The following is a 121896-nucleotide window of genomic DNA, read 5'->3' on the forward strand; positions in this document are numbered from 1 at the left end:
CAATGGCGAACACATCTCTCACTTGCGATTTGCTGACGATATCGTCATCATGGCGGAAACGCTGCAGGACCTACAACAGATGCTGAACGACCTGGCTGAATCTTCTCTACGCATCGGCCTACGGATGAACTTGGACAAAACCAAGGTCATGTTCAATGAACATGTTCTACCGGAACCGATTGCGATACACGGCGCCGTTCTCGAAGTTGTTCGGAAATATGTATACCTCGGGCAGACATTGCAGTTAGGTAGAAACAACTTTGAGGACGAGGCGAATAGGAGAATTCAGTTGGGTTGGGCTGCATTTGGGAAGCTACGTCGAGTCCTAACATCGTCGATCCCACAGTGCCTAAAGACAAAAGTCTTTAATCAGTGCGTCCTACCTGTCATGACTTACGGAGCCGAAACGTGGACACTGACGGTACGGCTGGTCCACAAGTTTAAAGTCGCTCAGCGGGCTATGGAAAGGGCTATGCTCGGCGTTTCTCTGAGGGATCGCATCAGAAATGAGGTAATCCGTCAGAGAACCAAGGTCATCGACATAGCCTATCGAATCAGCAAGCTGAAGTGGCAGTGGGCTGGCCATATTAGCCGAAGAACCGATAACCGTTGGGGTAAACGAGTTCTAGAGTGGAGACCGCGCCTCGGCAAACGTAGTGTAGGACGTCCTCAGGCACGGTGGAGTGATGACTTGCGCAAGACGGCTGGCAGGAGCTGGATGCGAGAAGCCGAAAATCGATCTCAGTGGCGTGCACTTGGAGAGGCCTATGTCCAGCAGTGGACTGCGATAGGCTGATGATGATGATGATGATGATGAGGTTAATCTGGGAATTGTCAGACTGAGTAACGTGTTTGTAAAGTCTGTTCTGGGAACAGACAGCTAGGGTTTTGACTAAGCAGGTTCAAGAATCTGTTTTGACATACATTCCCACATTATTATAATCTTTAAGTGTTTATTGTCTACAGATGTATGAAACACGGAACTTAGAATAGGTACCGCCCGGGGCCTAATCTTTTATTTTCTGTTCTTACAAGAAAGCAGCCGCCAGCCTTAGTTTCAGTTTTAATACGTTTTCTAAAACTCTTTGGCCTTCTTTCCCCAAAATTCACTCCCAAAAGAAACTGTATCTCTTCTCCAAACCGAATAAAAAACTATTCCATAAACGATAAAATCTAACAAGATGCCAATATCCGATGGGCGGTAAAAGTTTTCAACAGGCCGTAATAGAAATAAGTGCATCGGTAAATCAAATACTGCGCTGCAGTTCTACCGACGCAGTTAAACCTTCTTAGAGACGTGATTTGTGGCTCCGACAACTGCATTTAAAGGTTTTTCGACGATAGCAATGAAAAAACTTTTCAGTCAACGTTTCACAATTAATAAATGAAGTCGTTTATATAATTTATCGTTTGGGATGTGTATATTTGACACCGATATAAGTTTCAATTTTAGTTACACAGTTTTAAAACATTTGAGTTAGATAAGGTTATTTATTACGGACCAAAGCTATTTATGATGTGACTATCACTTCCCAAATAAGAAACCTTTTGATTTCTTACTTTGTCGGTTAAATAACGCAAATAGTATGATACGTTAAGGAGAGATGTTAATTTAAAACTTTTGATACACTTTACCTTAAAAACATCTGAAACTCAGTCACTACCCACATCCACCGTATTTCCTCTTCAGACTCCATAGTTTTTCGGAAATTGATATTACAAGTGAACACACCAGTGCTCTCAGACATGAGCATAAAATGTAATATCCGTTGCAGACGTCCTGAGCGAATGTTCTACCCATTGTTCGAGAAATTCAGTTTTCGTTCAAACGATTATTACTCTTATTGTATTAAAGGAGTTGTAGAAAAAATAATAAGGATGTGTATAAAATAGTGTTATAAAAAGCTATGCCAAAGTCCCAGTTTGTGGTTTATGTTGAAGTTTATTTCCTAAAAACGATTTGTACTGCACCTTTTTTGTATCATTTTAATGTCACTAGAGCATCGTATTGACTGAAGTGTTTTTCCTGGAAAACTTCGATCAACCATAGCGATGCTTTGCAACCACAGGAGTCTTGTCAAAGTACCAAATAGAAAAAATGCTAAAAAATTCCCTGAGCCCCCATAGTCACGCCAATCTCAGCCAATTCAACGTCACGTTGTCACGCTCCGCCATTTTATTTGGCAGGCACGAGCGTGACCAGTGGCGCCCATCAAAAATATATATTGCTTGCACGTTAGCCGAACATTTTTTACGCTTTTGAGCAAAAATACAACCGCTATGTTAGACTGTTGCATGTTTTTGGACTTTTTTTAATGTCCCTATTTTGGTAGCATGTTTATTTAACGTATTCGTTCCATATATTGGGTTCCTTGGATACGCTACTGTTGATGATAAGCTTCATTGGTCACTAAGAAGTAGCCTACGCAGGGGTCAAGCCTCTTTTACATGGTCCTAAACTTAAATAAATTATTGAACCCTCAAAAACTTAATATGTTCCCTCAGTAAATAGGTACGTGTAAACTTTAGAAACACACCTTTAGAAAACAACATTAGTGTAATATCCCCAAATATGGACCTTTTATGTGAAAATTACACAGTCACAAGTAAAGTCAGGGTCTGTTGCTAGCAATTTATTTTTGGCGTGAAACGGCTACCTGCATGTTTTCCCATGAATATTTAAATATTACTTAACTGAAATGCTAGGGGAAATTCCGTTATTCTCGTTTTTGTGACTTTGATGGGCACATTTGTCATTGCCATGTAGCGACAATGTTTTACGATTTTACTTGGTTTATGAAAAATTATGTAAAACAATTTATTGTACGCACTATTTTGATGAAGAATGCATTTTTAACTCTCTTTCTTTCTTTTTGATCAAAACATTGAGTTCTTTTAATGATTTTGAAGAACCAAAGCTGACTATACAGATCATAACTGAATACATAATAATATACCATGTTCCTGTACCATTGCTGATAATGAGTAATAATCGACGTTAAAAACTGAGGTCCTAAATTCGAATATGACTATTCTCTTCTTTTTTTTCAATAAATCACCTTATCAGGGGATCTTATTAGGCTCATCAGTCCATCTTGCCCAGCCATCTCACACTATTAATAGGCCATTGTGCAAATGGTTCATAAACCAGTATCAGGCATTACCATACAAATGTATTTGAGCGCATAACGTTATTACGGGGACTGCACGTAAATCTAGCCGGCGCCATGAATCCAGGTAATTTATTGGAGCCCATGGTATCTCTACATGTATTACTGGGCCAGTGGGGTGACCATGAAAACCTCATCTCAAGGAAATGTATTTTTTTCAAAACAACAATCTTTTAAAAAAATGCATGATCTTTTCATTCTGTTAAAATAAGTTCCGTGTGTCTCTAACATTCACAGCAATACGTATTATAAAAAGTGAAATTGTTCCTGAATCGATAGGCACCCAAAAACCGACATATTTAAATACAGGTTACATTCTACCGATACCAATTCAGTAATCACAAAATTGTATTTAAGCACCTAACTAAATAAATACACTACACCAATTTGTAACTCAAACAACAAAGCGGTATTTCATAGTTAATGAGAAAATAATAGCTTTGTGGCGGTTAATTCTCTCGTTATTAACTAATTAAATTGCGATCGGTGATGTGTGCACATTTACTGAAAACGGCGCTTTGCTGCATCTATAATGACATAAACAGTAGTACAAAATAGTTTAATGTAATGAGATATTCTGTTTCTAATTTTACGTTTCATTGGATTTGTAAATCTGTTTGCGATGTTATTAATTAATTTTACTTTGAGGTTGTTGACTTTGTGGTATAGTAAATACGGTAAGCAATTAATGCATCTTTAATACACAATTCCTTTCTGAAAAAATACCAACCCCACAAATATAAACATTTATTTTTCATTAAAAATTTCCAAACATAATAATTTCTGTTGCAAAAACAGATGAAGCAACAATAAATCGCATGGGAAAAAGTTTTCAAGAAGAAGACGGTAACATCTACCATCCCCTGCACCGCCTGGTCACCCTACACATAAAGTAATGTCTTGGTGTACGCGGGACGCATACGTTCGCTGCACGCTGCCCGCCTACATTATGCGACTTGATACGCATACCTAACGCACGCCCATTTGCAGACCAGAAAAGACGGTAGCCTTGTAAAGAAGATAGTTATAAAAGTATTGTCTTATTTTGTGATATCTATTATTAGTACCTGGACGGGTATGAATTGGTACGGTATTTCCATTATTCTAGATTCCACCATTGGTTTTACTCGTGTTATGTGGGACCTACATCCTGCACCTGAATAAAAGGCAAGTGACTGCTTTCCCCAGGGTCTAGACTATCTGTGTAGACCTCACTTATTATATTAGTGAAGATCGTTTTTGAATACACATCATATTTAGCGCCTGTGGAAAATATGATAGCAATTTTGTAAAAGGTTGCTATGGTATATTGCCATGCAGATTGATTTTAGTTACACTCGTTTGAAGGCGTTTGTGTTTTGGTACAAATTACCACAATTCTTTTTAGCTGGATACTTATACCTATTTTGAGTTAAAAAGTAAATTTTCCTCGGTTCCTGCACCTTTTAAGAATTATCTCTACCAGACTTTAAAACGAGAATAAAATTAATACCCACCAAGTGTCTTCACTTCACTAAGTTTTAAACACCTTAAGCCTCTACCAGTCTTCCTTAAACATAAGCGTAAAGATAATATAAATAGCTCGACATTACACGTGGCCATATCACACGGCGTGCGGTTCCTATTGAAAACTTCTCCAATATTCTCACAGAGAAACTCAACAGTTCATGACAATTAAAATCTTGGGGAATACTGATTCGAATTATTTGGGTTTTGAGAGAATAAGTGGAGAATTCATGTTAGGTATTGAATAAATGTTCTTCATGATAGCTATTGTCAGTAGCTCCACCCAGTCCAAGTCATCGTAGGATTTCCTTCATCCATTGTCTTGCAATCTTGATAAACACAGGCTGCCTGACTCCGCCCGCAAGTTATAGATGCATACTCGCAAGCGGCACGCAATTTATTGCTCACAAGATTTATGCGGAAAGCTATTGATTAAGGTTCAAGGGGAGATTTAGTCCGGTCAAGGAACGGGTTTGCTGGTAGACTGATAGACTGTTGTAGGCATATGCAACTTTGTTTAATACTGTGAATATTTTCATAGTTAAAATTTTACCCAACGTCGATCTTTGTGTTCGTGCTAATATTTCTAAATCGCGCCCTTCTTTAGTTATTTTTTATATTACAAGTTTCTCAGTAGATCACTTATGGCGGAATTGACAACAGTAGACAATTTTTAAACTGTGTACTAAAGTTTGTTATTTAATCAAAGTGTGCAGCTATCTTCATCACGTACCATAAATAAGGAACCTTTCACGCAAAACTGTCCATAAATATCGTTTTACATAACACAGGTATCGTCAATATTTCCATATAGCGAATCAAAGCGACTCCACGTGAAGTTCCCTGTAGAAACATCTGAAGATCGCTCGGCTGTGAGTGAGCTCCTAATGAAATATGAACAACTATTCCTAATGCCTTCATTAACTGCTCAAATCGCAGATGTTTGAAGAAGTTCTGATATTCGAATAATATGTGAACTTTGTGTGTTTTTCGTGCTAGTATGTTTCTTAATGGAAAGATACCTGTATTTATTTTTTATAGATAGTAAAATAGAACTTAGCTTAACATAAAATACATCAGACACGTTATTGGATACTTTATACATACCGAATTGTGTACGCAATCAAGGTAAACAGTCGTAAGATAGGGTGGAGCAGAATATAAAACGTACTTAGTTAGCACGCAGTAGGTACTTTATCGGAAGAAATATTAGCTCAACAAAGAAACAAATAAACACAGGCTATATTAATAGATAAACTTTCTTCCATATTGCCACTAAGTCCTATCTTGTGGCTTAGGAGAATTCGTATGGTTCGATAACTCAACATTAAGCAATGTTCACCGGTGGCCCTTCACGGATTAAGCGATCGTAGGTATCTACTCCATGCTGAAAACCATCCGTGTAAAAGTTCCTCTAACTTGCTTTTATTAGAAGGTATGTGACAGTTGTTCCATCCAGGTAATTGGAAATATTATGCACATGTTTAGAGTGAGAGCCGAACGCAATAACTTTCAGTCAATGAAAGTGGCAAATTGCAAATTGTTATCTGCATTATAAATTTTGTGTGTTGTCTTTATGACATCCTCACCAAAACAGAACAAATAGAAACCCAATTGAATACCTACAGGTATCATTCAAACAAATACTAGGTATCTAACAATTTAATGTGCGAACGAAAAATCTACACATAGCACTAACCACAGTTTTGATTTCCCCAGAGCGCTCGGTTCCCCTAACATTAGGTAGCACTTGAAATAATAATGATCGTACATTTTAGCCGAATTACTTTCCAAGTTGGAAACGCAACGTATTTTTGGTATAATATGGTAATTTATGATAACATCGTGTACCGGTTTCGAGAAGAAATCTCTGCGAAAATACCTACTTACCTGAATTTCGTTTAACTGTAACTTTTCAAAATCGATGCCTCGCGTCGGTAAGTGGGTGCTTGTATTTTACAAAATATCGTAGATATTTACCGCAGTTACAGTCGCGTGGAATCTACATGACGTGATAACCGACCAATTCATTGGTAAATAAAAAAAAAACAAGCGACCGTTATAAGGGGATGCACTTATACAGAGAAGGCACCGGCACTGGATTGCCTTGCTTGCACCGCGCGCCTCCAAATCAGCTCGCTTGGAAAGCCTAAAAAACACTTAGAAATTACTTTACCACCACAATATTCACAAAAATCTTCCAGGATTTTGGTACTTGGTACCAAAACAGTATAAAAGCTATGACATCATGCAACAGTGCACAAGGATCACTGCTCTCCTAAAAGCTACACAACTTGCATACAAAGCTGAGAGCATTAAAACTTCGGTTCACGCTCAGTTAAACCTCTGTTCGATATGCGAAAATAGTTGGGAACAATTCATAATGATGTGCCGAATGGTTTCATATAACTAGTTAACAAACTGGCTATGCAAAACTGGAGAATTTGAGTATGCAGTCAGAAAGCAAACAGCTTGACCGAAATGCTGTATTGATTGCTATGCTCTAAAGTGACATTTGAGGGTGATTATAAAAAGTTGCATCAAAGACAACATCTGACAAGAGATTATTTATTGTAAAAAATTAATGTATTTCAAGTTTTGTTTCATGTTAGTAGATCAATACCCCCGAATTTAAAATGAGTGTAAAAATATGTATATATGTGTTACCGGCCGAACCCGATTTTATGCATATGCACTCGCGATCGTCAGTTTTGGCGAACGACGATGACGAGCGCAAGCACCCGTCAGATATCTGATAGCCTGCATGGAATTATCAGAATAACAACATTTTCTATGTTACACAGAATTAAAGCATGTTATTAATCCTTTATTTTATCATTTAACATCACATTTCAACATCAATATTATGTTGCAAATGATTTCATGGAAATACAAAGGTAAATAACAGTAAATATATTTGCGCAAAGCTTTCATGCAGACGAGAACAAAATAAATAACATATTGGTTCTGTCATTTACGTCGCTTACCACTAACTTTAATTAATATCTACATCACAAGCTCAATTATATTAATTAAAAGCAAACTGTTAACAAAGAAACTGCTTGCTTTGCTGAAGGTAAAGACAAACGTAGTCTATTCATTAGTAAATAGGTCACGATCTCAATACGTCCAGTGTTGCCAGCTATTGCAGACAAACATGAAAAAGAAGGCACAGGTTCCAAATTGCCTGTTGATTTGTTGCAGGATTTTTTAAAGAAAGGACATTTATTCTGATTAAAACGGATTCGGACTTAGTCGGAGATAAAAATGTAGACGAAAAAATTAATAAAAATATAGGAAATAAAACAGCTATGTTTGACGTCTACGTAATATTCTCCATTATATTTCCCATAAATATTAAAGCAATTCAATGGAGTTACTCAAAATTCTCAACTCTGTTGATCATAACTCCGATATTTTCAATCTCACTGACAATCACGTCACCAGTTTGTAGGAACTCGGGAGGATTCCTATATACCCCCACACCTCCAGGAGTGCCCGTCAAAATGATATCACCAGGTAACAACGTGAATAAGTTTGATAATCTCGAAATAACGTCAGGAATCTTATGAATAAACTGATCTGTATTACTCTTCTGTTTTTCAACACCATTAACGATACATCTTATGCCTAATTTCTGAGGATCGCCAATCTCATCGGCAGTTGTTATACAAGGACCAATAGCACAGAAAGTGTCCATAGCTTTCCCAAGCAACAGTTGTCCCATAAGATTATTCTTGTCCCAATCTGTTGCTCCTATGTCCTGAGCAATAGTGTACCCCAAAACATATTTGTAAGCATCTTCTGCCTTAATTTTGGAAGCTGTTTTTCCAATGATAATGGTCAATTCAACTTCGCATACAACTTTTTCTGATATTTCAGGTTTTAGTTTGATGGAATCATTGGGTCCAATTACCGTGCTTGGGAACTTGTTGAAGATGAATGGGATTTCTGGCGGTGGGAATTTTTGTTCCTCGCAATGGTCTTTGTAGTTTAGTCCAACGCAGAGGACTTTATCTCCTCCATGTATCGGCGCTTTCAGTATTACTGTTGATATAGGCACAGTTTCTTGTTTAGTAGCTTGTAACTTTTTAACTTTTTCAATGTGTCCGTTCTTCAAGATGTCAATCAAAGTGCTAGGTATTGACGGATCAGCTTTATTTATATCAACTACATCATCGCCAACTAGATACCCTGCTCTTACTTCTTTAGGATTATTTTTATAAACAAACTGTACGAGCTTCATTATATTTTATTCACTGCACTTAAAACGTTCAAGTATTCTTTAAGTCCAAATAAAAATGTCACTGGGATTAAATAAAATGTTTTGAACACTGAGACAAATGGTAGCTTTCTCTTAGAGATCTGTTGTTTAGCAACAAGTGGCGATAGGACTGTCGTCTAGTTGAGATAAACGTAGTGTTTTATACACAATATCTCGAGTGTTATCTACAATCTTACTCTGAAGTGGAAATATCAGCTGATAGCGTCTAGTGTGATGGATATTCGTAAACAAAGCGACGTTGTTATGTAATATTATGATGTTTTCATGCAATCTAGTGTTACGTTTCATTTTCTATAGTTGGACATTAATTAAGGGACCTCCAAGTTTTATTATTATTATTATTTTTAGCCCATAATGTCCCACTGCTGGGCAAAGGCCTCCCCATCTTGGTGGGCTCGGTCGAAAGATCGAGAAGTGTGGAAGCAAATGTGGACCTGCAAGTACAAAAAATATATTTCTAGTAGGACTAACGATATTGAAGAGAGAAACAAGACTCGTATAATTTATTTTATCTATCAAATATAATGTTTACTTCATAAATATAGAATCAATATACATAATATAATACTTATATACTTCATAAATACTTCGTAAACTACGAAATTCGTTTCGCATTTCTGTACATAGCCTAATTCTGAAACATACAAACATTCGGCTTACAATTTATATTCCAAGAATATTATATTACCTTAGTATTAACAGAACTTACATAAATATAGTACATCAAAGGCCTCGGCTTTATTAAGTTTTCCAAGAAAAGAATTCTCATACTGCCCGTAGCAATATTACCTATTTTACTAAGGGCTGATTGTCCAATCACCAGATAACTTTTATCTGAAGAATAAGTTTGAAGTTTTGACAGCTTTTGTATAGAAAATATGTCAAACCGCCATATTTATTCCTCAGTTAGAGGTTATCTAATGATTGAACAATCAGCTCTAAATTAATAAAACATGTAGATACGTACCGACTTTTAATATAACAGTCAGGTATAATAGTGAACGAAATATTTCTCGGAACAGCACAATTCTTGAAAGGAAAGTATGAAACTTTTAATGTAATAATCCTATGAATAATTAATTTCTTATCCGCGTCTTAAGTAATCTAAGTCTGTTGTAAGGCTGTTAAAGTTAAATTGTTCTCGAATTTGATAAAGTTTTTGATATTATGCTTAGACTCGCAGATCATAGGAAACACTCCAGACTTTTTAATCTGCAAATAGTCTGATCGGGCGCTTGATAAGTATTAAGATGAATGGTAATGGATTACAAAGACCAGGTATTTGGCTGGTACCAGAGGGAAAGAAAATTTTGAGTGGAACAAGAATTTCTTTAAAAAAAAAATTGTCAACCATCGGGTCAACTGTTGGTTGTGGTGTAACTCTTAGTCTTACTATTAAACTACCTTTACTGATTAAAAACTAAATCCTATACCAGGTGAGGCAGAAACCACAAATGACTGGCAAAGCTAATTTAATTACATCCAGTTCACAGTTTCCATCAGTTATGCATCAATCCATCACGTTATTAATTATTATTGTGTCTGCGCCGCGCTTAATAGATTTTTTTTATGAATTATTATTTAAAAGAAACGCAAAATTACAACAAAAGCTTTAGAACAGATATATTACGCAATAATTACTTTGTAGGTGGTCACACCACTATAAAATCACATATAATACTTACTTTAGTTTATAAAAATAATGGACTCCAATATTAACTTCAAAATATTTAAATTTTACAAGTACTAATGTAGTTCATTGAACTTTAATTTTAGGTGTGGTTTTAAAATTGAATAATAAATAAGGTAATAAAAAGAAGGAAATAATTTCATTAAAATACATCGAATAATTCATATTAACACTTTATTTATTTAATATTTAACAAACATATACTTTTAACGTAATAAAATTTTAATCAATAATTATTATCATTTAATTTAATACAGAAAATAAATACAACAAAATAACAATCTCAAATGTACTTAACTTTCTTTATGGCAAACACGGAGCTCCGTACTGTTCGGCGGCCAACCAAGAAGTGATCGGCTCTGTTTTTTTTTTTTTTTTTTTTTTTTTTTTTTTTTTTTTTTTTTTTTTTTTTTTGAATGGCATCTCGCAGTTCAGCCTAGGAGGCTGTTTACTGCTTAACCGGACAAATCCCTGTGGATGCCTAGAGTTTAAGGCCTCCAGCCAGGGGCAAAAAAAACTTACAAACTAAGCGACTGCGCTAAGGGCACCCCCTGTGGGGTACGAGCCTCGGCTTAGGGCGTCGCTGACTACAGCAAAGGGACAGGCTGGAACATGTTTAAGGGGCGTTTTAACTTTAACGCTCAGCTACGCGGGCTGGCTAAGCAAGGGTCGGGGGGGGGAGTTTGACTTTCTACGCGTACGCGTACCTCGGCGGCGAGGTTTCGGAAGTTTCCGGATGTGTCTGTGTTTCCTGAGAGTGCTAGTGTCCCTACGGCTCTCTTGGAGCACTGTGATGGGGTCGTCAGGAAGGGTCAGGGTGTGTCTTGGCCGGCGGAGTTTACTCATCCGCGAAGGTTCGTATTGGACGGCCGATACGATCAGTGGGTTGCGGTGCTTGACTGCACCGTCGAAGTGACGCTTGGTGAGGCGTTTGAGAAATTGCGCCACGGTAGGCACTTTAAGATCGACGTGTAACATTTCGTTACGAACGTAGAAGGGCGCTCCGGTTATTCTACGGAAATACTTGTTCTGCAGGGTCTGCATTCTGTGGATGAAGCGGGGTTTTGCGTGGGCAAAGATGGCTCCCGCATACGTCATGATGGGACGGATCACACCTGTGTAAAGGCGCAGTTTAGCTTTAAGAGCTAACTTACTTGACGCATTGGTCAGGAAGTAAAGGCGGCTCATAGCGAAGGCGGCTCTGCCGCGGGCCGCTTTGATGTGTGGAGCGAACGTGAGATGTTTATCTAGGATTACTCCTAGATATTTGGCTTGCTCTTTCCAAGGAATGGGCTTGCCGTTCATGGTGACAGGGGGGGGAGTGCCAGGCTTGTGGCGTGGTCTACTGAACAGCACCGCCTGGCTTTTGTCCGGGTTCACTTCGATTCTCCACTTCCTGAACCAGTCAGCTAAGTTGTTGACTGCCTCCTGGAGGGTTCGGGTGATGGTTTTAATGTCACGGCCTGTATAGTATATGGCCGTGTCATCAGCGAAGAGTGCGAGTTTAACTTTTTGGGACTTGGGAATATCGCTCGTGTACAGCGAGAAGGCGAGTGGGGAGATGACAGAGCCCTGAGGGACTCCCGCTGTGATCGGGTGTGGGTCAGATAGTGACTTGCCGATGCGGTAACGAAAGGTGCGGTTCGACAGGAAGTCTCGCAGGATGAGTACGAGACGATCCGGCACTCCTAGTTGGTATAGCTTATATATTAAGCCATTGTGCCAGACCTTGTCGAAGGCTTTCGCTATGTCAAAGAAGAGCACCCCCGTTGGGAGTTTACGTTGGAACCCAACGCTTACGTCCTCAACGATACGGTGCACTTGGTGGACACACGAGTGTTGGTTTCTAAATCCAAACTGCTCGTTAGGAATTAGGCTCTTTCTCTCGACATAATCTTTGAGACGCTTATGAATAAGTCTCTCATAGATTTTGCCGAGAGAGGTGAGGAGGCTGATCGGTCTGTAGCTCGAAGGCTCCGATTTGGGTTTGCCTGGTTTGGGTATGCCGATGACTGTGGCTTCTTTCCAGGCTTGGGGAAAGATGTTATTGTTCAAGGCGCCATTGAAGATGGCTACCAATAGAACAATCATTTGGGCGGGGAGAAGTTTGATGACTTTGTTCGTGATTCCGTCCCTGCCGGGAGCTTTCCTCGGCTGAAGGTTTTTGATGATGTCCTCTACCTCGTCTACAGTGACGGGGGGTAGGGGGTCATCTGGGTCATCAATGGGTGGGAGGGCTGCTCTACGTTCGACCTCTGCGTTCACCTTTTCGAGGTGGCGCTGGTCGAAGGGTTGTGAGCTGGGAGAGCATTGGGACTCTAGGCTGTTGGCTAGGCATTCCGCTTTCTCGGCATCTTCGAAGGCGATGCTTTTGTCGGGTCTGGTGATGGGAGGAATGTTATAGTCCTCGACGGAACGTAACTTCCTTTGGAGTTGCCAAAAGGCGAGGTGATTAGGCTCAAGTTCGCTCAACGTCTTGTCCCAGCGGCTCGAACGTAACTCCGCCATGCGTGTCTTGACAGCACGCTGCAATCTACGCATGTGGGTTTTGTTCTCCTCGCAGGGAAAGGCGCTGTAGGCACGTGTGGCTGCATTCTTCTCGGTTAACAATTCACGTACGTCGACGGGCAGTTTCCATCGTTGATCACTCAACTCTGGGACTTCCCGTGAGCAATCCTCAATTATGGATTGCACGTGCTCTGTTAGCGAGTCGATTGCGACCGTCGTGTCCGCGACTGAGCTAATATTATCGGGGATTTTATCCAGGTGGGGTGACGTGGTAGATTCCAGCTTTTCGCTTACTTTCTTCCAGTCAGTTACCACCCTGGTAGGAGTTGGAGCGTCCGTACAGGTCCCATCCACTACCGATTTCCGCGATCTATCTCGCGAACTTCGTGGTAGGCAAATCGCCTTCCACACATACTCCCTGCCGGAGGATATCCCGGTAAGGGTGGTCATTAGACGCGTCCCTAGGGAGATCTCCACCGAGGAGATCCTCCGAGACCTCCAGGCCCAAGACATCCCGGCCTTAAAAATGCACCGCCTACACAAGGCGCGCGGGGGTGACCAGTACGACATGGTACTGGTCATTTGTGAGCAGACCACCGGCCCACACCCCATTTTCAAGATAAAATCGATCTGCTCGCTCACGGGCATTAAGGTTGAAAAGCCATACAAGTCCTCAATTGTAGGACAATGTCATAGATGCCAGCTGTATGGTCACAGCCAAGGCAATTGTTTCGCCCCGCACAGGTGCGTTAAGTGCCTAGGGGCCCATTCCACGGCGGACTGCCCCCGCCCCAAAGATGTCACGCAATGCACGGAGCCTCCAAGCTGCGTGCTTTGCGGCCAAGCGGGTCACCCCGCCAACTACAGGGGCTGTCCGAAAGCCCCCAAGTTAGCCCAAAGGAGGCTGACCAAACGCCACAGCGCGCGGCAACAGAGGGAGAGTCCTTCGGTGAAGGCCTCCCAACCCCCTCCCGCCAGACTCAGCCCACAGAGACCGTCTCCATGGAACGCTCTCAATCACCAGAGAGCCTTCCCCTCCCTGCGTCCCACTGCAACCCCATCCATCCCGGGGTTAATGGACACCGCTGTCCCTCCCCCGGTTGCAGTTACCACTCCAACCTTGGTCGAGCGGAGAACCACCCCCGCCCCGACACCCATTGCACAAGCCCCAGGCCCAGTGCGCAATTCCCCTGCCCCCCCCAACGGGGAACGGGCAATAGATGTTATTTTCAACGCCTACAGAGCGTTTTTCACCCCTGCCGCCGATCGCATGGCGGCGGAAGTCAAGGCCGCGGGCAACAATGCCCAAAAACTCCTCGAAATTCTGGGTCGATACCCAGACATAGAACGGGCCCTAGGGGCACTTAATTACGACTAGTATGGATAGGTTCCATACAAGGTCGTGTTTCAAACCGCGTTCCCTAAAATTGGCCTACTTCAATGCAAATAGCATGAATGACAAGAAGGAGGAGATCGCAAACTTCCTTTGCGATCACCAAATTGACGTCTTCCTTATCCAGGAAACCTTTCTAAAACCTCATAACCGCGACCCCAGAATTGCTAACTACAGTCTAGTGCGCAATGATCGGTCGCGCGGTCCAGGCGGAGGCACTCTTATCTACTATAAGAATTCTCTGCACTGCATTCGATTAGACCCACCAGTCCTAGAATCAACTCTAGAAGTATCTCTATGCCGGCTAGGCATGACGAACCACCCGCCAGTGACAATCGTCTCTGCGTACATGGCTCCAAAAAAGGGGGAAACGGAAAATCACTCCCTTCTCATAAAGGACCTCACCACTCTCTTCGGCCTGAGCAACTCTGTGATCGGCTCTGACCGTTACACGTCCTTTTATAGTAGTGAGTAAACAAGTCGGGTGAACACGTGTTATTAAAAGTTAATAAATGTTTATACAAAGCTACTAGTTTTTTCTAGTTTCGTTAATAAATCATAAGTAATATGTTTTCTTATGTTTAGACATGTAAATAATTCTGAAATTATCATTTTTAAAAGTTAACCTAAAAATCGAATAAGTACTTAAATAAAAGTCATAAAATTACATCCACCATTTTGACAGTTTTTTTTTTAAACACACACATATTTAAGCAATATTTTGGCTATATATTTTTGAATAATCTATCACGGCCAGACTGACCAGTGCTTCGCTCTCGAAGTACCCATTTGTAATAAATAAATCCTTCTTTTAGATAGCACCTGCTGCATTAGCAGTTTTTTTTTTTTTTTTTTTGATCTCTGGCCTTGGCATACAAGCACCTATCACCCGCTGCAGTGTGAATTTCAGTGAAGTATCAGGGCAAAGATCGACCAGCGGCATTTTTTTTTTTTTTTTTGTGACCTCTGACCATGACATATTAACCCTATCACCCGCCGCAGTATGATATTCAGGTTAATATCTGATCAGAAGCCGACCAGCGGTAAATCGATTAAATATGTGTACGTCTAAAGTAATTAATCTTTACAAAATGCTTCATTTTATCTAATCATAAACATTAAACTAAAACACTAGAACTAAAATATTTGTAAACATTATTATTTTGTTATTATACACCATGCAAAATTAACAATCATATTTAAAATAATAATCTATCACGGTTCAATTTACAAAGATTCTTCGAAAGGAATATTTTGCTCTAGCCATTCGCCCGGCCAGGCTCGTAGTTTCTCTTTAGCTACTGTAATCGCCCTAAAATTATTCTGACCCCGTAGCCTAAATCTGTCATTTTCTAGTATTTCTATTATTTCGTATGGACCTTTAAATTTGGGGGCAAGTTTGTCATGGCGTCTATGGTCTTGGCTAACGTAAACAATATCGCCAGTAGAATAGGTTTTATTATTTCGTCTTGTGTTGTCAAATCGGTCTTTAAATTTAGTAGCGCTTTCAGTAAGTCTTTGTCTCGCTAAGTCACGGTCACTAGTTACGTCAATATGGGGTTGGTTAGACTCGTCTATCACATCATCTAAACGAGCTTGTATGGGAGGTATATTTCCTTCTCTACCTATCAATAGCCTTAACGGGGAAAATCCTGTACTTTTTTGAATAGTGGTATTAAGCGATTGCTGAACATTCCAAAGAGCGTTTGGCCATTCTGCAGTATTGTTAACTGTCGTAGTTAGCATGTTTATAACCGTCGCTACATAACGTTCAACTTGGCCGTTACTGCGAGGTGTACCGGTGGATATCATGTGGTGTTGAATTTGCAATTCTCGAAATAATGATTGTACATTGTTTGAAGAAAAGTTCGTTCCTCTGTCTGTAATGATCAGGGAAGGAGTGCCGAATAATGTTATAGTCTCACGTAAAATAAATATTAATTCCTGTCCTCCTAAATTTTTTAGGGGTTTTAGGATACAAAACTTTGTGAATCCATCTACAATTAATAAAATATGCTTATACCCATCCTCAGTTTGACGAAAAGGTCCTGTACAATCGAGATGCAATGTATGAAAGGGAATACTTTTTACTAAGGGATGAAGCAGACCTTGTTTAGGTCCCGAATGACCCTTCCGAGAAGTGCAAATTAAACAATGTGAAATATATTTTTTTGTAAAAGCTGCCATGCTGGGAAACCAGAAATGTTCTTTAAGTTTATTGAGAGTTTTGTCATAGCCTACGTGACAATTCTCGTCATGATAGAGTCGTAGCATACTCAGCCTATATCCCTTGGGAACATATAATTTCGGTACATCGTCAGAGTCGTTTGTGTAATGTAATAGGTCGTTAATGATTACGTATTGATTAGCATCAACATCCCCGGTTCGAACTTTACTTAATAAGTCTTGAGTTTCATGATCATTTTGCTGGGCAATTTTTAACCATGATGGCGGATCATTTAAATTTTCAATAATATTAACTGAATGCTTTACAACTTCCGGGTTGCGACTTAAGTAATCAACATGTTGAACAAATGAGCCCTTTTTATATGAAATTTGAAACCGGAAGTCTTGCATGAAGGTCCACCACCTAGCAACACGAGGTGATAAATCCTTTTTTGACATAGTGGATTTGATAGAGTTGCAGTCTGTCACGATAGTAAAGTTTATTCCCAACAAATACACTCTAAAATGCTTAAGGGCATTATAAATAGCTAATGTTTCTAAATCGTATGAACAGTATTTGGATTCAGTAGGGGTAGTACGTTTGCTAAAGTATGCTACCACTCGGTTTTGATTATTAATTTTTTGAAGTAATATGGCTCCGTACCCTATGGAACTGGCGTCAGTGTGTAATTCAGTTGGTAGTTTGGGGTCAAATACAGTTAAAAGGGGTTTTGATACTAAATGTTTTATTACGTATTCTTTAGCTCTATCTTGTTCCTCACCCCATTCCCACTTTTGGTCCTTCTTTGTTAATTTTGTGATACTAGCGGTTTTTGAAGCAAATTCTGGTATAAACCTACGGAAATAACTGGCTAATCCCATAAATTGCCGTACCTCCTTGATAGATGTAGGAGTTGGGGAGTTAGTTAAGGCGGTGATTTTGGTTTGACTTGGTCTTATCCCTTCTTCAGAAACATTACGACCCAGATACTCTATTTCATTAACAAAAAATTTACACTTTTTTAAATTAATTGTAAATCCAGCTACACTAAGAGCGTTTAAAGTGAGTTCTAAATATTGTAAACCTTCCATTTCAGTCTTAAAGGGAATCAATAAATCATCAATGTATACTAATAAAAATTTTAAGTGCTGGACAGCTTTGGTTATAGCCTTTTGAAATACAGATGGTCCATTACATATGCCGAAAGGCATTTTTATAAATTCGTAATGGTTATCTGGGGTGACAAAAGCAGTATATTTGATAGAGTCTTCAGATACGGGAATTTGATGAAATCCGCTTTTCATATCTATTGAGATATAATATTTAGAGTTACCCAATCTATCAAGTTGGTCTTCAATTAAAGGGAGAGGATATCTTTCCTTTTCAATAATTTTATTAAGGGCTCTAAAATCTACACACATACGGTCAGTTCCATCTTTCTTTTTAACGAGCAAAACAGGGCTGGCATAGGGGGAATTACTCTCTCGAATTATATTTTTATTTAAGAGATCTTTGCAAATTTCATTGACTTTTTCTCTCTCAATGGGTGCTAGTCTATAAGGTCTATAATGAATAACGTCATCTCGTTTTAGACGTAGCTGCAATGAACCAGTTTTGACAGTCCCAATGTTGTGTTCAGAGGGTATGACAGAAGGAAAGGTGATGGTCCAAAAATGTATGGACCAAAAACCCAGAGTCGATTTAGACAAATCAGGTATCAATAGCTTTATTAAAATGCACAATTTACCCCACCGAAAAAATTATGCCCATATCCATGGGATATAAAAGTTATAGGCTAACAAAGTATATTAGAAAAGTCATGAATAACTGGTTATTTTTACCAGTTTTTGCAACAGCAATATATTAATAATGAATAACTTGTTATTTTTATCAGTTTTTTCAACAGCAATCTATACTAATATTATAAAGCTGAAGAGTTTGTTTGTTTGTTTGTTTGAACGCGCTAATCTCAGGAACTAATGGTCCGATTTAAACAATTCTTTCGGTGTTAGATAGCCCATTTATCGAGGAAGGCTATAGGCTACTTTTTATCCGGGTTCGTGCAGAGGTTCCCACGAGATGCGGGTGAAGCCGCTGGCAGAAGCTAGTATATTAATAATAAGTTAGCAATAGTTTAGCACAGAACCGAGGATAGTTGCATATGATCGCTAGTTATATTTATTATTGTCCTATGATTATTATTTTGTATGTCTCTAACTGACCACGGGACTATGGAGTCCCGGATTTTTGGAAGGCGAACGTGGGGCCGAAGCCAACACGCTGAAGCCCTTTTGAGACAACTTTCATGAAATGGTGACACAAAACCGACGATTATCCCTTTATACACTATAGAAATGTACCCAAGGACAATCCCCGGTTCTGTGCTAAACTATTGCTAATTGAGGATGAAAACTACTTGGGCTATTGTGATGGGATGCTAATGGACTAGGAATGGGGGAACTACGGGAACTATGGCACCTGCCGATAACAATGTTTGCACACGTAAAAATGGCAGGTGGAGACTCGCCACCTCACTAACTGGGCCTCCAAAAAAAAGTCGCTAAATCGCAACAAGAGGGCAACAGGGACATGAGCGGCTGAAGGGTGAGGATACCTCGGCGGACTTTAAACGCAGATTACGCGCTCCCTGTGGGTCCAGCATCACCGGCCCACTCGCCACTTACCACGAGGCACCTACCCTCCGAGCGGGCTGCTAACCCTACTCTAGCGACTCCACTCTGACCGGCCGATGAAGGCAAGCCAAGAGGCGGGAGACCTATCCCCCGTCATGCTTCACTCCGGCAAGCCGGAGGTGGGGGACAGTATACTCTCCCTGGAGCACTCGGATATATAGCCCCGCGGGGTCGCTACTCCCCGTCATCGGCCTCAGATGCCCTGCGGGGCTGATTATTATTATTAATATAATGCTGTTGAAAAAACTGGGAAAAATAATAAGTTATTCACGATTTTTCCATATATACTTTGTTCGTCTATAACTCATATACCCCATGGATATGGGCAATTTTTTTTTCGGTGGGGTAAATTGTGCATTTTAATAAAGCTATTGATACCTAATTTGTCTGAATCGACTTTGGGTTTTTTTTGGACCATCGCTTTTATCAAAAACTGATTTTATTTTAGTCTGCAGGTCACTATCTAAATGGTTAACCAAGATGTCCAGTAGTCTCAATTCATCAGTACTAGTCTTCGTACAGTTAACAGAGTCAGTCAGTAATGGAGTTACTCTACGAGTTACCCTACAACCCATGGAATCCATAACAACAGAAATATCGGGATATTGTATAATATCGCGGCCTATCAAGCAATCGTAATGGAATTCGCTGTCTCTTGCTACTTTAAATTCTATTTCAATACAGATTTCATTAATTTTTACGGGCACAGTGATTTTACCAAAAATGTGTAAGGTACCATTTCCAATACCACAAAGTGTGGTATAATGAGGATCTAGTTTACAGCCCAATCGTTTGGTTATAGAGTCTTTAATAATACTACACGTAGCACCGGTATCGATAAGAGCTTCTATAGTCATGTCATTAATGTAAATTTTTGTTAATTTGAGCTTCTCAACTTTAGCAAAACAGTTTACATCGTTCTTATTAGTTGTGGTTGTGTTATTTTTGGAGACATTAGCTCGCTGCTTAAAGAAACATACATTTTCAGCATGCCCTATCTTCTTACAGTATGTACACTGAACGGGTTGATGAGTAGATGTAGAACCTTTCGGTTGACTGGTTTCCCGATTTGGGTTGTGGAAACATTGAGCACGAGCGTGACCTATTTTATTGCAAAGGAAACAACGTTTTTCTTCGATTTTGGATCGTTTATAACTACTAGCAGTGTTTAAAGAGTCTGTTTTGTCAGTCTTGTGGTCTAGTGATCGCTTTTTGGGTGCTTTGGCGTATGTCGTAAATAATGAAATTAATTCGGCAGTAGTTGTAACACGACTATTGTGTGCGGCCATTTTAACTGTTGTATCATGTATTCCTCCACAAATAAGTTCTACCAACTGCACTTCAGTAAATGCTATTTTTGTTTGCTTGAATAATCTCAATTTCTCCCTAGCGTACTCGCAATAAGAGTCTGTGTTTTCGGATGTTAGTAATACTGCTCTAGATAGTTTTTCATTATGAAAGATTGCGTTTTTCCGGGTATAAGTCAGTCAAGGTAGTCTTAAAAACTTCCCATGTCCTACCCTCTTCAGGGTCCCAAGTCTCATACCATAGTAATGCAGAACCCTTTAGGGCCTTACCGGCTTTGGCGACTGTTGTGATGTCACTCCATCCCATGTCTACTGCAATAGAGTTAATGGAGCGGCACCAGCTTTCGGCACCATTTTCATTTTTCTCTGGATCGAATGGCGGTAGTACGACATCATCGCCCCGGCGTTTATCCGTCAATGCAGCTTGAATTGTCTTCAGCAGGCTTTCAATAACCGTAGGATCCATTATGAAACCACGTCCACAAATTCTGAAAACATATAACATTATTAGTATTTTGTTCGTATCCCACTTCTGATAATAGATTTTTTTATGAATTATTATTTAAAAGAAACGCAAAATTACAACAAAAGCTTTAGAACAGATATATTACGCAATAATTACTTTGTAGGTGGTCACACCACTATAAAATCTCATATAATACTTACTTTAGTTTATAAAAATAATGGACTCCAATATTAACTTCAAAATATTTAAATTTTACAAGTACTAATGTAGTTCATTGAACTTTAATTTTAGGTGTGGTTTTAAAATTGAATAATAAATAAGGTAATAAAAAGAAGGAAATAATTTCATTAAAATACATCGAATAATTCATATTAACACTTTATTTATTTAATATTTAACAAACATATACTTTTAACGTAATAAAATTTTAATCAATAATTATTATCATTTAATTTAATACAAAAAATAAATACAACAAAATAACAATCTCAAATGTACTTAACTTTCTTTATGGCAAACACGGAGCTCCGTACTGTTCGGCGGCCAACCAAGAAGTGATCGGCTCTGACCGTTACACGTCCTTTTATAGTAGTGAGTAAACAAGTCGGGTGAACACGTGTTATTAAAAGTTAATAAATGTTTATACAAAGCTACTAGTTTTTTCTAGTTTCGTTAATAAATCATAAGTAATATGTTTTCTTATGTTTAGACATGTAAATAATTCTGAAATTATCATTTTTAAAAGTTAACCTAAAAATCGAATAAGTACTTAAATAAAAGTCATAAAATTACATCCACCATTTTGACAGTTTTTTTTTTTAAACACACACATATTTAAGCAATATTTTGGCTATATATTTTTGAATAATCTATCACGCTCCTGATATATTATTTAACATGTTTATAATGCCACGCTGTGTTACTATTGTGGTGTTAATAGGATTTCTAGTGGTCGAAGATTTATATGAGCCGTAATAATGAATTGCAACGGTCTTTTCTAAGATTTGGTAGGCAGCGACGATTGACAGAAGGCATCGTAGAATCCGGACATGTAAGAAACTAGCAGTTTCCAACTTATCCCGAAGAAACTTGGAACACTCGGATAAAAGTAGGTGTACTCTATATTATGTAATATATCCTTCGTTCCTGCCGATGGAGGTAAATGCAGATCAATACTCACACATATGTAAGTATAATATTTTTTAGATTATTCAAAATCGCCAATCGAATAAGCGGTTTGATTTTGTTTTGGTGTGAAGTATACACAATATAAGATGGTAAGTATGTATTATATGCAATTATAGTATTCATATATTCAGATATTCCTACATTGAATCGATATTTGTAGGTACATATATTGTTATATACCATATCACCCTTGTAACCTGTAAACGTACACGGTTATCCTGCATGGGTACACAGGTACCCGGCATTGTCTGAGCAACATCCATTAGATTATTGCGTGATCGGCCACGGAAGGGTTACCAGGTGGATTACAATATATCTGGGCCATGCCTTGTCTGTGTTCAGTGGTTGCAAATTGATTGCACTAAGCGTTAGTTAAGGGGAGGTGAATTCGTGCCTATATTCTAGTGGGAATGTGATATTTTGAAGACCATTTTAATGGAACTAATTTAGCTGCTTTTATGTCACTAATTATAGAACAATAGAAAATCAATTGTGTCTCGTGGTTATTTGCTCTGCGACATAGGTACCACGGTAACCCGTACGTAATACAAATATCAGTCTTTACATCCTTCTTACCCCTCAATTCACTTATCTTCGCTACCCGATAACCCCTGAAGAGACTGGTTATCTTCTGGCTTCTGACTACCCGTAACGACTGTGAAAGATGTTAAAATGACAACCACGACCCATCTATTTAAAGTGCATACCTGTACACGGAGAAGTTTGTCATAAGATAGTCACTCGTTCAAGGATCGACTGCACCAAGCTGATGTCACTTAGCCACAAGCTCCTCGGATATATGCAGCTACTTACAGTATACAAATACATTTATAATACATCTGTTTCCATAGATCCACCTTTATCTGCAGCGAACCACCCCACGGCATAGATTCCTAACCCAATATCGCGGTGGCCTACATCTAAACAATAAGCGATCAGTGGTTACATCTCGATACGGACGCCATTGTTGCCGTTCCTATTAGATTATATTAGTCTGATTGCCAAGCGAATACTATTGTACATTTACATGTAAGGTAATATAGGATTAATTGGTAATGTATCTTGTGACCTGAATAAGTTTTAATTGCAATAGTAAACTTACGAAGTCACATGAAGACTCCATTTTGTTCACAAGCAGCTGTAGTTTATAATACAATAGACAATATTATCATGCCATAAGTAAAACTTACCGTGGTGGGGTTATCTTCGATTAGTGTGATGTTATAAACTGTTCACCAATCTTCAACATTTTTGTAAGACACAAGTTCACCATAAACATAAACTTCAGTTTTCTTAAAACCGCTGTTTGTCATGCGTTTACGTTACACGTATGGTCTGACCGTTTTTGGTGCAGTCGGCCTGCCAGTCAGTACAATAAAATGCAATTTTTCCATGCTAATTGACAGTTGTCAACTGCACAAAATAATTCGATAGGTACCACTATATTTTTTTTCTGAGAAAACCAGTTTCTTTTAAGAAAACAGGCGTAATGTGTCGGTGAAGTTAGATCTGAGTATTAGGTACACGTCATATTATCCAACTTTCATGTAGGTCTACAAATACTGAAACCAAATTAACATAACAGCTAAGAAATGCATGTAACATCGAAGTACCCATTAGCAGTACCATTAACAGGGTGTTGCTGTTACCGTTACATTATATTACGTGTTTCGCGTAAATTACTGTGTTACGATATGTTACAATCGGCAATGGCCACATTACCTGCTATCGATGGCTCAATGGCCTGCGTAATGACAGGAGCGAAGTAATTTAGGCTGTCTGCCCATGTTAGGCTTTTTGTAGGATATAAGTAATCGGGCCGATTTTTTTTAGGACGATCTGATCAGGAATTTCTAGCCAACCTTTTGTAGGATTTGTGTGTTACACAATAATATAGCCAGTAAATTAAAAACCATCGTTTATTGTAATAAAAATCATTCATAATAAATGTTACACCTTTTTAATATTTTTCTACTTACACGTTCTACTACAAAAAAAAAAGTAACATTAATAAATTAGTAATATTTACAAATAATCTATATTTTATGTCCAAACATTCATAGTTTTTGGTTACTAAATATTTTTCTACAATGGCACAGCTACTTTATACAATAAAATAAATAGTAAAAAAACTACAAAAAGAAATTACGTATCTATATGACAGACTTTTGTATAATTTATTAATTTTATACACCAAACATAAAATAGGAACTACCAATAATTTATACTACTAAACTAGAAAATAAATACATATAAATTGAGCAATTTACATATTTATCTTAAAACTTAAAAAAAAACCTACCAGATGGTCAGTTTTAACAAACCTACTAAGCCACCTATGTAAATAATGTCTGATGAATAAAACCAGTCACAAATCAATAATTATTCCATCTACATTGGTACTTACAGCCCTTTTCCTCAAACTTAAGTACGTATAATCATCGGCAAGGATATTGAGCCCTGACCTTCACCTGCGCAGAAGCGATTTATTGGTTTATTGCCATAAGTGTACAGTGCGCAAAGCGATCCCCACTCTTTCGCCGAGAGCTCATTATCCGTGCCGATAACTATACCTACGTAGATTACATTTTTTACTAGTTTCTATTATAAAAGGCTGCTAGCTTTTCTCTGATTATTTTCACAAAATAATTACCACAAAGCTGTAGTCGGTACTGAAATATCAATTAGTTTCAGCCGACTGTGACAAGTTTAACGTTAAATCCGAGACTAGTCCATAATAGAGTTTATATCGATTCATTTGTATTCAAACGCCAAAGTTTTAGTCGGGTTTACAAATCATTTGGTTATTATTAACTGGGGTATATCTTTGTTCGAACATGTACCTATAGAAAAAGTTTTCTTACACGTCAAGTGTATACAACTACTAGTACTCTACCAGTACAAAAATTTATTGAATAATTTTAAAACAAAGAGAAGAAAAGGTCAAAGAAAATATTTAAAAAATAATGTTTTTTGGATATTTCGAGTACTGATTAAATGTGCTTTGATCGCGCACACTTGATAACATAAAAACATATGAGTAACAATTTACAAAAACAAATGAAAAGTTATGTTCTAAGCGCAGTTCTTTGTTCAGAAATTGATAAATTGTAAACGTTTAACTTTCACGAACATATTCAGTGAACATTTGATATTCTCGTCATGTCGAGTGTAACCCGGGTTGTTCCCATTACGTCCTTAATTTCACTCCCGACGTACGTCATTTGATATGAAAACATTTTGATCGCTTGATCGTGGTGTAACTTCGTTACTGAAGACAATGTTGTTTTTGTTCTCGTTTACAATATACATTATTGTTACTGAATAAATAGACTTTTTAGCTGTCGAATTTTATAAATATCTACATACCTATAAAATGTTTCTTAAATCTAAAATAACAGATTATATTAGTCATGGAAATGAACTGAACATTACAGTGCACACAATTTCTAATTAACTGCACTGACCTACACTCAAGCCATCTAATCTAAATTGCTAGATTACGAGCAAATGTTCACAAGTAGACTTACTAACGTTGTAAATGACGAAAATCGTATTTTCAATGTCGCAGAAAAATGATGATGTCCTCCTAGCCGATTATCGGCTACGGCGGCTGTTCTCATGTAAGGAGATTAGCCAACTACGCAGGACATATTATAGTGCACAAGCATTTGCGCAGACACAGGTGCACTCCCTATTCTTTCACTCTCATAGCCCGATGGGACGGCAATCCGACACGACCGGAAAGAAATCAGGCGCAGGACCGACATTTACGTGCTCTCCGATGCACGGGTGCATCAATCACCAACTTCCAGGCTTCGGGCTGCTTTGTGAAAGTCTTCTAAAACCCACAAAGCGATTTCGGCCCGACTCGGGAATCGAACCCGAGACCTCGTGCTCAGCAGCCACACTTGCGACAACTAGACCAACGAGGCAGAAAAATATGCACACTTTGAAAAGATCCCTTGTTTAAATACAACTATTTTACTTGAATGAACATTGTATTACAATTCATAAGGTCCTTTTTTACATTAAGTACTTTAGGCACTGTGGTTTTATACAATAATCAAAATACCCGCTTACTGGATACACAAACTACTTAAGAATCACAAGGCAACTGCGAGTACCTCAAGCACATGCCTATATTTTCCTCCGGGTTCCTCTTGATGGTCGGGGGCCCGAAGTGCACAGAGACGGCGAAGGGTGCGACGGAAGTCTCAACGTGACAGTCGTGTGGGGAACGACCCGGGCAAAATGTGTTGCCGCAGTGGTGAGGATCGCATACTCCCGCACCGAAATATGTGCTCTGGGAAAGATAGTAAAAATTGAATAAAATATGTTATAGATTAAGGCTTCATGGGGATAGTTCATTAAACATATGGTTAATTAAGTCGCTTTTTTAATATGATCATCATTGTTTTCTTTCAGTCAGCTTTAAATTAAGTTAATAGAACTCAATACGTCTCTGGCAGTTATTATGCTAAACATTTTGTACGCCTTTTCATAAGAAATTCGGATTGGAACCTTTCGTTTCCGTTTAATTGTGTGCAAGAAGTCTAAACCTAGATTTACCCATGTTGTAAGACAGATTAAGACCTAATTACTATCATCCGTTTTGAAGTAAAACAAAATATTATGTAAATAGAAATAACCAATTTCACTTAAATTACAAAAATAAATCATTAAAGCCTACTAAAATTAATTATCTCGAGCTCTTCGTGAAATAACCCAATTTCGCTCGGTATAAGCATTTTAAAGCCGTGCTAATTAACACGTAAGATCAAGTTCGGCGGAACAAACATGATGGATGTTTGCTCCTACAATGAAAATCTCACGTCTACGTGTGTTACATTATAGGAACAATCTTCTAGCGCTTCGCAAAGTTTAAAGATGAATTAGAAATTAATTATTTTCTTGTCCAGGATGAACCTTCAATCTACCTTACAATATAGAAAAGCTAGAATAAGAATTATACTTACGTAACTTAACTATCCGAAGCATGTTCTTAACCATTTTTCAATACAGGTTCCTATCTATTGTAAAAGGGTACAGGCAGACAAAGTTACTTGCTTATCCATTTAAGAATCTGTTTCATTTTTTTCTTTCTTGCAATAGTTACATTAATATATAATAAAATACCCTCTAATTTTCATAAAGCACATTAAAATTTTCAGCATTATCTACGAAACATTTTTATTCAAGTCTCAAGTCTATCTCAGTACTCTTGAAGCGGGTCATTCTTAAGCGAACTTTAACAATATTACTTCCTTGCCTGATTATTAACTCCACAAGTACTCAGTGAAGTTTCTCTTTTATTCCAGCCTTTAATGGAAATCTAAGCGTTAATACTATTATAATTAGACTCTTCAAACACAAAGTTCTTAACTTTTTCAAGAAATTAAAGTTGATATTAAAATATTAAAAGCTTTATTTTACTAATGTTTTCTGGAGTTCAATATCTTATTTTTGGACCTACTAATTATTAAAAAAATACAGTGATACTTATATGTAACAAGTATAAACGTGGATAGATGAAGAGACGCAAAATAAAGAAAAGAAGGAATGGAAAGAAGACACAGGAAGGGAGTGAATGATAATATGACGAGTGACGGAGACGAATGGACGCGGAAAGCATATTGCACCGATCCCAAATAAAATCAGGTACAGAGCATTTAGAAAAATAAGGTCTTAACAAAGAGAAAAATCAACTCACCGAAATAAAATACTCGCTCTCACAAGGTATAGTAATCCTGTCAGCACACCTTTGCCTCCCGTGGCCCGTCAGTCCGATCCCGTAGTTGCCGTACCCGAAGTACCGGTACCTATCGCCGTCACTCCCGTAGTGTTGTTCGTACGGAGACCAGCGGTAGGAGCGAGCCTGGCCCCACATCCAAGACCAGATATACGTCCAGATCTATTTTATAGGTTTGCAGTTAGTGGGGTTAGGCTAGCTACGGGGCTGGGGGTGGTATTTTATGGGGGTGGTGGAGAAGCTCGATAAGACTGATGGAAGCAAAATTTATGTTACCCTTCATGTTCACAACTATCCTTGATAATTGAAATTTGATCATAAGGAACGCATATTTTTCCTATTCGGATCTTATTTAACGTGTGATATACGCATTTTAACATGTTAATCTCATCCGGAATTAGTTAGAACCAGCTGAGAAATCGCACAAAGCAGATAAATGTAATCACTTAGTAATGAAAACTACTTTGCGAGGATATTTAAAAAGTGTCAATAAGTACTTAGTAATGTACATTGTACAGCTTTGAAATAAATATTAAATATCAGCACAAATAACTACAAGTCCAAATACATAATCAGAAATTCGCTGAACAGGACATAAGACCGAACACGGTCACCGTTTCACTGAGCAACCCAATATGACATCACACTGGTTGAATACAGTATTTCATTTGAAACATATTAAATGCCAAACCAACGAGAAATAAACCTCGTGTGGTTTGCACGAACTAAAGGAATATCTTTTACTAAAGACTCCTTTGAAACATCTTGAAAGGGTAAAAGATTTTGCTTACTGAAAAGTAGTTTTAGAGATATTGAAGGAATTTCGAAATGTGTTAGAGCAATTTTATTTTTTTGTCGGCAATATCGAGCTTCTCCATTTTAATACATCAATAATATAAAATAATATATTTAAATGCTGTAAATAATAAAATAAATATCAATAAGGTATGTTTTGTATGCCTCCTATAATATAATGTTAGGGAATACCCTTATTCACTTTGATTATGAAGCAGTTTATGAATAACTTGTTTTCAGTAGATAAATATATAGGTTCAGGTGTTATATTTCTGAACAGGATCGGATATAAGGTTTTTATAAGTAAAATTGTGGTATTAATATTTTCAATGGATTACGTTGACTATTGGATACGAATTTGTTACAGGTAGGCATTATGAGATTAGTTGTACACATTATTGTGACATTTGTTGAAAGTACTGATACGTTTTTCGTACAACCTATCTCTATCTGAACCCGGGAGTTGAACCCAGGTACTCGGCAGTCGTGCAACGTTTAGATCACTTAGAATTAGGACAACCTTTAACGTTATGATCGCTAAGTTATAATAAATAAAAAAATCTAAAACCCAAAGTTGCAAAATTAATTTAAGATTTAAAAATCTAACTCCAAATAGTTCCTCCTTAGTCGCGAGTCAGCAAATCATAGAGTAAGTCTCTTGCATGTTGCAGAGTTGGCACACAATTTATGTCCCAGTTGAGACCTCACCGACCCCTGCAGCTTGCCTACACTTTCAAACTTGTATGAACCTCTCTGCGATTTCAAATCATGAATTTGATGAAAATTGCCAAAGAGAATTTCATTCGCTTTTAGATTTCGAAGTAATTACTCAGCTTTAATAGTTTTGCGTTCAGTTTCTATACGTTAACTTTAATTAACTTGCTCAAGATGTCTTCATTTCTTGGTTTATTTTATTGACTCTGGAGAAACCCCATTTTAGAATTGGTCATACGTATAGACCACATTCCATCAAAGGGTTTAATGAACCTTGCTATTAGCTATCCTATTGTTATAGACATAAGGTTGTATTTCGAAATAAAATGTCTGATCTATAAAATGTATGTTATCTTACCCTGGACATAAGAGTGGGTTGCTCCGGGTCTGGGTCCATTTGAGGCTCGTTTCCAGAACCTTCCATTTCATCTTCCTGTGGTTGAGTTTCAACTGGCATCATCTCTTCTTGTTGCATCATGTCTATGAAATTTCAAAACATAATTTTCTTTGATAGTTGCAAAATTTAGGGTGTAGTGTAGTGCTAATAAAGGTTCGAGGAATTTTAATCATCAATTTATTCTATTAATCTGTGTTTTCATTACAATTCCACTGAAATCAATAGAATAATTTGTCCACGACACCTCAATAAATCAACTAACAAAAAAAAATAGTTTTAAAAATTAAAAAAACACTAGACATGTATTGTCATCAGAACACGTGTGAAAAATTTCTTCCTAATCGAAGACCAGGAAGTGGGTCAAATTAAGATTCCAAGATTTTCTTACGTACATACATAGTTACAAGTGAAGCGTGTTAATAACTCATTTTTTTATGTAACCTTTTTTGAAGTCTGTTACACTATAAAAAATATACACCCAACGTAATAAACCTTAAAATGTAAAACGATCAAGTTTTTAACTCCACGCACTAAACTAAACGAGAGCTATGTTGTAATAGGCGATAACTCAGGCAGAGGTCACAAGTTCAGTCCCGGACGACGTAAACTCACTGACGAATGGCCTTTGTTGGAAACTTAAGTGGAATATGAATGGCAGTATAATAAACATGAATAATAATGTGGAACAGAATTCCTTCTGTTTTTACGATTTGCATGGCAAAGGGTTGGTAGAGGTCAGGTGATGGTCGGGAGGGTTTCACGGGTTGTGTTTTATTACTTGTTATATTTCAGGAATTTGTAGCAGGTTGTATTTGTGTGGGTTGTTCAATAATTTATCTGGTTTTAAAGCGACCGTCGTATATCAGGTATATTTCGATAGACGCTGATCAAATACTGTAAGTTGATTTCCACGCTTTTAAAAACCGATGCCTCAGGTTTGGTTGTCACGGGTTTTTCTTTGATATATATATATGTACAGATTCTTTTACATTGCTCTAAGTAGACACTATCCAAGTACTCGTGGTCGTTTGTAATAGAACTAGCTGTATTCTATGATTACACCTGTGGAAATCCCGCATTCGGGGATGGTGTAATTCTTCTCGATAATGAAATATTTCTTCGAATTTGTGTTAGGAGCATTTTAAGGTTTTTCTTTTCCTAGTAATAATACAGGTATGTACCTACCAGCAGGATCAATAACATCGGGAGTGGCACTCCCGGGCCCTATCCTGAAGGAGCGGGAGTCGCACGGCGCGTACCGCACGGCGCAGCGGCCCGCGTTACGTCGGACGCAGGCCTTGTACTCCTGGCTGGCGAGGTGACGCCCGTTGGACGCGTAGTTGAAGGTTCTTATTGTACCTGGAAATGATAATGTGGTCAGAGTGTTTTATGTAATTCCAGATGTGTGAAATCCCCTAACGTAAAGCCGCATAGGCCGGTTGTTAACGTTCCTTCTACTACTATAGCACTATTAATCTCAAGCTGTATTTATGTTAAATATAACAAAACCATTCTAAGTATATCTTAGATACCATTGGCTGTGTTTCGGATAGCACGTTAAACTGTAGGTCCCGGCTGTTATTGAACATCCTTGACAGTCGTTACGGGTAGTCAGAAGCCAGTAAGTCCGACACCAGTCTAACCAAGGGGTATCGGGTTGCCCGGGTAACTGGGTTGAGGAGGTCAGATAGGCAGTCGCTTCTTGTAAAGCACTGGCACTCAGCTGAATCTCGTTAGACTGGAAACCGACCCCAACATGATTGGAAAAAAGGCTCGGAGGATGAGGATGATAACAAAACCATCAGGGTGATAAACGTATTCTTGTATAATAAAGCTCTCTTCACACTGCGTATGAGTGTCAATGGTGAGACGAGCACTATGGAAGAGAAACACGTGCTGCGCCGATCACACATCAGGAATTGGGATTTTATGATACAAAAGTCCAAAATAAGGTTTTTTACAACCATTGATAACTTCTGTACTACTTAGTATAAAGTCTCACATTACCATTGTCACTTGTATAATACTGCAGACAGTGATGGGGCGCCGTATTAGCTAGCGGCATCTGCGCGAGGCGCATGAGCCAGATGCGCGGCATATCGGCGCCGCGTAGCCGCAGTGTTAGCTTGATGTTCTTCGTCCCTGGTAAATCATCGGCTTCTCGTCTCTCGCTGCCGGTTGATAGTGTGTGGTATACTGGAAACACATAAGTCACATATTGAAAAAAGCTCCATAATTATTAATTGGCATACGACTATTTCCATTTTAAGATTAAGTAAAAAATGTTGATCTCATATTATTTTTTTTTTTTGCCATGTTTATTAGTTTTTTTTTCTCATATTTAAGATTGATTCTGTTTTATTTTTGTATTTTTTAAGTTTGATTCTGTTTTATTTATAGTTTGTTTCACTCAATTTAAGTAGATTTATCTAGTTTAAGTTACCACATATGTTCGTGAATGTTGGTTCACCTGTAATTGGCGACTGTGTAAGCCCTTTACTACCTAAAACCTCTTATTTTGTTAATTTGTACACATAAGCTGTTGGTGTTCCTTTCTTAAATAAAAAAAAAAAAAAAAAAAAAAAAAAATCCCCAACTCTGGCCTTCTTGCGAAGAAATACATCCCAGTTTTAAACTTGGATTTATCTTCAGGTATTTGTAACCCAGATCACAATTGAGAGAAACAGTGAGCATAACGTCGGTATCTTTGTGTCTTCATATTTATTTTACCCTTTGGAAGACAGGAAAAAATGTTTAGACATCCAGAACATAACTAGATTTTACGTAGGAGCTTACCATGTTGTCCATGGTTCTGCCCACACAGCGTAAACTTGCTGTCTCCGTCCCCTAAGATCATGGCATCTTCATCGCACTCTCCTGTAGTCCTGTTTGGTTGACCCTGGAATTTGAAGGATGCACTTCATTAACATGTCAACTTAACCTTTTAAAGTGATCAGTTTCGCTCGCATTTTATGGACACGTTATGTGATCAAACAAGTGTCCTGAAATGCGGGTGAAACTGCTCTTGGTGGTGCTATCACTACTACTTATGTACACACACTTAAATAACATACATATTTTAACACGAGGATGGGTACTTTGAATAAGACACTCTGATTCCTTTTTGGCCTACCTAAATAGTGAATAATCAATCTTTATCAGTTGAAGCACTTACGATACTAAAGTGCAGGAAGTCAATCCTGAGCTGCATGATGCCAGCATGGGTCTTCTCAATGTTAATGGTGCAGTCCTCCTCACCGCTCCACAGCTCGGGGAAGCCGGGAGACATGAAGTACGTCAGGTTATTCTGCACCGAGCCACCGCACGATACCTCGACTGGAAGTGGGTGAAGACTTATATGAATTTCAAAGTTAAAGTTGAAAGCTAAATAAAGTATGTAAAATCGGCAAGCAGTGGAATAATAACTTTAATATCCACTTTTTTGCAAAGTATCAATAAGGACACAATTTTGATGTGGATGCTTTTGACCACCACAAAATGTGAATGTGTTCGATTGTATGCCATGAGTTTTTGATCAAAATTAGGTCCTGTTACTGGCAGTTATATCTCTCTACCAGTTTTAGTTATTATGTTTATTTTAAAAAGAATATTAGCTAGCGGCACTATCCTGATTTTTCGACAAGACTTCTCCGACGAACCTAAAAATATATCAAAATGGGAACATGGGCGAAACTTGTAGCAAAGGCTAATGAGAACGCTATCTGTTCCTTCAAGAAAAATATTTTCCTAAAACTGAATATAAAATATTATAGAAATTGCCTTTCTGTACCTATTATGAGAGATTTTCAAGAAGGTACCCTATTTTTGGCAGGTCATATGACAAACATTCCTCATTCACTCACAACCTGACCTGAAATTTCCATACTTTATTAAGTATAACGAAATAAAACCTACATAAACATGGAATATTCAGCTCAGCATACTCATTAGGCAGGACAGGGTCCTGTTTAATATTCTCAGCACAGAGGGTCGCACATGTAATCGAATCGCAGTGTTTTTCATAATAATATGGGTCTCATCATGTCATTATGCCGATGTTATTACATCAGCTTTGAAGCCGGCATTTATTTTCATTCAATTAAAATGGGTTACGTTGCTCGGGAAATTGTGAAGTTACGCTGAAAGTCAAGTATGGAAATATGTGGGTACTTGTGAGTTAGTGGGTAAAGGGTGAAGTGTAATTGAAATAACATGCTCTTAACAGAAAGTTGGGTTCAGTATGGAATAGAAAAAAATGATGTTTTATTAAAAAAATACAAAAGGAATGTTGCTAGGTAACTATCGATATTAAAAGTTTCGCTTCACGAGTTCGACTTATGTCTGTACTCAAGTACAACAAACACCTTTATCCATAGCAATTAACTGTATTTCAACTCCAGTATGATCTTCGTTGTTTATTGCTTTTCCTTGGAAAACCGTCTCGAGAATGTCTTACCAGACTTCTCTTCTGAAAAGTGAAACTAAGACCCACCTTAGAAAAATAAATCACCGTTAGGTATTTCTTACATGTAAAATGTTGATTAGTAGGTATTTGATGTTATTTTGTCATTTATAAAAAAAAAATAAAAGTGGTATGCGACATAATGCTTTTGTTAACAATGTGTTAAGGCTTGATAATATGAAGATTGTTGAAAAAAAGCTGGTTTAGAAAAAAAGCCTAAAAAATGGTAATTTGTCACAGATTACTGTAAAACATGCAAAAACTCATAATACATTAATAATTTGTTCGTCACACAAACCTACATATTTAGCTATATTCGCCAATGAGTATGATAAGTAGTATTTTTTACGCTGTGATTATTAACATAATTTATGCGCTGACAATCTCGTAATTTTATAAGCGCCTTATTTCTAATTGTTAGACCATTTATTATCTGATTATTTTTATTCAGAACCTTGTAAAATATTCTTTTTTAGTCGCTAAACATTCTAATACCTTCTTCTTACCGATAGGACCATATAAGAAATCAATGCATTCTCAAATGGAGTCTTGGATTGAAGTTTACTATGACTGTGATGAAAAGTACTCATATACAGAGAGATTCTTGTATAAACTAACTCTTCTATCTCTGCGCCTGATCTAAAAATCATAGACACGATTATTTTTAGAACCCGACTTGAACACGAAAAACTAATTCCAAGAATTCCCCAAAAATCTAGCATGACCACTGACAATTGTTAATGCCTTTGTCACCGGCTGATAAGAAACTTTGTACCGAAGTGAAAGTGGAATACTAAAACAGATCTGGCTTCAAATTGCGGCTAGTTTTAACATAATCTGTCACTAGGTACGCGTTACACATTATATTGAGCCGTTACTTGACCCTGGCCGTGCCTCTACTTTAAATTGTAAAAAACTGTACAGCTGACCGTCTAGCTAACCAGTCGTAAAAACATCACGCAATGAATCTTTTATTCATTCGTATTTGTTCAAAAAGTTCTCTGATCTGAAGTAATCGCTATACATATTGGTAATTGAGATATCACTCATCTCTACAGGCATATAAAAGAAGAAGAAAAATACAGAACAAACGTAACGTATTCCTATGTTTGTTGCAGTTGCAGCACATACTGACCAAAAGTTTATAATTGTTATATTAAAAGAAGAGATAGAAGCTAAGTCCAGTTCCTAAAGCATGACTAAATTGTTTAAGTCCACGGATATCAACGACAATTTTAAACCAAAACGCATGGCTAGCACTTAAGATCTCGATATAACTCTACACTTGATTGTCCCTATAAGGCTGGGGTCAGAAGGCAAGGATAGGTTAGATGTTAACATAAGTTCAAGTCTGTACTCTCCAAAGGGATAGGCTTTACAATAACATGACCTCAGTTAAACACCTCAGTTATCAACGAACCTGGTATTAGAATTTTTCTGCTGCACGTACTTTAGCCAGGTGTGCTTGGTGACCCCTAGACTAAAGTACTTATTGTCAGAATAAGAACAAATAGTGCGGGTACGTCCCTCAAGCTTTTAACAAAGTAGCATCTCCCACATAGAATAAAACTTCTGTATCCTTTTAGTCGAAGCTATTATGGTCTCAAATAACGGGCATAAATTCTGGCTGACATAAGCTATTACTGTCCGAAGTCTGACGTTAACTTCCCCTGCACTATTTCAAAGCGGTTTAGTTTAGAGTTATTTGTGTGGAAAACTGCAAATATTACGTGCAGTTGTAGTGTGAGAGTTTATTTAAATTAATATCACACTGTACCTCTAAATTAAAAAGTTCAGGAGAAATATGTTCTTCAGACATTCAGTTGCCCGTATCACGCACAGTATTACGTGCCTAACTTAGAGTAGGTACAAGCAATGTTTAATTTTAATAGTCACTTTTTTACTATCTCGCAACAAATGGTGAAGGAAACATCTAACGAACACCTGTGTTAAATATCTGTAATGGCAAATCATCATCGGCGCTGCTTTGCAGAAAAGGCTTTCAATGTAGGTATGATGCCTTTTCCAGCGACAACCAATGACGAGACTGCCAGTCAATCAACACAAAACGCCATTCTAAATCCAAATGCTACAGGCAACTGTCATCGCAACAACACACGAACGACACTTTGTTCCGGCCACACTGCACACATAACGAGATCCGAGACAATCGGGACATTCGCACTGAACGACAATGGCTGAACGGGACATTACTGAAATCGGGCTTCGAAACCACACTGGATACTTTCGATAACAGCTAAGAGTGAGGCTATCATTTGGATTACTTTATGTTTCTACTGGATACAGGCAGAATACATGCAGCTGTGAAATGTAATGCTTTGCTCTAAATGGGCTTGTGGAATTGTTCGTGGTATGGTGGTGACAAAATTTAACTGTATTGTGTCTACCAATTATCTAAGTATACAACTACATACCTATTCAATATATTACAAATTAAATCTACATATTAAAAAATCCAGCGAAGTGCGAGTCGGACTCGCGCACGAAGGGTTCCGTACGATAATTGAGCAAAAATGAGCAAAAAAATCACGTTTGTTGTATCGGAGCCCCCCAAAATATTTATGTTATTCTAGTTTTCAGTATTTGTTGTTATTTCAACTCTCTAACTATCACGGTTCATGAGTTATAGCCCGGTGACCGACGGACGGACGGATGGACGGACGGACGGACGGACGGTAAGAGAGGCGAAAAACAATAGGGTCCCGTAAACCAAAGGGTAAACCTTTGGGTCATCATCATCCTCCTCAATGTATCAATTGTGTCCATGGTGAGATTTGTCTAGGTATGTAAAAGTATCTTCGCTTGCAACGTGATGTATTATGGTTTTGTAATAGTGTGCTTAACTAAACTGCTACGGAAATTATAAAAATTGCATTTCTTGACTGCTATTCCGATAAAATAAACCCTCGTAGAACTGCGTGAATTTTCTTCGTAGCTTTTCTCGAACACGTTCCGCGGTCAACCGCATAGATTGACTAGCTCTGCATGCATCGGCTAATCATAACAAATCTGGCAGATGTCACTCGGAGAAACTTTTCCTAACAATATGTCGTAAAAAACAGTCGGTCAATAAGTTTGAAATGGTGAGAAAGCAACAAGGAGATAAAATCTAACATCTTAACTTGCTAGGTGTGCAGAATTGGCCATCAAGTTTATGAGTTTGAGGTAAATTAAGTTGAATCCGTTTTCTTTTGACAAGTCTTTGGCAAGTTTTCATTGCCTGACCTACATTCAACTGCAGACGTTCATCTATTTTAGCTGAAGAAATGGATTGCTTCAAACATCTTGTCACATATGCATTGTGCAAGATTATTTAATTTTATCGATGAGTATATTTGACCAGAAAAAAAAAATGTTGAAGTTGTCTTAAATGTTAATAAAAAGCTGATAATAACCATAATGGCTACGAATCATTTTTACTTCTTACATCACGGCTTAATTATTAAGGGACGATTCTTTTTAGAAAAAAAAACAAATTCTCGTTAATTTTTAGCCAGTGAATTTCAGTTTTCATTTGTGTTTTTTATAGCTGCATCTAGTTCCCCAGTGTCGGGCTGTCAACTTTTCCTCATTAGTAAGCACGCGACAAGTTTTAGTGTCAACATTCACTTCAGAGCCAGAATTTTTTACATTGCGAGCAAAATCTCCTGGTCCAATGTTGGTAATTTTGCTGGATTTTCAAGAGTTTTCAAGCTTCAGTTTATTTTTAGTTAGATTGTGGGACGCATCGCTATAAATGTACAAGAAGTAACTATGTAGAATATTGGAGTATCGGGTGTTTTATTACTTGCATGATCCTCATGTCATTTCTGAATCTGTTTCTTGTGAATGTTATTTCAAAAGCCTTGTTAAATGCTTTGACTTATCAAGACCAACATTGCTAATTAATGTTCTTTACAACTTTAGTCATTAGATTTTCTCATAGTCAGAAGTTAGTGTGACCTAAAGATACCCGTCTTACGTCGAAACTTTCCAACTAAGTTAGCTCCTTAGAAAACATCACACGTTACTATCGCTATCTAAGTTACATTTGTTAAATCGCTATCTTTGGCTCCTATACTTGAATAGTTTTACCCCCTCCCCTCCCCCCCTGATTACATCGCGTAACTTCGATTGTGGAGTTTCAAACTACAGGTATAAAAGTTGGTACTGCTCCGTAACAGCTTGTTCAAGTTTTTTCAAGTAGGCCATCTGGGTCTTAATTATTATTTTTAAGTATTCTACAGAATGTTTTTAATGTTACTTTTCTTAGTTTTGTCTTTGACTTCAAATTTCATAGTAACTTACTTTTCTTGTGAATTGAAATTGAAATTTTAAGTTTAATTACTTTTTTACTTCACCGGTTATTTTTCACTTTAGGTTAGGCCTACATCCACTAGTTGACGATGCTAATGACAAATATCTACTTGTACATAATTGGCCAATTGTCGACGCTGTCCACTGCTGAACATATGCTTCCCCAATAAGTAAACGCTAACCATCCTAATCTTCGATAAAGCGCAGCCATGCACTGTCCGTTACCTTGTATCTAACCGTCATCAATCGCGACTTCTTACTTTAACCCCTATTCTATTTTCAAAATACATCAAAATCCTCACATCTCGTTTAGTAATTTCCATAAATAATAGTGTTTCTACTTACACACACAACAAACACCAAGTCCCTGTGCGCAGTCCCCCGCAGCCCGGCCGTCTCTTTGCCGACAGTCGTACTGGTTAATGCAGATGCCAGCCTTCGCGATACCTGGACCCTCGGGCTGGCACTCCCGCTCACCACCCACTGGGAAGAAGTTGAGCACCTTGCCCAAGGATAGTAGGCCTCCTGAAAAGAAGAAAATCATTTCTTAAGTGAGGAAAATAAATCGGGTGTCAATCGTTTCGTAGGAAACCTGGGGTCCGATTTTCCTAATTTTACATAAGCGACATACGATTCACATTCGACTGAGATCCAATCACGACTCAATTACGATTGAAGCGTATGTGGCATTCCGCAATTTTTTCTTTTAAATAAACGTTTTTATCCTTTTCTGTGATCTATATAAATAAAAATGAATTGTTGTTCGTTAGACAGATTAAAACTCGAGAACAGCTGGGCCGATTGAGCTGATTTTGGTTTTAAAATGTTTGTAGAGGTCCAGGGAAGGTTTGAACGAAACGAAGTTCGTGGGATCAGCTAGTTAAATAATAAATTATATTGTCTGCAAATTATTTACGATGGCAATATGATTGTAGAGCAAACTACCGTATAGACGAAATGGCAGACCAATCGCAAACCAATCGAATGTCATTGGAATACGGTTGATCTTTTATTAGTAGCAGAATGTCCGATACGGTTAAAACTGCTATTGCGATTCAATTTCTATTCAATTTTGACATTTTTAACTTATAGCCCGGTCAAAATAAACAAGGGTAATAGATAAGGGTAATAGGTTTTTAAGATTTTTTTCGAAAACGGTAAGTTTTAAAAAACCATTTTGTAGAGAATTTTAAGATCTACAACTTTGGTCTGATGTTTTTTTTTTTGATAAAACCGTTTTCGAAAAAAAGCCAAAAAACCTTAAATTTTGACGTTTGACCCCGAATAACTTTGACGCACACATGGGATCGATGAGGACTTTTGACATTTTATTTGTAATTGTAAACCCAAGCTCTCCACCAAAATTGGCTTTCCGGGAATTTATGTTATTTGACCACTACTTTTATGTCTATTTTGACCGGGCTATTAGGAGAATCGGGCGCCTGGTCTAAACTGACGGTTTTTGATCTACATCACTTTTACTGCTGACATGTAACATAGAATTCTAAGTATACAAGCTGTTGATTTGCATCCGTGCCATAGTCAAGGACGTAATTATGCTAATGATTCTCGACCCAAATCAACAAAAAAATTGGTACGTTATGTCATCTAGCCGTATTTAAACTTGGCGCGTGTGTTACTGGCCTTAAAACCGTGCTGTGCCCTCACGCAAACGCAAACACAAAGCATACGCAACGATTATTCATAAATTTCATTCATAAAATTGGATTACTTCTGAAACACTACGACATTACAATGACAAAAATAGCAGTGCATATTAGCTATTTCCCGTCTATTGTAATTCCAATCGATTATTTACGTATTTTATGTCCTCCTCCTGAAGTATGGGACAAATGCAAATCAACACCTTGTATAATGAGTTTTTTCAGTATATGCCTAATAATTACATATTAGACCTCCTTGTTATAGTGAACATTCAAACAAAATTTTAATAGTATGATCACAATACAAAGAACCTTTGAACAAAAACAAATAACAGTTTATTAGTCAGTCTACAAAGTTTCTCGATGATTTGTGAAAATAATAGAAGCCTTTGATGTAAATACTAGAAATAAACAATGTCGATAAATTCGTGGAAATAATATGTAAGAACAAAAATAGAAGACACTAACAAAATGCCATAACTTCGTTAAAGATATCTTTAGCTGGGTACTCAGCATAGTAGCACGTAACGTATCAGATACGGTATCAACCTGCAAGTGGGTACGGCTCGTCCACGGACCTCACGAGCACACTGCGAGCCGCCTTTGTGTTCGCAGCGAAACCACCACTCGGCGGGTCAGTGCGAGCTTACAGCGCTCCACGCGCGAGCGGCTTGCAGCGGGCTCGTGCCTACGTACTCACTTGATACCGTATCTGATACGTTACGTGCTACACTGCTAAGTGAGTACCCAGCTTTTGATTTACCTTTGACAATGTAAACAATAACCTACTAAAGACAAATTAGTACAAATTATTCGCTGTTATTATAACAACCTTTAAACTCAAAAATATCTTCAAAAATTTCAAACGTAAACTAAAATATAAAAAGAGAGCATCTTGATACAAGTATTTAATTCACGCCTCTGTAAAATTTGCATAAGTAAAACATCTCTTTTGGAAGGAAAGTTAGACTATGTTTTAAATAAAAAAAATAAGAGAACATTAAAGGCCCTTGGGAGATACTGGGTCGCGTGCTAAGCTAAGGAATATTCTGGAAAAATATGGGTGTTAACAGGGACGGCTTAAGGCAAGCCAACGTTGGAACAAGTCAACGCAAAATAAACAGACGCGCCATATTGTCGTAAAATATTTTTTTATTCTGAGCACCTGTAGCGTGGTTAGCAAAGAAATATAAAATCCTTGGAGGTTTTCTTTTTATTTTTGTTTGCAAATGTGAATGTTTGGGCTTAACAATGATTTGATACAAAATCTAACCAACCATTTTAAGGGTAAACGGTTTTCTTTTTATTTTGAAGGTCTATCTAAAACATAAAAGAAGTAGGTAAGTACCGTACTACGTATGTAGTACGTATGTAGTACTACATACGTAGTACGGTGTCTATTGCAAAACTGTTAAACTATTTTATTTGGATACTCAAATGCGTGTCTTATTTAGAGCCACAAAGCAAAGTCTGGATGATACGAAAATTTTATATACAATCTAATCAGACTAATTAGTTTTTATTTTTGTGCCTACTTTTTTATAATTCCGAGACTAATGTTTTAAAATATATTCTTGTTTGAATTCTCCGAAAATATCTGATATGCCAAAATAGCCTTTATACCCAATACACAGAGGCTTATTTTGGCCTTGATATTTAATCGGAAATTACGGTTGGCACTGATCGCAATTAATATAAATGAGTTCTTTTTCTGAACGGACTTAAGTAACGTTAAAGTAAATTAAAAAGGACTTTGTGATTTAGGACAGTTGTTTTTTTTTTGCAATTGATTTCACGTCTTAAATGTTTGCTTAAGTACGGAATACGTTATACCTATGTTTTCTAGCATATATATTTTCCAAAATCAATCTTGGAGATCTTTTAACTGAAAGTACTAAACAATACAAAAAAAAAAAGGAAAGCATTTACGCTATAGTACGGCGACACTAGCATGACCAACTAACAGACACTTCATTTTTATCAGTAGGTATAATCTAACCGGTTATTGCCAAACAAAGCTTACTTCATTTATTACTATCTAGAATCTGGTTTCCCATTCTTTGTTGGCACCAAAATTGTATATGTTATGGACCATGTGATTAATAATGCCCGAGCATTATGAATAATGTCTACCTTTATCGGGCCAAGTGATTAATAACTATCTTAACTTCATTATTTATCACATTGCACGGGCATTATTATATTGCTACATGACAGTTGGGCGATTTGATAATAAAGCTATATTTTACGCGGTGCGAGGGTGGGGAGGGAAGTACGCAAATAAAATGTTGGATGTATCAAGCGCTAAATATCCCATGGCTGCAATTGGTGACACTGTAAAGGTCCGAGTTCCCGATGCTGATCGCGCTCGTAGTGATGGAAGAAATATGCTTGCTACAGTTATTGCATTAACAGCCATCTGAAGTGCAAGGTTATAGCAGATGTGGTTGTAAAGGTGGTTGCAAGTCTGATAAATGTACTTGTCGCAAACCCAAAAAGTTATGTACCTCAAAATGCCATCACAGTGGCAGTTGTTCTAATAAATAAATCCTGTTACTTGCTACATATTTTAAATATGATTATTGTTTTACATTTTATGTTCAATTTTAATTATATTTTCATTTATTTTTTTTAAGAGAAGATGTTAATTATGCCAAATAATGATTCTGATTGATTAAACTTTAGTTTATTTTGTTTTATAATAATAAGTCATTTCTATAAAACAAAGATGTGTTGTAAATTTTTTGTTTTAAATTTAATTATATTTTTAACTAGCTTCTGCCCGCGACTTCGTACGCGGATAAAGTCCCTTATGCCAGCGACTACGGGGTGAGCAAAATCAAAGATCTGAACCGTCTGATATTGTATTTTAAGGGCCCGTTGACTTGAAAACAACGGAATACGCATAGCCATTAGAAACGTTCCATATATTTAATTTTTGTACTTCAACGGCAAAAGCACAGCAGACTAAACAAAACGCTGAGAACTGAACCGCAAAAGACGTGACCATAGGGATAAAAGTAGTGATTCTAATTAGTCCGCATTTAAGTTGTGTGTGGCAAAAATATTACACGTATTAATACGTTAAAAAAAACATTAAATGTTACTGAGATGACAAAGTCGTGATGACTTAGTGGAAGTCGTGGTGGTTTAGTGGGTAGAGAACCAATCTCTCAAGTATGAGCGTATGTCTTTGATTCCTGGTCTGGCAAGTACCTGCCAATGCAACTTTTCTAAGTTCGTATGTACTTTCTACGTATATTTTGGATACCAATGATCGTTATTTGGAGGGGATGTTAAACTGTAGGTTCCGGCTGTCATTGAACATTCTTGGCAGTCGTTATGGGTAGTCAGATGCCAGTAAGTCTGACCAGTTTTACCAAGGGGTATTGGGTTGAGCGGGTAACTGGGTTGTGGAGCTCAGATATGCAGTTGATCCTTGTAAAACACTGGTACTCAGTTACATCGTGACTGGAAGTCGACTCTAACATAATTGGGACAAAGGCTCTTGAGATAATAACGACAATAATAATGAGATATAAGCACCGCAGGACATCTGAGGCTGATGACGGGGAGTAGCGACCCCGGTGGGCTATATATACTGAGTTCTCCAGGGTATACTGTCCCCCATCTCCGGCCGGTCGGAGTGAACCATGACGGGGGTAGGTCTCACGCCTCTGGTTTGGCTTGGCCGTCCAGAGTGGAGTCGCTAGAGCAGGGTTAGTAGCCCTGCTCGGAGGATAGGTGCCTCGTGGTAAGTGACCCACAGGGAGCGCGTAATCTGCGTTTAAAATCCGCCGAGGTATCCTCACCATTATTTTAGGATTATGTAAAAGACGGACTAATTACTTTTTTTGATTCAACATACTACCTATTTCATAACATTCATTTCTATACATTTCAAGTGTAGTATTGCTCTTGAAGTTCCACATCAGGTGTTCCAGATCTTCGATGTATATACGTCAATAGAGAGTGCTTATCAGGTTGAACCACGTTTGCTAAAACGTCATATCTTTATATGCTATAGTCTAGCTGGGCTCCTGGCGTTCCGCATCAGGTGTTCTACATCTTCAATTTTTATAAGTCAACAGAGAGTGCTTATCAGATTGAACAACTTTTGCTAAAACGTCACACCTCTATATGCTATAGTCTAGCTGGGCCCCTGGAGTTCCACATCAGGTGTTTTAGATCTTCAATTTGTATAAGTCAATAGAAAGTGCTTATCAAATTGAACAACTTTTGCTAAAACGTCATACCTGTATATGGTACAGAGAAGCTGGGCTCTTGGGATTCCACATCAGGTGTTCCAGATCTTAAAATTTATTATCTCAGCTGAAAATGCTCATCATATGAAACAATTTTTGCCATGGCACCATATTTGTATCTCTTATAGTTTTGTTGGTCTGTTGGTGTTCTGCATCAGGTCTTCAAGTTTCGAAGATAAATTATAGCCTATATGTTGACCAGGCTTAATACTGATACAACAAAGAAAAAATCATTGAAATCCGTCCAGTAGTTCCGAAGATTAGCGTGTACAAACAAACAGACATACAGACATACAGACATACAGACAAACAGACAGAATTTTTTTTTTGGATTTGTGCTCCATTACTGTTTCTAAACCCCACCCAATTATTATTTTTTTAATATATTCAATGTACAGACACAGTTTTTTTACAGATTTATTATATGTATAGATATGACTTTCCTTAACTTTTAAATGCAATAACTAGTGGAGTTTAAAGGCAGAAGTCCTTCATAATTATTCCAAATCATGAGGCTAATTATTTAATGGTTTAATATTTAGTTTATTTTTAGTTAAACGGCAATAACAATAAAAAAATTGAAATTAAATATATTTGTATTACTTTGCCCAACAGGCCACAGGCAATATGTATAGTGCCCGGTCAATTTGATTATTTGAATGATTACTATCAAATTGCGCTCTCATATTGCGCATTTTTCATAATGACCGGGCATTATGTATACTGCCCAATTTATCACTTGGTCCATAACATATATACGGGATGCTATCACCACAAAAAAGATCCATTAATAACCCTGACTAAAAAATTAAGAAAACTGCATATAACACAAAGTCCGTCTCTGCTTCTATGCAAGTAATGCCTCGAGGTACTCTGTGGCAATGCATGTCGAGCGGGTTGCCGGAAAATGTTCACCCTGTATATAGGTTACACTTCTTACTTTACCAGACCAGCGGTTTGGCACATAGACGATGAAGTCGAGATCCTTGCATCACTGTTACAAAAGTAAGTAGGTTTTTTTGCTTAGAAAGTTTTTTCGCAATTTTTATTTGTAAAAAATCTAAAATAAGAAATAAGGCTAAAAATATGTAAACATGTTAGCAAAACTGTTAGATTTATTTATTGTTTACTTACTATCACACCTGTGAACATTATAAGTAATCATAAGAAAAAAAACAATTAAGGTCACCATACGCACCGCGAAGCATTAAGTTTTAAAAAACAATGTTAATTAATGTATGTATTCATGTTGCATACATAATAAAAAACGTACATGCGTCTGTTTTACAATGTAGATGCTTAATTTGTTATACTTCTTCTCGAATTCGGATTAGCTTGAGATAAGTTCAAAGCTTAGCTGGGTTATAAATTATTATTAGTTAAAAATCGGACACCATTAATGATTGACTTTTACCACTTAAGGATCATTATAAAGGTAGGCTTAGGGCCTCTTTCACCATCCTCGAGTAAAGTATTGAGTAGACTAATCGCCAGTTAAAGTCGCCCGTAACTGCACGTGTCAATTTCACGATGTTCGAGTAGCACTAATCATATGATTAAACTGACTCGTAACTTACTTGCCGGGTCTTCTACTGATTAGCGTGTTTACTTGACAGTTAAATTAAATCGCAGCGTTTAGATGATTGAAAATTTGTATAACTGTTGTTTGAAAATGGATTTATTTGATTTAATTGATCATCAATCGGATGAATTTGATTATTTAACTTTGCAACGGATACCGAGGATCCGTGTATTTAAAATCCGTGTTGATTATTTTACGGACTTAGATGAAACTGATTTTTTGGCTAGATTTCGTCTATCGAAGCTTGCAGTGGACCAAGTGCATAACTTAATAAACCATATAATAGTTTCTAAAACGCAAAGGTGAGTAACATGTTTTTTCATAAAAATAAAATAAGTTAAACGATTTTACTAAAAGATAACCTATCAAATCATAATTATTAATTCTACACCTTACATATACAAAATTAATACGATGTTCTCTCAATAACCTACATTAGTAGGTACTTAGGTACTTATCTAACAAACAAGTCTTGTTTTCAGGAATCAAGCAGTTTCAACCAAAACAAGCATACTGTTAACATTGAGGTATCTCGCAACTGGATCCTACTTAAGAAGTGCGGCTGATTTTTGTGGTGTCAGTCCACCAACAGCAAGCCGTATTGTTAAGAAAGTGACTGAAGCTATCGCTCAACTATAACTTTCAGTACAAACTGGACCACTACACTGAATAAAATGTTTGGGTATTTAAAGTAACGTTAGGTAGCTTATATCCACTACTTTTTAAATAAAACCACATCATGCGGTCAGATATAATGCATGCTGAAAATACATTAATTTAGGTTTAATATTAAAACGTCAATACCCGTCTAATGGCTGCGGTTTTCTGCCTAAAAGTAACTAAAATGTTATCGACAGATTAATTATTTGTAAAGCACTTTCTAAACGTATCGAAAACTGTGTACAAAGTTGATTAACGATACTGATTATCATGTGACGACTATAAGAGGCACATTTTAGTGTTGAGACTTACTTAATTGACGCCTTGAAAGTTATCGATAAATCTAAGGCTATAAGATTATTAGTACTCAATACTGCTAGTGTGAGTATTAAGAATTTGAGTATCGAAGCTTTAATTAAAGTAATGATTCGATAGGATATTTCCAGCTAACGTTAAAAGGGCTTAAATAGTTCTGAGGTAAGTTTATAACTTGACTCTTCAATCTTAGAATTAGAAGTTTAGTTATTACAACCGAGCTAGTTATTAAATAATTGATACCGTAAAAATCGAACAAAAAATGCATAAATAAGTAAACTGAAACGTCTCTAAAATAAACTGCCACCAGAACGATTTATTTACAAAAATGTTTGGTCTAAAGTGAAATTCTCAATCAAAACCGACAGTTAGATGGAACAGTTACCAGTTGTTTTTTGTTTTTTTGTGAACTTCTGGCCAATTGCGCGAGTGGACGTCGTCACATGCTGTGTGATAGGGCTGTCAAGTTGTCGACAATATTGCTTTAGTTTCACGATACTATTTTTACGATGTGTTTATGTGGTGTCTGGTTCGTTAAGTTTTACTTTGTTGGTTACGGTTCTGTTTTTGGCAGCGTTTATGCAAAGCGACAGTAGGTAAATATTAATAGAATCCAGTTTGATTACAATTTTAGTGAAAGAGCTTGTATTGACTTATGTTTACCTCTTAGAAATCCGCCAAATTGTTACTATTTGATTAATATTTTCTTTGGTATTTATTAATAGTTCTGCTACTTAGAAACCAAGCACAAATAAAAAGCTAATTTGAAACAGAAATGAGAAAAATATCATCGCTTTTATTGCGTTCTACAAGGCGGGTTCTTTAGCTATTACATAACATGTGGTATTGCGTTACCTTCTAATTGTGTTACTGTGTGGGAGATACAATTGTGTTATTGCAAAAGTAATGTAATAAGACGTTTATCTCAAATACATTGTTCTCTCGTATTTGAAGAAAAATATTACAATCGTAAATAAATAATATAGGTACATTTACAGCCTTACTTATAAACGTGAATTAAACAATCAGTAATACTTAAGGGCTGTTTAAGAAAATTCTTACTTATAAACTTTGCTTAAGCATGTCTTAACTAACATTTATTTAATCACTACTTAAGACTTTAAGTAGTGATTAGTTAAAATTTTGCTTAAAAGGTGATTAGAGATTTTTATAAGTAAGGCTGTTAGAGTCTGATGTCAAATATACTTAGTTAATATTTTTTTATTCTTACAGTTATATATTTTTTTATTGTATAATTTAGTAGTTGTAGAAGTTAAACTCTAGCAGCAATAAAGGTGAACGAAAGTATCGATCAAATCCGACACATCCCTATCGGCCACCGAAATGAGATCACAGAAAAAACAAGATGAAAAAAGCAATAAGCATCGGACTTTCCGAACGACTAGCCTTAGGTGTCTTTACAATTCCGTACATAATAATTAAAATGCAATTACCATTACACATTAGAGTATGTGTACTAATACTGTGACTGCGGGCTATGAAACTTGGCAAAAATTGATATAGGTACCTTCCTTATGATGTTATGCTTTGTTTTCTTTGCATAATATGTTGTGCTTACGGATGGTATTTTTTGACAAAAGCTACCGTCTGTAGATCTGGCATGTAAATCAATTGTAGACCTGTTCTGATCGCAAGCACACATTTTGTTATTTGCGATCAGAACAGTATTTGTGTTCATTTACTTAGGTACGTCACAACTTCAAAAAGGTGAATAGGGATTTTATTCTTTAGAAAAGCAGTGCGTAATTAGCTAATATAATACTAAAAAAATGATTCCAAATATAAAAGTAATTTCTAGAACTCGGCTCAAGATAACACTTGAACTTGACTTAAATTCGCTGGAAAACGTCTTGTAATTAAGGCTAAGTTCTCACATTTGATGCGTGTCGACGCCGCTCTGCTGAACTCGGCTTAAGTAAAGGTTGGAATTTGTTATTAAATTATTAGTCTGATAAACTTTATCTAGTTGATAGGCCTTAAAGATTTAAATGCGTGTCACGTTAGTCACATAGATGCACGCGCTATTTTATAATGCGTCTTGCAAGTCCCGTTATTGCTAAGACTGAGAAACTAAGCAGAAACTACATTTTAGTATACTGCAATTTAGATTCGCATTTTGTCCTATTTTAAAATTTTTGGTCATCATCCTCCGATGATGACCAAAAAATTATTTATTAAACTACTTAACTATTTTAAAATTTTTGGTAAAATATTGTATTATTTTGAAGAAAAGAATTTTGAAGTGAAAGTTTTAGGCGCATTAAATGAACAACATACCTACTGACCGTAAATAAAATACACTGTTACATGTAGAATTTTTTGAAATTCTCATTTTTGGCTCTTATCAAATCCTTTTTAATCCAAACTATTTTTAATCTACCTATTTATTTCTATCTTTATTTTACGTATCTCCTTAAATCCTCTGTCATATAGTCATTGTTACTGCAATCCCAAGATAAGACACCACATAACACGAGATTACGTGCCTCAAGCCTATCTGAGCGTAAGCCTTAACACGGCAGGAGATTGTCATCTCAAGTAATCGTAAGTGCTTGTTGCACTCAGAGACGTGTCCATGTTATGTCCAACAGAACATTGTGCATATAGTGAGACATGTGTTTGTCAACAGTGGGTTAATATTGAATATCTGTTGAGTAGATGCTAAATGTGTTGTAACATGTTTGCAATTTATATGTTGAGGATTCGCTTGATTAATTTGATTTGCAAAGATGTTTTCTTGAGTTGCTTCAAGTGAAATTTAAATAAGTAGATCTTTAATTTTTAAATGTGATTTCGATCAGTATTTAAGGGTTCGTCACAGTACCTACATACCTACACGTACAAAATTACTACTACAGCCCAACTGTATGAAACCCGCTCACAGATCTAAAAACTGTCTGATTACATTAAGTACGTACGTTTCAGTCTCTCAAACGTCTCCAGAAGTTCCTGCCTTTTCCAACAAAAATTACTCTTGCTCAGTCGCTTCTTCTCCCTCTTTTAGATTATGCTGATGTCTGTTTCCTTGATGCGACTGAGGAACTTCTAGATAAGCTTGAACGTCTGCAGAATCTGTGCATTCGCTTCATTTTCGGGCTCAGAAAGTACGACCACGTGTCGGAGTTTCGGAGTCGGCTGAAGTGGCTGCCTATTCGGCGGCGTCGAGATGCTCACATACTTTCTTTTCTTTTCTCTCTTCTCTATAATCCCTTCTCACCAAGTTATCTTCGGGAACGTTTTGAGTTTCTTGTTCCGAGAGGCAAACCTTGTCGCACTTCCTCATCTCTCCTTCTTCGTGTCCCTTCCCACACTACGAGCCGCTATGATGGATCGTTCACTGTTCGTGCTGTGAGACTGTGGAATTCCCTTCCACACTCGATACGCGAAAGCCAATCGTTGGATGCATTTAAGAGACGAGTAAAGGAATACTATTTATCAAGATGATATTTCTATTCTTATATACAAGCTGTTGATTTGCATCCGTGCCATATTCAAGGAGGTAATTATGCTAATGATTCTCGACCCAAATCAATAAAAAAATTGGTACGAATTTTTTTTTCTTTAATTTTTTTTTCGGAATTCCATAAATGTCATCTAGCCTTATTTAAACTTAGCGCGTATGTTACTGGCGTTAAAATCGTGCTGCAACCTCACACAAACGCAAACACAAAGCATACGCAAAGATCACTCATAAATTTCATTCATAAAATTGGATTACTTCGGAAATACCACGACATTACAATGACAAAAAAAGCAGTGCATATTAGTTATTTCCCATCTACTGTAATTCCAATCGATTATTTACGTATTGTATGTCCTCCCCCTGAACTATGGCACAAATGCAAATCAACACCTTGTATATATATATATATATATTATATTATATTACATATATATTATATTCTATATGTATTATGTTTATATACTGTGTAGCTCTACTACATACATATGTTTAGTTTATTGTTATTTAATATTTGTTTAGTATTTCATATTTGTTGTGCACATATAATTGACCCTACCTCTATCGAATATCTCTATCGCTTTAAGGTTGGCTGTAAGAGAACCCAATTCTGGGTTAAGCTCGCCGTTGTACATAACTGTCTGTATCCCGTATGTATTTACTGTTTAGTGTGCAATAAAGAATAAGAATACGTATATAGGATTTTTAAACGTGGCTTTTGGAAGCTATGAGACACATCAATGGAAAATCCTACAATTTTATATAAAAAAAGTTTAAAATTGGCTTCCAATTTAAATTGGCCTTTTAACCTCTGTAAGCACATAGGCTTACATACTCCAGCCTTTTTTCATCCGGGGCTGATCCTTCAACTTTTTTAATTAACTTCTCATAAAACGTCAGAAAGGTTACTCGTTATCAACAGGCCAGGATAATTAAGATGAGCTTAGTGACTCCTTATCTGTGTCAAACTCGATGTGAATTAGATTACCTGTCTTGTCAGTTTGCTTGTGATTGCTTGAGAACTTAGGCAAATGAAGGAAATGTATGTAGGTTTTAATAATTTAACAGCCGTAGAAGACTATAAATGTTTTAGTACTAATATTAGAAAGAGGACAACTTCGTTTGTTTGTTTGTAATGGATAAATTCTTGAGTAATATAGACTTTTGTTTTATCCCAGTAAGGGCAATAGTTCCCGCGGGATACGGGTTAAACCGCAGGAAATCGGTTAGTGTTTTAATAAAATCAGTTCTAATGATGTGTTAAAATCTGTGGGAACTATCATTTCCCACACTCGATCAAACTTATCAGTATTTTTCCGACCTTACTGTCACTCGCTTAGGCCGTTGTGTTGTGTATCACTTTCACTGCGATAAGACTGCTCGTGTTATGTTTAACATTTTTCTTTAGGCCTACTCAGACGAGCTACCGTAACGCAGCGGTTTCGGTTGCTACCACTCTGACAAAATGTTGCAAGAACCTATCTTTCACATGCCTGTCCACCCTATATCCCATAACCATATTCTTACTCGTGGGTTTGTTAAGAATAACTAGTCTCTAGCATGTTATTTATCGTAACAGACTGTCAAAGATGCACAAATGACGACTAATTGCAGAGATATTTAGCGTCCCGAAATTAAATAATATGTAAATATTTTCCACATTTTGTAGATGGGCACGCACGATGTGCTGTCGCTTGTCTGGAACGACCTTTATTATGTTATGCTATTTTGATACACATTATAACTTAAATTATATTCTGACAGCTGGAATGTTAAAAGCATTTGGTTTAACACTTTTTATTTATGGTAATCATCTTATTTTTTGGTTGGACGCACCTCGGCTATTTTACTCTCACTTTTCTTTTTTTACCTGATAAAGAAAGATAAACAAGTTAGATATACGTTACTACAGCTTACTGAGAAAAGAAAAACCTAAATCTGGTACTTTTTAGATACTTATCTTGCATGAATTACCTATTTTTGACAGATATAGATCAACTGGTGGATTATTGAGAGGGGCTATATAGTCCTAAACACATTTGCAATACAATGTAAATAAACCTGTCTGTATAAACTGAAACAGATCAGCATCAGGACTCGATAACCACAGTATAGGTAAAATAAAATTAAATTTTAATGTAAACCGACAGTCTATACTTCAAAGCCGGGCTGATCGTTACGAATCTCATCATAAATGTATTGCATATTGAATGCTGTTTATCCCTTAACTTACTGCGTATATTTTAATGGAATTTAAGATGTTTTCCAACTTTAAGAAAATGTATTTAAGTTTGTTTTACAGAGAATAGGCGTCAATTTCTTTCTTGAATATCTTAAACTCGTGTAAAGAGCATTGTTTGGGCTTTAGTTATCACAAAACTGATGGAATCAAAAACGAATATTCTACCTAAATAACCTAATCTTCAAGAAGAAAAATATGAGAACCTCCTCCTTTTTGGGAAGTTGGTTAAAAAATCTTCATAGAATTAATGGATATTAGGAAGCTTTCAAGTGGCACTGCCGTCATAAGTCAATGCCCATTGTCCATCCCTCTAAGGTTGTATTCTATTAAGAAAGGGTTCGACCTAAAATTACCATACTTTTAAACGGGAAACAATCAAGGTAAAATCTCTCCGTGGTCGTATTCTGTTATTTTAACATGGCACACGAAACATTAAGCTTTATGTAATCGTGTTGGTACCTAATGTAGCCCAACGATTTAGTGCTTCAACCTGAACTTGGGTTCCGTAACACTTTTAATATACCGACTTGGATAAAAGATCGTGAGACAATAGATGCTATGAGAATGACAAAGGTATATGCAATAGCTTTTCGATTAAAACAGGATTTGTAAACACGCAGTTTTTAATTAGGACTCTTCCGGCTAATGTAGAAGAACAATTATAACAATACCTGTATTTTTCTCTTTACCGCTATGATAAAAAAATCTACTGAACACTGAAATATTGCTTCGAAAAGAACACACGTTCCCAATAAAATATGGCGAGGTTAATGACCTGAGTACAAAGATAGGAGGCGCCGGTCAAGTTGGGAATAAGGAAACAAGAATAATTTGAATTGACATTTACTGTTCTGCTTAACGAGATGTTTAATTGTTATTACAAAGTAATTAAGCACACAAAATAAATTTTTCAAGATGTTTCAATTGTATCGAATCAAGAGATTTTTTAAGGTTACGGAATATCTTTATAATATTATCATCAGAAAATGCTATCCCTATTGTACTTACCTTTCTGGTTTTCTCTTTATATGTTCTATCAGCAGTAAAATCGATATGTAGGTATGACTATCATTCCTAGATCGTAATCGTATTCCACTACTACATAATTTGACTCTACAAAACAGTGAGTCGTCGCAAGCAATTTGAATACTACAGTGTAAAGTAATGTATTATTGCTTCAGAACTGCAGCTTTGTAAACGTAGGTTAGTACCCTTCGGGTTAAATGGCCTTAGGTGAGTTTAAACTGGATTTTTTAATAACGAATCTAATACATATTTGTTAGTATAATAAGACCTAGCTAGTCCAGTAAGACCATAGTTAAAATAAGGATAAGAGATTGATTGGTGACTAAATATGGTTTTATTGGAAATATTTCAATAAGAATGCAGGCTTACACCAGACAACTGCCACTCGAGAGAAAGATAGTATGCTCGTAAAACAAGTTTAAAGTTTTATTTTTTGGGTTCAGTTTTTACTTTGGCTACTTATCCCTTTTGGTGATGTAACAGCGGTGAACAGTGACTTCCAACATTGTACTTACTAGACCGAGCTGTCGGTTTTAACACATAGTCTCACATATTTCAAGTGTCTCCTAACACATTACGTTTGTACGTGTCTCAGAGATTGAACTATGAGACCTACGTGTTCTATTGATAGATGCGGGCTAGGTATTTGTTATGCGGTAAGATTTATACGGGCGAAATAAGACCTGGAAAAATAGTGGTCCATCTTTTAGGACGCAAACCAAAATGTTGGCCGAAATATATTCCAAGACTCCCTGCATCAAATACTATGTTATTTAATCTGCACTTATCATAAAAGAAAAGGTAGCATAAAGGCTCTCTCACATCCCAATCTTCGTATGCCATTAGGCCGAGCTTACAGTAACGGCATATTATTTCAAACGTCTTCGCTACAAGTGTGGCCTTGTAGTTATTGTTAATGTAATGGTCGTAAGCTTACTGACTAATGTTAACCATATTTACGTATGTATGATTATGTTAATATAATCTTTTCATTATTCTATGGCGGAGTATTGGCTATTCTTATCATTTTCTTGAATTTAAATGTCCATTTTACGCTTATTATGAGACTGTTATAGTGTAGTATACCATGTAAGATATGCATTTATGAATGCAAATATTTTTGATAAACAAACATATTACTCTTCTATTAATGACGTGATCTTAGTATTCTGTTATTAATGAAATAGGTTCATAACCGATTTTGCTAAATATCGATAGCATTTTTTCTGACTAACAAAGCAAGCTAAACTGGTACACGAACTAGTGAAAGTGCTCAATGCATCTCAACAATAAGCCCAAAATAACTATAATAATGATCGATCCTAGTCGATAACAAATAGTGAATATACGTTTCATACGTTTCTTTGTTTGTTTTTTTGTAACATTTGGTGTTAACACTTGGCAGATGTGAAAGTATGGTTTAATTGTATAGATAATAATGCATCTCTCATCCATCAAATACTTTCTGTAAATCATTCGTTCAAATTAAACTATGAATCAGCTGTTTCTGAATGTCTAACACAAATGCCTCCAATTAACATGTATTATGAAAGGAGTAAAAACCCACACCGTGCATGAAAAGTGAGATTCTAGGAATATCCCCAGATCACGACTAATAAATAAAAATAGCGAACTGATACGTACTTCTAGCCACGAAAGTCTTTCTGTGAACCTCTTGTCTTAAAAAATATGTAGGTACTTATTAGATATGAAACCAGCGTTTAAACGGGCTTCGGTATTCGGGATCGAAAGAGTTACTGCGGCCCTGGAACAAAACGACTTCACAAAAAACTAAGTAAGTCTATGAGGTCCTTCTGGACATGTGCGGAAGAGATCTTCTGATGAAATTCCGTAATATGCTACGACACCTATCAATTATGTAAAGAGTGCTTTGCCTAGATTACCTAGCCCTACTTTGTCCATCCATCAGTGATAAGTCTACACACTCTGCAACAAATCTAGAAAAAATACGTATTTACCCACTGACAGATCTACAAATGATTAATCACTTCACGCCGGATCGGTGTTCGCTTTTTACTCTTATTACCAACCTATAACGACTTAAGAACCATTACGGTAATACGCAAGGAAACCGCAAAGATACTTTCAAAGACTAATCCGATAATAAATAGTCTTAATATAAATTATCAAGAACAGAATGGATAGATGTAATTATAGGTTTGGTTTGGGTAATTCCGAAGCTCCAAATTGCTCTACTTTTAATGAATGGCTTATTTTAAATGTTGCGATCGCTAATGTTTTTGTAAGGTGCGGTGTAATGAGTATGTCAGTTACTTGCGTTTTTTATGATTGATGTTGTCTAAAAAGATGAATTATTACTGATTAAGACGAAATAACTAAAACAAATCTACTCTACTTTTAAAACTTACAGATACAAGATATGCGCGAGAAACATCACCCTTTTACACAGTTAGGTAAAAATAATACACAAACAAAACTCACAAATACTTCAGTATCAACCGAATTTCCATCATCATCACCTGCCTAGTAGTGTCTAGCCTTTTCCAGTCAGCTTCCAGTCTGACCGTATGCAGCTGAGTACCAGTGTTTTACAAGGAGCGACTGCCTATCAGACGTCGTCAAGCCAGTTACCCGGGCAACCCAAAACCCCTTGGTAAGACTGGTAGTCAGACTTTCTGAATTCTGACTACCCGTAATGACTGCCAAAAATGTTCAATGAAAGCCGAACAATGAGCAACTGAACTTATAAGAAGGCAAGAAAGAGCCCTTGACTCGGTCCAACGTTATTTTCGTCATGGAAGTTTATAAGGAAAAACTAGTGAATAAATAGTTGAGCCCATATTGTGGTTAGAAAGTTTAAGTAGGGACACAAATTGTTCAGTCATTGACCTCAGAGATGACAGCTGATTATAACGTGGCCCTTATCTAAACCTCATATCTGGAGCTATTCATTTACTTAGGTAATTCTTAAAGAATAGATTTTTAGTTAATAGCCCATACTGACTGCAGACTTGTGTTTAGTTCAAATGAAGCTTACATATATACTTTTGAAATGCCAATTTACAATCAGTAATCAAAAAGTAGCATAGAAAACTAGCAATAGTAGGTAATTTACAGTTATTTACTGACCTTTCCGGCTTTCCCGCAATGAGATGGTTAACCGCAAAACATTACTTACAGCCTCTTCCAATTTGTCATTCATTGCTTCATATGATCAGAAATACTCTGGCGTTGATAACTTGTTGATCGTAATGGACCAAACATGACAACAACAACAATAACATTTTCAAAGATGTGTATTAATAATGAACACTTATACTTTATTAACATTAAAACGTTATTTAAAGGTATACAAAAGAAATTGAATATTTAATTTAATTGGGTACTAAACCTACAACATACTAATACCTACCTAGTGACCCTTGATCCTTTCAAAATACATAAATGTCTATCTTCTGCAATTTATCTGCCGCGGTTATGTTAATTTTATGCGAAATACTAGAATAAACTATTACGGTCCTCATTAGGACTAGAATAATGAGGTATGTTATATTCGTCCTTAGGATATGAGCACACTGTCTGTAATGGAAAGTCGCTGAAGTCAATGTCGAAAGTTTAAGTATCTAAGATCCTTTCTAAAAGTATAATCGCAAAAGTGAGTTTGTTTGTTTGTTGAGCTTTAACGCAAAAACTGCTCATTGGGGTATCCTGGTTCTAGAGACCGGTTGTGCGGGACATCGCTCCTTGATTCCTTTGGATGTGGACGAAGTCGGGTCGAAATCTAGTAGAATATATTCTAACAAAGTGTCTGCTACATGCAACCTTTATCTAACTTCTACGGTAACATACTTTCAGTTTATTATAGAGTGTAAAAGCTAAAGCTTAGAAGATTAGCCGTACTCTGCCCCATAAAGCACTGGAGACTTAATTGCTCTCTAAGCAACTCTGTAGAGCAGTGTAACTTGTACTTACACGATAACACGATTACTCTCAGCTAGTTTGGACACTAAGTTCGAAGCTCTATATGGTGGACGATACACAAGTTGGTTTCTAACATCATGAGGATTCTTAACTTTACAATTTGGAGAAACTACGTCCTGTGAAGCAGGGACCTCGCAGTTTCTCGATGAATGTAGCACTTTTTGAAGCCGGTTCATTAGTTTTTGAGTGATCAAAATCAAAGATCGTTCTTTTGTCTTTATCAAGTTAGTGTACCTCTAGTTAGTGAAGTTAGCGCAGTTGAAGTTTGGGTATTTCCCGCAATTATGAGTATCAGTATCAAACTTCTTCACTCTGCTTTCTCACTTTTCTAAAAGTTACATAGTACGTACTCAGATAAAAACACCTTTTATTACCTATTCAACAATCACCCATGAAAGCTTCACACACAAAAGAATTACTAATGGTTCGATCGATTACAAAATTAAGGATAACAACCACTTAACAATATTCCCACGTGTGTTCTACCTTATCGGAGCCCTATCCTGTTTGTGACCACGACCATGACAGCATTCCTGCACCATTACCAGCCGCCAGACAGGTTGCAGCTCACCTGGTACACTTGTGAGATGAGTCCGTGTCCCGTTTACCTACCGGTTTCAGTGCTGATCATTTTTTATGACCACTTCAACGTTTTATGAAAGTTTTCCCTTGAAGAAGTGCGGTTAACACCTGTTTTTGTTGCTTAAACTGGTCTCTTGTGTCATGTGATTTTTTTGTGGGTAGGTGGAGTTGTGTTGGGAAGTGGCTGTTTTTTTTTTTGCAGTTAATAGCGCGCCGTGCTCATCGAAATTTTGATAAATGACCAGATGAAGGGGATACTTTTAATTCCAAACATCCTTATTACTAGTGCAGATGCGAAAGTATTTGTAACTGTCGCGCTTTCACGCCAAAACTATTGCACCGATTCAAATGGAATTTGTTTCACAGATGGCCTAGGACCTGCGAAAGGTTACTTTTTTCTCTCAGGGTGCGAGAAACAGTTCCCTTGATATGCTGGTGGAACTGCGGTGAATAGCTATATCTATATTTTACACTAGAAATGAGTTCTTAAACTTTGTCACTCTACCAAAACTCAAATCAGTTTTTCTACAACTACTAACATAGGTGTCTGTCTTAGTTTGGCCTGTCGCCAGAATGCTCAGAACAATTAACCGGGCAACCCACTCGTTAACAAGCACTTAGCAAGTTCCTTCATAATGATTGTCTTTCTCTGGTTGCACTTTAGCAATTAAACTATCAACAGATACTTGAATGTGTTGAAGAATGCCGTTTTCAACCGACTTCTCAAAAAAGAGGAAGCTCTTAATTCAGATGTTTGCGTATTCTTTTTAGGGTTCCGTACCCAAAGGGTGAAACGGGACCGTATTGTTTTCGCTCCTCTGTCCGTCGGTCCGTCTGTCACCAGGCTGTACCTATCTCATAAACCGTGATAGTTAGAGAATTGAAATTTTTACAGATAATGTATTTCTGTTGCCGCTATAACAACAAATGTACAACTGAAAACTAGAATACAATGAATATTTTGGGGGGCTCCCATACAACAAACGTAATTTTTTTTGCTAGTTTTCTAAATAATGGTGCGGAACCCTTCGTGTACGATTCCGACTCGCACTTGGCCGGTTTTTTTATAGTAAAACTGAAGGTTATACATAAAAACAAGAAACTACTGATCATAAGTTAGGAAGTAGTTCCCCCAGGACGCTGGCAAAACCGTGGGAGGTAGCTAGTGATAAATGGACCTTATACCAGGAAACAGTAACTACTGCAATTTCCAGTTTACGACTAGGTTCAAGTTAATATTTTATGTAGCTAAGCATAAAATACTGAATGGGCTCTTGAGGTGCTGACCGGTGGAAAAATTTTAAAGAAATTGTACATAGTTTTGTCTGACTAATTTTAGTTGTTTTGAGTTAACGCGGAAGCATGACTCCCATAGTGATTTATGAATGGTTTATATCGAAAAAGAAGAATACACCTTCAATATCTGAGACTTTATCAAAAAAGTCGTGGTGGCCTAGTGGGTAAAAGACCAACCTCTCAAGTATGAGGGCGCGGGTTCGATCCCAGGTCAGGCAAGTACCAATGCAACTTTTCGAAGTTTGTATGTACTTTCTAAGTATATCTTAGACACCGTTGACTGTGTTTCGGATGGCCCGTTAAACTGTAGGTCCCGGCTGTCATTGAACATTCTTGGCAGCCGTTACGGGTAGTCAGAAGCCAGTAAGTCTGACACCAGTCTAACCAAGGGGTATCGGGTTGCCCGGGTCAGATAGGCAGTCGCTTCTTGTAAAGCACTGGTACTCAGCTGAATCCGGTTAGACTGGAAGCCGACCCCAACATGATTGGGAAAAAGGCTCGGAGGATGATGATCTGAGACTTTATCACTATATTAGTTAGCCTTTATTTTTATTCATCGAACTGTAAGCCGACCATAAAGTAATTGTTTATCAAATCAAAGGAGACGAGCTAATAACACCTAGTGCTTTTGAGTAACTAGCTGTAGAATCAATATAGTTATAAGTATAGAACCAGTTTCTATAATATCTTCCAGTACGTTATCATGCAGCTGATAGACTAAATAGAGTAATTTCAGCGACAAACTAGACCATTCACGACCTCCTTGCACTTTCACTGCATAATACTCTGTGGAAACTAGGACAGGAACAAAAGCTCAGAACCGTGACAATGCAAAAAATATACATTCTTATATTTCTTATTTAAAAGTATTTTGTATATTTTTGTAGATAAACGTGAACTTGGTCTTTGCATTTTTTTTGTGGTCTGATAACGACTCTAGTACTTTCTCTTGGATCTAATCATAAAAGGATAGTAGGTAATATTTGTGTATCCTGATTATTTTAATTGCCTTAATTCTTCTGATATTTAAAACGTTCTCGTTTTTATTCAATTATGGAAAAATTGTAGGTAAAATAATTAACGGTATGTTCCTACTCTCTACTTGCTTTTTTGCGTAGGTATCCTAAAAATAATATAACCAGTAACATGATATAAATCTTTAAAAAAACAAATTATTCAAGGTTAATGAATATGTTAAATGCGTTGATAAATCAAATAAATAAAATACTAACTATAAAATTCACAACAAATTAAATAGCGATTGAATCATGAATCTATTCATAAGATAGGGTAGCCTGAGGCTTCAGATTCCGGTTGCTATGAAAACATGAATGTGAGTCATCATCACAATATCTAGGTTTAGCGTCATTGAACATTGCAGATTTTTATCGGCCAACAGTTCATTGGTAACAGACAAAGTCCCCATTCGCTCTTGGCCGATTTGAAACCGGTAACGCGCTGACCAAGCCATAGGAATTAAACTAAAGAAATGGTATTGACGAGCTAAACGGTTTTCTATTGAATTCACTAGAAAGAAAAGTTTCTAAGTGAAATTATTACCTTTACATTAACATTCAACGAAGTTAAAGCTGATTTCACCATATTAGTATGAATACCTGATTAATCGATGACATAAGCCGTTAACGTATACGATGTTTTTCCATAAAAACCTTATAATCCAAAGTCCAAATCTCTGTCGTCCACGTTAAGAGAAATTAAATGATAATTACTGTCTATTTATAGATGAAATTGCATGTTATTAATTATATCTTGATTATTTATATAAACACACGTCACTGGAAAGTTCCAATCTCTAAATTCGTTTGCTCCGGCCGTCGTGCCATAAACGGCAAAAAAAGTAATTATAATCCAGTTTAGAGACGAAGTTGTTTACTTGATTTACATAATCCCCGTACATGGTTTAACAATTAAATTGTTTCACGCAGTATTATAGATATACATTTTCTAACAAAAGTTTTCACTCTCATCTCGCCATTGGGGACCGTCCTTTCTCTAAGAGCGTTGGGTCAGGGTCGGTTAAACGATACTGTTTTCTGAGAGACTTTATGTAATACCATTTATATTCGAATATGTTAATAAGGTACCAGTTTGCTCTATCTATACATATAATAAATCTGTAAAAAAACTGTGTCTGTACATTGAATATATTAAAAAAATAATAATTGGGTAGGGTTTAGAAACAGTAATGGAGCACAAATCCAAAAAAAAAATTCTGTCTGTATGTCTGTATGTCTGTTTGTTTGTACACGCTAATCTTCGGAACTACTGAACGGATTTCAATGATTTTTTCTTTGTTGTATCAGTATTAAGCCTGGTCAACATATAGGCTATAATTTATCTTCGAAACTTGAAGACCTGATGCAGAACTCCAACAGACCAATAAAACTATATATACAAATATGGTGCCGTGGAAAAAATTGTTTCATTTGATGAGCATTTTCAGCTGAGATAATAAATTTTAAGATCTGGAACACCTGATGTGGAACCCCAAGAGCCCAGCTTCTCTGTACCATATACAGGTATGACGTTTTAGCAAAAGTTTTTCAATTTGATAAGCACTTTCTATTGACTTATACAAATTGAAGATCTAAAACATCTGATGTGGAACTCCAGGGGCCCAGCTAGACTATAGCATATAGAGGTATGACGTTTTAGCAAAAGTTGTTCAATCTGATAAGCACTCTCTGTTGACTTATAAAAATTGAAGATGTAAAACACCTGATGTGGAACTCCAGGAGCCCTGCTAGACTATATGAAGCATATGAAGATATGACGTTTTAGCAAAAGTGGTTCAATCTGATAAGCACTCTCTATTGACGCATTTTTCTTTTCTCTCTCACACAAACAAATAATAACGAAGATACAACAACGCTTGAATTTCGTGTTAAGTCACTGCTTAGTACAAATTTTACATACCTAGACGTGGCGTCATGAGCCCCCGCTCTCTAACTTTGTTGCGTTATATCTCATTATTATTTTGTATGTCTCTTCCAGACCTCGGGACTACAGAGTTCCGAATTTTTGGGAGGCAAACGTGGGGCCGAAGCCAACACGCTGAAGTCCTTTTGAGACAACTTTAATGAAATGGTGACACAAAACCGACGATTATCCCTTTATACACTATAGAAATGAATCCAAGGACAATCCCCGGTGGACGTCGTTAAAAAAAAAACAATCCCCGGTTCTGTGCTAAACTATTGCTAACTATGGAGGAAAACTACTTGGGCTATTGTGATGGGATGTTAGTGGATGACAATGTATTAGGTACATGTAAAAACGGCAGGTGGAGACTCGCCACCTCACTTACTGGGCCCCCGGGAACCAGTCACTGAATAGCAACAAGAGGGCAACAGGGACATGAGCGGCTGAAGGGTGAGGATAACTCGGCGGACTTTAAACGCAGATTACGCGCTCCCTGTGCTTACCATGAGGCACCTACCCTGCGAGCAAGGCTACTAATCCTGCTCTAGCGACGGCTCCACTCTGGACGGCCAAGCCAAGCCAGAGGCGTGAGACCTACCCCCGTCATGGTTCACTCCGACCGGCCGGATATGGGGGACAGTATACACTCCCTGGAGAACTCAGTATATATAGCCCCGCGGGGTCGCTACTCCCCGTCATCAGCCTCAGATGTCCTGCGGTGCCTATATCTCATTATTATTGTCGTTATTATCTCAAGAGCGTTTGTCCCAATTATGTTAGGGTCGACTTCCAGTCAAGATGCAACTGAGTACCAGTGTTCTACAAGGAGCGACTGCCTATCTGACCTCCACAACCCGGTTACCCGCTCAACCCAACACCCCTTGGTAAGACTTACTGGCTTCTGACTACCCATAACGACTGCCAAGAATGGAATGTTCAATGACAGTCGGAACCTACAGTTTAACATCCCCTCCAAATAACGGTCATTGGTATCCAAAATATACGTAGAAAGTACATACTTTGAAAAGTTACATTGGCAGGCACTTGCCAGACCTGGAATCAAAGACGCACGCTCATACTTAAGAGATTGGTTCTCTACCCACTAAACCACCACGAATTCCACCAAGTCACCACGACTTTGTCATCTATTTAATGTTTTTATACGTAATATTTTTGCCACACACAACTTAAATGCGGACTAATTAGAATCACTACTTTTATCCCTATGTTCACGTCTATTGCGACTATTCAGATCTTTGATTTTGCTGACCCCGTAGTCGCTGGCATAAGGGACAGGATCCGCGTACGAAGTCGCGGGTAGAAGCTAGTTGATAATATTACAACAAAAGATGTGTCGCTTTCGTTTAAGTGTTGTTTAACTCTTGATATATAAATAAATAAAGTTTGTGTAAATAAAATATGACAGGAAAACAATAGCGAATACTGGCAATTAGAACAGGAAGAAGAGCCGGGCCATCCCAAATGGAATAAGATGAGCATAATTGGACAAGTGATACGGATACCACTTTATTATTCGAGACACGATATTAATCAGAAGCAACATTAAAGATATCATTAGGAATAACCAAATAAATTAGTTTAGCCTTCGATACATTTAGATTAAATCAACACATCATTAGAAGACGCCTTACAAGAAGACTGACTAATATTTCAAGCGTAATTGGCACAACTTTCGTCTTCAACAGTAGGTAAATTATAATGTTACACATTTTTACCGCAGTGAAACCGTAATCACGATGCATAGCAACACTAACAAAATTTAGATACAGAGATTAGCTCATTTTATAATTGTTTAACCACTGTTCTTGCACGCGTTCTTTATAATAAACTAACTTTATATGAAAATAAAGATGAAAATGACTTTTATTAGAAGAATTACAAATGAGGGCTATGCTAATAAGAGGGCTTAAAGACTTAAGAATATACATTCTTAAGGCGTATTCTACTCTGTAGTTATACAGAATATAAATATGAAATATCATGATAATGTTAATCATAACTGTTAAAACATGTGAATTAAAGATTTATCATTTAGATGAATTATAGAATTAAAAATTAATCGGAATGAAAAATGCGAATTGATATTAATTTCAATATGTACTGAGCTTTCTTAATTTTAACTGATATTTAGCTAAGCTCAGATTATGCCATGCTCACTTACTACACAATAAAGAAAATCATCAACCATTTACAAACAAAACACACACAGTCAAACAGCTTCATAATCTGATTAAAAAGAAACTACACAAGTTTACAGAACTAATCTCAAAGAAAACAAACTTAGTAATTGGCAAGGAGACGTTCGTAGATGGTGAGCAACGCGATTAGTTGTGCGACAGACAAGTTCAGCTGCAGGTAAATCCAATTCCCAGTTCATTGCAAAAATGTACCCAGTTCCCAGTTTACTACTCCGCAGAGACTGTTAATGAACGGAAATTGATCGGTTCACAATGAGTTTACCTCGTACTTTTGATTGGAACTCTTGTGTATTTTGTAAGCGAGTTATGTTACACTTTATAATTATTTTTACCTCTTGTTCTTTACATTGATATGTGACGTATATTGTTTGTAAGCGTCAGAGTATCTTCTCTAATAAATTGTCATTCAACTCCTGTTGAAAAGTGATTGATTCATTTCATTGCCAGGTCTTTCAAGACTTTGCGGTGGTGGCATTGACAATAACTATTGATAAAGAACTATCAGTAACTATCCTTAGTTAACTATTGTTCTTTATTCTTGGAATTCAATATCCTATGTAACAGTTCGTCGATGATATCATTTATTATATATTATACTTTGAATATTATTAATAATTTATGTTATACCTAGTCAAAGAACAATGCAACAATGGTCACTGAAGTAACTATTGTAAGATATTGTGGGAAATTATGCCTAACCTTTAGCCTATAAAAATAATTATTTAAAACCAAACGTCGGTAGTAGATAATAATATTTATCTTAACTCTATCATAATAGACTAGTGTGCTAGACATACCAACTTAGTGTTCCATGTCTGATATCAATTACATGGTGACCTAGACTACATAGCGGCGATGTAGGTACGCAATTCTAACAAGCTCCGCGGTTCCCATGTAAATATGCAACGGTCTAGCCCGGATCTTATAAGGAAAGGATGTTTCTAACGTGCATGCAATTTAAATTGAAGTATCTATGTAATGTGAAAAAACTAAAGAATATGCAAGACATACCTACCTGTAATATTAAAAATTGGTGCAAGCATTTTAAAACTTGCTAGAATTTTCCTTTGCTGTAATACTTACACTGTTAGCTTACTTATATCATGCTATATTTCACGTATGGTTATCTCTCGAAACCTGATCATCATCATCATCTCAGTGTTGCATTTGATAGAGTACCAATGTATGTTTATATTATTTACGTACAAGACATTATCCATACCCAGGTATGTCTAGAATAGAATGCTTGTAACATAAACTTAGCACAAGTTTGTTTTGACCGTATTATCTGAACTAACTGGCTTGCTCTTTGAAAGTCTATGTATCTCATCTTGATGAACATTTCAGCTAAAACACATACATGAATGTTTAGTCTACAAGTGCAGTAACGCCTTTGATTCGAGCTCGTCTTCAGCTAGTGCTAATTAATTAACTAATGCCTGAATAATGAATTGTAATAGAACTGCATTGAGATGGCAGCGAGGTGAATTTCAACTATCTAAATATGAATGGGTCTTTTGTGTTTTGATATTTAAGTGTTGATTTCAATGAAGCATTGATGCGTTTGATAAATATTTTGATTCGTATACCTAATTTATCACGAGTAGAACGGCTTGTAAGACTAAATAATAACTCGCAAAAAAGTTAAGCATAAAATATCACCAATAAGCCTCGAGATAAAACCTGCCCACCACGATATATTAAAAACAGATACAATATCGTAAAATTGCAGCTCCATACATTACACAATATTAATGCATGAAAGTCCTTCTTCAATATTAAAGGTGCGCACACATTATTTCCGGACTGCATTAACATAAAAATGATACGGCTTTTTCGTAACTACGTTTTAAATATTCAAAAAGCAAACAAATATGGTAAAAACTGAAGTTTTATGTTTTTATATACAAAGAATACCTATTCAAATTATTATAAAAACAGATTTCATACCGTTTTAAGATAGGCGCCTACTTTTTTCATTAAGACATCGAAAACGATTTAAATAATTTGCTTAAAGTATTCAAGTCAGCTGGCAAAGAGCTTAAATATAATGATCACTTTCAAATCGACGCGTGACGATCATTGATATCGGATGTTCGCGATAATGCGATCCCGCCTTAACATTTACGACATTATTTATTTGACGTTTTCAATACTTTTTCGGTAAAAAGTATTCATACATATTTATGGGCAGGTATGTCCTTGTTGGAGAACCCCGAAACCTCGATACGTGCCCGAATCGGGTTTTTATTTCTGTTTGTGTCACTGAAGATGAGATGGGAATACTAATCTTGTATGGGAAAGGGGTCGTGACCTTCATAAGATGTGGAAGTGAATTATGGCGATGGGATTTATTGTTAACTTTGTGATTTATTGCCGATACCGATGCTCCTTTCCAATAATGATTAAGGGAGATATAATATCCGGATATCTAACGGCTTAAGGTGAAGGGGGGATCAACCCTTAGATTGCTGCTATTTATTACGGTTAAATAATAAATGTACATGGATTTTAAGTTGTATAACAGTATCAATTTATTGATCCCATGTAATGAGGCAGGCTGTTGTGGTCTTGCACGATTTACCGCTTGATTGCACGTCGGTGTAGCTGCACTTATTATATTAACTTTATTATGCAGTCACGGTTACTATGAGAAAACTATTTTTGATTTTATTGTTTATTTCAGGCTCATAAGGCTCGTAGACAAAACAGAGATATAACAATACTTATAAACTACTTACAATAAGGAAAACGTTATAAAGATTTGAACTTCTCTTTTCGCAACAGCTATGCTTAGTCACAATTATTGAAAATCAATGAAACTAGCACAGACAGAACTTTGATATATTACCAATTAGATTAGTTTTGGATATAAATTAAACAAATTAATTGAATGAGTACATTTACGCGAATTCTGACAGAATGTATGAATTTCTTAATTTATGTTTAATGAAGCACTCGAGTGATTTAATAATTAACGCATAAGATGAAACACTAAATCCACTTTCTCGTCTAAATAATATATGATTACTTCGTCTGAAGTGAGTACTACAAACGCAACTCATTGGAATTGATTTGAAAACTTTTGAAAGTGGCTTACTGCGAAATTATCTGGAGAAACTTTTCGTGATCTCATTCTATTCAATACTAATGGAACTTTACTTTTATTTGGATGTAATCGACCGCTGTGTTGATTTATCATTGATTCTAATCACTTATGTTACGAGTTGCTTATAATCGTGCTAGGTATTTATATGATGAGCAACATTATTAAATTAACACACATATCTGTGGATCTACCTAACTACTTACCCAGAAACTACTAAACGATTTGAAAAAAAAATATTCCTCTTGTAGGAAGCTACGCTATCTCCAGGTCACATAGGTAGATACCTAGGCCATACTTTGTGCGTGAAAAAGTTCGGAGAAATATCTAGAATTAAACAAGATAACGAAGTCACTACTGACCATTTCCAATTGCTATGATAAGAACGATAGGTTAATCGAAAGCTTTTGTGTTGTTTCCCAGAAATTATGCAGATTTACTTGTGAAATTGAGTGTCGTAATCCCGTTTAGATAGAGATTTTGGTGCAGCCTGATACGTGTCGAGGGAACTATCGAAATGTGAGTAGGCATACTTTTGACTAACTAAAAGCAGGCCTCTGTCACTCGACGTACTTGCGCGCGATTAATGCCTACCGCTCGCTGGGTTACCGGTAGCCCCACGCGGCTCAGGGCTTTCAACAGTCACACGCGCCGCGCGCGCTCTAATATTATTATTTTTATTTCATGGCATGTTATGCTGTTGGTTTTTATTAGGTTTTTTAAGCTACCTCACAAACTGATGGATTATTTTGAGTTGTGTTGGTTTATATGCTACTATTGTAAGATTTAGAAACATTTTATATGTATGAACTTATCTAGTAATTCTATTTTTTTTTATAAATTAATACATTTCTACTTTATGATTTTAACAACAGAGATCATTAGGTACTTATTTTACTTTAGATACCTACTTAGTTATATGAACTGTATTGTGAGTTTTGTAGCTCAAAACACATCTCGAGTGTAAGTAGGTATAGTTCCAACTTAATGACAACTCGGAACATTACGCGTGTCGCTACGCAGAAACCAATTTTAGGTATGTATCAACACACTCGACGGAGTTGTACCATATGGGGTATGGCACTTGTGCTCGAAAAATAGTTGGAAACCGACTTTGATTTTGACGAAAGCTTTACTTAAGTACTTACCTATGCTTACGTATTAGGTAATATTTAGTTAGTATAGTTCGGCCATTCAGAGAATGCGTTCCTGACACGTCGCGATTGAACTGACGACGTAACTTTGCAATGGCGTTGCAGTTACGATAAAAATATTTTTGCTGGTTGTTTACCGTTTTAACAATTGAGGAGCATTAAAACAACATTATTATATCAATAATCAATGAATGTTATTACGTCGTCAGTTCAATCGCGACGTGTCAGGAACGCATTCTCTGAATGGCCGAACTATAATATATACCCATACTCCATTTTAGTAGGCAATACAATAGTTAACTAAAGAAAAATATTCTTGATATTACTTTTTATTTAAAAACTCAGTTTTAAAAATGGCTCTCTTAAAATAAGCGTAACTTTGTTTTCCTACTTAAATATTAATAAATTGTAAGAAGCAACCCTAAGCACGGCCACGGCACGGTTGCGGTCACTGAACTGTGCGCTATCGCATTGGAATAACAATCAAGCGCTCGAGCTTTTAAGGTTCATTTTATAACGCAGATAGGAATTTGTAGGTAGTTGGGGAACTTGTAGGTGCTTATAACAGTAGGTATGGACTTTTTTGTATGGAGTGATTTATCTGTTACGATATGATACTGAAATTTATTTCAGAATAGAAACTATTACTTTTGTAATTCACGGTTCTGCTGTAGAAAGGCTATAAAACTAAATTTTACCTCTCTTCGAAGTAACATCTAATACCGCATAGGAAGTAACTGCATTAGCAATTGGCAGGTTTTAACGCAATTTGCATATCTCTTCACTTTGCATACATATTCAAATGCTTACTTACATCGTTTAAGTACATTGTTAACCTGTAAAATCTGTTAAGGTAGTCTGTAAACTAGTTGGGAGTTGTAAGGCGTCACAACAAGGCAAGTCGTTTTCAAGACATTCGTTAGACTCACCTATGTGCTTAAATTTAAAATTGCTTACAATGTAAAATATTACCTTTGATCAGTATCCATTTGAAAATTAAGCATTTTAAATAGTAATGTTCCCACATAGTTTCTATTCTGGGTCAAATTAGATATCATGCGTATCTTTTTCGTCTATTTTGTAATGCGACCTATTGGTTACCTACCTACAGCTAGCTTAGAGTCCAGTCTATACCTAATTATTGGAAGATATAAATATAAACAGATGTGAAATGAAGGTAATTAGGCAAAATAACAATTTCAGATATATGTCTAAGATACGAAGCGATGTTTCCACGATGATATCATCCGTACAACAATTTCAGATAAGAAAGAAGCGATCATTTTTCAACTACAATAAAACAATCTCAGCTTTCTCCTTTACGAAAAAGGAAGATGAGTACTTTTATTTTTTTCCATTAACCGTGTCGGGTGGGCGGCGTGCCTTACGACTCATCTTACTGACCCTTTGGCACAGAACCACTACATGGACACTTGTGGGGTAAATTATAGCCTTTTAAAGTTCCTGGCGTATTTGGGACGAAAGAAAAAACAGTGTCTCGTCTTCTTTAGGAAAGTTATGGGTAGGTAGGTGTAGTCGTTACGGTGTCCGTAGGTAATGAGGTGACTAATGTTTGTAGTTTTGCATTAGCACCTATGCTTACCACTGTATAATATACCTAGGAATGCTAGATCTTTCCGCGGTGAAGTTTTCCGAATTTCCGCCTACAAACTTAGTAGGTTTTTTGATTTGATTTTATGTGGGAAAACCAACAATATTTTTTGAACAAACCTTGATATTTTACCTCTCTGTTTTAATGGGACCTAAACAAAGTTTTGCGTTGGTATTGTACTAGACTTTGGTGTATTCTATATTTAAACGTTCGATACGTTTTCTATATTTCTGTACATTTCAACTCATGGAATAATTTTGTGAATGTATTTCTGGAATAATATTTAGTATAGTCCTTGGGATTATTCCACCTGCCTATGATGCATTTTATAAGTATTCACTAAAGATGAATCGATTAAATTAGATTTAATCTACTTATATTACACTAGCTTCTGCCAGCGGTTTCACCCGCATCCCGTGGGAACTACTTCCCGTACCGGGATAAAAAGTAGCCTATAGCCTTCCTCGATAAATGGGCTATCTAACACTGAAAGAAATTTTCAAATCGGACCAGTAGTTCCTGAGATTAGCGCATTCAAACAAACAAACAAACAAACTCTTCAGCTTTATAATATTTGTATAGATTAGAGATTACCTATCAACAAATAAAATACCAGTTTATAAGGTAAAGGCCAGTACTTAAGTACCCTACAATGATGCTCATTGCAGAGTCACCAAGAATTCGAACTTACCTCCGAAGAAAAATCCTCTACCCTGTTCCTTGCCAGTTGTGCTTTTGTCCAGACTCCGGAAATTGCTGCCCGCATGTTGCACTGCACTGATTTTTTTAAATTTATCAGTCGTACTCCTACAATCAACATTCCGTACCAAAACTAATATCACTAACAATATCACTTTGTAACAATCCGATTGCGAGCACATTTTAATCGTTTCATAATTGCAAACAAACCATTCTTTGGTAGAAACAATATTAATTACAATTAATAGTTTATTTTCTAAAATAATTTTCACTTTTACTCTCGTAAAATATTTTTTCGTTTTCGCGCGTAAACTTCGCGCCGGCCATTTTCGCGGTACGCGCGGCGCATGCGCTGTGTCGACGGTCGCACTGTCAATTGGACGCGCCGGTTCTGCGTTCAAAATTATTACAGAAACGTGCCGGGTGATAGTGATCATTTATTTATTATTATTTGCTTTTTGCATTATTTTTTGCATTATTTGCTTTTTTTACGGCCTTGGCTTTGAGAAAGGTTATGGTCAAATCATAATTAGGGGTCTGCTCTTTATTACCTAACGGAAGCATTATTATAATTATCTACAAGTTTTTCCGTTTGCCTTTTACGTTTAACTGCTTGTTTACATTCCAAGAACATCGTTTTAAATGTAAGAATTACTCTACTTTCATTTAATTTAAAGCCCACCATACTAGCAGATATTAATATAAAATGAGGATGTTCCGCCACTTTGCCAGCAAAACCTGCTTTTCCCGTTCCGTAACTCCCAGGCGAATAAATCTTATCAATTACGTACAGATGCTACGCCTTAAAAGGTGCGGACATGCGCCAAATTATTTTTTACCTTGATCATCAATTAGGTTCTTTTTGTGCAGGCATGCCACTCATCATTTATTAATATTCCATTATGCATCACTAACTTTTTATTTTATTCAGGTAACGAGCGATCACGATGCCACCAATAAAATATCTACTGCGAAAATTAAACCTCTATGCTCATGCTAGAACGGAGGTCCAAATCTATACCGATTAAAATAAAATTCTAAAGGGGATAGAAGTACTGGACACAGATTTAGACTACCTTAAATTCAGGTGATTTAAATATGTAGTCCCACAGGATGCGAGCGAAATCGCAGGAGCTAATTCACGATAAAATATTCTATGAATTCCCTCGGCGTGATAAACCGGTGGCACAAGCCGGCTTCCAGTGTGGCGGACAGTGCGCCCAGGGTAATTGGCCTAATTACTCGTCAAGTATGGTTGCAGCCTGACTACATTAATGACCTGCCTGTATAAGGCACGTCATTCTTCACCATTAGCCTTATAGGTGCTAGTAAGCGGGGCCCTACAAGCCTATATCTAAGTAAGTAGGGTATGTACTTACATTTGTTGATTTGTAGTAGATAACTTACAGGCACCTTTTTGTTTATGTCTTTTATTCTTATCCTAAATAGATATCCAACAACACACAAAACTGCACCACCATACAACAGTATCTATTATAAAGAAATCTGATTCACCTTTAACTCCACAAAAATGTAAACAAAAAGTTTGTATCAGATTGAGGCGAAGCTTCGGAACGAATATCAGTTTTATTTTTCCTATAAGCAAGTACCGCGGCATGGAGCGCACGCTTTCTCTAATTGCTTTGGCAGCTCGCGTCCACAGGATGTAGACGCTAGCATTTAGAACGAAACTATTACCTTGATAAGTACATGCATCATTACTTTGATGGATTAGTTACTTAAGCCATTGCATTAGTTCATTTAAACTAAGTTAATAGAACTGGATAATAAGATTTGGAATGTCTTTAAACGCCACACTCGTGGCCACACTGCAGATACAATTACCCATTGTTCGGCGGCCACTGGTGAATGAAAATGTTTCAGGTGAAAGCAATTAGGCACTTTATTCCGTAATTTATCAATTGCATTATAATTAGATGTCCTATCTATGAATAGATCTCAGCTATTCTCCACTATACATACAAATAGGTAGGTTCATAGGTACTCTAGACCAGTCACAACAGTGTTGAGCTGTTGTTTGCATCGTAAGCCGGCTTACAACTACATGCTCCTCTCGATAATTTATTCATTCGAACTTGCTAAGGCTTCGACACGGCAAGCACTCTGCATCAACACTATATCGCACAAACTTATGAAGAAACAAAGTCCTCTTCAATAAAACCTGCCTACTTTGTTGACACAATATGCAGATACACATGACACATGCGGAGACACCTAAAGTAATTAACTATAATAGTGAAATGAAAATAATTATAAAAAATTATAAAAATAACATATCTTTGAAATAAAAGTATTGTTTTTGCAGTCTTGCTGCAAAATAAAATACTTACAACTATGTGGGCTTTGTTCGTATGCCTTGAGTTTATCTAACAGGCTCGATCTACATATCTTTTGTCAAAGAATGTCAGCCATTGCACAAACCTCCTACGTACTTGAGAGTCAAATCACCCGGGATTAAAACCTACAAGACTTACGGAGCCGAAACGTGGACACTGACGGTACGGCTGGTCCACAAGTTTAAAGTCGCTCAGCGGGCTATGGAAAGAGCTATGCTCGGCGTTTCTCTGAGGGATCGCATCAGAAATGAGGTAATCCGTCAGAGAACCAAGGTCATCGACATAGCCTACCGAATCAGCAAGCTGAAGTGGCAGTGGGCTGGCCATATTAGCCGAAGAACCGATAACCGTTGGGGTAAACGAGTTCTAGAGTGGAGACCACGCCTCGGCAAACGTAGTGTAGGACGTCCTCAGGCACGGTGGAGTGATGACTTGCGCAAGACGGCTGGCAGGAGCTGGATGCGAGAAGCCGAAAATAGATCTCAGTGGCGTGCACTTGGAGAGGCCTATGTCCAGCAGTGGACTGCGATAGGCTGATGATGATGATGATGATGGGATTAAAATCTGAGACCGGATTCACCGATTACAGTAACAGCTACTGTAACCACTAAACTAATGATTCAACGGCTAAACTGTGGATACAAGATGAACTAAAGAAAGTGAAACAAAGTTTTTGCTACTAGGCGCAGGTAGGTACATCTTGATTGAGATAATATAACCGTGCGATGGGAGATCATCATTATGCGTTCATTAGTGGCCTCGCGTGCGGTCAGCTCTAACACTTTCTTGTAAACATGCGTAGGTACGTTTGACCCGAATTAATTCTAACGTTTTTACAACTACATAATTACATCTTAGACGCGAAGCTTGTTTACATTCAATGTGACAGAAAGTATGTATGAAGGTTGTGATCATTTATTCAAGTTAACTGAAATAACAAACACGTAGTTAGGTTCTAGGTTCCAGGATAATAAAACTCGAGTTCCTAGTTTCATTATTTATTGCTTCGTTTTATATTGTAAACAATTCGTTGAATTATCTCTTAATCACCTACTTGGCCGTAGAAATATACATGGGCTTAAAAATAAACAAAAAATAATACCAATGCAAATACAGAATAGTCAAACATCAACAGATAATATAAATATATCTCCAAAACAAGAAAATTGAATTAAACGTGTGACACTTTCGCAAAACTTCCACAAAACACGATATAACGTAATTACACATCGAGTGAACTAACTCTGTGAAAATGTCACACCACAAAAATTTACATTCAAGTTCAATAATTTAAATACTGCTTTTATTTTATTGTCAATTTTAAAATACATCAATTAACATCACTACAATATAATTTATTTAAATTTACAAATATTGTATATATAGTATGTATAGTTATAAAAATAATAATGTTAGCAACATAGCAACCAACTTACGTTTAACTTAATCAGATCAAAATTATAGTTAACTATAAAAACTTAATAAATTGAACTGTTACTTTTGTGCAATGGGTTTTTGTAAACAAATTATAATATGGTAACTATTTCTCCAAATCCAACTCAAATCCGTTTTAAAGTTGACAAAATCAAAACAAAGGAGTTTGCGTACAATCACTTGCATATAGAATTAATGCGAAAAATTAAAACCATAAAGTGTGCTAAAAATCCAATAGTCGGAATTAAAAACCATCAAGAGATATAGCTGACAATACAAACAATATCATCTGTAATGATTTTAAAAATGTTGATCTAAGTTTATAAATTATTTAAAACCCCAAATACTTATCATATTATTAACAAAAAATTACATGTAATCGAAAGATTTACAATTTTCAGAATTTCCCAATTAAAACAAAACCGTATTTTTGCAGACACGCAAATAATTGCAGACAAACTCCCTTACGGCTAAAACTAGGCTAACTTTAACCTTGGTTAAAATTAACCTACCAGTCCAAAAACCAGTAACTGCGACCTATTTCGATCAGTGTTAATAAAACATTAATCTTATAAAAACGCCGTTAGGCTTAATTATAAAAAAGCTGTAAGCTGGAATAAAAAAAACTGCAGAAAAGCTTATTAAGAATGTACTAAGGTTGAAGTCGAGGTGTAAAATTTAAAGGCCAACCAATTTTGAACTCTTTGCACTAGTCATTAACAACTATTTTGCAATATTCATGATACTTATGCTCATCAGCTTGGGCCATTTTGCCATCCATAGTACATTCATAATATAACAGCACTGAAACAACGTAATATCAAAAAAAATGACTGTACAAAAAACTTAAACTACAAAATATGTCCTGAAAATTATTTTAAAAATGTGTGTCAGTAAGCCTCATCACACGTTAATATCAATGAGATCGCTTTACATCGCGTTAAAAACACTGGAGTAATCAGCTCAGTTTAGTATAAAAAATCACAAAATTGTTTTAAAAATGTTTAGGTACAGCCAGCTTCAAAAGTAGGTGAACAAATCAAAACTGCTAAACATCGTGTCGTCCGTGACTTACCAGATTATTTATCTATTCTTTTAAAAACTTTATGATGTTAAGAAATTATGACCCTTTGACACTTGAAAATTTTTATTTGTTCAGCTACTTTTGACGGTGATCGTACTCTGTCAAAACTTTCGTTCGAAAGTTGCGTTTCGTCCGTTGCGGTATTTCCATAGCGCAATAAAATATATTGGAGACATTGTTGTTGAAAAACCGCAATGGATTGTGATTTAAGTCGATTCGTTCATATGCTTGCGGTAGACACCCGGACACAGAAATCCATATAAAACATAATGTAAAATAAAGTCATCGGCCGATATTTCATTTGGCACCAGTAATAGGCCTTTAATTTGCAAACTTCATTAAATAATACTTATAGAATTAATTATAACACCAGATTTTACTGCGTTCAAAGTATTGTTGTAATTCATTGAAATATAGAAGAAAAATAAAGTTGAGTTTTACAAGAAAAAACAGCGGGAACATATTTTGAGGGAGGAAAAAGTTTAAAGAAAAACTTGATTATGTTTCTATAGCACAGTTCATACAACACAGATAATATAATAATATGTAAACTCTCTAAAGGAGACATATGTACATAAAGGGGAACTATAAAGAAATAACACGTGTTTAAGAAGACGGCTTCGTTACAATACACACTACTTCACACGTAGCACTACAGTCTTAAGGAAGTCGTATCATCATGACTTTTACTTCGAATAAAACTAATATTATCAGGATTATTATAAATCCTCATTTTGTCCATAGAAATGTATCGATTTTGAAACCAAATGGTCTTTTTTGCTAACGTTACCATCTAGATTTTTGTTGACCATTTAAATGACAATATCGGATTTTAATAATTACTAAAATTATCCACTTGTAAGACCTAAACTTGGATGTATAATAATCCTGAAACTCAGTTTAACTTCATCGTATAACATTGACATAAATGTATAAGAAAATATTAGAACTAGAAATGGGGCGGAAAATGATACAACAATGTGTTTTAATCACACAATTAATTAGAAAATCTTTTGTGTATAAGAAAATGGTTGTCTCTACACCGAGACATATCAATCTTTATAGTTTCTTGAATGGATTTTTATTTCATTTTAAATTATCTGTTAGTTTCAGGTGGTAAAACTGGCCATAAAGCAAAAACATTGCTGGGTATTTAACAATCTCTTTTTGTCCATTCAAAGATGGCATCTCCCAGAAAACAAGATTATACTATACAAATTAAGACTTCGAAATCACTCCACAGTTTAGTTTCTAATTCATGCATATAGTGACTATATAAAAGTCTATATATTTAGCTAAAACACTATAATGTATAAACATTCATAAACAACAAAATGTAACTATATCGTCACTAAGTGATCCCTATGGTACTACTATATAATCAGTGATAGTTTACTTTGAGCTAATTCGCGCCATATTGTAATATACCTAAGATCCCTTACGCTCAACACATGCCTTTTGCTTTGTCTGCAATCTCCAGTATTTTTTCCCTGTATCCCAGCATCGGCCTATTTATCGACCTACTCTTGCTCACAGCATGAAAAATCTTTTCATAGTGCCGCTTAATCTTCAATGGTTAAACTTTACAGTTCAGTGAATAAATTCGTACTTTTGAGGAGCTGTGTTTAGGACTCGAGGTCCATTTTAATCAGTCCTTACTGAATAACTTTCTCTAATAATACCACACCTATTCCTCCCTTTTGTCCCCACATTCGGCATATTACAATATGACGTTCGAAATTAGCTTGTAATTATGATATAATAAGAACGCATGCACTTACTAGTGGCCCACTAAGTTATAATCATCTATCAAGACCCACTACGATGTACACTCAACTGCATATCAATGGTAACAAATGGTTTTTGAACTTTTGTTACAATTTACATGCGCCGACTGTACCTAGGTATGTCACAATTCAGTTTCTAATTTTCACGATACCTACGATTAATCATCTTACTAGACTTTTTCTATTTTTTTTTTTACTTTTTCCAATACTTTCTTTTCCTTCTCATCTTGATAGATATCGTTTCTCAAAACATCTAAATATTGTGACACTGGTGCGTAAGATAATAGGCCAAGATTATTCATATCATGTGCATTAATTTCATAGTAGTTGTAAAAAGTGATGATATTACAATATCTTAATATATATTTTTATAAGTATAAGAAAAACTGTGTAATTAAAGACTTGATTCGAATTGCATCGGGAACTTACATGAAAGAGAACTATGTATCAATATCGACATTTTCTTTTAGTTTAACACTTTATCGATATCAATATTCTCTCATCACCAATTTTGATATTTATAAGACCTAAGCATGTTAAAAGTCTGTAAATCAAAGTCTGTAAATCCCTTTACGTCCTTGAGTTTCAGGCACCAGAGGACCTTTGAGTGGATTCAAAAAAATATACACATTTCGATCATTCCCATGCAATTCAAACCAGCCACATTATTATTGCACACATACGTATATTTGTTTATGTATATATTAATCGGAGTATATTGTGAAGATATAATACATTTTGTAAAGTTGTATATCGCTTTCACCACTAGCACCGAAACCTTGGATTTCAGTTTCCTTTAGACCAATTATGAACACTTACGTTTTTATAAGAAATATATGAACATAGAACTAATTTTCAAATCAGTACACTTTCAGGTTTCCAAACACCATGCATTGACAGCAAAAGGGTGTCTAGATTAAATGCTGTTACTGATTTCAAAATTAGTACTACAAAGTCATAAAAGCACCAAAACAAATAAAATAAATAAACTTATTTCAAACATCGACAGTTTCAGTCAATACACACTAAAGTATCGATACCGCTCTACAACATCGCTAAATTTTTAGAACTTACAGCAATCGATTATGACAATTTTTAGTGTGCGTCAGAAGAAAATTCGCTTGGGGCTTCTACTAGTCGACGTTAGAGCGGTATCGATATATGATCATAAACCACAGGTTTCATGAATAATGTCAGAAAATGTTACGAAAAAGTTGGCACAAGTATAAAAATGTAAATGACTTCGAATACTGTGTCAATGCTCAAAAACCGTATTTCAGTAAGACTTCCAGAGACCTTTTATAGCTTTGAGTTTGGGCGACTTTTTCGTCGCTTCGAATTCCTGTTTGAAACTCGTAATGAATTTATCACGTAAACTTTGTCGCGGCGCCGACGGCTTCAACAAAAACTTCTTCAGATCGTTCGTGAAGCTTTTAGCTGTGTAATTCGGTTCTTCTCTAATCGATTCATCGTTGCTCGATTCAAGGAATGAAACCGACTTATTTGATTGTATCGAGTTTTTGCGCTCGCGGGAGTTTCTCGGTGTCGATTTAGAGCGCGACGTGGCTCTGGGCTGGCTGTAGCTCTTCGATACCATCGAGTACTGGTCGTCATCGATGGAGTCGAGGGTGTCAGTGGATCGGTTGCAGACGCTACAGCAAAGTTGACAGTGTTCCTTATCGCTATGGTACCTACCGTTGCAGTACACGTAGTTCTCCTTGAGGCGCGAGCTTCTGGTTGTTTTAGTGGATTTCTCTTTGTAGTCGGCGCGGTCGGCGCGGCGGGAACGCTTGCGACGACACTTGGGGCAGTTGCTGCGCGCGATGCGGCGCAGCTCCTTGAGGAACTCGTAGTCGATCTCGAAGTACTTGGCGTCGGGCTCGGAGTAGTAGCGCAGCTCGGAGTCGGTGGAGGCGGAGCGCGGGCAGGCGGGGTCGGAGTAGTAGGAGGGCGGGCGGTGCGTGCAGAACGTCACGGCCTTGCGCCGCGCCCGCCGCGCCCCGCGCCCGCCCCGCGCCCCGCCCCGCGCCCCGCCCCGCGCCCCGCCCCGCGCCCCGCCCCGCGGCGCGGCCGGCAGGGGTCAGGCCTGCACTGACGGCACCCACAGCGTCTTGTTCTGTTCCTCTTCTACGGCGGCTTTGATTTGTGTGCACGTGTAAGCGATGTTTACGCCCGCTGGGATCTCGGCTGTGGAATAAATTATTTCGTTATAACATATTTTGACGCTTTCCATGATATATTAATTAAGATACCAGATATATTGATTTATTGATTACTTCATTACGCAATAATTACACAATTAGTAATGGACTTATACACACCTGATATATAACTCCTATACTCATTCTCGACTTTCAGTCCATGCTCATACATCTCCTTAGCAGCCTTGGCGGATACTTTATCCGCATGCCTTGTGTCCTTGACCTCTTTGATCTGCTTGAAGGACTTGAACTTGATGAACAGCACGATGGGGTAGATCTGTTGCTTGTGTAGCTTCTCTATCGTGGCCACGCTTATGTCTAGGATGCAGTGGATGCCCTGGGAGAGAATAAATTTTGGAATTTTGTGCTTGTATATACGTGATTGCCGATTTTGACATTAAAAAACCGGCCAAGTGCGAGTCGGACTCGTGCACGAAGGGTTCCGTAAATTACAGTTAAATCAACCTATCTCAAAAACTATAAGAGATACTTTGATCAAACCAAAAATCGTTGAAAGAGTTAATTAGCATGCATCACCTCTATTTTTTTTAGAATTTTATACCCCGTAGTTATAAAAATAGAGGGGGGGGGACATACTTTTTACGACTTTGAGAGCTGATATCTCAAAAACCGTTCACTTTAAGAAAAATGTTTTTTAGAAAACTTTATATCATTTTAAAAGACCTTTCCATTGATACCCCACACGGGTATGTACATCGAAAAAAAAAATTTCATCCCTCAGTTACATGTATGGGGGACCCCCAATTCTTTTTTTTACTATTTAGTGTCATATTTTTGTAGCGGTTCATACAACACATATTCCCATCAAATTTCATCACTGTAGTACTTATAGTTTCCGAGTAAATCGGCTGTGACAGACGGACAGACGGACAGACGGACAGACGGACATGACGAAACTATAAGGGTTCCGTTTTTGCCATTTTGGCTACGGAACCCTAAAAAGTACTAGGTTTAGAGCATTATTTTTGTCTAAGACAATGGTTTATACAAAATACAATAAATTGGCTTAAATTTGAATAAACACAGTTAAATTTTTATCGACTTTTTGTAAGGTGTTAACTTAAAAAAATAAATAAGTTTTCATTTGTTTTTGTTAACAACAGCTTTCTGAGGTTTTATTTATAATGATATTAAATTCTAAATAATATTTTTCACATACCTTCTCAGCAAGATCCTGTATAGCCCTCAAGGGTATACAGTCAATATGCGTGCAGTCAGGCCTCAGCCGCGGCTCCAGGTGCGTGCCCCGCGCCAGCGCCGGCGCCGCGCCCGCCACCGGCAGCGCCGCGGCCCGCGCCAGCCCGAACGCGTGCGGCCAGTCCGACGCCAGCCGGGCCCCTACCAGGGAGCACAGTGGGCCCAGGACCACTACTGGACGCATGGCGCCGTCTGGAGAAAGGAGGATGAGGTTATGTATGCTATATTACGTGGGGATAATATTACACTTATTAAGTATCTTGGTTGATTGATAAGTTTTTAAAAAAAGTTTTTAAAATTTGACGAAATATTTTTAACATGTATACTAAAATGTTACCAAGCAATAGGTACTAGGACTACTACTATAGGACTGCAGTAATTTATTTTTTGATAAATGCTTAGAAACGAATAAAATTATAATGAAGTCTAGTATTGAGTCTACCATTTGATAAGTGTAATGATAGTGCGAATTTGACAACTCAGCAGAAATTCAGCAAAAATAATCGACATAACGAATTTGATATGCAGTATAAGAGAAGTTAAAAGCTTAATTAATATTATCCACCAATACCCAAAAAGAAAATATTTTATTTGGCTACTCATTTCATCGATACTCGCACACTTCCCTTTGCCTACATTTACCAAATTTTACAACCCCAAAAAAAATGTTAGTCACAAACCACCAAAAAAAAGTTAGTTACCGAACAAACAAAAGTAAAGAAAAAAAAAGGATCGACATACTTAAATACAACTCACAGTGCAGTCTCTCGACGCGCTGGTAGGAGAGCACCGGCACGTCATCCGCCAGGGTCCCGCTGTCGCTCCAGCAGCCCAGCTCCGTGTTGGAGAACGAGGCCAGCTCCTTGCTGTCGCGGTGCTTCTTGCGGCGGAAGAAGGACCGTCGTGCTGTGGTGGAGGCTCGGCGCTGGGCGTCGCCTTCGAGGGTGCCCATTGAACGGCGGAGGATTTCTTCTACCCTGAGTTTGATGATTGGATATTTTTATTATTTCGTAAGTTTAATTAGTTTGTTAATTTTATTTATATACATTAGTACTAAGCTACATCCGGTTACACTGGAAGGCGACCCCAACATAGGAAAAGGCTCGGGAAATGATGATGTTAATTTTATTTATCGCTTTGTTTTACTAATTTAATTCTTTTCAGTTGTTAAGAGATATACACAACGATTTTCTCTATGTAAGAGTTAAGAAGAATCTAAAAGTAAGTCTACGTAACTTTTTTTGCTATTTCAAGATTTACAATAATTTACAGACTCGTTTATTACTGAACTTTTTCAAATACACACTTATACAAAAGATCTAAAACAATATAAAATGCCACTCACTTGAATTTACTAGGAATAGTCCCCCATTGGCGCTTGGAGCCCTTACAGTCCAGCTGCCACGCTCGCCACAGCCCCGGGGACCCGTTGAACAGCGTGTTGTCCACGAACAGCACCTCGTCCTTGCGGAACCAGAGAGAGTACTCGTCTATGGTGTCCATGCCGCTCGACGTGATCTTGGCGCAGCGGTCGAAGCCGGCGCGGATGTAGAACGCGTCGCCCGGCTTGTCCTTTATTTCGTGGTATTGCTGTAGGTCGTGACGGACTAGAACGCTCACCTAGAAAGTAACGATGAATATAGATTTACTGAAAATACAAGTTCTAAAAAAGCAAAAAGTATCGGAGTTTCCATGTTGTAAGAATAATAAGGCTGATAAATAATAAAAAATACTGTTTCAGATAAGTATTTCTTGTGGACTCTGGATGCTACGGAAAATGTTTGTAAAAACTAAGGAGTTCTATAAAATAAGTTACAATACTGTAAGCATTAAATTGTCTCACCTTATCCGCCGGCTTAGCCAGCTCTAAGGCAGCTTGCTCCGCAGTGGCTCGTCTAAGGTCTACATTATTATACTCCAGAATCTGATCCCCGGTCCTCAGACCCGCGTTATAAGCCGACGACTCCATTTGAACGCTGTGCACGAATATACCCACGGCGTTACCCCCTACTAAACTGATGCCTAAATCGGAACAATTCCGCATCTCGATCAGCAGAAACCTAGGCAAGTCCTTGTTATTCTGCGATTGTCGTAACGTAGCTACGTCGGTGGATGGCTGCTCCAATCTGATCGATTGCTGGGGCCCAGGAGAATTCCTCGGCGTCGGCGAACCAGATAGTGAAACTTCTTCGTCGTGAGAACTTTCTCCGGATGACGAACTTCCTGGCACTTCCACTTCGTCCTTATATTTCTCAGGACTGTATTGCACAAGCATAGTTATCGAGTTCCCGATCTGTCGGAGCACTCGAGCGGCGAGCGTGTAGGTTGCTGAGCGCATGTTGATCCCACACACCTCTAACAGTTGGTCTCCCACTTGCAGACCAACTTGACTGGCAAGAGAATTGTCGTTAACTGTGGACACGAACACACCGCCACTGCTGGGCGGGCAGTATATCTGTATCCCGAGCGGCTGCTGACTCTTATCGATATGTACTCGTCTCAACTCCCCCGGTAAAGGTTTATTCCAACTCAAGCCACAATACTCCGGCATGGAGTTTCTAGTTTTGTGCGTCAGCTGCTTGGCCCCCCGGCCGGGAGATAACACTTCAACATGAAATGTCGGCATAGGAGAGTTCCGCTCAGAACTTCTCTCTATAGACCCTGTGCTTAGTTTTCCCGCCGAGTTTTTTGACGTGACGCTTGGGTTGGAAGGGATACGAAACCTCTGGTTATCGTTTTTGCGAGGAAATGTTCCTCCCTCGTACGTGTGGTGGTAGTCGCCGGCCCTGTTGGTCCGCGGCACGGGCTGCAGGTCGGACATGTTGTGCGTGTGCGAGGTGAAGGAGTGCATGTCGTAGCTGGTGCCGATGCTCTCGCCCGACTGGCTCTGCGGGATGTTGGTGGGGCTGGCCAGGTGCGGGTAGCGACTCGACGTGTGGGGGTTGGAGTTCACAAATGGCCCTCTGTAATACTGAGAAGTTTGCAGCCGCGATTGTGACGGCAACGTTCCCGTCATTGGAAAATTCGCATTGCTGTTCAAACTGTCGGGCCCAAAACTATCACTGTCAGAAGGGTATTTATTCACAGTTTTTGGTGACGAGGATTTCTTATTCGAATAATATTGATCTAGTAAGTCTTTTCCAGGGTGGTTTTTAATGGAGTGGTCTAGCGAGCTGGGTGATTTCCTCGTTACGAAATCCAGAGAGCTTGGGCCCTTGTTCACCATGAAATCCAAGGAGTGTGGGCTTTTGGTCCTGTTGCGGGTCACTGGCTGGTAGTCCAACGAGTCGTCGGAGGGGTTTAGAACTAAGCTCAGTCTGTTCGGAGTGACGTCATGTTCGGAATAATCGCTGATCGACATCTTGTCCTTCTCTAAGGTACGAATTTTCTCGAAGTTTATGCTATTCGGGGAGGCGAAAGGATTGTGTATGGCTAAAGGGGCAGGTTTGGGAAAGTGTTCGATGGCTGGGGATGACTCTATGGACTTGTACACGGAGTGGCGAGCTGGGGTGGTGGCTTGTGTGAGGGGGGCGTGTCCCAGGGGTATGGGGTTCGAATTTCGGTTGGTGTTTGATCTCTGGGGTTCGGGAGGCAGTTTGGTAGGCGGACTGAGTAGGATGGAGAGATGCGGTCGTTCCTTCCTCGACCGCGGCTGAACGATAGTTCCGGTGGAGTTCTCTTCTAGAATAAAGTTGGCCCTCGCTTTGGGCCACGTGCCGCCATTCTTGGAGTCATTCTGGGACTCCTTGTTCTTTCTCCGTGAACGTTTTAGTACGCTGCTTGTTTCTTTTACTGAAATCAACAATTTCAAATTAGTTATCTGGCTACATAAATCTTTTATTTTGAAATAGAGATATTTTTTCAACCATGTTGAAATAAACATGTGGTTATCTTTTACTATTGTTTTCTATTACATGATTTACTTATTTATCACTTTATACTTTATAATGTTTACTCACTTGTTTTCCCATGATAACTGTCGATAACGGAGTCCAGCTCCGCAATCGCATCGGATTCTGGCACCTAGGACAAATACATATTTACAATAAAGACCTATAATCATTTCTATCATAAAACATCTTTCTTAAATTTCATTTATGCACATGTAGGAGAAAAATAGCCCTAAAACGCAATATTTTCTGCGAAAAGTTACACTTCATAATTTTTGCGCGTAATTTTTATCTCCATTGAGATATCTTTTAGCGATAAGCTACAAACCTATCGCTTAACCCATAGGAAACTGGACTTTCCCTTAGGTTCCCAGTTTATCTGTATGAGTTGTCATTGTATGACGCACGCAAACGTAAAATTCACGGTATTGTCATATTTTATCATATTTATTTACTTCATAAATCATAAGGTACCGAACCAGTGCTGATAAAATTAATATTGATTGATATTCATAAGTGACATGTACAGTTATTTTTATAACTGATTCCACAAAATATATAGAGTTTCTTTTTCTATTATTTATAAATTGAAATTGAATAACGTAAACATTTGTTACGTCAAAGTTTACCTACTTATCTATAAAAAAACAAGGCATGTAACACCCCATAACTAAAAATTATCGACCATAAAAATGTATATTAACACAAAAATACTTATAATTTACCTTATTCTGTTTATCCTTAGACTTGCTGCGGCCGGTGACCGCCTCAATCTTGCCGAGTATCATGTCCCACGTCCCTGCAACATCAATGACGAGCTATCTAATCTATCGATAAACTTATCGATATGAGTGCCAACACTTTGTTATTGTTGCACTATAGTACTAACAGGTTATGTGTTGTGTGTATTTTGGAGTAGGTCTGTTTGAAAGGTGTCTTGTGACCTATTTGTGATAATGCCGAGATGAAAGGAATTTGTACAAAAACAAAACCTATTAATGCAACTCCTTTGAGAAAATTATTTATTTGTTTTATGTAATTAACGGCCGAATACTAAAACATCACTCTATTTTGTGACAGGTAAATTGCTGCTATGGAAAAAGACTTTTAACTTAAGATTTAAAATCAATTAACGTTTTAGTATTTTGAGATAAAAATGTGACTTTTCAACTCTTTTTAACAATAAAGTGCTTCTTTCACTTGGCTAAAAATTAAATAAATCTTAAGATATTATTGTAGTTTACCTCTCTCCTGCGGTATCTTCCCTTGGCTGCCGGCGGCCACGTGGTACACGTAGCGTCTATCAAAATCCGGCATCCCGTGATCTATGTGTACCTACGATATAATAACAACCCTTATTACTATCACAATAAAGTTCAAAATACCAAGCTAGAGACTTTTAGTATAAGAACCAATCAAATTATGTCTTGACTTTTCCAGACTACGGTGGGGTCGACTTCCAGACCAGTAGGGTGCTGCTGAGTATGCCAGTCTGATTGTCTGACCCCATCGACCTAATTACATTGGTACCTAGGCAACCTAGTTGGCTTTTTAATTAATCACAGCCACAAAATTATTGAAACTGGTTTAATTTGTCTTGTCACATAACGTATTGAAGTTCACACTTGTTGAAGTTCAGGCACTGCTCACATGAATGGTGTTCCTTTTGATAGCAGCACAACACTAAAGTAGGTGTGTAGTGGACTGCTTGAAGATAATGATAAAGTTTCTCGCGCAATGATAAGTTGAGTGGTGCTATCTCTCTGTCTTATCTACCTGTGTATCTTCCTACTTGGACAAGTAACTCCAACTGTGTATGAACTGGGATGTTGTGTTAGTCAATCATTCTATGAAACCCATCTACGTCGTTGTGGAGGCCTTTGTGTTCCAGGGCTGTGAAACTCTTTAGACAACGTCAAAATAAAAACTCTTTATCATTTACATTAGGTCAAAAATAAATCCTTTACATATACATCATGTCACTTTCACTTATGCATACTTATGTATACAAATTGCTACATTAACCGTTTTTGACAACTACAGTATGCCGTAGCCCTACATATTGTGTTTATAGTTATATTTTTGTAAATATAAAATGTGTTACCTTATTATCAGCTGGAGGCTGTAGGAACTGGCACCAGGACTCGTCGGTCTGCGAGCAGATGTTCACCATCTTGCCGTCCGAGTACGAACGCCCGTGCTCGTACATCGACACCCTGGACACAAAATAACGTGGGTAAATTGAGGCGTATACTTTATAGTACAGTTACCGGCACGGATGTCGGGCCCTGAACTTCACCTGCGCACAAGCGATTTACTGCCTTATTGCCTTATGCGTACGGGTGCGCAAAGCGATCCCCACTCTTCCGCCGAGAGCCCGACATCCGTGCCGGTAACTGTAAGTTCTTTTTAAAATGAAGGGATTCGAAAACCATTTGTCAATTCTGATATCTCTGCAAGCCAAAAACATTAAGAAACTCAAGGGCCCATCCGAATTATTACACTAATGGGATTTTTCATTCAGAAAAATGATCTATGGGATAATTGTAGCCTGAGCAGAACTTTTACCAAGGACATATCGTATTGCTTGTAGATTCACATGCGTAAACAAAATAATAAGAAAGGTGACCTAGATAAAGTAATTAAATTGCAATGATTCAAAACTTTTCAAAAATGCACTTTGAAACCGGAATTAAATAATCGTCTTTAGTATGCAACAAAATGATGCACTTTCACTAGAAATAAACATTTATTAATCAGCAGCAAAAAGTTATCTATAGATTAACTTCTATATTTACTTCCATAATAAAATAAAAAGTCGTTTAGACTAGTAACTATCACTCACCATCATTAATCAAACAATACTACTGATTTACCGATTTCGCACTGTCATGATTGTAGACCTTTATCTCAAGTATTTGTAACGGAAATCCGCCGCCATTGTGCGTACAAGAATCATCATTAACTTGTTGGTAAACAAGAATTATTCAATTTTAAGAGCAAATGTGTGTGTTCAATGTGAATAAATTCCGTGATGAGAATCAACATCTGGCTTTTCTTAACTACATATTATATTAAGATCGACTCTCACCCTAGCCGAATAAATCATCTGCCTAACCCAACTATGTTGGGTCCAGTTTACCGTGCCGTCCGAAACACGGTAGAACTCGTCATGACAAGATGGTCACCATCGATATATATGTACTACGTACTAGATAGAACGTTCCGAACAAAAAGCTTGCCACACTGAAATGCACTGCAGACTCTGCATTGCCCAAAATGGCAAACCAGAGCGATTTTGACACCTGCGTCGGATGGATGTCTATGAAACGACAATTATAAAATAAAAAATACATATCAAGGTATAAAATTACACATATAAGCTATTCGAGAGTCAAGTTAGTAAAATTACACGCTGTTCATGCTATTACAACGCTTGTATATCATACTTTTCATTTATAATTCAATTTTACAAATATGCATTAATTTGTTTCCCGCCATCTTAAAATTATGGATTAAGAAAATCGTGCAGAAACAGATGTGCCATAAAACTGGCAGTAGGTAAAATATCAATGAAAACAGACTTCACTTTGTCGTGGTATGTTCTTACTTTCAAGAAAAAATAATATGACCTCGTATGTATTTGGCTACTGTAAAAACACTACAAGATATATCAGCGCGTTTAAATTCGCGAAAATTTGTGATAGCCCTCTTAAGAAAAAAAACATCGTAATTAATATTAAAAAATCCTAAAAATAAGTTCCTGGTTTTAATATATTACATGATTTCGCATTCACTTAGATATAAATAAACTTTTTGATATATTACATGATTTTGAATTCACTTAGATATAAACATTTTGAGTAATGAAGAATGTAGGCAAAATACGAGCGAAAATATTATGTCACTTCTGCAATTAACATCAATGAGGATGACTACATGTCACAATACGTCAACAAGATGTCAACAGACGACATAAGCGGGTAAATTATTTGTATGGATGTTCTTGTCTATCGCTAGAATATATGTCAATGATGGTCACCCATATAAGGACCGAACGCACCGACAAGCGTTGCTTGACCTTATGATCGATCGATCCGCGCGGCTTTAATTTAGCCACGGACTTTTCAAAGGCAGGAGGATATTGATGATTTAAACATACCTGTCCCTATTATTATTGCAGCAGGCATACAGGGGCCGCAGCAGCGTGAGTGCGACGGAGTCGTACTGACACTCGCTGAGCAGCGCCATCGCTTCCGACACACTCTTTACGCCTTCCAGGGACACGTTGTTTATCTGGAGAGGGAGGATATATTGCAGATAGTGGTTTAGTTTTTTGTATTGTATAGGGTAAGTAGTCTTCTTCTTCTTCTTCTTAGCATTTATCCCGTCTTCTGACGGGGTCCGCTTTCCGTATCTTCTTCTTCCACTTCGCTCTATCCTGGACATCTTCATCTTCCTCTTGTATAGGGTAAGTAGTATAAAACAAAAACTGATGTGTGACCAAAATTAAAAAAAAAATGGAAAAATAGAACAAAATCTTTTAAGTGTGATTTCAGAGCTATTTATGCATACAATTTATGGCATAGTTTTTTAGTCAGGTCGACTTTAGGTTACAAATATATTGGGGAAATTCATATTTACGGCAATAGTATGGAATGAAAGAGATTCTCTTATTAACCAATCATTTGTTTTGAAGAGATTGTTATATTTATTCATGTACTTACGCTAACAACGCGGTCACCGATATATAGGTTGCCTTCTTTGGCAGCTGCGCTTCCGTTCGATATTTTGCTTATGAAAATACCTGAAAATAATATTTTGGCATATTTTTCTTTATACGTAAACATTTTTTAGTTGGTAGAATTAAGGATAGATCCCGATATGTGCATATTATAAAGTCTTGCACCATTATATTAGAACAACATATAAACTTTTAATTTTTGACGCGAGGAGGTCTTCCGCCATTACCATACAACATACATAAGAAGTTAACAATATAAAATGGTATCGCTCACTATAGTGATACGTACCGTGCTGCAACGCAAGCCCGCCAGCGCCGGGCAGCCTCAGCCTCACCCTCCTGGCCCTGGGCCGCTGCAGGCGCAGCGCGGCGGGCGCGCGGCACAGCGCGGCCCGCAGCCCGGCCGCGGCCTGGGCGCCGCTGCCCCACACGCACACGCCTAGGGCTTCGGACACGCGGTCCATTACTCTGCAGAGGGTGATATGTTGTTAGGGACTTGGTATTTGTTTATGAGTTGTCAAGCGTAATAACTGACGGAATAGTACAATATGATATTTTTTATGTGACAAATAACTATGGAAATGGTACTTAATTCAAGCAAAACTTTATCCGATGGTGTAAAGATGGATAAGAAGAAATGTAAATTCCCAAAAGTAAATAAAATCAAAATCTAAATAATTTATCCAAAAACATAATAAATCATCATGAAAAACGAAATATCAATCGAAACATCCAATCAATGAAAAGCCCTCTATTTTTTTTCAATCTCCCCTACAATAACTTCACATAACAAAAAAAAAATAAAACTAATATCCAAAACATTTTTTTTATAGGTACATATTAACCCCACTTACTTAATCTTCCCATCAGCAATAGAGCCCTTCTTGACCGCCGTGACATATATACTGCAATCGTTAGGATAATACGGTTCATCTCTGCCGCCCGCTAACTCAAAGCCCAGCTCCCCATCCTTGCCTAAACCTGGTAGCTCCACGTCGATGAGCTCCCATTCGTAATCCTATGGGAAATAAATAATAATTAGTCTTCGGTCAACGCAACTGTTTTAAGTATAGATAGATAGATATATTCTTTATTATGCACACCAATAAAAAATCAACAAGTACAAACAAAAATTTTGAAGTCGGTGACACAATGGGCGGTCTTATCGTTAAAAGCGATCTCCTACAGACAACCGTATATGTAGTTAGTATAGTTGACTGATTAAAAATGAAGGAAAACACGAGGTAACCTGAACTATAGACTGAAGTGACTAACAGAACACTGAGCAAGCGTGGTGTGACTGTGAGACAGGGCTGTGCCCAGCAGTGGCTACCTTAATTCTCAACATTATCTGCAATAAAGCAGATGCAGTTCAAAAAAAATACATGGTGTTACAAAAACAAGAAACCCCTAAAAATGGATACTTACAAGAGTTTTCTTAGGTAATTAGGTAGTTTTATCAACTGATAACATGCGAATATACTTAAAAGTGCATCCACTAGATTAAGACCTACAGTCCCCCTTGAATCTATAGACAGTCAACTGTCTGGAAACGAAAAAACTATTTTTTTTAATACTAAAAAACAAATATTATTACTATCAACTCATACCTGTGCATCAGTATCGACAGCCGAGTCTCTAGAATGCGCATGTCTCCTACAGTCCTTACGATCGTCGTCCTCCGCCATAGTGTTACGTTTGTCTTTGCCTTCCTTCTTGTTGCCATGGCGACGAGCATCCGCTAGCTCGCCCACCATTTGGTCACGCTCCTGAATAAACACACCAATGTTACACATCGATATATTTGATGACATCGATAAAAAAAAATCTGTATTAAATTCTAAACCCACAACTATAACAGTTTAGTTCTATTCAAAAATGAAATTGTGACGTAATTAAAAAGTATTCTAGATGATCTGCGTACCTTTCTCAGTCGATTACAGAGTGCTTTTACACTCTCTCGTTCTTGCAACAGCTTATCTCTTTCTGAGAAAGCCCAGTCTCTTCGCCGTTTCGATACCTGTTATAAAAATACCAATCGTTAAACACTTATTACAAATGTTATTCGTCCATCTTTTTACTTATCCTAACCAGTGACCATCCTAAATTATTCGATAGATCTCTGTTCACACTTGAGAGACTTTGGTCCACCTCGAAGTCAATGAAACCCTAACTTTTTATTACACAAAATAAAGGCCAGAGTCATGTTGATGATCATATTTATTTGTTTCATATTTGAGCCAACCCCTCAGCTAACATGTTTTAGGGTTTGTAAAATTTCTAGTTGTTCTTTAGGGCTTACCCGTGTCAACACCTAGATTTTTTTTTTAAATTCTAGTTGCCTGAAATAAAGGAACAGATAAATAAATAAAGTACCTCCGCCTCCCTCTGCGCATCGCTGAGCTCGGCCTGCAGACGGTCGATGTGCTTGCGCAGACGCTCGAGCTCCTGGTTGGCTTGCTCCAGGTTGTCCACGCGCTCCTTGTCCGCGCCGTCCACCGCCATGCCCACTAGACCTGACAGAAATAGACTCAAATATAATAACTACAAAATAAATAGGTCAAATCAGCCTTTTAGCTATGATACCATTGACCACGGAAAACCGCTTCCATAGTTTGGTCACCAGTCCTCAACATAATTCCGAAAATAAAAACGGGCATATGGCCGATACCGCGCACCTCGGTCACTTCCAAAACCTAAGATTGGTTTCTGCGCAGCGACGAACACAATGTTCCAGGAAGACAAAAAATTTGGAGACAACTATATCTTGTAAAATACAATATTAGAAGTGCAACGTTTTCGACAGTCTTACCTTGCAACTTATCCAATGATGGATCATTGGAGTGTTGACCGTTCAGAAATCCGTCATTGCCCACACCACTTGCTAGCCCCAAGTGGTGGTACGCCGAGGTGTCTTGTCTGCCAAACAGAAATATGTTGTGACCTTCGAAAACTAGTTCTATATCTATGACATTAAAAATCAAACTTCCTTGTCTTTGCAGAATTGTTTAGTGACTGTGACTTTATTTACAAAAAATCAATATGTCGGATTAGCCACGTAAGAGCTACACCTAACGCTAAAATCATTACATTTTTTTTATTTTAATTATGTAAAATTCAAACTATACAACTATTTATTCCTCAAACCGATTAAAATCTTCAATTTACATAAAATTATATCATAAAAATAATGCTCCAAAAAGTCGATAATATAATTGTAAATATCGATAAGTACATACCTGGACTTCCCTAGTGTGGATGTGTTCTGCGGCGTCTTGAGGTCGGTGCACTCTTTGATGGCGCGGTCGCGGTCCACCAGTGCAGACTCTATCTCGCGACGGAGACTCTCCGCCTAAGGTAACGGAGTTATAACTTCAACTTTTATTTTAAAAACAAAGAGAGAGTGACCAATAAGAGGGGTTCGAATGCGAGTGCGTGAAAGTGAAAGAAACAAAGAACTACATAAAATTTTAAATGATCAAAATATATGTAACCTGTAGCGCAGTGGCCCTCTGTTCTTCTCTTGAGGCTTGTAGTGCAGACTCGAGTGCCGCCACTCGCTTCAGAGCTGCTTGGAGATCATCTGACAGCTTCTCCATTTCCTTGTGCACTGTATCCCTGGTGATGACGATGAAGTTTTAATTGCTAAGTTTATTAAAGGTGGTCAGGATGTTGTATTGTTTAGTAGATTGGATTGCCGTGACGGCAGACCATATGTAAAAAACAGCAAATGGCATAACAACAGACAAATGTCATGTAAATGTCATGACTAAACCTTTACCACCGGCATTAGGGACCGCCTTACCAAGGGGTGTAGGGTAACCCTGGTAATTGGGTTGAGGAGTGCAGATAATGTCTGGACAATAATGTCTGGACACATTTCCACACACAGTCGGTTAGCCCCATGGTAAGTTATTAATTAACTTGTGTTATGGGTGCTAACACAACTGATAAACTACATATAGCTACATATATACATATTTATAAATACATATTGTAACACCCAGACCACGGCCAACAAACATGCTCATCACACACATGTCGACCGAACCGGGAATCGAACCCGGGACCTCAGGTTCGGCAGTCCGGCATGGTGACCATTGGGCCATCGAGGTCGTCGCAATATAGATAGGCAGTTGATTCATGTAAAACACTGGTAATCACTTGCACTCGGTTAGACTGGAAGCCGATCCCAACACAGTTGGGAAAAGTGTGCAGGTGATGATGTAAGCATTAGGGCTCGGTTCATATCTGACAGAAAATGCGTCGAGCGTATCGTAAATACATGATAAACGCTCTGACGGATCGTCGGTTAGATGTGAAAACTTGAATGTTTTATCGTCACGTGTGGCGTTACGCGTATCGCCAGAACAGACAAATGACGAACATGCGTCGCGTATTATCGTCCTGTATGACTTTCCCGAGGTGACACCTAGGGAAATGTATCGTCCGTACCCGTCCTGCATATTACCTCTCTTGGAGTTAGTTACCTCTCGCTCATGATGAGGGTGTACTCGGCCATGGCGGCGTTGCGCTCGTCGGTGAGGCGCTTGATGTCGGCCCGCTCCCGCGCGCCGCCCTCCCACTGCCGCACCACGTGCGCCACCTGCTGCTTCAGCGCGTTGCGCTGCGGGCTAGTTACCTCTCGCTCATGATGAGGGTGTACTCGGCCATGGCGGCGTTGCGCTCGTCGGTGAGGCGCTTGATGTCGGCCCGCTCCCGCGCGCCGCCCTCCCACTGCCGCACCACGTGCGCCACCTGCTGCTTCAGCGCGTTGCGCTGCGGGCTAGTTACCTCTCGCTCATGATGAGGGTGTACTCGGCCATGGCGGCGTTGCGCTCGTCGGTGAGGCGCTTGATGTCGGCCCGCTCCCGCGCGCCGCCCTCCCACTGCCGCACCACGTGCGCCACCTGCTGCTTCAGCGCGTTGCGCTGCGGGCTAGTTACCTCTCGCTCATGATGAGGGTGTACTCGGCCATGGCGGCGTTGCGCTCGTCGGTGAGGCGCTTGATGTCGGCCCGCTCCCGCGCGCCGCCCTCCCACTGCCGCACCACGTGCGCCACCTGCTGCTTCAGCGCGTTGCGCTCGCGGATCTAGTTACCACAATTGTACAATTATTTTAATGCAATATTACAATTATTTACTTTCTGCACAATTTTGCGCAATGGTGGACTTAACGCTTTTGGCCCAGGTTACACCGGAACAGCAGCGGCTGCCGGCGACACCGCGAGCGTCGGCGCGGCTCGCGCGTGTTGTAGATATGTCCGCGCACGGCCGGCAGCGGCAACGCGCGGCCGCTCGCGGCGCCACGGCCGCTCAAGCACAACACGAGCTCCTCAAGCTTTTTAACCGATACTGATCTTTTAAGTATAGAGTTAAAGTTGAAAATTATTTCACACTGAAAGTGCTCGCCGCGTCGCTGCCTTTAGGCGTTCTCTTCCAGTCTACCTTTTGTTGATATTTAGTTGTCGTTGATATTTAAAGTTTAACAATTATGTTAAAATCTCTCCTATGCTAAACGTGGTGTAAACATGCTGTCTCTAAGGAAGAAGTTAAACTATAAACGTCGGTGTTTGAAAACACATGTAGGTACTGGGATGATCGAAGGAAACAGGTTTCAGGTAACGTAGCTAAGTCATGAATGAACATACGAAGTATTTGTTTTACACAAAAAAGTGGACTAAGAAATCATTTACTCAGCCAAAAGAAACTCAACAAGTCTATCCTACAAACACAGGCGGTTTGAGACAGACGGCCAATGCTACAATCGTCACAGTATGGAAAGGTATGAAACCATTCTACACTCGGCATTCGACAGATGTCAGTCCCTACATTTCATAGTCTTTAGTAAAAATAATAATAAAACTTACCACAGCGTTCCTCTCTTGCGTGAGGTCGTGGCATTGTGTTTTCAGTCTGCTGTTCTCTTCTTGAACGATTCGTAGTTTCTCCAACGTTGTGTTGTGTGTTTCTATTAAGTCGTCATATCTGTAACAAAATATAGTATTGATTTCCTTAACTGCATTGAGCAAACATATTCTTAGTTCCTCAACTGTATTGCCACGGAAAGTCAAGAGTGTCTGATGATTTATAGACTGGCATGAGTTTCAGACTTTAATTGAATAAATCCAAAGATGGGATTTAGTCAATTACAGTCCTTGTGGAACTCTTTGTGTACCTGGGCAGTGGTAACTCTTTCAGAAAATTCCACAATATCCAAAATACATAAAACTTATAACTTTCTTAACACCCCAAAGAAAACTAAAAAGAAAATTATTACAATACAAAATTAGAAGAAAACTAACCTCTTTTGAAAGCAGTCGAGCTCTTCCTTGAGCACCTCGTACTTCCTGAGCGTGTGCACGAGCGCGTCCGAGCTGCCCTCGGGGTTGCTGCTCTGCTGCAGGTGCTGCACCTCGCGCTCCAAGCTAGGGGGAAGATGATCATCATGACACAAAGATAAATTAGGAAAGCTGACCCCCCCACCATGTGGGATAGTTAGACACAAAGAGAGTAACCATTTTTTCACGAAAGAGATGGCGTTTCATAAAACCCCACTACAAACTTTCAGTAGGTTTCACCCTATGGGAAAGGCAATTAAGGGCCTAATTGAGAGAGAAAATGAGGGGAAATAAAGGTACACCTATGGAGAGAGATGAAGGTATATGGACCAAGGAGATTCCTATGAAGGAGGATATAAACAAGCTCTTACCGCTGATTGTCGTTGAGTAGGTCGCCGTACTTGCCGCGCAGGCTGCTGGCCTCCTGCGCCGACACCTCCAGCTGGTTCATAGCTGCTCGGTGCTGCCCGCGGAAGTACTCCAACTCCTGGAAACGAAAAGCTTATGTTACCTGGCTCACGCATGTGGTGAAATAGATCTGACTATACCAGCGCTACCTACAGTAAATCAAAAAGTAAACTGCCTCCAACGTCAAATGTTCGCAGAAAAAAAATACTTGAAAAGGAAAAGGTAGTTTTCCAAACTCACTTTCATAACATGTTCGCACCTCCTCGAAGTCTCTGTATGCTGTCTCCGCAACTGGTTGAGATCATGCAAGGCCTTCTCGCATTGCTGCTTCAAGCTCTCATTGGTCTGTTTATTGATGACGTCATACTGCAGCGGCTCGTAGGGGCCGCTCATTACGTGTGCACCGTGGGATTTGACCGTATAGTTCTGCTTGTCGTAGCACTGGTTGGAACTTAGGACCTCATATTCTATGGGGATTGGGATGGTCGGCAGCTGGGTTGTGTTGTGCCGCTCTGTGCTCACGTAATTGTGGGATATTGATTCTGGAATAAATATTGCCTTTAAACATAATACTCATAAAATTAGACTCGGCATTAATTCAATGCTTTGAGTCCTATAGCCATACTATTACAAGATATTTTAATCTCATGACTCGATTTTTGTTTGAGCATGTGTTGGGACAAAAACCACCAGGCATTTTTATTTTGGTAATCAAACCTGAGACAGAAAGGTTACACTTAAGATAAGCGAATTCAATGTTATAGATTATCTCGGCTTATCTACTGAACACTCAGTTTTGAGGGCTTGTTTCTAATAGCAACAAAAAGATACCTACTACATTAAAAAAACATGTGTTATCAACTAAAATATTACATTTTATTGATGAGGTGAAATGAAACTGAAAAGAACATTTAGCTATGAGACCTCAACCCGAGCTTGATTTATTTTCTTGATAATACTTCAATTAGAAGCAAATAAAAGTTAACCTTTTGTATGTTGTAGCAATACAATACAGATATAAAAACCATCTCTATAAAAAAATTGTAGCAAATGTTGAAAAACACTTAGTACAATGCAAAACTTTTTGTTAAATTAATTACAAGAGTTAAATAAAAAGTACAAGTCATGTTTGTACTTTTTGACTTTGACACACAAGCTAAGAAAAAAGGTGGAAGTGATAATTAGTATGAATAAATAAATACAGAATTATGAATGTAATTGAATGAAAATAATGCCCACCATTACTGCCATTACTCTCTAAGGATGATGTCCCAGATGCCATAATATATCTGAAATGAAAACATTTACTTTTAGTAATGTTACAAGCAGCAGTATGAGGTGATATTGTCATAGCAATTTAAACTTTAATAGAAACTCATAAGGATCGAAAATGCCTTAACATATTTATACATTTGGAGGAACACCTATGAACACACAGAATGAAGCCTTTTAGCCAATCTTTACTAAAAAGAAAAGTCAGAAATTCTATCTGTGTGTGCTTACGTATCAAAAGCATCATACAGATTTTGATATGGATAATGAATCCTTATCAAGGAAGGAGATGTTTTCAACTAGCTGCGGAACTGTTTGTTATATTTTAAACTAAAGGAAACTATATTTAACAAGTGATCTATGTCCATTTAATATACTCAAATATAAAGAAAACTACCTACGATGGGAACATTACCACCTGCAGCGAGGTAAGTAGTCAATTATGCAAAAAAAGGAAAATATGCATAAGTATATCTAAAACAAAACAGGACTGTTTATTTTTCCTTCATATTCTGTGAGTTAAGTCATTCACATAACAGTTAGATTACACTAACTTGTACGTAAAAGTTATAAGTGACTAATATTAATAGTAACTTTATACCTTTCCCATAATATCACATGAATTACATAATCAGGCCTGCAGATCAAAAGCCTGAGAATTTTCTCTGAACAGACTAGTTTAAAAAAAAAAGGTTTTATGTAAACAGCTCACTTAGGAAAAACACTTTCAACTGGCACAGTATATCGGAAGCCATTTCAATATAGTGATAGCAAAATTACTTTAAACTATTGATCTATATTTTATTTATTTAAATGAGATGCTATAAACTTTCACCCTCGATCAAGCAATAAAAGTAATTGATTGTCTATGACCACAGTGGAAATGAGGATTTTGTTTGGTGTTATCTAATAATGAAAATGACTGCACCAGTTAATGAATGAAAATAAATATACAAGGAAATTAGTAGTCAACACAATAGAATAATAATGGATTATATTATTACAATTCTCATTGATCACAACTACATTTACTTCCTCTTATGTAGTGTACATAATAGGCATACCAGTTGCAAGTAGTTTTTTATTGTTATCTTTGTGACAATCACTTTCTAAATGGTCATTTATAGGTATTGTCAGTGTCCATGGACACTCAATACAATCAGAAGCCAATAAAAACAAAGTGTTATTACCTTATTGATTAGAATTTTACATCCATTGTTCCACTTCCCAGCTATAGGGCCCTGTTGAAATGTTACAACATATAAGTCATATTACACTTTAATGATTATAAATAGATAAGCAGGATTGCCTAGTAAACGAGATTACTTTAAAATTAGAATATTTACTGGGGTCAATCCACTTGACATATTTTCTACGCTCTAATGACTATTACAAAACTGCACCGCAAAGCGGGGACTATTGCGATTGCATACGACAAGTTAACAACGAAACATGAAACACCTTCACACCACACAATTATCGACTAACAGTACACAGACACGGTCTATCAACGTCGCCGCACACCCAAATCACTTATCAAACACAGCAAGTGCAACAAAAACTCTCCTTTCGCTATGAATATGGTTTTCACGGCGACACAACTGTCTACGAACTTATTTCACAATGTAAACATATTGAGTATTACCAAAGCGGCTCATATTCAACAGCGCACGTCCCAATTCACAAATATTTATGTGAAACAAAAGCAATAATAACTTGAACAAGAAAGATAACACGTATTATCGTCACTAATTTGCCAACATTTCTCGTTTCTATACCTTTTTTAGCAAGGCAAATGAATGAATGAATGATGGACATCGGACATATTGAACCAGTGTCACCAGAAAAAGTCGGATACGTATTGAAGGATATAATATTATGTTATATAGTGATTAAAATGTATGAGGGTGATTGAATTAATTATGGATAATTCTTCATTAGCTGCTTTCAAAATATTTTTGGTGTTGGTCAACACTACTGTAATTTGTGACTAACTACTATTGCGTTCCTCCTAAAGTCTATCTCCAATATGTGTATCCAAGCATATTAGCTGTCAATACTGTCAAATGAGCACGTTCCGACTTGCGTTTATCCATATTTTCTGCATTAACTCAAACGATCATAAACTTTCTATGCAATATAAAGAAGAAGCATGGCACTGCAGAACTTCTTCGTAATCTACTCTCACCCCGTGATGAAGATGGACATTGACTAGTACATGGATAAGTATTTCTGTAACACTCAAACCTCTGTGTTTAGATGGCACCATAGTCGACAATACCTCGGTAACATCACTACTCCTGTCATACTGTTTAACACACCCAAGTTTAACTTCTCTTTTAAAATAATTTTATGCACCAAATATTTAATTAGTTAAAATATAGGTAGCGGACACCCAAGTAATACATATTATAATAAACACCATTTATATCTGTAATGTAACAAAATGATACAATTGGTACAGTCGATTATGGTTCTCTAATGTCAGAAAAAATAACTATTTTATCTATTTATCCATAACGCGATGAAAAAATATTCTCGTCCTCGCAATAAGAATTGAGATTCCTGAGCAGATTTTATGATATGGTTATCGTAATATTCACTAGATTCATAAGAACTTAATGAGAAGTTGTCAATTGGCTTTTCAGCGTTATCGTTCCGAGTCTTTTGTGGTAGCAAAAGCCATATTCTCAGCGTGGAATCATAAAAATCATTAAATCAGCTGAATTTTGTGATAATTTCTTAAAACATGTTCTGATTAATAATTTATTTTACGTAATAACATGATAATCACACTATTATACTCTAATTTCTTCTAATATCTGCTTAAAATTAATAGTTTGAGATTCGCATCGTACATATATCATTTATTTGTTATGTGATTCTCATAGAATATTCATTCTGTTATATTTATTTTGTACAGTTTTCATATCTAAAAATCTTTAAAGTTCGAAATAATAGATTGCGTGTCTTTTTAAAAAACGCGGGAGAACGTTTGTAGGGAAATGTTCAATCGTCTATACTTTTGCAGTACACGGTCTCATCACAATCGATGCTACAGCTCGGGAATCGTAGCCTATGATTGGCTAACAAGAAAATAGCACAGACAATCTATTAGACGATAACAACTTTGTTTTATTCCGTAATGGAATACAGCGCTATGATTGGTTAATGGTTACGCGACAAACATATAAAGATAACACACCGTATACATAGTTAGATGGAGTACTATTTCGTCGTACAAATAAATGACACGCAATAGTGAAGAACCAATAAAAAACGAGGCGCAAATACGTGTTTTTTTATAAATTAAGTGGTCAAACACAAAAACATTTCCTCGTATATCATTTGTAACGGTTTGCAAAACAGTGTTGTGTCTTAGCAGTGCGTGATAACGTGAAAATCGAATGTTTTGATGTCGCGAGGCATGACCACGGCATGACTTCCATGCCCTGCGTACCTACGGAAGGGCGTGCGGTGCGAATTACGTTTACTATGAATGATTTTATCTCTTTCTAAACTCGAGTGTCTGTGAATGACCGAGTGTAACAGCGAGCGTACCAAATTATGGATTGAAATAGTGTTTGTTGTTGATGTATTATGATTATTTAGCAAAGATAAGATTTTTAACATTAGTGTTATCGTGTTATAGTGAGGAATCGCCGCGGCTCTGCCCACGGAATAAATTCATAAGGTACTACGTCGGATTCGTTACGCCGTTCGATTTATCATAACGAGGTACTATTTACGCACTATATGGTGATTATTATAAGTATTTTTAGTCGTGGCGCGTGTCCGCCGACGGTGTTTTACTATTCGTCGTTTATTAGGGTGACTTTCATCATTGGTGTAAACAACTTCAAGGTTATCGGTTGGCATGTGCCAGAGTCGTTAGGTGCGGGACTGGGATGCAGGAGTGATGTCGGCGGCGGGAGGAGGGGGCGCGGGCGCCGTGGTGCGCCAAGGGCAACTGCGGAAGCTCAAGACGATGAAGAAGAAGTTCTTCGTGCTGCGCGCGGAGACCCCAGAATGTTCCGCGAGGCTGGAGTACTATGAGTCGGAGAAGAAGTTCCGCGCAGGAGTGGCGCCGCGGCGTGTGCTGCCGCTGAAGAGCTGCTACAACATCATGCGGCGACTGGACCTGAAGCAGAAGCACGTGATCGCGCTGTTCACCCGCGAGGAGCAGTTCTGCGTGGTGGCGGACAACGAGCAGGAGCTACACGCGTGGCTCACCGCCATCCTCAAGCAGCACCGCAGCGACGACGCCAGCGACGAGCTGCTGCACCCCATACGTGAGTGACCTGCCCTCTCCACTGCACTCTCACTGTGTAAACACAAACATGCTGCAATGTTTAAGGTTATGTAGCTAACAATGTCATGTTCAAGTGTAAGCCTCTATGAGCATTCACTGTTTATTAAAGAGTTGCCTTGGTAAATGTAAACCATGTTGATATTTCCTGTTTGAAACATTTTTATTATCTAATTGGATCCCAATTATACTTCTGTTTGCGTTTGTAGACACAATGAAGAACATTGTTTTGTTTTTAGTGCTTGGCGTTTTGCAAAACATATTCATTACTAAAATAAGTATTTGTGAAACAAATAAGTCTCACAGTAACACAGATCCAAAAAGAGATCTAAATATATACCTATGTCCTATATACTGATTATCATGTTTAGATTTATCATCTGAAATATGAAGAGATTATAATTCTCAATTGAATCAAAGTCTTTCCCATAGTTAAACTAAGTAGGTACGCTCATTATAGTTCGGCCATTCAGAGAATGCGTTCCTGACACGTCGCGATTGAACTGACGACGTAATAACATTCATTGATTATTGATATAATAATGTTGTTTTAATGCTCCTCAATTGTTAAAACGGTAAACAACCAGCAAAAATATTTTTATCGTAACTGCAACGCCATTGCAAAGTTACGTCGTCAGTTCAATCGCGACGTGTCAGGAACGCATTCTCTGAATGGCCGAACTATAATATTATTCCATTTGAATCACAAACTATAATTAATACATTTAAGCAGTTTTTATAGATATGCAGTTATAATTCTGAACTATGGACTCTAGTCAAAAGCATTGAAATTACAATGAAAATTAAAAACTTGTATGATTTATCATTTATTGTCTAAATCGTAACTTTCCAAGTTGTTTGAATCCATATCAAACTTTCTCCCCCTTGTCGAGCTTTGTATGCTGCAAAGATCAAACATATACACTTTAAAGGTGAACTCGAAGAGAGAAAAGTTAGTCATAATCTTTTGTAATATACATTTTAATACAAATTATGTTAGTATTACCCCTGAGTTAAATTCAACACTGAATATAAAGTTATGTGGTTACGTCAAGCATTTATGAATGGAATTCTTTGTTTACTGAACCACTTACCAATTTTATAATTCAAAATAAACACGGAAAAAGGATCCATAGAGTTTTGAGTTTACATTGTATGATTTCGCAAGTTCATGGAGAATATGAAAGTATGTTCGATCATTTTTATATGTATTATGCAAAGAAGTATTATTGGTATCATTGTAATGTCAATTCAGACAATAAGATGGACTTTGTCAGTTCCAATAACAATGGTATCTTCAAGTTTATTACATGAACATGACATTCAATAGTGCTCGCCTTGTATCAGCTTGATTTTGCCAGACTGACATAGTTTAATACAATAATTAGCATGCTAACTACATGTACTAGTTGTGAAATAACTGAACAGAACCAAAATCCCCTGATAAAAACGCAAAATGCGTACATAGTTACTTCGCAATTTCTTGGGTCTTAGCAAAAAACTTTGCAAAGTACTGCTAGGGCGAAGTCACGGGAGCTAGCTAGGTAAGCAATAAACCATCAGTGAAGTAAAATCCTAATAACTTGGCATAACACAGATGGTAATAAGCGACTTCGGAACATGCCATAAAAAGGCCAAAGCACGGGCATGTACTATGGAAATTTAGGCGCGTACGTAAGAGCCGGTGTCATTGACCCCCGTTAATATTGTGATGCTGTGGGTAAACATACGAATACAATCATTAATCTTAATACGAGTTGTTCGTCAGCGGCGAGTGGCGGCCCTTTTCACACGTTACGATTGTAGGGTTGCTAGGGTCACCGGTTGTTTTGATTTTAGACTTTGTGTTTTTAATTTCGCAATCTTTGAGGTTACTGAAATATGCTGATATCATTTTATTTTTTTTTTCATGATTAGTCATTACTTGGTTGCCTTACGCGTAAGTCTACTGGGGATTTTTTTCTAGACTTTGACGCGGTTCGCTCCATGTGTTGTGGTATTTTTACTGTTTTTGCAGTTGTGACGTAGCTAGCGGTGTAGCCTCGAGGCTTCACGGTTATTCGATCGTATGAACCAATCAATCAACTCAGCCTACCGCAGTCTACAGCTATCTCGATTCTAGCCAGTGTTCTCGATGTTTCATCGCTTTTATTTTTGCAGGGGTAGGATACCTTTTTGCTCTACTGACGTCAGTGTTAAAAGTATAAAGAGCCACTGATGCAGTTTACATTTTATATCTAAATTAAACTGTATAAATAATTATGTTTCGTCCTGGTCCATCGTTTAGTCTAATATATTTTGCATTGTTAGTAGGCTGGCCTGATGTAATCCCTGTTGTATTGTTATTATAATCTTGGTTTGCTGGTCGCTTGCCTCATCAGAAAAACCCAAATGTTCGAGACGCTGCTGGCGTGCGCGCGGCTCCTCTCATGTAAACACCATGAGATCGTCTAATGAGATAGTCTAGCTCTAACTGCACTGTCTCAGCAAGATTATAGAATTTAATTGTTGTTATAGGTACCATGTTCTTACCTGGTTGTTCTTTTCTAAAGAGGATAGGTATTTGTTATTCTAAGGCCGTAGTTACCGCAACCGGTACAGGGTTTAACCAGCGTTTAGACTTTGGACTAATCGCACCTTTTCCGAGATTCTGGTCAAGGTTTTTCCACGCAAGTTTTGGAATTGCAGAATCATTTTGTTATAAAGAAAACCAAATTAGGATTATCCAAGATTGTACCTTATTATCCTGTCATTATAATTTGTATATTTACACATTATCTCACGTTTACAGCAAACTTCAGGAAGTTTTTTTAATATTTAACTGAACCCTTTGTCATAATATTTACACTTTCGCCATTTGCCGTAACAATATCCTTTTTATTGAACCTAGCAGATTATGCTTCTCGTAACACTGGAATATTAGTGCAGTCTATAATTATTCATTCTTTCAAATGTTTTAATGTTTCCTTTCGTATATTTATGGGTTTCTTCCGCCATATTCAGGGAAATGAACTTGACCTGTGGAGGAGATATCAACTTTAAATATTCGTTCCTTTCTGTCAGGTTTAAGAAGCATTGAAGTATGATCTACGGAAATACGATCAACATGTTCAAGGAGGTTACTGTAATTTTGGAGAACACGCACACAACGGTTTTCTACTCATAGGTCAACGCGTGATCTCATATTGTTTGCTAACTAATTTGTGCGTTTACTAGTGCTATGATTAATTGTATTGTTTATTGTGATGCCCGTAAATGATTGTGTTTACTGATAGTGGCACGTGAACTGCAAACATAGCAACGTGTAGTATGTACATACATGCTACGTTGACTATTTCAATTGACGGTCCCGACGTCATGTTTTTCTGCAGTTTATAATACTGTGACATCGTGTGTAAACAACTGCTGATGGGATTGTGATAGGAATATTATTGACCTTTCGACTTCGTTATGACGTTTTTTGTTCTGGAACTGGGTTATTGAGCTGATTTTTGACGACCTCTGTGGCGCACAGGTCACCAAGCCGGACTGCCGAATCTGAGGTCCCGGGTTCGATTCCCGGTTCGATCGACATTTGTGTGATGAGCATGCTTGTTGGTCGTGGTCTGGGTGTTACAATATGTATATATGTAGTTTATCAGTTGTGTTAGCACCCATATCACAAGTTAATTAATAACTTACCATGGGGCTAACCAACCGTGTGTCAAAAAGGTGTCCCGACATTATTCATTATTTATTATTTTATTTATTCATTTTAAGAGATTTTACTCAACTTCCATAGAGTTTCTTGATCTAGTTCTTCTCATAGAAGTGATGAATGGAAGACATTAGGGCTATTATCTGACATTTTCAATATTCAACAGCTTTAAGTGGACGGGCACTAGCTTAACGCATTTCAAACAGTTGACTCGTCAAAATTCAAATGAACTTGAGTCATGCAATTGCGTCATCTGTCTATATCCTCATTATGTTCTGTAAATACATCACTTCAATAATAACCGCAGTGTTCCCGTGTGTTCACGCAATCAGCTGCTTTGTGTGCATCTAGTTCCGTGCTTACAGCCTACGCACTACGCATTGGACGACCTTTGCAGTTGCGCACCGTACTTCATTACTGCGCGCCATTGTTTAGTGTTTGGTAAACAGACATCTCGGAGATAGCTTCGTTTTTTTGTCCATTTGTTTGACGGTGAAAATTACTTTATTGGGTTTAGTGGTGCCGCAAGAAGCTCACTTTCATGTTTCCTACCGAAGGCCCGTATTTCGATAAAATTGTCTTACTATGATATGGGGTTTTCTGGGTCAGATAAAATCTAATTGATTCTTCTCCACTCTAAATTCTACGTTTCACAGGTTCTTGATGTATGTCATGGCTTAAATATTCTACGCAACACCGTAAACGCCCTTCGTCTATCTTTATAAAAGGCCCATGTTGAACGTTTACGAGTTGATAATATTATGATGATAATGAACTACAAAAACAAATAATTTCCTCCAACAGTTTGTGCACAAGGACAATCAGCTGATACATTGTTATCTTATCACGCGTAACTCACTGTTACGATTTAGTTTCTGTAAAGGGTAAGCAAAGATCGCTGATAGACTAATTTTCCTTCAAAAATAGAACACAATGTAACTGAATAATATTTAAACCGTTCTTATTTTTGTTTGTGGTTGGGAGTTCCCCATCCCTGGGAATTCTTGTTTAGCGCGTGTCGGACTGATAGTGGCGAGTGACCACATAAAACCCTAGGTGTCATTCTAACATAAATAATAATTATCGATATAAACTTAAATGCACTCAGTTCTGAAATCACGATGATGTATAAATTTAAATCAGCTTGTAGGTCATTAGGTCATAGCTGAGCGCTAATGACCTAGGCATTGTATACTTGCATCAAGATTGACGAGCTTGGGAATATTCTGTTCGCTATCAAAGCGTTATTGTATGCATGCCTCACATGTTTCGATCTTTGTTTTCATGCATTTCTTGCTAATAAGTCATTACTTAACTTGTAGCTATGAAACGATGTTGTTAGCTTACTTAACTATGCGAAATATTTCAGTTATACTTTTGGAAATAGTTTCAAAGTAATGGGTTAATTGCCTCATTCATTTCAGGAGTACGTCATACTAATCGTAAATGGTATTATGTAAAATGCTTATTTTAGATCATTATCCACTTTTTATTCATTACAACAAATGAATAGGTATACCTAGGGAAATAAACAAATATTGAAAGGAAAAAACATCTGAAATAAATTAATTTCATCAATATAAAACCACAGTGGTTGTGTTTTCCCCTGTAGGTGAGTATTTTTTCCCTAATATGTATTTGTTTACAAGTAAATAATATGTATTTACATGTGATTGCATCGTGGTACCACTAATACGATATTTGGAGGACAAATATATTTTTGGTAAAGTTCAAATTGATAATGATGGTTGAAGCATGTTAGGATGAGGGGAACATTTAGAGAGTAGAGCAAGTTTGACTGTTTATGATGAAGATATTCAATATTGAAAAACACTGTATAAGCAAAGCCACTTAGCTTGGTTTCTGAACCCCTCTATCAGTGTTAATTTGTGGACTCTTTCGGAAAAATGAATAGATACAACTTCCTATAGAGGTGCTCAGAAACTTTCCACTAGTTTTCCTTTTAATCATCAAAACGAACTTTTAAAACCTTCCTATAAGATTGCTAATTACCACCTTCTATAATTTCAGAACACGTATGGCAAGTAAACGTGCAGAAGAAAGGCCTGGGTGCCACCAAGAACATCCAGGGTCTGTACAACCTCTGCCTCACAGACAAGACGCTAACACTGGTGAAGATCAAGAGTCACAACAATGTCATCAGCGATCTTGGTCTACTGGAGCGCGTTGAGTACTCCTTGAAGAACATTCGGAGGTCAGTATGATAAGGAATAGAAGGGCAAAACATTGCGCCCACCCCAATTCAAATTGGGAACAGGGCAGGGAGAAGTATGACTTTTAGACAGAGTTTATTTCTTTCTATATCACGAATGTTTTTCTCGAAAGATTATCAGGTGTCCTCACCCATCATCACTATGTAATGGGACCATTTTACCGACTTCATTGATGGCACAATTTCATTTGTTTGCCAACTTAAAAACATATAGAACTCTGAACTCCTGAACTATTAGAAATAAAATGGGGCGCAACAATCAGTAATAATAGCACTCTCTAAATATGCAACAATTATTTATAATTATTTTCCTTTGCCGTATTCTTAGAAATTGGCCTTAAAACAGCTTTTACGTTCAAGGAAAAATGAAATTGAACTACCTAGGTTTTGATAAGAGTCTTGTAATACTTATATAAAGAAAGAATTGAAGTACCTTAACTAACATAAAACAATTAAGTATTATTAGCAAAAATTCAATGAATATCCGGTCACGTTAACATACCAAAAATGTTACTAATTAGTAGTTTAAACACAAATGAATATAATTTCAAATGTAAAAATATTAGTTATCAGTCTCACATGTAATAAGTGATTAATGCTAGTTCTGAGAATTGTAGATATTTTAGTACAATGTACTACCGTATTGCGGTTTATCCTTAATCAGGGGGAAAATACCACGCTATCGAAACGGGATGTTATGATATTGTAAAGGTTTGAGAATTTTTATTCTAGAAGGCATTTTGGACATTATCCTTATTTGCTTTTGAAAAAAACTTTTGGAGAATATTACGCCCACAATTTGTTCGTAATCTCTTTTATTACTCGGAGGGCGGCAGATGATGATGCATTAAGCTATTCTAATAAAATCGGTGCAACAGGCGGGGTGCCACCCTTTCAAGTTCTTGAAAACTTATCCGATCATATCGCAGTAATTGCGTCAATCCATTTGGAAACTTATAATGTAATTTAAACCCTATTTTTTTATTAAGATTAACAAAAGAGCGATGCTTAGTTAATTCAATCATAATGCGGAAAAAATACTTTGTTATATAACCTTATTTATTTTAACCTCGTAAAACCCCAACTGTAGTGGTAAACAAACAATTAATTAAATTATTTTTGTTGACGCATATAATTATTGGCTCAGTGTCAATAATTATTATGCGTATAATAATTATTAGAGGCAATGGAAGTTGGTTAGATGCGGGTGATTGCATCTGTAGCCGATCGATAAAATCAATGTATGCGATGATATAATAGCAATTTGTAATGCAATTTAATTTGTACGCTGATTTACTTAATTGATCATTATTTCCGTTACCATGGCCCTCTGATATAGAGCGGTAGGTAGTCACCATGTGGAATGTGAACGGTTTTATCAGCGCTTATATGAGAAAGTTATTCCAAGAATATTTTGAAATGGCAACTTATTTTTGTAGACTTAAGACCTTTAAGCAACTAAAGTATAAATTTTTTAAAGAACTCTCAAGTTCTTTGAAAGTTTCGTGTCGGTGCGGCTGCCATGCGGATGCTGTGTGGCATTGGCCGAATGACAAAAACATCTTTGCTGCATCGCAGCCGCATGGCGGATGCAGAATCCAACATGAAAGAGCCCTTAGATTCACTCAGCAACTCATATTATACAATATTATGCATTATTCCCAGAATGATGATTAACTGTTTTCAAATCCTTGTTTTATTTTTGTAACGAATGACATTGGTATTCTTAGAATTACACTCGTCCGTTTTGTAATGAATGCACTCGATTTCTCACAAAGTTCACCTGCGCGCGGTATAGTGGTTACAAGTGATTCATATCAAACTGCTAATGTGGCTAATTCTAATACCGACTGCAAAACAAAATATTATTAGTTGCAAGTTTGAACTTTGTTCTCTGACTCTTATTAAGTACAAATGCTTACGGTGGTTTTCTCTTACATAAAATAGATAAACTTACGCTATCTTTAGGAAAGAATTAAGGGAGTCATACTGGGGCCTCGCTCAAAATTTTAAATCCTCATTCTCTTGCCCTTATCCCAATTTTATTTGGGGGTGCTTAGCATGTTTTATCCTATAATATTCAATATGAACTTTAATGCGATACAGATAAGGTCTACATTTCCGAAATCAAGATCTATCAAATGACTTCCATTTGCTGTCGATTTCTACGCCTGAGTCAAAGGGCCTGAAGAGCTCTGCGAAATTGAACGAATGTGTAGTTTCGCACTAACTTTTCCGTATACCAACTTTTGCATATACTTCGAAACTCGAACATACTTCCATATACAGAGAACTATGTGAGTGGTAAAGGTTTATCGATGTTAAATATTGTTATAATGTTCCAGATGTGGCGATTCCGAGCGTTTCTTCTACATGGAGGTGGGGCGTCAGACGACCACGGGAGCAGGCGAGCTATGGATGCACACCGATGACTCCAACATCGCGCAGAGCATGCACTCCACTATATACCAGTATGTCGTAGTTAAGAAAAATATATTTTTGTGTCAAACTCCTTTCTACCTTCATTTTATCACACTCCGAATCTTCCAGTGCGATGCGCGACTGTGCCAAGGAGACGGAGAATGAGCGCGACCACATCGTGCTGCCGAAGGGGCCCGACAACGCCCTGCCCGCGCGCAGGCAGTCCTACTCCGACGGCCGCGGCCGCGCCGGACTTGCTAACGGTAACTTACTGGCCTATTCACATGGGGCGGGGACTTTGTATGTGGAACCAGATGGCACCCTAACATTTTTAAATATAGAACATTATTTTTTTCATAATCTGGGGAAGATTATCTTGTTCCACAATCAAATTCACAAGTGGCCACGTATTTCGTAACTCATTTAGTTAGATCACATTAGTTCTTATCATGGTAGTTGTAAGGGCTATTTTTCTTTGACATTACATTGTAGTTTAGTACTTTTGCTTGCATTCATGTCACCTGTAGAAGTTGATGCTTGTTTAGTTTAGATCTCTCGTAGTGAAGTGACTAACATTTTGTTCGACGTCAATAATCATAATTGTCAATAATTTGTATTAAGCGTGAAGATCTGACGCTGATTAAGCCCTGATACCTAAAGAAATATGAAAAAAAATAATTTCAAAATGTAATTGGTACTTATTCATATTAGTAAATGTATGACAAAAATGAGCATTATTGGTATTGGTGGTAAGACAAGCTGGCGGGTTGGCTTGCAGACAAGGGCCTGTGCGTGGGCTCGTGCATTAGGCAGTGCGCCTGCGCCAGCGCCTCCTACAGCATCGACGAGCCGCCGCCGCCGCCCGCTCCCGGTACAGCCTTTATATACGTACCACTCACTGTGTCAACACAACCCGAACACCTCTATGCAGACCTTACTACTGGCTTCGTCATTCTTTTGTTTGGGCTACCAACTGAAATCTGTTGTAATTAAATGTTGTATTTAATATTATACAAACTAACATTTTAGCCAATAATTATGGTAGTTATGTCTAAAACAAAAACGTAATATTATAAAAGATATAACTAAGTCGAAGAAGAAAATATTGTGCCCTTTATCTGACAGCACTGACTAACTATTTTACTATAAAAAACTGTGAAAACAATTAAATTATTTTCAGTCTGGGTGGTCCCCGTTTAAAGTCTCATAAAGTGTAAGGTGAAACCAGTAGTATCTGCATATGAGGTGTTTCGCTAACATGGATGGGTTTTGCTCTCTGACATACAGTTTTAGGTTCCGACGGTAGTGGACGTGTGTGGTTTTTGATATGATAGTTGAATGATAATTATTAGCTGATTTTCTTTATTTGTAAAGGTCTTTCCTAAAAGTGTGGAAAGTTTTTTTTCTAACTGTACATAGTTTCCGTTTTGTGAGAAAGTGTTTTTTCTTTTTTTTCCTACTTTCAATTTCACATGTTTATTTTGTGATTGTCCGTTTTATATAGTTCATTCTGTACAAATACCTCATGTATAGTGCTCACGACTTTTTCAAAAACTTATCCTTCCTTCTTGTATATACCCCAAACATTTCACTTTTATGTTGTCGCAGTACAATCTGTATATTTGGCCTAGTGTGGCCTCTACTTTGCCCTAAACTAAGATCCTGGCTTTTTTAATTCCGCAATCGAAGCGTTAGATAGCCAATTGTAGTACCCATTCAACTATCATGTGTCAGAAACTGCACTCCTCCAGCCACCTGCCCCGCTTTCCGATCGGAATAATCATTAATTAGTGCTCTACTAATTCTGTAATAAAAGCTTTAGGGTCAATAATTGTAAGCAAATTGTGCTATATAACTAACGCAAATCGCTGAAGACAGAGATCCCTTGAAAACAGTTTAAATGATCCTTTATTTTATAAAAATGTGACGGATGAATGTAGTTTGTTAATATTAATTATATCATATGTTAACATAGGAATTATTGACCCAAATATCATTAACATAGCGCCCGCTGTAATTAACAATAAGAAAAGAGCTTTAAGTAAAACAGGATTCGTAAATAAATGCTTGGAAAGATCGCACGAGAAATGTGCTTACCCATATTAACATAGTATAAAATGGTGTACTAATATGAACCTTAAGATGGTAGAATAAGGTTTGAAATGCTGTAAAACTCATTTGCTTTTTGATTAATAAGGTATTGTGAACTGTCCACTTGAGCGAATTGAGACGAGTGTGTCAAGTAGCTGTTTATTGAACCTCGCAACGAGTTTAAACATCGGTTTTAACAAGTGAATATTGATATATCTTAAAACTTAACTAAACTAAAAAAATATTGGCATAGGGGGCTGATGGGGATGGTATCAAAAGAAGATAATAGAAGAGAGAGATGCTCCACAAGGGGGCGTTGTATCAGTGTAAATAACTAAGACTCTCCATTATCTCTAAGGGATTTTAAGTTAAAAAAGTTTTGTAATTATTTCAATATAGTTGTCAGCATAACGCTGGAGTGGACAGAATATTCGTCGATAAACTTTATTTCATGAATTGGAACTCAATATCAATAGAAATTAAGTTTTATTTTGCTTGCATGTCATGTCGGAACATCATGTATTGCTTGCATGACGCGGGGGTGTGGCCACGGTGTCCTGTTGTCTGCGTCCTGTGTACATCGTCATAAATACATTATACATACATTGATATACCTACCTGTATAGTTTATAAGAAGGGGTCTGGCAAAATGTTCACTACATACTTCATGTATAGGAAAAATGTGTCCTGTTCTGTCTATTTTGTATGAACTCTGTGGTAGGGTGGTGCATGTAAAGTTGAATGTTACGACGGAGAAAGGAAAGGTTTAGTAATTTTGCCAGACCCAAATGTTTTGCATAACATTTGTACATGTGGCATATAAGACTTACTTTTATTTGGGTTTAGTTACAATAACAGCTGAATTCGTCCAACTGTACAGATAACTTGACAAAAAAAATATGCAACACATTTACAAACGCATTATCCCAGTGAGCAATGGCGCATACTATATTTTCGTCACTGGACGCCTCAAATTGACTAAAACCAGTGAAAATATTTTCACTGAAAATATTTTAAATTCATCGTGTTCATCAAAAAATCATTGCTTCATACGAGTGTGCTAAACCGCCATAGTTCACAGCCACACGTAACATCATAACCACCGCACCGGGTGAGCTGGGTGCATATGTTTTACTTGTCGCTTATCATTGTCTTCCACAGCCGACACCCAGAATAACACACTAACTGATAAAACAGACAACCCGGTAAGGGTGATCAAACACCACCGAACAGAGTCCTTGCCCGGGTACCCTCTATTCCAAGAGCCCTTGAAGATATCTCACGGGAGGACGAGGTCTGAGCCCCTGACGGGGGAGGAGGTAGATCGCGTGCTGGTAGAGAAGGGAGTGACGCACTCGTCGTGCAAAGCGATCAATGGGACGGACGCGGCGGCGAAGAAGACGCAATGGTCGCGGCGCGCCAGCACGGGGACGCGGTTACATAAACTGTCGCCGGCTCATACTAAGAGTATGTATTTTTTGGGGGCGTTCATAGCGCGTTATTGTTTTTTTTTTTTTTCAAAATTGATGTTCCTATATTTTTATACTTGGAACGCTGTTTCGTAATATATGAACGCTCCCTTATCTCACGCGTATCCATATTAACCTTACATCGCACCGCACATTACTAACCTCGTTTTGTTTGGGTTGCCAGATCACAAGACTTTTTTGTAAGCTGGCAACCCGCTTGTGTTGGAATGTTTTTTTTTGTTGTTGAGTGAGCACGCTTACAGACGGACTGACGGACATACTTTGTGTGCATGGCTTCCTGTCTGCTTTCTTGTGTTGTCAATGGTATTTTAATTACATATTGTAAATAGTTAAATTATATGTTAAACTAGGTTTGAGGTAAGTCTTATAAGGATGTATCAAACTTGTAAATATTTTTTAAACAATGTTTATAAGGATAGTTGGCTTTGGGATTTATTTTACTTGTATTTATATTTAGATATAATTTGCAAAACGTTATGAAAAAAGCAAATTGAATTCGTTTCTGGGATGATTTCTATATTTTAACGATTAGCTCTTTTTATTAAAAGTAACAAAATATGTATTTTTGTTAAATAAATGTTTCGTATATTTTAAGCAATTATTTGCCTTTTAAGTTAGCTGCTAAATGCAGTATATATTTAGCACTAGCTTTTGCCCGCGGCTTCGCTCCCGTCAACTGACTTCTCTACTTTACCCTATTTTTTTTTTCATAAGAACCTTCTCCAGACAATAACAAACACAACAAAAAAAGAATTAGCGAAATCGGTTCAGTTTTTCTCGAGTTATGCGCTTACCAACACATTTTGCGATTCATTTTTATATTATAGATTCAACATTTGAATTGGACTGGGCTTTATTTTTAAGTTATTTGAAAAGCTGTTTACATTTTTCTAAAGTCGCATTATTATAAAGTCGCAATTTGCTTATCAATTAAGGTTCTAAAGCTTTTAAAGACACGAGCACGCCCCGACAGCATGCGATGACAAAGAAATCCAGAAAAATAAGCTTTATCACTTTACAATAAAGGTGTTATTTGAATGTTACAAATCCTAGCATCAACCAATTATACTACCTTCATCACTACGCTGCATTTGCCTGTCACAGTCCTTTTAAAAGTATAACAAACACAAAGACACAAATATTCTAAAACATATATACAAAACTGACATTAAAAAAAGCTAGAACATTCGATATAATCAACACTGCCAGTATGCATTTCAATTTGAACCTTACACTGCAAGACATAAAGTTCATATTTCTATAGCGACTTTGTCTAAGCACGACGTTTGCCTACAGACGCGGAAACGCTGCGTAACCGCTGCGTTAGTATGCCGTCCCGAGCCAGTTCCTCGTTTGAGGTGGACAGAGCTCCGCCCAGATACACTGACCTTGATGGTAAGAAACTACATTACATACTTGGTAAAAACTTTTACTCTCCATGTATGAATAAATTAATAAAAAATTTTGATACTGTGTTATTCATTTGCTGGTCAGTTTTGTATTCTTTTAAATTAAAATCAAAATTTTTGGTATATGGATTGATGGAGCTAAAAGACTAGCAGTGTGGGGTGGGCGTTTAGGGGTGCTATAGTATTTTAAAAATATCGGAAGAGAAATAGTGCTAGTTATCTAGCTCAGTAAATTATTTTTTACTACGACTTTTTATGACTGTAGTATCAAAATAAAATAATTCTTCTTTTTTTTTGCAAATAGAAGATGTGGGAAGGTTAAGTGAGCTGTTATTGTATGGTTTCTTAATTCATGTGTTATGATAAATTGTAAGGTTTGGAGGTGTCACGGGACGAAGCCGACGCGGTATCGGACTGGTACCGGACGCCGGCGCGCATTCCTGAGGAACCTGATTGTTGCGACATATCTAGAGATTTTATGAGGTAATCAAGTTGCTTTGTAACTAACTATTTGCTCTTGATTTTATAAGTTACCTTAATGTGATGTATCACGGCTGAGATGCTTCTATTCTATGCTTCATTAGGTATGTAAAGCAGATAACTGTTTTTTATTGATGTTCTAAAATACTAAGGATGTATCGAAATATGAGTTTTTGGTGGAAACTGTACCTAAGGTCAGACAAGAGGCAAGTGTCAGTGTTCAACTTTAACCACATCATGTTGTCCGCAGTTCATCGCTAGCGGGCGGTGGGTCAGTAGCGCACTCGCGCACGTCGTCAGTAGGCGAGGCAGGCGGTTACCTGCCCATGGCGCCGGCCGGCCTCGTGTCTGCCTCATCAGGCTCGCTGTGCTCCGGCACACCCTCCACCGACCCGCGCTTCAGCGAATACCAGCTCGAACCAGCTACTTCCCACATCGGCCTCGAGCGGCCGCCTCGTGCCTACAGTGTAGGGTCACGCCCCACACCCTCGCAGGCCGAGACCCGCCACCGCGCCTACAGCGTGGGGGCCCGCGCCAGGCCGCCGCGGCACCCGCACGCGAGGCCCACCAATACTGATGATCACATGGAGATTGATTTCTCTAATAATTCGCCGGCTAATCGGGTAAGTGATAATCATGTACTTGCTAATTGCTTATAACGACAGCCATGTTATGTAAAAGTATTTTTGTTTAAATGGTACATAAAATAAATGCTCTAAAAATAAAAATATAGTTACTATGAATTAATTATCCTTTCCTTATTAAGGTGATGTCCCGCACGCCACCGACGGCTTGCTTCGTGGAGCCCCGGCCGAAGACCAACGTGGACGAGTACGTGGACATGTCGCCGCGCAACGCCGGCTACGTGGAGATGCGGCCCGGCGAGCGGCCCCGCTCCCCGCCCACCCCCGCGCCCGCGCCCGTCCCCGCCCCGCCCACGCCCGACGGCTACGTCGAGATGAACTACGGCCGCGCGGCTACCAGGCCCATCGCTATCGGGTCCGCGCGGCCCCCGCCGCCCCTCGCCGCGTCGCCGGACGAGAGGCGGCGGCCCCGCGACCCGCGCACTCCACACGGCTCGCAGACACTGTTCGACATGTCGCTAGACTCGCCCGCGTCGCCGCAGGACATAGACACGACTGAGGCGCTGGAAGAGGACCCTCCCCACCACCCGTTGACGACGGTGCGGGAGATCTCTGAGGACGGGCGGCGCAGCCCCGAGCCGGTAGCGCCGCGCCGCAGCCCCGAGGTGTCGGTGTCGCCGCAGTACGTGACGCTGGCGCTGACGGCGCCGCCCAAGACGCCCGAGCCCTGCGGCGACGAGCTCTCCTGCAACCCCACCGCCAACAAGACTATCGCCAGGGTGCCCGACCCCGCCGACATACGAGGTTAGTACTTATCTTATTAGCTACTCAATTTTATTAAATTGCAAGTAGTACTTACTATATGTAATCATGATTGTTAGGTCCTTAAAGTCGTGGTGGCCTAGTGGTACACGCACCTGAATTACGTGCAATGTTTAGCTTGGTAAGTACTAAAGTGACTTTCTTAGTACACTGAGTGACTTACGAGTAAATTGTTGAGATTGTAAGGATTAAAGCTACACTGATAATTGGCTGATTTGTGAACGACCGACGGTGGCTTACGTATCCGGTCGATTCGTGTAGCTACAACCTGTGCAAGTTCATGAATGCACACGCAGCACTGTTTCCAGCCTTAATTTTGAAGGTTGAAATCATTAATCATGAAAATTAGACAGGTGTTCTATTTTCATGATGTCTGTATCCTATCCAACGAGGGGTAGTAAATATTGTGTTGATGACTCCACAAAAAATATTGAAAATGTGTTGTTCGTTTCGTAGCGTCAGAGCCGGGTGCGGCAGGCGCGACGCTGGTGGTGGCGGGCGGCGGCGCGGCGCGCTGGGCGGGGCTGCACAACGCGGCGCGGGACCAGGAGCCGCGCCGCGCCGCCCCCGCGCCCGCGCCGCGCGCCTACACGCAGATCGACTTCCTGCGCAGCGAGAAGCTGCACGCCGCCGACGCGACCTAGTGTCGGCGCCGTGCACTACGCGGCGCTGGACCTGGAGCCGCGCCGCGCCGCCGCCGCGCCCGCGCCGCGCGCCTACACGCAGATCGACTTCCTGCGCAGCGAGAAGCTGCACGCCGCCGACGCGACCTAGTGTCGGCGCCGTGCACTACGCGGCGCTGGACCTGGAGCCGCGCCGCGCCGCCGCCGCGCCCGCGCCGCGCGCCTACCCGCAGATCGACTTCCTGCGCAGCGAGAAGCTGCACGCCGCCGACGCGACCTAGTGTCGGCGCCGTGCACTACGCGGCGCTGGACCTGGAGCCGCGCCGCGCCGCCGCCGCGCCCGCGCCGCGCGCCTCCACGCAGATCGACTTCCTGCGCAGCGAGAAGCTGCACGCCGCCGACGCGACCTAGTGTCGGCGCCGTGCACTACGCGGCGCTGGACCTGGAGCCGCGCCGCGCCGCCGCCGCGCCCGCGCCGCGCGCCTACACGCAGATCGACTTCCTGCGCAGCGAGAAGCTGCACGCCGCCGACGCGACCTAGTGTCGGCGCCGTGCACTACGCGGCGCTGGACCTGGAGCCGCGCCGCGCCGCCGCCGCGCCCGCGCCGCGCGCCTACACGCAGATCGACTTCCTGCGCAGCGAGAAGCTGCACGCCGCCGACGCGACCTAGTGTCGGCGCCGTGCACAACGCGGCGCTGGACCTGGAGCCGCGCCGCGCCGCCGCCGCGCCCGCGCCGCGCGCCTACACGCAGATCGACTTCCTGCGCAGCGAGAAGCTGCACGCCGCCGACGCGACCTAGTGTCGGCGCCGTGCACTACGCGGCGCTGGACCTGGAGCCGCGCCGCGCCGCCGCCGCGCCCGCGCCGCGCGCCTACACGCAGATCGACTTCCTGCGCAGCGAGAAGCTGCACGCCGCCGACGCGACCTAGTGTCGGCGCCGTGCACTACGCGGCGCTGGACCTGGAGCCGCGCCGCGCCGCCGCCGCGCCCGCGCCGCGCGCCTACACGCAGATCGACTTCCTGCGCAGCGAGAAGCTGCACGCCGCCGACGCGACCTAGTGTCGGCGCCGGCTGTCCGACTCTCAAATTCATGCATCAGACTGATTCTTTAGTCGCGGTTTTCACGCTTTATGTCGATAAGTCGAGTGACAAAAATTAAATAAGCCATTTTATTTTACAAACCAAAAACTAACTTCACACCTTGAATTTTATATAATTTGACCAAATTCAGAATACCTACGTCTTAGCCGTTTTACCTGAAGATATCAGAATCAATTGTGTCCGACTTATCGATACAAAGCTAGGCACGCTGTGCGTTATAGATGCAGTGTTGATGGAGAGCACTCGCGACCGACGTGCACGCCACACTGTGCCCCTGGGGTGGTTCTACACTAGACTATATTTTGTACGAAAATACAAAAAAATCAAAACATAACCTAGTTTTAAACACTTTGTTTTAGGAGAATAAATCAAATCATATAATAGTTAAATTAAACTAAAACATCTGCATTGTTGTTAAATTATTAATTTTAGATATTCTGTGTCTTAATTTATCATGTAATGATAATTTAAAAACTCTTACACTGTAAGTTGAATGATCCTCCTCTAGGGGCACAAGTAATAAGATCACCGCCGCTTTATCATTCATCGTCAGCCTGTATCTTAAAAGCAGTTTGATAGATTAAACGAAGCGATGTCCTTCACTTATTTCTAGACTAGCCTACAAGATGTATACTCAGATATTCCCTCGTCTTAAGCATGTATAATATAGCATACACAATTTAATTAATGTATAAATGAGTATACATCTCCTAAGCTCGTTCTGTATTGTATTAGACTCGATGTCGCTTGCTTCTGTTACTATATAATAGTAAACACATTTTGTTATTAATTTTATTCTTATTACATTTTTATAATTATTGTTATGAGACTTCAGTGATACGTTTGTATAGCAAACATATAAATATATGATATGACACTAAAAGAAATTATACTAAGTCTAACTCCAAAAGTTTTCACTAAATTAATACATTATCATGTTATTTTATTCATTTGTAATTAAATATTTATTTCCTTAGATCTTAGTATATCTCTCTAGTACAGTCGCGGTAAAAATATAAGAAATAAATAGAATATTCGTGCACGGGAATGTTTCAGTGAAGTGTTGACGCGTTGGTTCCGTCGTGAACGTTTTAAAAGTAAATTTTATTGTAATAATATAATGCCACGGTTGTGAGAGAGGCCTAACAGTAGTTGGTACCATACGCGATTATGTTCCGGTGACATACTGCCTACTGTGTTCTTAGAATACTCTGTGCAATTTTAAACATAAATGTTATTTCTACACTGTTATTGTTTGTTATCTGCCGTTTCGTGTTCCGTTCGTGGTTACACAAGTCGATACGAGTGATGTACATCACTATTTCACACCATTTTATATACTTACCATTTAGAAGTATCATAACGTCATCACAAATTTATAAAAATAAAAAATGAAGTATAATTTCTAAAGTGATAATGAAATAAATCAATACAGTATGTTCGATATTTATAGATCCATTTTCACTATATTCTATATCGAGGAACCCCGAACGGAACATCTGAAGCTTAGTAAGTAATCGTTTAAGTAATGATTGCTTGTTAAGCTGACCGTCAAGTTAGACAATGATATAGACTAAGTTATTTGAGCTTGCCTGTTTAAAAATCCATGTAAAATAAACATTCATAAAGGCAAAGTCCCCATCGTGATAATTAATGTGTTATCCGCGTAAATATGTCGTTCATTATATTACATTTAAAAAATACCCTTCTAGCTTCCGCCCACGGTTCACTCGCGTCCTAAAGGAACGACTGTTGGATCCGGCGAGTTCGATCAAAATCTATTATTGCTCATTTCTTTCATTAGTTAAACATTTGTATTTTTTTTTTAAGATTGTAATAGGCAAGCTCAAATAGCGTCATCTACGTAAATTATGTGTTCAATACAAATCTGTTTTTATCTTATGACTGCTGTTTATATCCGAAAACATATTATTATAGGAATATTTTTAAATGAATCAAAACGTTGACATTTTTAAGCACATAGGTCGATATTACATTTATTTTTTAACTTTTAATTATTTTCTTGTTACGGGGCTTCGCTTGTTTTTATCCTGAAATCACTGTTATAAATTTTGTTGAAACAATGAATTTTTTTGTTCCAAGTTAATCGTTTTATGTTTTGTTGTAATTGAACTTAATTTTCGAAAATCTGTTTCGTTTTTGTGGGTATTTTGTGCGTCGCATTCAATATTAATTTGTAATGATGTATCTTGAAGTGTAAATTTTAAACTGTTTAATGTATAATACATTTTTAACAATTATCAAGTCATATTTATGTTA

General features: G+C 38.0%; 4 protein-coding genes across 4 annotated transcripts; 1 reads left to right on the top strand and 3 right to left on the bottom strand.

Moving 5' to 3' along the window:
* Positions 1-7990: 7990 nt before the first annotated feature.
* On the bottom strand, positions 7991-9077 carry LOC124639011 (fumarylacetoacetate hydrolase domain-containing protein 2-like). Its single transcript, XM_047176220.1, has one exon. The coding sequence runs from the start codon at positions 8920-8922 to the stop codon at positions 8053-8055; it is 870 nt and encodes a 289-aa protein (XP_047032176.1). The 5' UTR covers positions 8923-9077; the 3' UTR covers positions 7991-8052.
* A 17127-nt stretch (positions 9078-26204) lies between these two features.
* LOC124639192 lies at positions 26205-72128 on the bottom strand. Its single transcript, XM_047176447.1, has 9 exons — positions 71612-72128; positions 39156-39335; positions 33207-33367; positions 32828-32930; positions 32039-32227; positions 31217-31390; positions 29993-30114; positions 28087-28287; positions 26205-26679 (listed from the first exon to the last, which is right to left on the bottom strand). The coding sequence occupies exons 1-9, from the start codon at positions 72054-72056 to the stop codon at positions 26473-26475; spliced, it is 1782 nt and encodes a 593-aa protein (XP_047032403.1). The 5' UTR covers positions 72057-72128; the 3' UTR covers positions 26205-26472.
* A 2833-nt stretch (positions 72129-74961) lies between these two features.
* On the bottom strand, positions 74962-100169 carry LOC124638694 (disks large homolog 5). Its single transcript, XM_047175719.1, has 29 exons — positions 100000-100169; positions 99545-99595; positions 98322-98371; positions 97323-97624; positions 97046-97161; positions 96639-96761; positions 96204-96321; positions 95281-95426; positions 93829-93952; positions 93574-93686; positions 93147-93253; positions 92711-92850; positions 92259-92354; positions 91945-92103; positions 91189-91352; positions 90624-90802; positions 90318-90397; positions 89753-89886; positions 87695-87806; positions 86835-86925; positions 86316-86389; positions 85660-85723; positions 83544-85492; positions 83046-83320; positions 82457-82677; positions 81663-81892; positions 80603-80819; positions 80383-80468; positions 74962-80259 (listed from the first exon to the last, which is right to left on the bottom strand). Exons 3-29 carry the CDS (start codon positions 98362-98364, stop codon positions 79558-79560), a joined length of 6165 nt encoding a protein of 2054 aa, XP_047031675.1. The 5' UTR covers positions 98365-98371; positions 99545-99595; positions 100000-100169; the 3' UTR covers positions 74962-79557.
* A 1352-nt stretch (positions 100170-101521) lies between these two features.
* On the top strand, positions 101522-118534 carry LOC124639152 (insulin receptor substrate 1). Its single transcript, XM_047176389.1, has 10 exons — positions 101522-102646; positions 108392-108575; positions 110939-111064; positions 111144-111277; positions 114267-114572; positions 115892-115990; positions 116379-116487; positions 116735-117107; positions 117251-117872; positions 118347-118534. The coding sequence occupies exons 1-10, from the start codon at positions 102274-102276 to the stop codon at positions 118532-118534; spliced, it is 2514 nt and encodes an 837-aa protein (XP_047032345.1). The 5' UTR covers positions 101522-102273.
* Positions 118535-121896: the final 3362 nt, after the last annotated feature.

This window comes from Helicoverpa zea, chromosome 18, assembly GCF_022581195.2.
Source record: "Helicoverpa zea isolate HzStark_Cry1AcR chromosome 18, ilHelZeax1.1, whole genome shotgun sequence".
Lineage (NCBI taxonomy): Eukaryota > Metazoa > Arthropoda > Insecta > Lepidoptera > Noctuidae > Helicoverpa > Helicoverpa zea.

Bases quoted from the DNA above. Each gene is read 5' to 3' on its own strand.
- LOC124639011 (XM_047176220.1), bottom strand. From the start codon at position 8,922: ATGAAGCTCGTACAGTTTGTTTATAAAAATAATCCTAAAGAAGTAAGA.
- LOC124639192 (XM_047176447.1), bottom strand. From the start codon at position 72,056: ATGATCACTATCACCCGGCACGTTTCTGTAATAATTTTGAACGCAGAA. The intron at 39,336-71,611 runs GTAAGTTCGAAT...TCTTCTTTTCAG, and splicing joins TAGAGGATTTTTCTTCGGAG to GAGGCCTACTATCCTTGGGC. The intron at 30,115-31,216 runs GTAGGTACATAC...GAAATTTCATAG, and splicing joins CGATGTTATTGATCCTGCTG to ACATGATGCAACAAGAAGAG.
- LOC124638694 (XM_047175719.1), bottom strand. From the start codon at position 98,364: ATGGCATCTGGGACATCATCCTTAGAGAGTAATGGCAGTAATG. The intron at 97,625-98,321 runs GTGGGCATTATT...TATTTATTCCAG, and splicing joins AGAGAGTAATGGCAGTAATG to AATCAATATCCCACAATTAC. The intron at 89,887-90,317 runs GTAAGTACATGA...CTCCCTCTCCAG, and splicing joins TCGGTGACCGCGTTGTTAGC to ATAAACAACGTGTCCCTGGA.
- LOC124639152 (XM_047176389.1), top strand. From the start codon at position 102,274: ATGTCGGCGGCGGGAGGAGGGGGCGCGGGCGCCGTGGTGCGCCAAGGG. The intron at 115,991-116,378 runs GTAAGAAACTAC...ATAAATTGTAAG, and splicing joins CAGATACACTGACCTTGATG to GTTTGGAGGTGTCACGGGAC. The intron at 117,108-117,250 runs GTAAGTGATAAT...TTCCTTATTAAG, and splicing joins ATAATTCGCCGGCTAATCGG to GTGATGTCCCGCACGCCACC.